The sequence below is a fragment of the Podarcis muralis genome, chromosome 5 (genome assembly GCF_964188315.1).
Source record: "Podarcis muralis chromosome 5, rPodMur119.hap1.1, whole genome shotgun sequence".
NCBI classification, from domain to species: Eukaryota; Metazoa; Chordata; class Lepidosauria; order Squamata; family Lacertidae; genus Podarcis; species Podarcis muralis.
This window is the reverse complement of record NC_135659.1, coordinates 87,348,515-87,492,693: the sequence shown is the minus strand read 5'-3', so window position 1 is coordinate 87,492,693 and position 144,179 is coordinate 87,348,515. Positions and strand designations below refer to the sequence as shown.

The window sequence follows — 144,179 nt, the reverse complement described above, 5'->3', positions numbered from 1 at the left end:
TTAGCTCTGCTGTTTTCTCGGTTTCTCTCCCACCTTTTGCCTCCTCGATGATTCGGCACCGTTGGCAGTTTCTGCTCAGGCAAGAGGGCCACGTCTATGCTAGTCAGCAGACTGTCTGAATCACAATTTCAGCCCTCAAAAGGATGGTCTTTCTAGGTCACAGCTAAATATACCAACCTTAAGGATGAGGATGGGAAACGGTGTGGTTTTTTCCCCCCTTCGAAAATTGCCCACAGGATGCTTGGCTTGAATTTTTAGAGAGAACAATGGTTCTCCCTCCCTTTTTTAAAAAGATGTATTACTCCAGGTGCCCTGCTCTGCCAGCATGGAATATTGAAGAAGAGATGGGGAGAGTTTCAAAAGTATATACTCATTATTTAACCAGAAGAAGGATGATCAAACCTCTGCCCAAGGTCTTGTGTCTGAAAATGGTCCCATATTCTTTAACTCAGCACTGCCTTTCATGGTTATGGCTGGATTAAAATATATATCAAAAGTGAGCCCCCATACTGAGCGAGATCTCAGATCCCATGAGCAAAATAATTGATCACATGCCACGGGGCATGCACACACCAGTTGAATGGCAATGCCCATCAAATATTTTATTGGGGGGCAAAAATCCCACAGCTACTAGGAGTTGGCTCCTATGGGTGAGATGGAGTGTGTTGGGTCAAGCCAGAAGATCGGAAGCTGAGACAAGAGTGGGACTGCTAAACTGAAGCATAGGTCAGGGTCCATCCAAGTGCTAAGCAAACCAGGTGTAAAATTTGGACAACAATTTGCAGCATGGGCAGAGAGAAATTGCATTGAACAAACAGTGGGTAGTATTCAAGTTTTACTCCAAGTAAACACATTGAAATCAATAAACATGACTAAGTTAGGTCCGCTGATTTCAATAGCTCTACTCTGACTAAAACTTGGTTGACTGCAACCCAATATCCCTAGGAGTCTGGTCAACGGGATCAGACGCTGAAGGTGGGATTTGCTTGGGACCAGAAAGGATGTGAATCTGCAGAGCATCATCTTCCAGATCTCTACCACAGGGAAAACACTGAAACCCAGAGGCCAGCAATTCAAGGTCTGCCACGGCCTCAACCCTACATAAATGTCTATCTCATCGAGAATCCAGGAATGGTTAAAAAAAAACCCAACCTTCTACCAGTTTTTCTTTAGTCCTTTGCAAATACAGTGGTACCTTGGGTTACATATGCTTCAGGTTACATACGCTTCAGGTTACAGATTCTGCTAACCCAGAAATAGTACCTTGGGTTAAGAACTTTGCTTCAAGATGAGAACAGAAATCGTGCTCTGGCGGCGCGGCAGCAGCAGGAGGCCCCATTAGCTAAAGTGGTGCTTCAGATTAAGAACAGTTTCAGGTTAAGAACGGACCTCTGGAACGAATTAAGTACTTTACCCGAGGTACCACTGTACCCCAATGCATTCTATGCTAGCTGACCATAACTCCTGACAACTACGGGCCATTCTCCACCCTGCAGTAGCAGTGTACAATATGTGTGTCAGGCTTCCCAGTATGTGTGCACCCTTTCAGGTTCCTTCTGAATGTGTGCCTACCAGGTGTGCAACCAGCAGACATGGTGCAAGGTATGATCCTGCACCTTCTCACCCATTGTCAGGACTAATCTGAGGTGAGTTGGGAGCCAGGAGGCAGGGACCATGGGAAGAGGCCAGTGGTCAGGACTGAAGAGAAGGTCAGAACCAAATGCCAAACCAGGAGGTGGGATCGAGAAGCATACCAAAGGTCAGGTGACCAAAGGACAACCAAGAATACAGCAGTCCAGAATTCAGGAAGGCCTTAGTGGTCCAAGATTTAAGGACCACTAAGGCCTTCCTTAGATTTAAGTGGAACAGGAAGCCCTCTTATTGTCCTTCCTGTTCAGAAGGAGCCAACAAACATCCTAGGTGGGCCTGGCCATTCCAGAGATTGAGTACACAAACTTGTTCCAAAATGTAGTTCAGCGGCGCCCCACAAGGGGCAGGCACACCCAGCCCCCAAAGTGCCCACTTTCAGCCTCAGCACCTCTGCCCTGACCTGCATTCACTAAACCTGTGGAGAAGGTTGCCTGCGTACAAGTTCAGTCTAGGAATTCTGACAACCTCACTGATCAAATACAGTCCTCCACCAACTTCAGCTCCTGCATAATGGAAGCGAATGATGAGGGGTTGGCCAGGGGAATTACTCAGCACTGGGTGGCCCCTGCCCTTACAGAAGATGTGTGGCCAAGTTAAGCGGGACAGAAACAGGGAGCAACTGGGAACGTGACATGGCTCCCTCCTGCCCTGCTACTAGCCACAATAGCCTCTGCTAGGGGAGGAAGAATGCTTCTGGAACCTACAGCAGGGACTGGGAACGTGTGCCCCTGCATGTGGTGTTGGACACCAGGTCCCATCAGCCCCATCCAGCATGGCCAATGGTCAGGGATGATGGGTGTTGTAGTCCAACCATATCTGGGAAGCACCAGGTTCTCCGCCTCCGGTGTAGACGCTACTGAGTGTGATCTGACTCAGTGTAAAGCACTTTCCACTTCTGATGTTTGCTGAGCTACTTTCTAGCATGGCTTCGCTTTTTAAAAAATAAATAAATCACGAGGCTCTAGGTTCTGTTTAGAACATTCCCAAAGAAACAAAAGGCTGAGCCAAGCTAGAAGACAGGAGTTGCTTCTAATGGAGTCAGTCAACACAAGCAACGGGAGCAGAACAGCCTTGCTTCCCTGACATTTCCCAGGGAAACAAACCTGTCGAGGAGAGAACAATTTTTAATTAAAGTCCTTATATCTCATGTGTCAAGGAACGTGAGCAAACTTCTTGGTGGCTCCACGTCAGACTCCAAAGTACACACCGGTTTCGCTCTCCACAAATAGACTGGAACCAGGAGGTGAGCAGCACAGACGGGTGGGTTGCTAAAAATGTGCCTGAAGTGGGGAAAAAAGTGGTTTTGCCAGTCCTCTATTGATATATGTCTCTTTCAGTGCCAAGCACAACAAACGCAGCAGAAGCAGCCGAACAGTGTGGCAAAAAACTCTTGGCATTGGCAAGAGCATGTATGGAGCTTTTGAGAGTTGGGGTGGCCAGTGGCTAAGAGCACAAGGCATTCTGGGAAGTCGTAGCATGGGGGGGGCCTGTTTCAACCTGGGGCAACCTACCCAGGGGGCACACAGCATTGGTGGGCACAGCCAGAGACAAAACTGGGCAGAGCAGTGAATGCAAATTCTACCTTTTTACAGCAGGCTAGTTTCTGTATTAGGGACGCGGGTGGCGCTGTGGGTAAAAGCCTCAGCGCCTAGGGCTTGCCGATCGAAAGGTCGGCGGTTTGAATCCCTGCGGCGGGGTGCGCTCCCGTTGCTCGGTCCCAGCGCCTGCCAACCTAGCAGTTCGAAAGCACCCCCGGGTGCAAGTAGATAAATAGGGACCGCTTACCAGCGGGAAGGTAAACGGCATTTCCGTGTGCTGCGCTGGCTCGCCAGAGCAGCTTCGTCACACTGGCCACGTGACCCGGAAGTGTCTCCGGACAGCGCTGGCCCCAGCCTCTTGAGTGAGATGGGCGCACAACCCTAGAGTCTGTCAAGACTGGCCCGTACGGGCAGGGGTACCTTTACCTTTCTTTAGTTTCTGTATGCATGCATGCAGCCAACTCTGTCTTCCATCCAAACAAGAGGCATTATCACGTTTTCTAGGAGATATTATTCCAGCCCGGTAAAAGCACCTGGGGAGGCTGCAAAGCTGAAGCAGTGAGGGGTGTGGCCTAGGGGGAGGGTAGTGGCTTGGGCAGCTGCGGAGCTAGCCGCTCACACAGCTGGAGCGGCACACATGCTGTGCACCCGGGGGTGGGCCAATTCACCCATGGGGGTGGGGTGACCTGCCCAGGGGGGATTTTGTCACCCCTCTCTGAGATGACACCCAGGGCTGACCGCCCGCACCACGCCCCCGCTTCCTCTGCCACTGGGCTTGGGGAGAGTGTCAAGGGCCACAGAGAGAGTGTCAAGGGCCACAGAGAAAGAGGCCTGGGTTTGAGGTTCCCCACCCTGCTGTAGTGGTAGCGCTCATCCAATTTGCAGGTGACAAACTGGGAGGGGTAGCTAGCAGAATAGGGATTCAAGATGACCTTAACAGATTGGAGAACTGGGTCAAAACAAAATGAATTTCAAAAGGGACAAATTTAAGAGTCTACACTTAGGCAGGAAGAACCTACTGCAGAAATATAAGATGGGGAACACCTGCCTTGTCCATAGCATGTGTGAACAGGTCTTGGTGGGCCATAAGCTTAACATGAATCAACTGTGTGGTACAGATGGGCAAGCTTGTTTTCTCCTGCTCTGGAGGGTAGGGCCCAAACCAATGGCTTCAAGTTACAAGCAATGAGATTCTGGCTACATATCCGGGAGAACAGTGGAATGGAATTCCCATGGGAGATGGTGGATTCTCCTTCCCTGGGTGTTTTTAAGCAGAGGTTGTAAAAGGTAAAGGTAAAGGACCCTTCAACAGTTAAGTCCAATCAAAGGTGACTATGGGGTGCAGTGCTCATCTGGCTTTCAGGCCAAGGGAGCCGGCGTTTGTCCACAGACAGCTTTCTGGGTCAGGTAGCCAGCATGACTAAACCTCTACTGGCACAATGGGACACTGTGACAGAAGCCAGAGTGCATGGAAACGCCTTTTACCTTCCCACTGCAGTGGTACCTATTTATCTCCTTGCACTGGTGTGCTTTCAAACTGCTATGTTGGCAGGAGCTGGGACAGAGCAATGGGAGCTCACCCCATTGTGCGGATTTGAACCGCCAACCTTCTGATCAGTAAGCAGCGGCGGAGAGTGATTCCAACACACCTGGGCGGGCACCCACCCTTGGAAGGGGGCAGGGCAAGCGGCAGAGAACAAAGGCATCACGCAGCCACCCCCACCATTGCTGGAGCAACCCCAGCCCCTAGCGGAGGCTGCTGCGCCCTTCTGGCAACCCCTCCCCATATCTGAGCCTTTCAAGGCTGCTCGGTGTGGGGACATGGCATAAAGAAAAGTCACCTGGCTTTACTTGTGTTTTGAAAGACACTCACCTGTTTGTGCATGTTGTGTTTTCCTGTGGAAGGTTCCGCTTCCAAGTTCGCCCCCGCCCCATATCTCCAGTGGGATGGAGTCAGGCTTTGCCCCCCCTTCCCCCGGCTCCCCAAGCCGGTGCCAGCCACCTCCCAGTTCAGGATGGTAGTGCAAGGAGGCGGGCACACAGCACACTCGGAGCCGAGTGCTAGCACCGGTGAAGCAGCCCGCTCGGCTCCCAGCTGGTTGGCCATTTGTCACCCCCCTCACTGATGACACCCGGGGCGGTCTGCACCCCCAGCACCCCGCTTCCTACACCACTGTCAGCAAGCCCAAGAGGCTCAGTGGTTTGGATGCTTTACTGGAGATTCCTGCATTGCAGAGGATTGGACCAGATGATTCTCTGTGTCCCTTCTAACTCTACAGTTCTCTGATTCTATGAATCTTCATTGGGGCCACACCAGGGGAGAAAAATGTTAAACCTCCCCTTCCTGCACACTGCAGATATGACAAAAACCCTTGTCCATTATCCTCCCCACCACACTTTTAAGAGGTGAGTTTTGTGTCACTCCTGTCAGAGGGTGAATGTATAAAGCAGATGGCCTTCTGTGCTTGTGGAGGCTCCTGGCATCTTTTTTGAACCCTGCAAAAGTACAGGAAGTCCTCCAGCTCATATCTGCAGCTCACGGAGAGCAATGCCAAAGGCGACAAGGGGAGAGGAGTCAGTATGCTCACCCACCAGCCCTTGCCTATTAAGTGAACTTGCACTGAGAAAACCTAAAGGGTATTTAAGTCACGAGCGGAGAGCCTTTTACTTGGGTCTCTTCCACTTATGGCATTTCTATACCCATTTACAACACAGGCCTTCACCCAAAGAATCGTGGGAGCTGTAGTTTGTTATGCCGGTGCAGCGGAACAGTTAGAGTGTTGGACCATGACCTGGGAGTCCAGGGTTCGAATCCTCACTCAAGCCATGGAGCTCAACCTTGGGCCAGTTGCCGTCTCCTTGCCTAACCTACCTCACAGGGTTGTTGTGACGATGAAATAGGGAGGAAGAGGAGAGCTGTGTGCAACACCACCTTGAGCTCCTTAGAAGGAAAAGGTTGCATATAAATATAATAAATAAATAGTAAATAAATAAGAGTGCTGGGAATTGTAACTCTGCCAGGGGTAAACAGAAGTCCCCAGGGTTCTCTGGGAGGAAGACGTGAGCTTCTAAAGTGCTTTAAATGTCTTGTGCAGATGGGAGACCTGCAACATTTGAAGGGCCACTGGATTGTAGCCTTTGCCTTTTGAGCTGAGCTTTCGTTTCCCTCTTGAATCAAACAGCGCCATGTTTCAAGATCACATTCGTTCCTCCTTGCCCTTCCTCCTATTTAATTTTTTTTTTTTAATTCCCAGTTGCTTGGCTGTTTGGTTAGAGATTTCCTCTCTCTCTCCGCCCCCCCCCCCTTTTCATTTCTTTATGGCAGATGAAAGTTAAAGAGTCCCAATTACTAACATTTTATGATAGCCTAGATTATTATGAAAGCTCTTAAGAGGTTATTAACACCTTCTCTGAACCTCATTATTTAAAAGCCTGACATGCTTAATCATTTTAACACCATTAAATTGGCATTAACAACAACCCCACGACTTGCCTCCCCCCCCCCACAAAAACCCCTGCCCAAAATGCCACACATTCGACAACAAGGTGGTGGTAATAAAATATCTCAGAGAAAACCTGCAGGCACCAGGTGAATTGTAAAGCTTCCCCTTGCTCTCAGAATGGCAATTTCTGACTGCCTTCCAATAGAGAACTTTATAAACAGGGTTAAAGAAAAACTCGTATGCCCTTTTAAAAATAATTCCCCCGTCACAGTTCTTTTTCAAGAGCTACGGGGCCTGAGTAAGCAGGCAGGTATCTGACTTCAAGGATGGAGACACAGCTTAGTGGTGGAACATATGCTTGGACTGCAGAAGGCCCCTGGTTCTTCCCCAAACATATCCCACTGCAATCAGTGAGTGGGGTGATTCTAAGTGGGACCACAGCATCCTTAAAGAGTAAAAGCCCACCCCCCTCTCCCCACAAATCATGGTTCTGATCTGAACCCCACCACCACCATCCCATTCTTGATGGCTCTTTGTTGAGGTTGGGTCCACGGCTTCCTTGACCAGCTACATTCTTTCTGCGGCACCCCTGTGGGGCTCAGGAGCCCAGTTATGTCACCCCTTTGCCTGCCGAGCTGGCAGCCTCTCCCCCTTTTCTGAACACCCTCCCTTGTGAGGAGTTCCCGCAGTCTGTCACGGTCCAGTCTATGGGCGATCAAAGTCCCAGCTGATGATGTTGGGACCGGGGGCAAGATGGCGGGGTGGGAGCAGGAGCGAGAGTCCAGAAGCCAGGGGTCCAAGGGTCAGGAAGCAGGGAGTCATGAAGTCAAGGGTCCAAGGGAGGAGAAGCAAGGAGTCAAGGTCCGAGGATCAGGAAGCAAGGAGCCAAATGCAGCAAGGCAGGAAACGTGTTGCTGTAGCAAAGAACCGAAGGGAAATGCTGACCTTATATCCCTTCCCGGCTCTTGCCACCTGGTGCTGTGAGTTACCAATCGACCTCACCGCCTTGCCTCTCCAGAACAAACTTAGGAAGGCCCCAGTCCTGCGAAGCCCTACTGGTCACAGGGCCTGGCTCCTGCATGCACTCCTGACACAGTCTCCTCTGCTCTGCTCTCTCCTTGGGAGTCCTCTAGGCACCCGCCACAGCCACCCCTGGTCTCCGAGTCACCTCAGCTCCTGGCAACCAGCACCCTCTGGCCAGCCCCAGAGGCACCATTCACCAGAGATGCAAGAGGGCATCAGAGAGGGAGGAAAGGAAGGAAGGACAGAGGCCAGTGTTGCCCATGGCACCCCTGACTATCATTCAAGGCACCCCAGGGTGCTACGGCACACTGGTTGAAAACCACTGTCCTATACTTTTCCTGATAAAAATCCCCACCCCCTTTGGGAGGAAAGCTGCCTTTAGTTGTATTTTTACAGACATGCCGTGGACCACTTGAACGAAATGCGTAGGCCACCACTGGTGTGTGGAACCACAGAGTGCTTGAAATGTATGCTATGGGTGTGGCCCATGCCACCGTGCAGAATTGTTCCAGTGTGCAATTTTTGTTTTGCTAAAATAAAGACAGCCAGGAGCAGCAGCTAAGGATCGCCTATGAACATTACTCCACCCCCCCCCCCCTACAAAAAGGACTCCCACCTTTTTGTAAAAAATCACACACAAACTGGGCCAAACTTTCAGCATAATCTGGGATATGCAGCTATTATCAAGCCTTCTTCCAGTAACTTTCATTCTTTTCTTGCTTGCAATGGCTCTCAATGTGCATGGCTTCCTTTTGGCTTGCAGGAGTGCTCGGTTGGCAGGGGACGCTGTGAATCACTCGTGATCCTCCTTCAGGGTAGAACAAGACATTCCTCAAAACACAGACTTTGCTACTGAAAAATAGCAACTGCATGTACCTTTTTTTTCCTGGGACACTTGCTTTTCCAAGTAGAATGTGGCAAGGCGGTACCTTGTCCAGACCAGACATCAGCAAGTGGCCTCCTTGGGCAGTTGCAAAGGGTCCCAGGACCCTGGCAGGGCCAGCTAGGATCAGCAGTGTGTGAGTGACGAGCTGAGAGAACCTCGCTTAAAAGTCTGACATACGATTTCGCCAGGGAGATGACACAGTAATGGAAGCAGCTCCAGGACCCCCAGCTGCTAGCCACAAATAAATTGGCTGTTATATGTAAAGACAGAAGAGCTTGATTCCAAAAAAACAGGTAATCAAACATGCCTGATTGGCCCTTCATCCCCACTTAATTCTGCATCATGTCACTTTTCGAAAGAGAAAGGCTTGGTAAAAAGCTCAGAGAGTTCACAAAGGAGGCGGCCAGATTGTTATGAAATATTCACAAGACATTTAGTTTAACTCAGTGCTAATTGAAGAACGCTGAGAGCATAAGTTACTCCCACCTGCAGCAATTGTCTATCATGTCTGGGCGAGTGCCAGTCCTCACCCTCCCACCCCAGCCGTAAGTTTCCATACTTTCAAAGGAGTAGCTTGAAAACTAAATACTGCTAAGGATCTGGAAATGCCTGGGCAGAGAGTATGGAGAAATGGACACGGTTTTAGTAATAATAGGTATTGTTACAAGCACTGCTCTTCGGGCCTCACTAGAATCTAGACCTATTCACACATTACTCATGTGTAGTGGATTCCTACGGTGCAGCAGGAGTGGAGCCATGTTAGTGGATGAGGCCCAATGCCACATGCCAAGGCAAACACTACCTTCCATTGAGTGTAATGGTATAGGTAAAGGGACCCCTGACTATTAGGTCCAGTCGCAGATGACTCTGGGGTTGCAGTGCTCATCTCGCTTTATTGGCCGAGGGAGCCGACGTACAGCTTCCGGATCATGTGGCCAGCATGACTAAGCCGCTTCTGGCGAACCAGAGCAAGGCATAGAAACGCCATTTACCTTCCCGCCAGAGCAGTACCTATTTATCTACTTGCACTTTGATGTGCTTTCGAACTGCTAGGTTGGCAGGAGCAGGGACTGAGCAATGGGCGCTCACCCCGCCGTGGGGATTTGAACCGCCAACCTTCTGATCGGCAAGCCCTAGGCTGTGTGGTTTAGACTACAGTGCCACCCATGTTCCTACACATTGAGTGTAGTCATCTGCAAAGAAACAAGAGCCGTTGCTTATATACCTGGGTTTCTTAGATGACTATGCCAACATGCTCACCGCCAGAGATGGGATGCTGAAGATCAAAAGCAGGCAGGAGGTTCCCAGCTTCAATTTCTAGGTAGGACTTGCAGAGGCACTCTGTCTGGAATCCAGAAGAGCTTCTGCCACTCACTGTAGACAGTCCTGAGTGAGGGGGGCTCCGTACAAGGCAAGTCCCTGTGTTCCAATGAGTGCAGCTGCTATCTCCCAGTTTCTATGCAGTTCTGTAGCTGAAGGTGCGTGCAAAACGACATTAGAAAGCTAGGCAAGGTCAAACAGCATCCTTCTGTGTGAGCACCGTCTTTCCATGTCCCCCTGCCCTCTGCAATAAGATGGATGGTGGCCAGAGCAGGAGCCTTTTCAGTTGTGGCCCCTCCATCTCTCTCCAGCGATGTTCACCAGTTTTGATGTAATTTCACTGCCCAGCTGAAGAAAAAAAAATTATATATATGCCCAGCCATTTTTTTTATATGCCCAGACATTTCAATGGTTTTTATCCATTCTGTGGAATTGTCTGAGTGCCTTTAAGCTGCCACTTCTGCTGTTTTATTATTATAGTGTCTTATACATTTGCTGATTTTTATTGCTTTATTGTATGCCACTTAGAGCACTCAAAGGGTTGGGTGGGTCCGGGCTTAGTCATGCTCAAAGAAGAAATCAGTGGCATTTAAGTTAGTCATGTCCAATTTAAGTCCCCATTGACATCAATGGTTCTTCTTTAAGCATGGCTAAGCCTGAGGACCAAGTTTTTGTAAACCGCTTTGAGGTGGCTGTTGTTCTTACAATCAAGCAGCATATACATTTTATGAAATACAAATAATAAATAAATTAGCAGCTATGAGGACTCCTGTTGAAAAGCAGGATATAAATGTTATAAATTTAAAAAACTGCTCCTTTTCCCTTATGGGGTACCCAAGAGCCCATATAGAGTCCTTTTGTAGGTTCTCTGTCAGTAGGAGAAAATAACAGAGACCAACCAGAGAATATTGTGAAGCAAAGCAGCTAGTAAGCCTGATCTATATTAAAGCTGTTGCAATAGGGTGCTTCCCCCCGCACAGGAGGGGGTGGGACCCAGAACAAAGGTGTGCCCGCCCTTATACAGACATTTTAAATTGCCCACCCTGGAGTCCAAGACCACCCCCAGAAACATCATACATACATCACAGAAGGGGTATAGCCCAAGACCATCCCCCAGATACATCATACCTACATCACAGAAAAGGCGGTCTACAACAGAAATCTGAATGCATTGTTTATCTCCTGTCTAGCAAGTTACCTGATTGCATTATCTGGGTTTTGGCCACTCTTTTGTTAGTATAACTACTTAATTCCTGAATCTAGGTCACAGGTCACAGGCTCACACCCTGTTCATATCTTGAATGTGCCCTTAAGCCAGGATTTGTGAGGGCAGGGTTTGTGAGGAAAGAGACAATGGGGAGGTTTCCCACTTTGACCTTGCAGGGAAATATTTGAGGTCAATTTGTTCAGGACCTAATCTGTGGGGTTTCAGACATGTGGTTTATATATACAGTTGTGAACATTATATATATAGCACACGACTCTTAATCTCATGGTTGTGGGTTCAAGCCCCACGCCGGGCAAAAGTTTCCTGCATTGAAGGGGGTTGGACTAGATAGCTCTCATGGTCCCTTCCGACTTTGTGGTTCTATTATTCTACTCACGGGCCCAGCAATACTCTCCACATCATCACAAACCATAGGAAAGAGACACTGGAATAAGGAGGGTGGAAGAAAAGAGATCTCTGGAATTGTGGGAATCTCCTCCTTCTCAAGAAGGCGGCCTCCCTGAGGCTGTGGCGCTTGCAAGCATCCACCATTGCGCATGGGATTCATGCCACAGAAGCCACAATGGCCACGACTGTGCAGCAGAGCTAAGTATGCTGGACAAAAGCCAATGCCTTGAAGAGATTTATAAATATGCTTCTTAAACTGGGGCTTCAAGAACCAGCTTTATAAATTGCCCTCTTAACAAAATTCCAGTTCAGCCGTATTCATCTGTGGAAATTTCCTGGCTTCTTTCCCGCCTGTGATTACAGGATAGCGAGGAACAGAAATTTAACCTTGGACACGCCGCCCTGGATGCTCTTTAATGAGCCTCAGGAATTGTTCAGGTTCCTCTCTCTTTATTGGGCCTGGAGGCAAACAAAAAAAAGGGAATTAGAAAGGATTCCACTGGCAAAATGGTCCCCCAGCGCCCCGCAAAAGGAGAACGTATCAGAAGATAACACACTAGGAAATTGTGGCATATTTCAAAATCTTTGTAGCTAAACATTCTGCTTTGGGTATCTTGCCAGGTATCTTGTGGTGCCAATGCAAATGTGATGCAGATGTTTGGTTGATGGGATGGCAGGCACGCTGTAATTCACGTCTGCAGCAAATTATAGGACACCTCGACTTGTGTGCATGCCCTCTCTCTCTCTCTCTCTCTCTCTCTCTCTCTCATTCTCACTCACCCCGCCTCTAACATTTATCAGTAATAACAGCATTGAGCCTCACACTCTGCTTGAACAAGGTCAGAAATATGGGGCGGCAAGGGGAAAACAGCCCAATCGTAGTTTAAAGTACAGGCAGGAATTGAAACAGCGCTGGCTACCTGATATAAGAGGCTAAGGTATAATAATAGAAACATAGAAGAATTGTAGAATTGGAAGGGATCTCAAGGGTCCTCAAGTCCAACCTTCTGCAATGCAGGAATCTCAGCCACAGCATCCAGGACAGATGACCATCCAACCTCTGCTTAAACTTCCAAGAGAGACTGTTCCATTAGAACAAATGTTTAATTGTTTTTTAATTGTTTTTACCCTATGTCTTTAGCTGTTCTTATTTTTATCTGTAAGCTGTCTTGAGTCCCTGTGGGGGGGGGGAGTTGATAACAACAACAACAACAACAACAACAACAACAACAACCTTTGAGAAGAAGCCATAGTGGATGGTTCCCTAAACCAAATGGATGGGAGGCAGCCTGCTTTTGATGTGGTTATTCTCCCTCTGAAGGAGTGGATACGCAGATTGGGAAGACTTCTGGACCCTTTGCTGCAGCTTGAAGCTCAGGTGGCCTCTGTGCCATGGTGTGTCTTCCATCAGTTTCAGCTGGTGGCCCAGCTGCACCGCTATCTGGAGAGGAATAGCCTAACGTCTGCTGTCTATGCTCTGGTAACCTCTAGGTTAGATTACTCTCTGAAGACGGTTCAGAAACCAGGTTGCTCACTGGGGAAATATGGTTTGAGCACATTACACTGATCCTGACCTGACTCCACTGGCTGTCAATTAGTTTCCAGATCCAATAGTGGAGGTAAAACACAGGTATCATAGCTAGTAGCCATTATCCATATCCTTTCATGGAGTGCAGTGTCCAGAACTGGACATAGTACTCCAGATGGAGTTTGATTGGGGCAGGAGAAGGTGGAACTGTCACTCCTGGGAGACCAGGATTCAAGACTCACTCAGTCATGAAGATCACTGGGTGAATTTAGGCTAATCACTGACTCTCAGACGTGCCCCAAAATCCAACTATTTTGGACAACAGCCACATGAGAAATATGTAAAATAACTAAGCAAGTATTAGACATCACCCCAGAATTGGCCCTACTAAACATCTTCCAAGACAACAATGCCCATTTACACCACAAAGAACTCATAACCCACCTACTTTCAGCAGCCAGAAACACCATAACCAGACACTGGAGAGACCTGTCAGGAGTAAGCATGGACCAATGGTACCAAATACTATTGGAAACAGCCCTACTAGAAAAATTAACCAATAAACTGAAACTGACACGGGGACAAACAGAAGAAGATGCCTTTACGTATGGCTCCCCTTTATCACATACACAGCTTGACAAGACAATGACAAAAATCCACCAACGGCATACAAATCAATATGGCTAACCTGACCCAAAACACACACACACCCCACTCACACACGAAAACAAAGATCACCACAGCCAATCACAAACAAACAACCACACCCTAGGCCAACCCCAACCTCTCTCACCACCAAAGGAACACAAGTGAACAGCACAAGCAACGCTGACACCAAACCCTACATACATTAAGCATAATAGGAACATTGCCCCCGACCCCACCCCCATCCATCTTCCCTCCCTCCACCCCTTTTTTTTCCCTCCCCCTAATGTCTCAACAAATGAAATGGATTTGTAAAAATGTTACATGGAAAAAATACGAGAGACATTACACTTACTTCTGCAAAACAAGAAAATCTTTAATAATAATAAAAAGAAAGATCACTGACTTTCAGACTAACCTACCTCATAGGGTTGTTGTTGTTGGGGGAGAAGAACTGGGGAGAAGAATTCAGTTGAACTTCATTTCATCATGCCTAGAAGCATTCTCTCTTCCCAGGGAAAACCATCAAAATTCTTTTAGTTTGGAGAATCTAGTAGGCACCTTTTCAAGCATGGTCATTCGCCCCTTTGACATGCAAAGCTGCCTTAAACTGCTTTGCAAAATAGCCAGACTCATCTGAATCCAGAAGCAGAGCAGATCAGGATGTAACCATTAACAAGGTTTCTCCTGCACTCACTTTTGTATGTGCAGTTGTAACTATTGTGTCATTCATTTGCAAATTGATAGCAACAGGATACACCAACCAGACAAAAGAATATATTCTATATGATTAATAACCTTCAGAATGGCAAAGAGTGATTGTACAGATTATATTCCTGTAACCATGAAGACTAATACAACCTGTTTAGGATTACATAATATAATCCATCAAATGCCACAATATACTCCACAGGTCTTCCTTCTTGCAAGCACTGCCAAGTTTGATGATCTGCTGGAACCTCTATACTTGGCCCAAGTTGCATTGCTCAATAGGATGCTCCGATGCTGGTCCATTCACCCATTTGTACAGTGAAATCACCTCTCTTTCCATCACAATGCATAATTGTAAATTTGCCAGCTTGCTGAAGACATGAGCAAGACTTCACAGACACGGCACATCAACGATATATAGTGTGATAGAGCTTTAATGCGTTGTATCCTCAAGGCTACAGGAAGCATGACTGCTTTAGTTGTTGTTAATAATACAAACAGCACTCATTTGCGATCGGTGATATAGGTGCAAAAAAGAATCTCTGTGAACTCTAAAGAACATCAAGAAAATAGATAATACTTGTAAAATCTCCTGTTGGGAGAAGCAACCTGCTCCACTGAGTGTGGTTCATTGCCATCAAACAGGGAAAGGGAATCTCCAGTAATCCCTGGCCATTGGCCAAGGTATGGGACTGATAAGAGCTGGAGCCCAGCAACATCTGAAGGGCCACAAATTCCCCATTCCTGCCAGAGTCTAGCAATGTCCAATGCCTTTTCAGACATGATTTAGACCTATAACAAGTCCAGGACCTGGAGGCAGGGATCCTACAGAGCTCTGGAACTGCATGCCACACTCCCTCCTGAGCACCAAACCAGGTTCAGGATTAGAATAACACGTACATGTTCATATAACATGTGTCTGATACTTGTGTAAATATAGGTAAAAAGAAGATTGATGGAAGGGCTAACACAAAATCACTGCGAGAAGAAGTCAGAAGCCACAAAATAAGCAGAAGTGATGTTTGGCACATATTTAGAAGCAAACATACTTAGGTCAGACCATTAAATAAAGAAGTGATGGAGACAGGAGGTTGGGTTTTGTTTTTGTTTTTTCAAACATCACAGTCTGACAAATGTCTAAGTTAAAGTGCTGGGAATATGATGTCCTGTGTTCTTGCTGGGGAAATAAAGCAACAACAAGGCAAGAGGTATCACCAGGAGAAGGCAAGATTTATAGAGTCAATCAGAAAAGACACTCCAATGGATAAAAGGTTGTGATCCAAATTGGGTAGGGTGGTATTTTTCAGCCTGAGCAACCGGGGGGGGGGGACATGCAAATGAGGGGGGGGAGCCAAAGGCAAACAATGCTCAGAGCAGCAGGTGTAATTCCAGTAAGCATGCAAAAGTCAGAGCTTTCAGCACAGTCACACCTTACCTACCCCTGTGAAAATGCCTCTTGGGTACCTGGATGAAGGATGGACTGTCCGTAGAAACTTGTGACTTTTGCATGGCTGAAACATTTGATGTTTTACTGTGGTTTTATAATTTGTTGGAAGCCGCCCAGAGTGGCTAGGGCAACCCAGTCAGATGGGCTGCATGTTGTTGTTGTTGTTGTTGTTGTGCCACTCTACCTGCCCACTAGTGACAACCCGGAAGGCTGCTCCTAAAGGAATGCAGCTCTCAGAGTGAAAAAGTTCCCCCACATCCTGACAGAGCGCAGCTTTGAATTTCCCACCTCCCAATTGCAATCAGTCATTTGCAGAGCACAAAGTGGCTAGAGGGAGCTGCTCTGTCTCCATATCTCTATGATGCTGTGCCCCATTTGCTTGGCATTAGTTAGGCTATGCACGGCGGCACTCCATTTGCCGACATCCTCCAGCGCCGGAGCATCATTCGTACTTGACTCTTCGGCTGTTTCCCTGACTCAGATGGAAAAAGATGTCGCAGGAACTGTCCTCCAATAAAATTGCAATTTTAAGTAGCAAATTGAGGAAGTTTGTGGCCCCATAAGAAGAGTGCGTGATTCAGAAGAGCCATTTGTATATAGTGAGGGTGGGAAGCAGAACTCTGCATTCACCCCTCAATTTCTCATGGGAAAAATGAGACCAGTAGTGAACCAATATTATGACGCTATTGCAAGAAAATAAAATGCTGTACATTAAAAGCGCCACACAGGAGGACTATCCAATATTGCAGAGATACAGATGAACACATGCTCAAATAAATCATAAACAGTTAATTAGGGTTAAAGTTAATTCATTTGGGAAACTCAAGTAACTAGGAATGTTGTATCTTTGCGGTTTAGGGCTGCACTGCATGCTTATGTTAAGTACAGTAGTACCTCGGGTTAAGAACTTAATTCGTTCTGGAGGTCCGTTCTTAACCTGAAAGTGTTCTTAACCTGAAGCACCACTTTAGCTAATGGGGCCTCCTGCTGCCGCCGCGCCGCCGGAGCACGATTTCTGTTCTTATCCTGAAGCAAAGTTCTTAACCTGAGGTACTATTTCTGGGTTAGCGGAGTGTGTAACCTGAAGTGTATGTAACCTGAAGCGTATGTAACCTGAGGTACCACTGTATGTTGTTTCAGTTTTACATGATTGATGTGATGAATTTAAATAGCAGCCATGAAGTTGCAGGGGGTAAGGATCAGGACCATAGCATGCAGGGAGGGGGTTTATAATCTCCCCCCCCCCCCCCGCACTGTGGTCCTAACAAAATTGTCCGACTCCCCTTGATGCTGCTGCTTGACAAAGGAAGAAAGCTGTCATTTGCACCAATAGTTGCTGGAGAGAGAGGCTTGAGTAAAACTGCCTAATCTCATGTGATTACAGCATTCCTTACAGCTGTCTGTCCATCCTCTCTTTCAAAGCTCCTAACCATCCCAGGCAGTCAGCTCCACTACCCAACAGCTCTGTCATGAAAATGTTCTTCCAAATTCGTCAACAAAATTGCATTTTCTGGCAATTCCTCCCTGTGGGTCCTATCCCCAGAGCATTTTCTCCATCATCTGTGTCTGGGGTGGGGAACCTTTGACCCTCCAGATGTCGCTGAACTACAACTCCCATAATCCCTAGCCACTGGCCTGGGGCTGATAGGAGACACTGTTCAGCAACATCTGGGCATCCAAAGGTCCTCCACCCCTGGCCTATGTGATAAACCTTCTTTAGATCCTAGGAGGGCTTTTATGCCATCTCTTAACTCTTCCTAACAGGCCATTCACCATCTTTGTCACCCTTGTCTAGACACATTTCCTACAAAGGCTGCCCTGGACTTTCGACCGCTTAGAAGAGGGAACGTGAAGCACTCATCTAAGCTGCAAATATGGCCACTCCACATTCAGAACTGGATCATCAGTGTGGGATGTAAATGCAACATTCCTTATTTCCCTGATGTAACTTCCTGTTCCACTGGTCTGGAGCTTCCTCCCCCTGCATGTGACCTGGGAGATGGGTGTGGCTCTGGCTGACTCCTTAAAAGAGCCGAGTCATTTAGTCATTTTCTCAGTTTGACTGTTTTGCCCTTCTATCGTCTTGTTCTATATTTTCCTGCCATGCTGCTCTCCTGCAGCCATTTTGTTCTATTAATGTAATTTTTCTGTCTGCTGGCTCTCAGCTAGCAGCACATGAGTTCAGTCTCCCTATGAGATAAACTCACTCTTTCTTTGTGTAACTACAGTGGTACCTCAGGTTACATACGCTTCAAGTTACAGACTCCGCTAACCCAGAAATAGTGCTTCAGGTTAAGAACTTTGATTCAGGATGAGAACAAAATGAGAACAGGGTGAGAACAGAAATCGTGCTCCGGCGGCCTGGCGGCAGCAGGAGGCCCCATTAGCTAAAGTATTGCTTCAGGTTAAGAACAGTTTCAGGTTAAGAACGGACCTCCAGAACGAATTAAGTACTTAACCCGAGGTACCACTGTATTAAGTAAAGCCTGCCTTTCAGGGATAATATCATGAACTGAAATGTGAGTAAACTTTTCTTTGCTTTACTCAGAAAGACTCTCATGTCTTTATTCTTTTGTTGTTGTTGTTTAGTCGTGTCCGACTCTTCGTGACCCCATGGACCAGAACACGCCAGGCACTCCTATCTTCCACTGCCTCCCGCAGTTTGGTCAGACTCATGTTTGTGGCTTCGAGAACACTGTCCAACTTTATTCTTTTAAGAGGGATTAAAGGGGACACCAGGAAAAAACCTTAACTAAGAGATTCAAACGAATCTGCAAACTAGCTTCCAGCTATATTAAGGGGAATCCGCTCTGCTACATCACTTACTAGTGTGAGTGAAGGAAGGATAATATTTATTCAATATATCCTTTCGTACTATCCTTAACATTCCCACAATCAGGACCGGCCCACCCACTAGGCAAGGTGAAACCTTGGCCTCAGGCAGTGGCGTAGCGTGGGGGGTGCAGGGGGGGCCGGCCGCACCGGGCGCAACATCTAGGGTTAGGGCAAATCCACAGGTTAGGGGGCGCAAATCCACGGGTTAGGGGGCGCAAATTACTTGCCTTGCCCCGGGTGCTGACAACCCACGCTACGCCACTGGCCTCAGGTGGTAAATAAGAAGGAGTGGCACCTCCAGGCTTGTCCACTGCTGCCTCTCACCTGCAGAGCTGCCCGTTGCCATTTTTCTGGATGTATGAGTGGCTGCCACTGGCCAACTAGCCAGCCTAGCAGCAGCTAGCTCCCCAGGTCTCCGGGAGCATCATGGCTCCTTTGCTAGAGCCGCAAAGTGGCAGCTGTGCTCCTAAAGAGCTGTCTTCAGCACTTAACTCTAGTCTCAAGAAGAGGGGACTTGCTTAAAACTTTGCAGCGAAACTTTAAACGGCATTTGCCGCTGCAAAAGGGTGAGTGTGAGGTCTTGCCGGTGTTCTGCAAGGCCGCCTTGCCTTGCAGCGAAGAAGGGTCTCTTGTTGCTCAGAGCAAAATGGCCCCAAAGGCAGCAGGTGGCAGAAGAGGCCAGGAGGAAGAAGAGGAGGAAGGAAGAGGAAGATGCTGCACAGATGGCGAGGTGTCTTCTGCCAGCCCTGCGGGTCACACATGCATGGGCAGAACTTCATGTGTCCCTGTTTAATGTACCCTTGATGACTGGCAGCTGAATACATGAGCTGAATCTGCTGGCGGTATGGGGGGGGGGGGGGAGATACCGCGAGTCGAACGCTTTGTGAGTGCTAAGCCTGCAATGGTCCACTCCCACGTGCAAGTCATCACTTGAGATGGCAAGTGAAGAGGCTGAAAGGTCTTGTCACACTTCAGACTTATTTTAGGGGAAAGACTGACAGTTTTCGGAGGGGGAGAGAGGTTGAGTTCTTCCTTGTCAATGAAGAAGGATTTGGGTTTTTTTTTTAAGTATTCAAGGTTTGCGGCTGCTGATCAGCACAGAATAAATGCATAAAATCCTGACAACGTGATAGAATACCACGGTGTTCTTTGAGGAACAGATTTAGCTAATACTGACAGGCTGCGACTGCCCCACATATGTTACATTTTCCATATTCTCCTCCTTTTACCCCCCCTCCACCTCCTCTCCTCCCCCTTCCCGCTGTCCTACACACACACACACACACACACACACGCACACACACACACACACCAGTCATGCTCACTGCTGGGATGAAGCTGCTTGTTTTTATGAAAACAGTCTCCATTGCAGATGTGTTCTTGCAGTAGTCTTGGATGATCAAGTAGTCTTGTGACAGCATAATAGCACTGGTGAAATGTCAGGCATGCTTGCGATGGGCCAATATGAAAGTCACGTTACATACACAAATATAAATGGAAACTGGATACGATTCTTACATTCAGCGTTCATAGAACTGTAGAGTTGGAAGGGACCCCTAGGGTCATCTACTCCAGCCCCCTGCAGTGCATGACTTAATTGTCACAGGAACACAGGAATTGGACGGCTTGTTAATCTCAACTCTTGTTACATTTGTTTGTTTGCATTTATATCCCACCTGTTTCTCCAAGGACCTCAGGGCAGTGGGCATGGTTCTCCCCCTCCTCATTTAACCCCAGCAAAAACAACCCTGTGAGGTAGGTTAGGCTGAGAGGCAGTGCCCTGCCCAAGGTCACCAAATTGTGCTTCATGACCCAGTGGGGATTTGAACTCTGGTCTCCCAGGTCCTTGTCCGTCTCTTTAACCACTACACCATGCTGGCTCTCTGACTGGCAGAGGTTTTCTAGAGTCTCAAGCAGAGGACTTTCCCCTCACCTGATCATTTTAACTGTAGATTCCAGGGATTGAAACTATGAGCTTTGATGTGAGCTGTGGTCTCTCACAGCACCACTCAGAACTCTACTGATTTGGACATCTCTGAAGATATTGTGACCCGATTTGGTGTGATGGTCCTTGAGATCAAGAAGCAGGCTTTGGTCTATATTTGGATACCATTGCGTGCCATTTTGAATCAAGATGTCAGGCTTCAGGGAATCGGCTTTCTTCTCTCTCCCCCCCCCCCCGGCAGTAGATAAGCAGAACAAAGGGAAAGGAGTCTTCTTACCCGTTAGAAACTTTAATGATCACAGCGAGGGAACAAAGAATCCCTTCCTAGGAATGGCGGTGCTCCCAATTAAAGGCTCCACCCACTTCCTTCTTAGTCACCCATGTCACTACTGCATTTTGTAACCTGAGCTCGTATTCTGTGTGCTTTCTGTTCCGCCACCTTGTCAGCTCTTCTTGCCCTTGGGCTGGGCGGAGGAATGCTTTCCATAGATAGTGAATTTTTTTAACTCTCCCCCCCCCCCCCCGTGCTTCTTCTCCTAGCTGTTTCCCCATCCCGTATTTCCCAGCTTCTGCCTTCAGAACTATGCCCCTCTGCAAACCACTATTCCAAATCTATACTGTCCTCCTGCTCCTGGGAAGATTCAGGATCCTGATTAGGAGCAGGGGGAGAGGGTGGCTCCCACCATTCCTCCTCAGTGCAGCCCTCCTCAGCACGGTCCCTGACCCAAGATTGTGGACTGAACCTTTCAGATCAGAGCTGGCTGATCCTGGACTTATCTGAAGTAGAGTCCCTGTGGCTGTTGGAAGGCACCTTGTATGCCTCCTTCCAACAACTCCTGGCTCCAAATGCATAGCTTTGCTTTGCTTTGGACCACATCAGTAAGTCTTGTCCAGGACCTCCATACACACTGCATACACACTGTCCAGGACACTCCATACACACATCAGCAAGTCTGGCCCAGGACCTCCATACACACTGCCCAGGCTTGCTCCTCGGTGAGGTCACCTCAGTGCTGCAAAGACAGCAAAAACAAAGGCAAGAGGCAGCAGTTATTATCTCCTCTACCTGCTCCCTTAGAAGGCTTGACTGCAACCACCTGCCCGTGTGTTATAGTAAAGCCCTGTGTTTGCCCACTGTTGTCTGTTCTGACTTGTAGCAGCTTTTTATTTAAGTTGGCTCCCCTCACCTCCCTGACTCCCACCTGGGATTTATTGTTCATGGAGATGCCATGGAATCGACCCTAGGATTTTGTGCCCGGGCTCTTCCCAATACATTTCCCTCCACAGACCCCACCCCAACACCAAAGCTCATACGATTCTGCTCTTTGTTGGAATTCCAAATAAGACTACCTTGGTTAATTCCGCATGTGCTCTCTCTGAAGTCGGGCCTGTGATGGAAAACACCTCGTTCTTTTTGCCTACATCCATCATCCCACTGCTCCAGGCAATACAGTAGTCGGACAGCATTTGTTGTTCATTAGAAAGATTTTCTCCTTCTTGTCTGATGGAAGGCCCAGTACTGCACGTTCATTAGGGGACTGGAATGTATTCCAAATATTTCGCCGCACTGGTGAGGCAGATGGTTGAAAAGAATTTTGCAAACTGCATTCCCAAAAGGAGAAGGGGGGGGGAACCCCCAGGTACCTTCAGTATGATGTATTTCATTCCTTTAATATCCCTTTTGGAGTTTTAACTTCACAGCTGGAGCAGATGTAACAATGATGTCCCCTGGGGGGGAGGGGAGAAGCCAGCTGTTAGACATCATCCCATCACAGCCTGGCTTGCACTACCAAAAAGAGAAACAAGGTCCTCAAGACGACGTTCTCTCCTGTAGTAGCTCTCCCAGGTAAAGCAAAATCAGGGCTTCCAGACTACCTGTTTGTTGAGCATTAATCCTGAAATGTTTGCAACAAAGTTCACTGGGAGGTTATATAGCACCAGCTGTTTACTGAAAAAGCCATTCTGATCTGTTTGCATGGAGGTTATATGATGTCACATCAAAGAATGGTTATCCCACACTTTCAGGTACATTTCCCCCATCACTTTCCTTCCCACAAATAGTCTAAAGCAGGCATGGCCAAACTTGGCCCTCTGGCTGTTTTGGGACTACAATTCCCACCATCCCTGACCACTGGTCCTGTTAGCTAGGGATGATGGGAGTTGTAGTCCCAAAACAGCCAGAGGGCCAAGTTTGGCCATGCCTGGTCTAAAGGGAGGTAGGAGCAGGTTTGCTCTGCAAGAGCCCAAATCCACTTTAATTGTGCCACCTGAATTTGGCAATGTGTATTGAATTGCACCCAGTCTGGAAGCACCTTGCATTACTACAGATTTGTCCTGTACTAACTTCCCCTGCATCTCACTGGAACATGGTCAAACATTTTCAACAAGAGACCTCAGGAAAGTTGTAGCTTCAGCACAGTGGCTTTTCAGAATGGAGACACTCCTGCACAGTGTGTATCCAGCAGTCCCTGTGGGCCAGTGATTTCACTGTATACTGTTGGCTTGCATGCAACCACCTGCCTACATCATAAACAGGTACAGGTGCAACTGGTGCAGTTGGAGCCCCTTCCGATACATACAAGAAAACAGGTTGAATTAAGATTGCTGCTTTTCGCCACATCTTGCCCTTCTATTTTTGTGCTATTTAGGTGAAACCGCACCACAGGCTTGCACACCCACACACCCCAAAAGCCAGAGGTGAGAGACTTCAGGCCAAATGCTGCTGTTATGTACTGAAGTTCTCACCCTGGGCCAGCAGGGGGATACTGTAGGTAGGTATGCAAATGAAGGATCGAAAGTGACATTCAGTGATTGGATAGTTTGTATGCAAATGAAGGATCGAAAGTGACATTCAGTGATTGGATAGTTTTAGAAAGTTGCTACAGTCACGTTGTTCTGGAGCTCTAAATAAGCAGGCTGACTGAGCTCTTCAGTTCAGTTCTGTTCTGGCCTCTGAATAAACAAGAGCTGTTTGAAGAATCGCTGTGTCCTCTGATATGTTCACCCACAACTTAACAGCTGCCTTCCTGGCTTCTCCCTCTGGACCTCAGAAGTCTTCCCAGTCCACATCCCTCGCTGGGCTGAGTCTTCTTGCCTGACAGGGGTGTGTCCTTTGAACTGTGATGAGCACCTTTGCTTGCCCGGATAGTAAATAGAGAGGGGTGAGAGACTGTGTGTAGAAATTAGCCTCATGCAGAAAGGGGAGGAGGGATCATTTTTTATTCTACTCACTTTTGCCCCTGCGCACCAATGGCATGTGGCCCTTAGAAGGCTGCCCAAAATTAAATGTGGCCCTCTAGATGAAAATAGTTCTCCATCCCTGCCAGAAGCACTTCCCTGCCCATTTGTAAAGGCCTGCGAGCTCCTACATCACTTCGCCATTTTTGCATTCTCCCGCAAGCACCAAAAACAGGTATATTCAGTCCCAAATGGGCTACAGTACATGGGTGCTAGGCTGGGCTTAGTAAGGATGTTTGTAAGTTGAGTCAGACCAATCTATGTGTGCACCAAACTTCTCAGTAATATTTCTGCTGTGAATAATTTTAAACCCATTTTTGTCATGAATCCCTTTGAGAATCTTTAAAGATAGACAGACAGACAGGGTGCTTTTTTCTGGGGGGGATACAGGGGTACGCATACCCTTAAACATTTTGTGAATCTTTGCACTTTTGTCCATTTATTTTTCCTGGTTTGAACTATAAAATGGTGATTTTCTTAAGTCAAAATAAGAGTACCCCTAAACATTTTTTTTAGAAAAAAAGCACTGGATAGATACTTATTCATAGCTATACAAAAATACAAACCCATTACAAAGTATCTTTTTAATAATAAACTAAGATAAAACAGCTCTTAAAAAAAAAAGAAGAACAAAGTCAGAGAGAAGAAAAGACCAGAAAAAGAGAGAGGGAGAAAAGAGGGAAAGAAAAGAAGAACTAAAGAAAAATTGAAAGGAGTAAAAGGACTTCCAGTTCTCTGTTCTGCAGCTACATGTAATATTCATTCCTTAAAATCCAACCATTCTATCATCTATAAACCAGTATCATTTCAATCTTCAAATCCTGATATTACCAGTTCATTTTCTTTCATGCAAAAAGTCCATATAAAAAATTCCAATCCTTAACAAATGTCAGTAATGATTCTTCTCCAATTAAACATGTGAGGAAAATCCTTTGAGAATCTGATGAAAGCTATGGACCCCCCTTACCAGATTTTTTTGTGTCACAATTTTCAAAGTAACAGGAAGATGTGAGTGTGTGTTTGCGTCCACAGTTCACAGACCCCCTGAAGCCTGTCCATGGTTAAGAACCACCTGTTTAAGACATATTTTACCCACATCAGTAGAGCAGGAGACTCTTCATCTCAGGGTTGCGAGTTTGAGCCCCATGTTGGCAAAAAGATTCTTGCATTGCAGAGGGTTGGACTAGATGACCCTCAGGGTCCCTTCCAACTCTACAGTTCTACCATTCTGTGATTCAGTCATCTGTTTAAATCTCAGTATGAGCAAATGGCTGAGTAATATGAGCAAATGAATAATAGATATAACAGATTTATCGCAATTATTTCATATCAAGACTACCCCACCCCACCCAATTGCTTGGAAAATAGATTTACCTACATTGTAACTAGCAAGTGCTGGCCTCAGGTTTATTGTTTATAAACAAACAATAGATAAATTGTCAGAATTGTTATGTTAATTACGTGTATGGTGAAACCCCCCCCCCCAAAAAAAAACAGAACTTGGGATTAAGTTCTGAATTATTTTAACATTGGCTCTGAGAGAGTGTAGGAGCATATTCGTTTCCTTGGAAACATTGGCAATGTATTAGCTGTATCAAATATACAAAAAGAGATTTCCAGAAGTAAAGCCTTCTGGCCTCAGACAATGCTATAATTTTTTTATTTTTTTATTTTTTAAAAAACCAGATGAATGTTTGCCTTCTGAAACTATCCCCCACCGCTCTGCGAGCTCTCCTCATCCTTGAAAAACAATCACTTGTTATTTGACGATGATTTAAACTAAACAAAAGCCAGGAAGGGGGGGGGGAAACGTTCTAAGAAATGGTGGGGTGCAGCCTTCAACCCAAGTCCTTGATTCAAAAACCCTACATATATTAAGTAAAATAGAAACATCGTCACCAGACCCCAACCCCCCATCTCCCCCCCCCTCTTTCCCCCTTTTCTTCCTAATGTCTCAACAAAGGAAACTGATTTGTAAAAATGTTGCATGGGGGGGGGGGGAAATACGAGAGAGAGAGAGAGAGACATTGCACACACTTTTGTAAATCAAGAAAATCTTGAATAAAAATACATTTTTTAAAAAAAAAGTTTATTGCAATGTGACTTTGAAAAGATTTGAGAATGCTCAAGATATTTTGCTGCCCGGCAGAAGACAGCGCTCCCCACCTGCACCCCAATTCCACATACAGATGTTCACCAGACTGACAGTAAAGTCTTACTTCCAACATTGGTGATGGGACAGTGTTTTCCCCCCACCATCCCAGAGAGCAGCAGATTAAATTAGGGTGTGCAGGGCACCCACAAATGGCACCCACAGCTCTTTGCTGCAACTCCTTGCCCTCCAGCATCCGCCATGCAAGGTGATCACCTCTACTCTATGACAGGGCCGTCTCTAAAAAAGATGACTTTTGTACCATTGCTGTAGAATTCCCACAATCCAGCCTGAGGTTGCCGTTAAAATTACCTGTGATTTTATTCAAGTCCGTAAGACATTGCCTCTTTTATTATATCCTAAAAGCACCTATTTTGGAATGCATTATTTACAATAAGGATTTGCTGATATCCTGAAACCACTTTGATTCATCAGAGCTATCTGTATTTTTAAGTACATATGCTTTTATACAATGCAATGCTTGTTCCCCACTCCCCAAGCTTGACATTTCGGTCAATTCATCCTACACAACCAGTAAAATTAAAGACAAAGTTATTTATCTCTCGATGTTTCTGAGAAAATGGCAAAGCACATTAACCAAATGTTCCCAATGAAATATTAGGCCTTTTTCCCCCCCCGTCTCCCAAACCGGCATGATGAGAGATTTATGGCAGCAGCTTAGCCTGACGTTTAGTGGGGGAATCATATGCTGCTAATTTTACTGCTCTTCGTAGAAAAATATTTAAATATTGGATTTAAATATTGGAAAGCGCATACCAAAGAACAGCAGACAAGGTTGCCAGGGCAAAACTTCCTATCCAATACACACGGCATACGCTGGCAGGATATGTGCAGGTGGAAGCAAGGGCGAAGGAAGGAAGGCTAGATGATTTAAAGGACAAGGGGGAAGCAACAGAAAACATGGGAGGGTGGCCACTGGGCAAGGGATTTGGGGCATAGTGGCGCTGTGGGTTAAACCACAGAGCCTAGGACTTGCCGATCAGAAGGTCGGCGGTTCGAATCCCCACGACAGGGTGAGCTCCCGTTGCTCGGTCCCAGCTCTTGCCAACATAGCAGTTCGAAAGCACATCAAAGTGCAAGTAGATAAATAGGTACTGCTCCAGCGGGAAGGTAAACGGCCTTTCCGTGCGCTGCTCTGGTTCGCCAGAAGCAGCTTAGTCATGCTGGCCACACAACCCGGAAGCTGTACGCCAGCTCCCTCGGCCAATAAAGCAAGATGAGCAGCGCAACCCCAGAGTCGGCCACGACTGGACCTAATGGTCAGGGGTCCCTTTACCTTTACCTTTACCTTTATTCAGCTTTCAGACTGGGAAAGGTATAAAATGTATAAAACAAGTACAAATACCTACTGGAAATGTAAAGAAAAAGAAGGTACCTTTTATCATATGTGGTGGCTGTGTAAGGTAATAAAAGCCTTCTGGGAAATGATATATAATGCATTGAAAAAGATGTTTAAAATAACTTTTGTAAAAAAAAAACCAGAAGCCTTTTTATTAGGAATTTTTGGTACTGACATCCCAAAGGAGCAGAAAAGACTTTTTATATATGCAACAACAGCTGCATAGATGCTATTAGGCCAGAGATGGAAAGAAGGAAGAGTCCCTACCAGAGAGGAATAGCAAACCAAGCTGTTGGACTATGCCGGAAAGCTCAGGAACCAAGAAGACAAAAACTGTAAGAAAGAATGGGGGGGGGATTATTATTTATTTAGGAGACCACTGTAAGGAGATGAAAACATTGTTGTTGTTTAGTCGTTTAGTCGTGTCCGACTCTTCATGACTCCATCTTTCCCAACATCAGGGTCTTTTCCAGGGAGTCTTCTCTTCTCATGAGGTGGCCAAAGTACTGGAGCCTCAGCTTCACAATCTGTCCTTCCTGTGAGCACTCAGCACTGATTTCCTTCAGAATGGATAGGTTTGATCTTCTTGCAGTCCATGGGACTCTCAAGAGTCTCCTCCAGCACCATAATTCAAAAGCATCAATTCTTCGGCAATCAGTCGTCTTCATGGTCCAGCTCTCACTTCCATACATCACTACTGGGAAAACATCAGCAGGATTCTAATAACACTTGTAATGTAACAAACACTGTGGACAATATGGACACATACAAAATATAGATTATGAAATAATATGCAGTTGAAAATGTTGACAATAGGACCCAGGAAGGGGATGGTAGGAAGTCCTGAGATTCATAGAAATCTCTTTAAACGGATACGTATCTGGTATTGTTATAACTCAGGCTTCCTCAAACTCGGCCCTCCAGATGTTTTTGGCCTACAACTCCCATGATCCCTAGCTAGCAGGACCAGTGGTGAGAGATGATGGGAATTGTAGTCTCAAAACATCTGGAGGGCTGAATACTTTACACTTGTAAAATAAAATAAAAACGATTTCAAAAAAAGAAAGATGGGAAGGTGGCTATCACAGAATGGCTGCGTTCACATGTCACACCAAGCCAAATCAAGGCTTAGAACAACACACTGGCTTCCAAGGAGATTTCAGTTGCTTTGCTCCTTCCGCAGGCTTCTTAGGCCAGTGTGGCAGCCAGGGCCGGCCCACCCATGTGGCCATGTGAGGCAGCAGCCTCAGGGCAGCAGGCTCCGAACATCTGGGAGGGGCAGCGGATCCAGCCTCCGAGGAGTGCACTGCTTGCCACTTCCTATGCTTGTCGGATGCCTCCTCCTTGTCTGCTGCACATTTGCCCACCACTGCGTACCCACCCCCCCACTGGGTGGCAAATGCACATGCATGGGCACGCAATGGAGGAGGTGGCGGTATTTTCTGTTTTGCCTCCAGCAGCAAAACATCCTGGGCTGGCCCCTGGTGGCAACTAAGCCACAGCTCAGTGCAGCCTTTCATCCATAACCCAGGGACACGGGTGTGGTGTAGTGGTTAAGAGCGGTGGACTCGTAATCTGGTGAACCGGGTTCGCTTCCCTGGTCCTCCACATGCAGCTGCTGGGTGACCTTGGTCTAGTCACGCTTCTCTGAAGTCTCTCAGCCCCACTCACCTCACAGAGTGTTTGTTGCAGGGGAGGAAGGGAAAAGGAGATTGTTAGCTGCTTTGAGACTCCTTCGGGTAGTGATAAAGCGGGATACCAAATCCAAACTCCTCTTCTTCTTCTTCTTCTTCTTCTTCTTCTTCTTCTTCTGGTCTTAACCATGCTCTGCAGCTAAGACTTGTCCTGTGGTTATAGGTCATGGTTAAGCAGCAGAGGATCCTGGGTTCAGATGACGCTCCAAGGCAGATTTTGGCTTAGCTGTCTTCTCTCGTCAACTCCATCCAGCTTCCACTTGGTGGATTTCAATACCCGTCTGTTGATGTGAGGCTTAAGTGAGGATGGAGAGGGGTGGTGGTGGTGGAACAGCGACTATCACTGTGAGCCTGGCGTGGTGGATCCAAGGGAAGAATGTTGCGCAATGGCAGAGAAGCTGCTTCACCCGTGCAGGGTCCCCGGTTCCATCCCTGGCACCTCCATTCACAAGGAAGAATGCCAATGAAATAAAGATATACCCCACGTGGGGCTTCAGAGGGAGAAAGCAGTGGTTTCTTCTTTACCAACTGCAATATCTAAAACATTCAAGCCCAAGTGTGTGCATGTGTTAATATCTATTAACTATTGCCAGAAACATAGATCTCAAATACGAGCCGTTGAATTTACTAATTTGCAAGGAGCGGCTTTTTTTAAACAAATTAAGCTACCCGCCTCCTGGTTGCCCTGCTTGAGAAGCTGCTTAGACCAGAGTCAGGCTAGTTACAGATAGGTAGCCGTGTTGGTCTGCCATAGTCAAAACAAAACAAAATCCTTCCAGTAGCACCTTAAAGACCAACTAAGTTAGTTCTTGGTATGAGCTTTCGTGTGTGTGCACACTTCTTCAGATACACAGATACACTATCTGAAGAAGTGTGCATGCACACGAAAGCTCATACCAAGAACTAACTTAGTTGGTCTTTAAGGTGCTACTGGAAGGAATTTTTTTTGTTCAGAGTCAGGCTAGTTATGGAATCCTAGAATTGTAGAGTTGGAAGGGACCCCGAGGGTCATCTAGTCCAACCCCCTGGAATGCAGGAATCTCAGCTAAAGCATCCATGACAGATGGCCATTCAGTTTCTGCTTAAAAACCTCCAAGGAGAGTCCATATGACCCAATTGTCCATCTAACTTTGTTCCTGACTAGAAGCAGCTCTCCAGGGTCTTCAGGAGGAGACCCCACCCCACCCCTGCCATCTCCAGCTATTCTTCTCACTGGAGATGCCCGAAATTGAATCTACGCCCTTCTGCCTGCGGAGCAAATGCCTCAGCAGTAACAGTCCCTTCCCTTTCATACCACATCACCTCCTCACACAATGTTTTTCAACAAAGGGGGGGGGGGTTCCACACACACTATGCACTGAAAGAACTTGAGGATATCCAACGGAAGCTGAATTTTGGAGAGGATTCAAGACAGACCAGAGAGAGAGAGATGGAGAATTTAGTTAAACTAGACTCCCACAGGAGGCAGCGAAGGCCATCAATTTGGGATGAGGCAGATTTATGGGGGAATAGGCTATGCTCTGCCTCCAACGTCAGAGCGCAGAAGGCCAAAGTGATCTTGAGCTTTCACAGGGGAGGAATCTCCTGGTTGGCTACTGTGAGAACAGGATGCTGGGCTAGAAGGGGCCATTGGCCTGATCCTGCTGCAGGCTCTTCTGAGAGAGAGGGCGGGCAAGGTGGCCAAATGCAAAAAGAGAGCAATGCTTCTGAACCTTGAGCAGTTAGTTCTGCAGAAGAAGGGATTCCACCAGGTCTACCTTGCCATGCAAACGACACCTGCTGCAAAGCCCCCCCCCCCCCTGCTACGCAGACCATTAAAGGCGAAGCAGCCCCGACTTCTTTTGTGGCTGGTGCTGCACCTGAAGAGAGAAAAGAGATCGACGTATTAAAAGGCGGCCAGCGGTGTTCCCTTTCGAATTAAATAAAGGCAAGGCGAGAAGATCCACCCGTGCGTTGAACTTCACGCGCCAGCTGGGAAACCGTCGTAGCTTTGGGGGGGGGGGGGAATCATTGCCTTCCCCCTTCTCACTCTCTTGCTGAGCAAACAAAAGCGAGAATGCAGCTTCTGCATGCACGTAAAAGCAAATCGCTGCGGCCTGGCCCTTTAACGTGCCTGGCTGTCGTGGGGCAGGGAAAGAGAGAGAGAGAAAGAAAGAAAGGGAAGCTGTTTGTTCCTTTGTGATAGCATCGGGTCAACCTGAGGTTAGCAGACCCCCCCCCCCCTTTTTACAACCGTTCTGATTGCCTGGGTAATGAATTGTGTCTGCCTCTATAGACGCCCCCCCCCCCTGTCTCCCTCCTCGACCACGTGGCTTGCAAAATCCCCGCATCCAGACAGCTGAGTCCTTCCATTCTCCGGCGGTGCTGATTAGTTCCCTTTGCTGCTAGTGCGGGGGGGGGCGGGGGGAGAGAACCTTCCACCTGAAAGATCTGAACTTTCGATTGGCGGAGGGGTGGGGCCCCCCCGGGGGGCGGGCAGAGAAGGTGTTATTTGCATGTCCAGACGGAAAAGCCCCGTCTGCGATATCTAAACCACGTCTGGAATCCACCGCTGCGCCGTCTCTGGAGACGCCTTAAAGTGACAGACGACATTGTGGTCCGCTTCCTCCTCCTCCTCCTTCTCCCGCCGCCAGCCCCCCCCCCCCTGGATACGGAGAGAGCCCTAATTATATGGTGCAAAGTGGAGCCATCTCACTGTTTACCTTGGGCTATTTCCTCTCCAGGTATATAGGAGGAGACAGCAGGAAACTGCGCGCTAAGCACCCACAGATAAGGCTTGTTTTGTTTGGAGTTTGCTTGCTTTTGTTTGGGGCGGGATGTGTGTCTTTGCTAACCCCCCCCCCCCCCCCCCGGAGAGCAGCGTGAACTCCGAATAGCCCCTCGGGCTGCAAATCGAGGGCCGGTGCAAAAGCAACGAGGAGTTGCAGGAGGCCGTTTGCAGCCGTGCAAGCTGAACTTAACGCTCGCACCTTTCTGGCGCTTAAATTAATAACTCCCGGAGGAGGAGGAGCGCGGTGCTCCGAGAGCAGCCCTCTGAAAAGCTGCCCCAGACAATTGCAAAGAGAAGAGAGCCCCGCAGTCCCCCCCCCCCCTTTCTCTTTGGCGCTTGGCTTGCAAAGCCGAGGCTGTTAATTAAAGCAGGAGGGAAAGGTGTGCGCGACAAGTACCTGTTGCCAATTTGGGACCTTGTTTTCCTCTCTCCTCTTTTACAAAGAGAATTTCACAGCTGAATGGGGGAAGAGCAGCCTACCTACAGCGATAATGGATCCCTGTTGAAAATAGCTGTAGCGGCGTGTATTTTAATATGCTAGCAAATGGGAGTGACTCAGAAGTGCCACCGTTTTTCATTTTCTGAGTGTGCTGCAAGGTTGGGACAAGAAGGCTTTCCATAGATGCACGTTCGCCCTCCCTGCAGCTGCACCTCTTTAATATGATGCAGTCGGGTTATTTGCCCACTTACCGCAGAACTGTCTGCACAGGCAGCAGCTTTCCAGGGTCTCCCATCTCTCCCACCTCCTTAAGAAGCTACCATATATCAACGCGGAGACCAATGCTTCATCTAGCTTAGTATTGTCAACACTGACTGGCAGCCACTCTCCAGGGTTTCAGGCAGGGGGTCTCTCCCAGTCCTATCAGGAGATGTCAGGATTTGAACCTGGGACCTTCTGTGGGCAAAGCGGATGCCCTACCATTGAGCTGAGCCGTACATCTGCCCTGTACATTTGAAGCACTATCATGCCATTTTAAGCAGCCATGGTCTGTCCCTCCGCCACTGCTGCCACCCCAAAGAACCCTGGGAACTGTAGTTTAAGGGTGCCGAGAATCATTAGGAGACAAAAACCTTGGATCTGCCAAGGACGGTCTCCATTGTGGTAGCAGGGCGGTCTTCTCCATCCCCTCCTATCTGATCAGCCTCCAATGCAAGTTAAATCCCATCCCCACACTTCCAGCCAGATAAAGGCAAGCTGCAGTTAATGAGGAAAAGCGGTTCAGACTGCCAGACCAAACTAGGAAGAACAGGGTTTATAGCAGGGATGTGGGGAAACTTACGGCTCTCCAGCTGGTGTTGGACTACAACTCCCAACAGCCAAGCATGGACAGTACGGTAATCTGACTGACAGCACTTAGGCCAGCGCTGCAGCCTTGAGGACACCCTTGCCCTCTAGGGCCTTATCTGACTGGCTGGTGGAAGATCCAGAGTTCTGGATTGAGCCACACTCCCCTCAGCACCATAGTCAGACAATTTATCTCTCCCAGTTTGCCTTTCTTTCTGGCCTCCACCTAAATCCTCTTAGATTAGTCCCTCTTCCGTTTTTCCTTTTCTAGGGTCCCACTGCTCAGGCTTCTTCTACTCCCTCTTCTGTTTCCTCTGCCCAACTCAGGGAACCAGGCAGAGGGCCTTCTTGGTAGTGGCGCCCGCCCTGTGGAACGCCCTCCCATCAAATGTCAAAGAGATAAACAACTACCTGACATTTAGAAGACATCTGAAGGCAGCCCTGTTCAGGGAAGTTTTTAATGTGTGACATTTTAATGTATTTTTAAACTTTGTTGAAAGCCACCCAGAGTGGCTGGGGAAACCCAGCCAGATGGGCAGGGTTCAAATAATAAATTACTATTACTATCCGTGTGTTGCACTACAGATACCGGTGGGCAATTAGATAGGGCTACTGTATGTCCGGGTTTTCCTCAGACATATCTGTCAGAAATAGCAACCCTGTGGAATTTCTGAAAATCGCAAAAATGTCCAGAAAAACATAGGTGTATGGCAACCCATGTCTGAAGTGTTGATTTTTTTGGCGAATTTCCTTAAAAATAACTCAAAATCTTCTGTTTTTGTTGTGGAAAGGTTAGCACTATTTTTTTGAAATGCTTGTTCCTGTGTTTAAAATAACCAGACCGAGGGCACCAGATGAGAACAGAAGCCAGAGTGATGCACTGTGGACTCAGTATCTAATAGCACCTTTTTTGGTGAGGGGGGGGGATCTCTCCCTCCACACACTGCAGCATAAGCTGCTCTTGAACCTTGGGGAAGTGTCAAAAGCAGTGAGGAGGAATTAAAGAACCTTTTAATGAGGGTGAAAGAGGAGAGCGCAAAATATGGTCTGAAGCTCAACATCAAAAAAACGAAGATCATGGCCGCTGGGACCATCACCTCCTGGCAAATAGAAGGGGAAGAAATGGAGGCAGTGAGAGATTTTACTTTCTTGGGCTCCATGATCACTGCAGATGGTGACAGCAGCCACAAAATTAAAACATGCCTGCTTCTTGGGAGAAAAGCAATGACAAACCTAGACAGCATCTTAAAAAGCAGAGACATCACCTTGCTGACAAAGGTCCGTATAGTTAAAGCTATGGTTTTCCCAGTAGTGATGTATGGAAGTGAAAGCTGGACCATAAAGAAGGCTGCTCGCCGAAGAATTGATGCTTTTGAATTATGGTGCTGGAGGAGACTCTTGAGAGTCCCATGAAGATCCAACCTATCCATTCTGAAGGAAATCAGCCCTGAGTGCTCACTGGAAGGACAGATCCTGAAGCTGAGGCTCCAATACTTTGGCCACCTCATGAGAAGAGAAGGCTCCCTGGAAAAGACCCTGATGTTGGGAAAGATGGAGGGCACAAGGAGAAGGGGACGATGGAGGACGAGATGGTTGGACAGTGTTCTCGAAGCTACCAGCATGAGTTTGACCAAACTGTGGGAGGCAGTGGAAGACAGGAGTGCCTGGCGTGCTCTGGTCCATGGGGTCATGAAGAGTCGGACATGACTAAACGACTAAACAACAACAAGCAGTACCAACAGTAACAGAAATAAAAAGTCAGAAACCCCACTGCTTACACAAACCTTTCTCCACACATAATTGGGGGGGGGGGGGGCTAAGTTCAATATGTATTAGAATAAGACACACAGATTTTTTCCTGTTGCGGTGCATCAGGGGAACTAAGGTTCTTTTAACAGTGCAATACAATTCAGACTTTTGACTTCAAGAAAAGTAGAAAAAAACTGTGTACTTAAGACGGGGTTACTGGCGTGACTGCAGTTGTGTATTTGGAGGGCAAGAGATTAGAAATATGACAAGGATAGTAATGAATCATTCACGATCCTCTGATGGCCTTTATGGTTTCACAGGAAGCATCTAGAGTGGCTTTTTAAATATTCATTCTTAATTTGTGGTGCAGATGTGTTGGTGGATCTAAAGCCTAGATCTGGCAGTTCCATTTTAAACGGAGATAGAATTAAAACCCTGAATTTTGTAGACACAGCGGCAGGGGAAGAAGGCATCCGCTTTCAGTTGACAACCGTATTTTGTGAGAGATGGTTACCCATGTGATGAAATAGTACAGGGGTCAGCACTCCTTACCACTCACTGGTCATTAGATGGGTGAAATTGGTTACTTTTTTCACTCTCTGGAGAACTAGATAGGACTGAAGGAGGAAGTTGAGAAAAAGTGACCCTCTTTCCCTATTCCCTCAACCTCTGGGCTTTTCAAGGCTCAGTTGAATTCTGCATCTGGCTTTTACCCAGAACCCTTGGAAAACCAAAGTCTGCAGACACACTTTCTCTCCTCCTGCCTCTTAGGAAGGGGAGGGGGTTAATTGGGGGGAGGGGAAATGGCCAGAAGGGGCAGTGTGCATGGCATCCCTCCCAAAATCCATATATGCCCATGGGCCTAAAAATGTTGGTGAACCTTGGAATATTGTAAAGTTCTCCATGTGGGGCTACACAGCCCTGAAGACTGTTCAGAAACTGCACTGGAATAGAATGCTGTTGCCTAGCTATTGGTGAATGCCAGAAAGTCCGTGGGCAGATAGGGGTCTCAGCCTGTGTTCCAGACAGAGCTGGTAGACAGCTGCCCTGGACAAATAATTGACCTGCGCCTCCATGGACAGCTGTGAGTCCAAAATGACTCCCAGGCTGCACACCTGGTCCTTCAGAGGCACAGTTATCCCATTCAGGACCAGAGAGTCCTCCACACTCGCCCACCCCCTGGCCCCTAGAAACAGTACTTCTGTCTTGTCAGGATTCAGCCTCCATCTGTTAGCCATCATCCATCCATTGTGTAGATGGATTAGAGATTTTTGGTGATTAAGTGGTATATAAATCCTGATAAATAAATATATACAGTGGCCCTGGTCTTAGCTCAGTGGAAGAGCACAAGATCACTCTGTCAGCCTGCTGAGATTCAACTAGGTCAGTGGTGTAGCAGCTGCTCTGCAAGCCAAAGATCCCAGGTTCAATCCACGGCATTCGGTCTAGTATATCTGAAGGAGCGTCTCCATCCCCATCGTTCTACCTGGACACTGAGGTCCAGCGCTGAAGGCCTTCTGGCGGTTCCCTCACTGCGAGAAGCCAGGTTACAGGGAACCAGGCAGAGGTCCTTCTTGGTAGTGGCACCCGCCCTGTGGAACACCCTCCCACCAGATGTCAAAGAGAACAACTACCAGACTTTTAGAAGACATCTGAAGGCAGCCCTGGTTAGTGAAGCTTTTAATGTTTGATGCATTACTGTATTTTAATAATTTGTTGGAAGCTGCCCAGAGTGGCTGGGGAAGCCCAGCAAGATGGGCGGGGTATAAATAATTTCTTCTTCTTCTTCTTCTTCTTCTTCTTCTTCTTCTTCTTCTTCTTCTTCTTCTTCATCCGCAAATGTCTTCTCCCTGAAATCCTAGATGTCAGAAAACAATGGTAGAAAATAATGAGCTTGATGGACCAATGGTCTTAGTATAAGGCAGCTTCCTATGTTCCTATGAAAGATACTGACATGTAGACATTGTAGACTTTATCAGTCGGTAACTAAGACATAAGATCAAACCTATCCATTCTGAAGGAAATCAGCCCTGAGTGCTCACTGGAAGGACAGATCCTGAAGCTGAGGCTCCAATACTTTGGCCACCTCATGAGAAGAGAAGACTCCCTGGAAAAGACCCTGATGTTGAGAAAGATGGAGGGCTCAAGGAGAAGGGGACAACAGAGGACGAGATGGTTGGACAGTGTTCTCGAAGCTACCAGCATGAGTCTGACCAAACTGCGGGAGGCAGTGGAAGACAGGAGTGCCTGGCGTGCTCTGGTCCATGGGGTCACGAAGAGTCGGACACGACTAAACGACTAAACAACAACAACAACAACTAAGACATATGACATCTGCCTCTTCCACTCCTGGCAAGAAAAGGGAGGGAAAGCACAGAGGAGTAGCAGATTCTGAAATTTCACACCACCAGTCTGTCCAACTATTCTGTGTTTGGACATGTGAACTGTCTGAGATTGCTGCCTGCCAGTATCTGCTACCCAATGATTGTCCCACCACACCTGACAGAAGCACAGGAAATGTGTGTTTATCTTTCTTTGATGTCATAAAACAGCCCCTTCTTGAAATATTTCATCATCTTCCCAAGTCCAAACGTAGCAAAATTAGTCAAGAAGCGTTTTTGAACAGACCGGCTGTCTGAAATCGCTTATTGTCTAGATTTGTTACCAACAGACCAGTCGAAAATTGCTGAGGGTCTTGCCTGACCACTTAATGGCTTTTTTGCTTGTTGCAGCTATTGTAATGCGCTGGTGTAGATGCGGTATGACTCACAATAATGATACAAACATTAAAACCAATATTTTAAAAATCAACACAAAATGAAAACCTAAAACCACATTCATAACGCACAAACAGATATAAAGGTAACACAACACAAACCACTAAAAGACAAGCAAGCAAGAGGTCTGAATTAAGGGCCAAAAATCTGGGTAAAAGAAACATAGATTTTTTTTGTCTTGTGCCTAAAAATAGATAGATAGTGACAGACATGCCTTCCCATTGACAGCATTCCAGAAGTGAGGAGCCACCACTAAAAAGACCCATTCGGATCTTGTCACCTTCTGCACCTCCCTTGGTAGAAGATCACAGAGAAGGGCCTCAGATGGTGAATGCTGCGTCCAGGTTGGTTCATGTGGAAGGAGTGTGGTCCTTAAAAGAAAAGGAAAAGGAGCTAAACCAACGCTTCCCTGCTGGCACCTGAAAATTGAGGGATCAGGGCAATGTGGGAAGGGGAGAAAGTGGGGCAGGCATGGGCAGTGCCAGATTTACGTATAAGCTAAAGAAGCTATAGCTTAGGGCCCCACTCTCTTGGGGCCCCCAAAAAATTTCAAGGAAGAAAAAACTTGGATGTACATTTCCAAAATATGAGATAAAAAACAAATAAAACAAAATCTACATACAGCAACAGCGGCAAATGGCTTTAGATACCTATTAGGTCCACAAATTACCATATAGCATATATTCAACACAAAAAACAGCAACAATTTGTTGTTGACAAAGGACAGCTGGACATATAAAGGGCCCCATTACCTTCGATAGCTTAGGGCCTCATCAAACCTAAATCCGGCCCTGGCCATGGGCAAAAGGAAGCGTAGTAACAGTGGTGGGGTGACCAGGGTGGGGGGCACAAGCTCCTCTCAAACATGGCAGTGCTCCTATTGATCTATATTTCCTCCGCAGAGGTTGATGAAGCAGGAGGAAGGCTATATCTCAGAGGTTGTGCATCTGGGCTCAATCCCCAGAATCTCCAAATAAGACTGGGAAAAGCTGCTGCCTGAACCTCTGGATTGCCACTGATTTAGGAGCAAGAGAGAGTCTGTAGCATGACCCGGACCTGTTTCATGCGTAATAGCAACAAGGCCCCACACAGAAGACGGAGAGGCCTTCTCGATGGTTAATGGCAAGGTTAGTGTAAGTAGGTCACCGTTTAATGGTTTCCGATGAAACGTGAGCAAATGTGTCTTGTTAACACAGTGACTTATTTATGACTCAGCCCCATACTGTAAGTGTGAAGACATGTGCTGGCGGTATATGAATTAATATGGTTTGGATTTCGTTCAGAACACGATTGCTCTAAGGTTCTAGCCTCGGGCTCTCTGGGCAGCCGATTGCTTTAAATTGCAAGCAGCGCCGAGAGGTGAGGTGTCGGGTCAAAGCCAAGGATGAAGGGCAGGGAGGGGGGAAGGACAGGGTGCAGAGGGGGAGAGAGAGTTTTGCATACAACGGAGCAGTGTGCTGTAGCTCAGAGGAACAGACCTGCTTTGAACACAGGAGGTCATGGGTTCAATTTGAGCTACTACCAGTCAGTGTCTAGACCAGGGACCCCCAAACTTGGCCATCCAGGTGTTTTGGGACTACACTTCCCATCATCCCTGACCACTGGTCCTGTTAGCTAGGGATGATGGGATGGGAGTTGTAGTCCCAAAAACATCTGGAGGGCCGAGTTTGGGGATGCCTGGTGTAGACAATACTGAGCGAGGTAGACCAATAGTGCAGTTCAGTATAATTGGTGGCAATGGTCACAGAGGACAAGCCTGTAGAAACCATTGTGGGGAGCTGGCCCCAAGCTGCAACAAATCCCTGTTCCCATTGTTCTTAGAAGATTTTCACCATGGCTTCCAAGAATTAGCAGTTCTAGGAAGTGGAGAACCAATGCAGAAAGGAAACACCAGCTTCCGTCTCTTGCAATGGGGATGTCCTTGGGGTGGGGGGTGGGGACCCAGTGCCATAGCTACAAGGGGACTAGCTGGATTTTTTGGCCCGGGTGACGCCACAGAAGGGTACCACTGAGGCTCCCAGCCTCTATGTGGGTGTACACAAATGTGGGGGGGGGGCAGGATTTATTTTAGGGGGGAGGCTTTATGCTAGGCGTGGGCAAAACCAAGCTATCTGCGACACAATTGGTCGGTTCAGTATTTTTATTTAGTTACTTGATTTGGGGAGGGCAGCTGCCCCCTCTGCCCATGGTGGCATGTGCCAAACTGGGTCTCTGACCCAGGTGAAATAAAGCCTAGGTTTTTTTCCGGGGGGGGGGCGGACCCTGCTACTTAAAGCACCTGAGGTTCTGGCATGCTGCAGGACTGACCCTACCATTAGGCAGGGTGCAGCAACCACCTCAGGCAGCAGATAATGAAGAGTGGTGAGAAGCTGTTGGGAGGACAGAGTTGTGTGCTCCTGTTTACAATCCTCTGTTCTCCGCCTGAAATGAGTATGTCCAGAGAAGCTCCAAGACCTTTCATTGCCTGAGCCAGAGGATCCAAATATACCCCAACCATTTTAATGACGAATCTTTCCACATTCGCTGGATGGCTCCAGGATTTAATTATTGTGTATTGTACGCACTTTCTCTGCATCATGTGCAATTTTAGTCACCTCTATCTGGGCTCCTCTTTCTCAGCCTTTTGTCTAAGTGAAAAAGCTCCAATATGTTGCAGGCTTTCAAGTCTCTCCAGCCCTGTGATCAGTTTGGTTGCCTTTTTTCTGAACTCTGTACACGGATTGGTTTTTTTTTCTAGAAACATGGATGGAATTTGCCTAATGAACCCCATCAAGTGGAAGCCCCATGCAAGGGCTTCTGCTTATGCAAAAGGGCTCCCCCCCCCTCTCCTCCCCCTGTGCTAACCACAGTTGGCTTGCCGGGGGGGGGGGTGTGTGTGTCAGGAAAACCCCTAAAACTGAGCAGGTGGAGGGGGGGCATCATTCATTCTGGAAAGCCGATATGCTTACAGAGAGTATTTGTAATAGTGTGTCACTTAAGTCCACCCATAAACGACAATTTTAAAAAATAATGAATTTCAAATTCAAACATTTCCCATTTTAAAAAATTTTCAAACCTAGATTCCAAATTGGCATACTTGTGATGACAAATTTGTTGTTGTTGTTGTTTAGTCGTTTAGTCGTGTCCGACTCTTCGTGACCCCATGGACCAGAGTACGCCAGGCACTCTTGTTTTCCACTGCCTCCCGCAGTTTGGTCAAACTCATGCTGGTAACCTCGAAAACACTATCCAACCATCTCGTCCTCTGTCGTCCCCTTCTCCTTGTGCCCTCCATCTTTCCCAATATCAGGGTCTTTGACAAATTTATGTCCCATTAATTCTCAGTGTCCATAAGCTGGGAATGAATTGGCATAGCGTTGGTGGATGTTTTTATTATTAGTATTTTTTATTAAAGATGCGTTGGTGGATGTGAGTGCCAACATTTTGCCTTAACTGCAAACAGTTGCTTTCAATTCCGTTGGTGTTCAGCTTTGCCGCAGAGGGATGGTGGAGGAACATCACCTGAGAGCCCGTTAAGAGTCACCTAGTAAGTTTCCCTCTTCGCTCTCTAGCCCTAAGATAATTCACAACCTTTCAGCTGCTAAGCTTCTTAAATCACATTTGTTCTCTGTGATACAAGACTTTTCGTCTCATCCCCACCGGATTATCAAGTATTGTTGAAGCTGGGCATAGACTGTCAGGTGGCAAAAGTGTGAAGATTAAACAATCTTCTGGGAGTCTGTTCATGTTCAAAAAAGCCTTTTCATCAGCGAGAGCCAGTTTCCAAACAAACTTGGGAGACTGTTAGAAACTTGTTTAATACTATTTTTAAATCCCATTTTCCACGGAAGGCAATGAAAGTTCACACTTAACATTAAGAAAGACCATGCTTGGTGCTTCATAATTTCCGTAGGCTTGCAAGTAATTTTGTTTTTCCCCCCATGCCATTTCATTATGAGCCCTTAAAAAAAAAATCACCTTGTACTTTTGCACATTTGGCATTGTTGGTTCTCTAGGGGGAGAAGGAGCAAGATAAAGACCCTTTAACTATTTGCAAGCAGCAAATCATAGCTATGAAGAATTATGGAGGAGCCATTCCCTTCTTTTTACAAGAGAACCCAAAGCTGTCTTTATCTCTGAGTAACAGGATTTGCCAAGTATTTTAGCAGCTTGTTCGCACTGCTATGGCTGAGCTTGCATCAGCAATTTTTATTATTAGTATACATGCCTTTCTTCAGACAGGTTTATTTCTCAGCTAAGGGTGGACAGAAATAATTTTGGACTAAATCTTAGCGCAAAGATAAGCATCATTTCTGGAGTTATTTTATCCCTAGTGCACTTGTCTGCTAAGAGCAAGGTAACTGTGGTCTGCTGCTGCTGCTGCTGTTGTTTTTTAAACTCACAAGAAGAGACTGGATCTCTCTACAGTCTTTCTCTCCCCATGTCTCCAGCCAGCATTCTGGCTGTCACCAGGCTATCACACAGTTCTACCACACCCCCACACCCCAGAAAAAGCATTTTGGGACCCCATGCCAGTACTGGTCCCAGTAGTTTTCTGCCCCTAGCTTCAGCCGCATTCCTCTCTAGTAGTGGAGGCCTGAACTTTATCCCCCAGGTATTGATATTGGGGTGGGGGTTGAGATCCAACCCTCTAACAACATAACAAACCTATCCTATTAAAGGTTTAAGCCAGGGGTAGGACAGCCTCCTCCTCCTCCTCCTCCTGGACTCTAACTCCCATCAGCCCCTGCCAGCATGACCACTGATCAGGAATGATGGGAGTTGTAGTCCAACAACATCCAGAGACCGCCTTGTCATGTGACTTCCCTGACCAACCTGCACATTACACAGAATGAGCTGGTAGCCTGAGGCAGTATAATTCTGGACTGCACCACCTAAAAAAACTGTAGGTGGGAGTTTGCATTTTTTTAAAAAATGCACACTTATTTACACTACCATGTTATATATGTTTGCACTGAAGTAAGCCTTATTGATATCAATGGGGCTCATTTTCAGGTGAGTATGGGACTGCACCCTTAAAAAAAACATCCTCACATATAGTAAATATCAGGAAAAATGTTATGAATACTAAATTAAAAATACTATGAATATTTATATATATATATTTGTACCTTACCCATCTGACTGGATTGCCCCAGCCACTCTGGGTGGCTTCCAAAAGGTGGTGGTGGTTGTTACTTATCCCACTTATCCAACCATTATCTACTATATATTTTGCAAGTTTGTTTGTCTATTCCCTATGCATTTAGGCAACTCTTAAGATAATTGTAACCAAATTTTGCATAATGGTTCCTGAGATCAAGAGCAGGTTTCTGTCTTACGTTTGGATACAAATGGACCCCATTTTGAATGAAGATGACAGGCTGAACCTTTCAAAAGAGTACTGACTTGGGGGGTGTTGGGGTTTTTTTTAGTTTTCCAAGCAATGTTGGACATGTGACTGCTAGTTATAAATAAAACGATATAATCAAACCATTATAAACTTTCAGACCACTCAAAACAATTCCGAACACACGCAGGGAGATTCAAAAATACGACATCTCATCTGTTCACCCCAGAATTCTACCACTCCAGTCTAACCCCTCATTCTACTTCAGGCATAGATTGGCTCTCACATATTACCCAAAGTGCTGTAGGGTGACCCAATGCTGTTGACAACAGCTGGACTTTAGCACATCACTTGTACCTTTTGTGCTAGATAGGAGTTTCTGGTGTGCTACAAAGTGTGCTAGCCGGCCACTGTGAATTAAATTAACATTCCTTCTGATATTTGCCAGCCAGCCATATGTACATAGTTGGCCCATTGCTAACTGTCTTAGAAAACGGATCTCTCAGTGAGTAGCAAGCTCTTGGAACTCTGAACATTCGACTTGCATGTTGGTTGTGAGTTATTGTATGACAACAACAACAACAAAAATGCACAAATTTATGGCATCCAAATATGAAAATGCGATTCCTAGGCTACAGAGAAATGCATACTTTATAATCTGAAGAGCTCAAAATTCTTTTTGAAAGATGTGCCATTTTGGGAGACCACTAGGGGCACATTGGAAGATGGCCGACAATGACATCTCTCCGACCCACATGAGGTAATTAAGAGGCTGTGATGGGAGTAAGCAGCCTCCCGACACCCCCCAAGTGAGTGGGGGGGACTGCCCTTGCCTGCTGTGCCCTATACTACCCCCAAATTTGAGGGGGTGGGGGCACTAGGCAGAAAGCCCTTGTGTGGACTTCGGATCTCCTGGACACTGTCTCTGATTTGCGCCTCTAGCTGCAGCAACTTCAAAAGAAACAATTAGGAGGAAGCTAATGCACATATTTCAAGGAAGAATGGGGAGTAAAGACTGCTAATTGAAGAGATCTCTGAGAAAGAAGACGGGTCGGATAAACAGGAATATATCATGAGAAGACACACCAAGGCTCGGTATGTCGGCAGCGGGACTGGATGGGGGGGGAACTTTCCTTTCGTTTCTCTATGTGATTAACCAAGAATCCCCCCCCCCCACACAAGTCAGAAATGCCGCTTAAATGACCTAAGCTGATGATTTAAGACTGTGTGGAGATAATTTTCTAACCAAAAGCATGTTTTAAGGAAATCGTGGAAAGTATAAGAGCTTTGGGATGACGCAGTAAAAAACAGCGTCGCCATTTTGGCAAGTTCTGTCGAAAGACTTATGTCTGGGAGGAGGAATAGATCTGTTTTCATATTGTGGGCGAGCCTCCTCAGAGGGACTAAAGAAGGCGGCAGATTTGTGAAGATTAATGATGGAAAAACTGCTTTTATTTATGGAAGTGATGATATATGGAAACCATCTCGATATGGTGATTGGACGAACGGAAAAATTCACACAGGATTATAACTGGTGTTTACTTGCTTAAGGAAATTATCAGAAGAGATCACAAAGAAAAAAGAAAAATATATGAATAAGATGAGATGTGGGAACAGCAAGATAGGACTGGATAGAATTATGAACATTATTTGGACAGATTTGTGGATATTAACGCAGCAGCAAGAAGATGATTGGAATCCCCTTCGGATCTTGAAATATGGGTCTCCCAACAAAAAATTTAAAATTCGACTTTGTAATTCGGAATTTATGTGATGTGATTTGATTTGATTGGTCGGTTAATAAAAATTATTTTTTTAAAAAAATGAAAGATGTGCCATTTTAAGAGGTCCTCTTGCCCTCATTAATTACCGTATTTTTCGCTCTATAGGACGCACTTTTCCCCCTCCCAAAATGAAGGGGAAATGTGTGTGCGTCCTATGGAGCAAATACAGGCTCCTTGGCTTCAGCGATAGCAACACGAAGCCTCCGAAGCGCAGAGGGAGAGCTCCCCCCGTGCTCTGGAGGCTTCGCGTTCCTTTCGCTGAAGCCGCCTGAAGCCCCCGGAGCGCAGGGAACTCCCGCTGCGCTCCGGGGGCTTCAGGCAGCTATCCGCAAGCCTTCAGAGTGCAGCAGTAGTTCCTGCTGCGCTCCGAAGGCTTGCGGATAGTCACCTGAAGCCTGGAGAGCGAGAGGGGTCAATGCACACCAATTCCTCTTGCTCTCCAGGCTTTGCTGGAGAGGCGCTGCACGGTTTTCCCTCTCAGCGCAGCGCCCCTTCAACAAAGTGGGAGGAGAAATGGAAGGGGCTCCGTTTCTCCTCCCGCTTCGCTGAAGGGCGCTGAGCAGAGAGGGGGAGAATTTTTTTCCCCCTGTTCTCCCCCTCCTATGGTCCAGTGCGTCCTATAGAGCGAAAAATACGGTATGCTCTGATGTCTTGTAAGGGGCATCATGCAAGTTGTTACAGCAAAGAGTCATGCGGCAGCATAAAACGAATGCACATCCCGTGACATGAGCTTTCATTCAGCTTTTCTCTCACTCAGTCTTGATGCAAAACATAGGAAGTTGCCTTACACCAAGTCAGATTAATGATCCCTCTGTCTTCACTGACGGGCAGTAGCTCTACAGAGTTCCAGGCAGAGGTCTCTCTCAGCCCTACCAGTGATGGAATACCAGGGATTGAACCTGAGACCTTCTGCATGCAAAGCCAGTACTTTGAATTGGGCCCAGAAACTAACTGGCAGGCAGTGCAGTCTGGCCAGGATTAGTGAAATGTGCTCTTCTAGACTGTCTTGCCCGAGTGAGCAACCTGGCTGCTGAATTCTGCACCAGCTGAAGTTTCCTAACCATCTTCAGAGGCAGCGTTGCATTAATTTAACACACATGGCTTCCCCCAAAGAACCCTGGGAATTGTAGTTTCCCCATCACAAGCACTACAGTCCCCAGCACCTTTAGCAAACTGAAGTTCCCAGGATCCTTTGAAGGAAGGCTTTTGCTTTAAAGGTGTGTTGAATATGTACTTTAAATGTATGGTGTGGGGCTTTTTTGTGGGGGAAGAAAGATACAGAACCTGCAGACAGTTAAAGGGTGCCTTTCCAAGGAGCAAAAGCAACAGCTAGAGTTGAGTGGGATCAAGGCTTTTATAAGGACAAGTGCAACTGGATCCGCAGGGGGACAGGTCGCTAGTGCAATATTTATCTACCCCCCCCCCCCCCCGTTTCTTCTGCACCCGTCCTTTTTTATTACTGAAAGGGCCATGATGCCTGTTGACTCGTCACAAATGAACCTCTTTCGGGACTGCTTTTCCCCTCCCCTCCCTTGCAAACGAAACCCAGCCGACGGAGGTTGCCCATCCGAAGAGCCTCACTTGCTACTGCTGCAATGGCCCTAGCCCCATACCCATTTCCCAGAAGGTAAGGACACTTTCAGAACTGGAATAAACCATGTAAATTAGTCACATTGGCATCTACCTACCACGCTGAGCTAGGGATGTGGGTGGCGCTGTGGGTTAAACCACAGAGCCTAGGACTTGCCGATCAGAAGGTCGGCGGTTCGAATCCCCGTGACGGGGTGAGCTCCCGTTGCTCGGTCCCAGCTCCTGCCAACCTAGCAGTTCGAAAGCACATCAAAGTGCAAGTAGATAAATAGGTACCACTCTGGCGGGAAGGTAAACGGCGTTTCCGTGTGCTGCTCTGGTTCGCCAGAAGCGGCTTAGTCATGCTGGTCACATGACCCGGAAGCTGTACGCCGGCTCCCTCGGCCAGTAAAGCGAGATGAGCGCCGCAACCCCAGAAACGGTAATGACTGGACCTAATGGTCAGGGGTTCCTAAGCTCAAGGGAACTGACTTCTGAGAAGACAAGGATAGGATGTATGCCATGTCGCTCTAAGTCACGCACAGGCTCGCTCACTCCAGCTCAGTCCCGGTGGAAACCAGCTTCATTAACATAAACTGAGAAGAGGTGCAAAAAAGTCAACCAAAAATCACTTTGCAGAGGATCCCCAATTTCCGGGCATGTTCAGCTCTTGCAAACCGCTCACATCCCTTAGTATCTATTAACTGTCCCTCCTTGATGCCGGGGGTGAGCGCTTGGAACACCAGGAGCGGCATAAGAAAGCCTCATCCGCCGCTCACAATTAAGGACCTTATAGCTGCTCTACCGGCGAGGAGCCCATCTCCCTCTGTCGGTTCCTCGGAGAAGCACCTTCCAAAGGGGGAAAGCTCGGGGCGCGTTTGCCTTTAAGAGGCGGGGCGCCGAGCCTGGGAGGAGGGCGGGGCTGAAAGGCAAACGCCGCCCGCGATTGGGTAGCAGGCCCTGTCGCTCCCGCGCCTCCTCCCTCCCTCTGCCAACCTCCCCCGCCCGCCCTCGCCTCTTCCCTTACGGCTCCCTCCGCCCCCTCCCCTCGCTCTGCGCCGCTCGCGCCCCGCCCGCTGGAAAGGGCAGCACCAGTCTAGCGCTGACGTCACCCCGTCTGTCTGCTCTCCCCCCTCCTCTTTCCCCTATGAAACTGGATCTCCTTGGACTTGAATGAGGAGCAAAGGGCGGGGGCGGGGGGGTTGGAGGAGGAGGAGGAGCAGCAGGAGGAGGAGTGCGGGGGGGGGGGAGAAGAGGAGGAGGAGGAGGGAGTTACTAAGATCTTGCCTGGGCAGGCGAGAGAAAGAGGGAGGCACACACCGAGAGAAACAAAGTAGCAAGTCCCTTTCCCACCCGGCTCTGTCCGCGAACTTCTGGGGCTGGGGGGCAATGGAGGGGAGGGGGCCAGCCGCAGAGCTGAGAGCTGAGATCTCCTCTCTCTAGTGCTCCCCATTTTTTCCCCTAAACTTGAATCCCTCCCCCCCCCCGCACCCTGTGAAATTTATTTTTGGAGGGTGCGTGTCCCCCACCCCACCCCCATTCCTTCCTTCCTCTCCAAAGGGTTTTTTTTAATCAATTATATTTGCCCCCCTCCCATTCCCCCCCCCCACTACTCTTCTTCTTCTTCCGCCGCCGAACCCCTCGAAGGAAGATCCCGTCTTTATGTTGTGCTGCCCGGAGAGACCCCTGAAGTCTTCCCGTCCTTTGTTTCTCCGCTTCTTTTTTAAATGTATAACTTGATGGGTCTCAACAGCACAACCGGAGCCAGCCAGCCCAATGTATCCTGTACATGCAACTGCAAACGGTCTTTGTTTCAGAGTATGGAGATCAGTAAGTACTTCTTTCCCATTCTGTTTCTCTGTATTTGCATGTGTGCAAAACTCTCCCTCTGTCGCCTTGTTTGGGGCCGGAGAGAGAAGCGGCGTCTCGGGCTCTCTCCTCGCTCGCCTTTGCTGGGTTCCCAAACGCGGCGCCTTCTCTGCGCTTTGGGCGATTATTTCATTTCGCGCTGCAAAAAAAAATCGAAGGGTTGGGTTGTTGTTGTGTTTTTTGAAAACAAGATATTTTAAGACTTGCGGGTATGTTCTGTTTCCCCACTTAGTGTGTGTTTGTGTGTGTTCGGGTGCCCCAAAGTTTTATTTTCCTTTATTCAATTGCAAAAAAAGGAAAAGAAATCCCCCCCGTAACGTGCCTCCCTGCACAATTTTCCAGCTTCCCAAAAATGCGATTTGGAGACCCTCTCCCGGGGACCTCAAAAGAGTTGCTTTCTCGAGTCCCGGAGTTCGCTGGCTTTTGGCTTCTTTTCTCCCGGATCTGAACTTCAACTCGACATCTTTTCCTCCCGTCTTAACGTTGCCCTTCTCCTTCGGCCGGCGGCGGGGCGGGACGGTGCGAGGCTCCCGGGGAGGGGAAGGGGACGCCGGCTGGATGGGGTGAGGGGGGTGGGCGGCGAGAGACCCGAAAGGAGACCCGGGGTGGGGAGTCGTTGCAATATTGATCCGCGCGTTCCGCGTGCGTAAAGCCCACCTCCGGAGTGGTGCGGGCGGCGGAGCAGCCTCTTCTCCGGCTTTGGCGGCGGCGCGGCCGGGTCTCCCCTTCGGAGAGAGGCGAAGGGGGCCGGGGAGGAGCGAAGCGGCCGCGCGATCCCAGCCAGTGAGCTCCATCGCCCCTAGGAGCTTTTGTCTGCTTCCTAAGCCAGACGGTGAAACAGCCTGTTCAGGCTATTTAAAGCACATGCTCGGCTGGAGAATCCAGCAAGCAACCCCGGGAGCCCTTTCCTCCCAGAACAACGCACCGACGCGCTCCGCTTTCTTATGACCGCCGTGGCTGCCCTGCGGTTTATTGCCCTGCTGCAATCCGCTGCAGATCGGGACCCCTTTTCTCTCTCCCCCACACGCTCCTCACATCCCCGTTTCTCTTCTCCAAACCCCCTAAGCTTTGAGCCCGTTTCCTTCCTCCGGTTGCATTTGTGCATTTGGCACCCGCCTTTTGCAACGATTCGGAAGGCTCTTTCGGGAGACCCTTTGAAAAGGAAGGAAGGAAAAACAAGATTAGACCGTATCATAATGGAGGGCCGGTCAAAGCGGCTGAGCATTGTAGCTAAATAGAGCTGCCGCGTCGAGTAGCAGTCTACCTCTGGCAACCAGGTGCTTGTGTTCTGCATGCGAGTTTGCGGGTAACTACGTGGTTTGGAAACAGAATACTGGGGAAGGGGGGTGTTGTTTAAGATGGACCTTTTTGGTCTGATCCAGCAGGACGCAGAACTCTCATATACCGGTTCCGGCTCCAAAATGTTTAATCTGCTGCTGTGATGCCTTTTGAACCACAGTAGAGGACGGTGGTGAATTAGCAACGTTAGTGGAACGGTGCAGCGGCACACCCCGCCATGAAATTACAGGATAATAGTTCAGCAATTAAGTTGTCTCATCACCTAGTCCTCTGTGTGTGTGTGTGTGTGTGTGCGTCTGTGTGGTAAGAATGCAAATGTTATGTCCAGCGAACTAGAATTTGTGCCTATAAATAGTAATCGCTAGGTCTGAGAAGTAGATTACAGCTCTGTCTAGCCTTTAGAAAGGGTAAGTCAGACAAAGTTGCCTCCCCCCCCCCACTCCCTGAGTGTCTCTGTCTATAAAGTGCCTATAAAGCTGGCGAACGAAATGTGTTGTCTAAGAGCTTGTGATACCAAATGAAATAGCATGATTTCTGCCCCTGTATTTATGGACTAGGTACCTTAAAGTATCTCAGAGAGAGATGGCAGTTTTCAAAAGAATCTTTTTATTATGTGCCTGGGTGGGAGAAACGAACTAAATCACTAAGCAGTAAAATAACAGTCTGGAATTGTCCTTACCACTCTGCAATGTTACACTCAAGAGCTAACCTCTCTAATGTTAGGAGACGCCCAGGTCCGGAATATTTTTGACAGTTCCACTTTTTGATGATTACCACCTCCCCCTCTGTTGTTGTTGTTTTTTTGGCAAGTTTTAAAAAAATAAAATAAATCGCAGAACTTGTTCAGAAGATCCAAACATCACATAATCCTGATATCCTCATTACTGGTGAATGTGCCTGTGCCCTTGGTGGTAAGCTAGCTAGACTCCCAGACAGCGCAGGTCGTTTTCCTAATAATGATTGTGGGAGGGGTCTTTCTCCTCTTATTGGAGGTGTCTGCTGAAACTGTTTCCGTAAATTAAAAAGATCAATGTCCATAGAAAATTTGATTATCTCTCTTAATACCGCAGCAATTAAGATGGATTCTCCACCGCCCACCTCCCAAATCTCATTCCTGATCTTTAAACTGGGGGTTTGGACTATTCACCCAGCTCATAAAAAAATATGTGTGGGACTTAAGTCTACTGTGTAGCAGGATGGCAGATTCCCATGTCCCTCAATGCATGGTCTCTTCTTCTTCTTTCTGTCTCAAATTCATCACTTTTATTTTCAGTCCCTTACTCTCTCAGCTAATCAGCCATAATGATGTTTTGGCTGACATGGAGGCAGTCTTGTTAATTTAGTTGTCTGCTGCTCCAAATAGAGTTCATTTCTCACCTCTGAAGTAGTGATACTCAGGGCAATTTGACCTGCAAGGGTTAGCATCAGTACTAACTGCATTCAAAATACAATATATATATACATTCTTTAGTTCTTTAGAGGCCACAGTGAAACGAGGAAGGGAATATCCCACCAAACTTATTTTGATATGCAGTTTCTTTAAAAACGTTTGTGTAAGAATTAAATCACCTGTGACATTTTCTCCTTTTTGTTGTTTGTTACTAACCCTAGTCTGGCTCAAGAGGAAAAGTCTTATTTTAAAAACTTATCATGTTCTATCTAGATATTCAGACTGTTCAGAAACCCGACAGTTCTATGTGTTATGGATTTATTTATTTTTAGGGCTAAAATCTGCTTTAATTTTAAACTCTATGGGACTTTGGGAGTTATTGGCAAAATATAAGTGGGCCGCAATTTGTACATACTGTATTCCATGCTTGCTTGGGAGTAAGCCCCATCAAAATCATTTGGACCTACTTCCAAGTATCTTGCATCAATCTTAAAATCTTGTAAAGCATGTTACAGTGGTCAGGCTATGGTCTTCCTAACAAAGCGAATTTCAATTTTTATAACAAAACATACAGCTGTATGGAAGGTAATGGGACCACTACCTATTAATGCCAATATATTAGAATACCTGGCTTTTTCTGCTATTTCTGGGCTCCTAACAGCAGCAGCATATACTACTTGAGAGTTTAACTGATTAGGTCTGAAAATTCTTCAGCTATATTTTGCTATTTTGAGAAACCTGGCATGCTTCTCTGCACTTGGAACTCAAACAGGACTTAAACATTGATTCCATATAAAACCAAACATTCATATATTTTAGTACAAAGATGATTTGCTTGGTTATCCTAACATTATTATTACTGAATCTAATCTATCTTGATTTGTGGAAACTCCATACTGCAGATAATATGGGTAGTTTTTTTGTGATTCTCTCATTTGACACAAAAAATGAATGGACTTCCAAACCCATCTTCCCCACCCTACATCTGAGAAAGTAAAACTTTTTATTTTACTTGATAGGCACTGGAAAAAGTATAGAAATAGGTATAACAAAAAAAAGGGGGGATAAGTATCTGCTCTCAACATTCTGCTGGAAGAGAAAGTCTCGTATGACACACAGGAAAAGTTTCCTGTTTGGAACAATTTGTTCTCTTTCAAATGATTCCTTGGCACTTTGAAAATAGAGGTCAGTTTACAATGTTATTCAATATATGAATTTTCAATATTCCTTTTGCTTTTTGTAGTGGTGAATTAGTCTGTGGGTAAAAAGCTATGAATAATGAGGTAGGGATCCGTTAAGGAGTGTCTGCTTTACTCAACAGTACTATGCACTTATTTGAGAGTAAGCCCTGTGAATAACCAGCTGGACCTCTGGGGAATAAAAGTTAATAGAGTTGAGCTGCACATTGGCTCTCTTAAGAAGAGTGCAACCACTTACTCAGAAGTGAGCCTCATTGACTTCAATGGGACTTACTCCCAGGTAAGTATGAACAAGAAGCACTGCCTGCTTCTACCACAGCTTGCTAAATCACAATGACGATATCATCTGATATTGTGGAACCCAAGCTATTAAAAACTTTTAACTCTTCTTTAACTAGTGATTAATGTGATGTGTCTCTTTAGGGACTGAAATACCTACCCCAGGAGAGGATTTTTGTACCTGTCGTCTTCCACCTGTTCGATGTTTGAATGCATGTAGTCACTGGTACCATTTTTTTTACCTCAGATCAATTAATCTAAAATACTCCTACACCCAGGTTTATTATCCCACCTCAAAGGAGAATTAAAACCCCTTCCCCACTCTTAGGCATGCATCGGAAAGAGCAGTGAAAAGGCTATTTGATTCCTTGTAAATTTAAGAGCCCAAGTGTGTTAAGAGGTAACTGAGCCACGCTGAATAATCCTGGGCATGAATTAGCTGCAAGCACATTTCGATGAGATGCTGACCTGTAATTCTGCAAACGGATGGAAGGTGGAGGATTCCACAATGGGGAATGAAATATTCTTTTTAAAATGCCCATCTTTACTGTATATGCATGTTAATCCACACTTAGGTTAATTTTGAAGATTTGGGGGGATCTTTGCCTACAAGATCTGATTTGAAATAGAGGAGGAACTTGGTTCCTGCACTTCAGCCCTGGATTAGGATTACAGAGTGTCTGTTTTCTGCCTTCCTCTCTCTTCTCCCCCCCCCCCCGCTCCCCCTCTTCCAAGTTCAAAGTCTTGACTACTCTGACCCACCGTAGCAACCATTCACCGTGACACTCTCTGAGACAGCCAGACATCCCCGGTGTGGTCCTAATCAGTCAGATGGAGTGAAATGAGGTCAAGGGAGATCGCACTGTTGGCTGCGTTTTGTAAATAACAAATCATTCGGATCGGCAGAGTAACGTCGCACTCTTCATTCATCTCCTGCGATCATTTCTATAAAACAGTTAATTCTGCTCGGTGTTGTCAATGGGTTTGTTTTCCCAGGGTTAAAGAAGCGTGTGTGTTGTTGAAAGGTAGTTTGTGAGGCCTGGGTAAAGTAGAGCTGCAAATCCGTCACAATTTAGCCTTCCTGCATTCTGCCTCGGTTTCTCTGGGTGGTATTGGAGACTTCTGACCTTTTTAAGTTCATCGGGTTTTGGTAACAGGTGGTCCTGTCTGTCTGGGTACCCCAATGTGAAGTTGCCTGAGGATACTGGGGGATGGGGAGGCATCCTAGACTCTTTATGAGCTGCTGTAATGTTTGCAGGCACAAATTCAGAAGAATTAAATGACAGTGCTCATGGTATAAAGCAGGGATGAAGGAACCTGTGGCTCTGCAGGTACTGGACTCCATCTCCCATCAGCCCCTGCCAGCTTGGCCAATTGCCAGGGGTGATGGGAGTTGTAGTTGAGCAACACCCAAACGGCCACAGCTTCCCCACCCCTGGCATAAATGAACTAACCGTATCCCAAACTCTTGTCTTCATTCATACTTTTCCCATTTCATTGTAGCTGCTTGCCTTAGTAACTTAGGGATATTACACTAGAAGCATACAGCCAAATGTCTGGATGACTGGTCCAAAACAGAAGTGAAATTCAGTTTCACCCTTGGCCTTCCCCATCCCAAAAGTACTGGCGCTCCCTTGTGTTTTGGCCTCATCAGGGTTGCCAGGACACCATGCCACAGTGAAAGGAGAAGCTCAAATGGTACAATTTGCTTCTCAGGTCTAGACAGGAGACTTGCTATGTTCCCCATAGTCCTCGGCCCCTTTTTGCCTGCTCACATCCTTCATATCAGTAATATAAAGGTAAAGGGACCCCTGACCATTAGGTCCAGTCGTGAGCGACTCTGGGGTTGCGGCGCTCATCTCGCTTTATTGGCTGAGGGAGCCGGTGTACAGCTTCCAGGTCATGTGGCCAGCATGACTAAGCCGCTTCTGGCGAACCAGAGCAGCGCACGGAAACGCTGTTTACCTTCCCGCCAGAGTGGTACCTATTTATCTACTTGCACTTTGACGTGCTTTCGAACTGCTAGGTTGGCAGGAGCAGGGACCGAGCAATGGGAGCTCACCCCGTCGCGGGGATTCGAACTGCCGACCTGATCGGCAAGTCCTAGGCTCTGTGGTTTAACCCACAGCGCCACCCGCGTCCCATCAGTAATATACACAGCTCCAATTCTATTTTCATCTGAGCTCTTCCTTTTTTAAGTTCCATGTTGCCACCACTCCTTGCTTTCTCTGGTTCCTGCTTTTCAAAGCATTCTTTGCATTGTCCAATTTCCTTTAGTTGCTCTGTCTCTTACCCAGCCTCCCTAACACTCCTCTTCCTCACAGTATAAGGCCCCTCCTGACCGTAAGCATTCTGACATCCCTTCAGAGCTCCCTCTCTGCCCCCCCTTAAAAGTCCCATTTCTCCTCTATTCTTTTCTGCAGCCTTCCTTTTTCACTAACCCTCCTTTCTCGTCTCTGACCTCTATCTCCCTTGGCTTCTCTGTGTCCTGGGACCTCTCCCTGGTCTTCTACCCCACGAGGTTTTAACCTAAAATGACAATGTTCCCTTCTCTCACAGAAGCTGGAGTACAACTGGTTCAGTTTCAAGAGCAAGTGAACACGCCACGCAGCTTCACCAGCTCAGCCTTTTGGTGCTGGAAGCTTCACCACCACAAACACAATAGAATATCAATTGGTTCTCTTAATAGAGTAGGGAGAATACAGTCTCTAACATTGTTGTCTTGTTTACTCTTTCCAAAATCTCAGGAAGCAAACCATATATATATATATAGCAGATAGCAACTCTGTTCTGACAACCATTCTGCATTTAGTGAATGCAGGTGGGTCAATCCAAATAGGACTCAAGCTTGATTTAATTAAAGAGGAGGATCCAGGCTCAGTTCCCTGACATGTGGACATGGGTGATGATGCATGTTTAGAAGCACATGTTGATTGTGTTCACACACTAGGGAGTTATTTTAAATGGAGCCTGAATAAGCAGTTCATGTAATTCATTGGCCTCATTTAGACATAACTCTGTGGCTTAGCAATACATGAATAAACCACCTTCTCCTGATATGGCCGTGAGGGAGATCAGAAACTTCCGTTTTAACTAACTGCAGTTTAGTGTTACGACTGAACCTTGGCAAACTGTGGTTAGTCTTGGCTTTGGTTTACTCAAACAACCAAACTTCAAACCGTGGTTTATGAAGCTGGCTTGTTTCAATAAACTGGGTGTGGTTAATCTGTACCTTTCCAAAAGCTATTGGACCTCAGCGCTCATCATCCCTGACCATTGGTCACGCCTAACTATAGTTTAGGCCATACTGGATCACAGCCTCAGATGCAATGCTAAAGTTCGGTCAATTGAAAGTGGAAGCGAAAGCTTCCTATCTCTGTCTCTGTAGCCACACAGACGGAAAGAAGCGGGGGGTGCCCTATGTTCATTCAGTAAGTCTAAACCATAGTTTAGCATTATGTCATAACAAGGCCAGTAACATTACTGGGTTACATGAACTGCTTCGGCATTTAGCGTTGTGTCCAAATTAGGCTATTGTGTTTCAGAGCAAAGCCTTACAGCTTCTCAAGGTCTTTTCTGAGCCCTGACTACATACATAGAGTTGTGCTTAGGGTATTCTGTGTTGCTTGTAATATCCTGAGATAGCTGTTCTGGAGCAGATGCACATCAGCAGTTTTTCTGTGGTCAAATATTAATTTCTTCCTCGAGACCTCAAGCAATGTCTTTATACCTTTGCACTCTCTCTCTTCAACTGTGCTTGCTGTTTTGATTAGCAGGAAGCAGGAAGCTGAAGGGTTGCTAACCTGAGGGACCTGTTTAGGTCAATAGGCCCAGGGTGCTTTTTAGAGAGAGCACCGTACATTAAATTCCCCTTGATACACATGTGCCTATAGTGGTAGATCTTCAGTGGGTTCCTGAACATATATGTAGCATATATTGAAGAGACTCTTGAATTGCTAGCTAGTTGATAGCAGTTCAGGCTCCACTGAAATCTGTGGGGATCTGCTATGGGGTCAGAAACAAATCCCATACCAGATATTAGCAGTGTGGAAGTAAAAAAACAAGTCAATATTGCTGAAAACAACTGTATCAAAGCACAGCCTGTGCCACAAATACTCATTCAGGCAAAAAGAAGAAGGAATCCTTATTACAGATTTTCAACTTCTAAGATGAGATTGATCTGCAGCAGACCGATAGTACAACTTTCAGTCTTCGATTTGTCTCCTAACTTACTTAAAGCGTTCCAAATTTAAATCCTGCTCATTGGACTTGGACTAAGTCATTTCTGGAAATGAGACACTGGGCCTGAGACACTGGGATTGATTCTGATGGGCTTTTGTGGGACAGCTCAGAACAACCAAAGGGGAATACAGACAGCCATTTATCAGGGTGGGGAATACCCAGATTTGCATATACATGGGGGGAACTGGTGCTGCCATGCTCTGTACGCATCAGAGATTAGGAATGGCACATAGCAGGGACGTGTCGAAATGCTTTCCACTGCAGTCGACAGCACATCTGACCAGCATCACGCATGGTCACGAGTACAGCCTGGTAGGTTATCAGTTGTCGGGCAAATGGTAAGCTACACTTCTTATCCAAGTTGTGGTTTTAGATAGGGATAGGGTTGTCTCAAAAGATTAACCCAACAGTGAAATAGTTGTGCTTTGGAATAACCCACTGATTTAGAGCTGGAAATGAAGCCGAGTTAGTTTATCAGACTGAGGCTGAGCTTAGTAACCGACCGCCACCATCAAAGTTCTTGGTTTTCTTTCTATCTCTTTGTTCAGTGTTCTGTCCCTATTTTGTTCTGGTTGTGCTTCTCTGACGCACATGTACCTCTGGCCTTCAGAATGGAACATAGCCTGACTTGGTATATATCTATCCATTTAGCCTATTATTGTCTATCTTGACCAGCAACAGCTCCAGCTCCTTCCTTTCGTGCTACGTGATCCTCTTATCTGGTGTACCTGTTACCGGGTTCCTTCCCGTTCCAAGAATCTTTTGAGTTCCTTCTGCCCTGCTTGACCATTGCGCAATTTTTGACCTACATCAGGAGCACAACTCCCTTTTGGCTCACCTGCATGAGAATTCAGGGTCAGTTCCCACTTCTGGCATAAAAAGGAATCCCATTCCCTTGCAGTATTGCCGGGACACCTTGTGCTTTGTATCTATGGCTTCTCAAGGGCAGTAGTTTGTATGTTGCTGTTACTGATGTTACATTGCGCAGCACTCACATATTTCGGCATGCAACCTCATCGCTTGATGATTGCAACAAGTAGGGGCGGCTTACATGTGTAGACATCTGTCAGTGACGAAACATGACAAGCTGAGCATCCGTACATCACCTCGGGCCAAATGCCTTTCCACTAGAGGCATCTCGCATAGTTAACTGCAGTGTATAGCGCTGAGTAATCAAAAGGCGTCAGGAAGCATGCACTTCTGTCAACCAATCAACTTTTATCACACAGTTAAGAGACCTTCTAGGTACATGCACGTGTGAGTCAAGCCTAAGGCTACTGTGGTTGAAAGTGGTTTGGATAGCTCTTTGATTAGTACTTTGGTTCTAAACACCTTTATATGCATTTCCCATGACACACTGTAAAGTTAAGGTGTTAGTATGAGTGTGCCTGTAGATTTGCAGAATGTATGATTGATAAAGAATGGTAATGGAGGTTTTCTAAATACCCCAGTCTTCCTTCTAGGTTGATACCCTTTTGAACATTGTGATGTTTACATAAGAACAGGACCTGGGCACAAGATCATTCTCCCCTCCTAGGGTTTCCAGTGACTGGTACAGGCAGCGACTGTTTTAGGAGTGTCCGATGTGTGTACGACTGCTCACACGCTCCATACGTCAAACTCAGAAGTGACCCAGAAAATCCCAAAAATGGGTGGAGCAGGGTGGGGTGTAATGGGGTGTTTGCAGGCTTTTTCAGTGGTGTTTCAAATATAAAAAGGTAAAGGTACCCCTGCCCGTACGGGCCAGTCTTGCCAGACTCTGGGGTTGTGCGCCCATCTCACTCAAGAGGCCGGGGGCCAGCGCTGTCCGGAGACACTTCCGGGTCACGTGGCCAGCGTGACATCGCTGCTCTGGCGAGCCAGAGCTGCACACGGAAACGCCGTTTACCTTCCCACTAGAAAGCGGTCCCTATTTATCTACTTGCACCCGAGGGTGCTTTCGAATTGCTAGGTTGGCAGGCGCTGGGACCGAGCAACGGGAGCGCACCCCGCCGCGGGGATTCGAACCGCCGACCTTTCGATTGGCAAGCCCTAGGCGCTGAGGCTTTTACCCACAGCGCCACCCGCGTCCCTGTTTCAAATATACACAAATATATATTTGTATAGTGGCATTATGGTATCCATAGTTTAATTTATTGGTAGCATTCTATGGAGGGGGCGGGGAGAGGGGGAGTGTATTCAGCCCTGTCCCCTTGTCACTATCACCCTCTATGAATGTCTGGACTGGGGTGGGGGGGGGGTGAAAGTCTGAAGCAGGGAACGTCTTGTACTCCTGGTGGCTCCCTGCACGTTTTGGATCTCTGGAAGATCCGTTTTCAAAATCACACGGGAGCCTCCACGTAAATGAGGCTCCCTGTTTCAGAAACTTCTTCAACTTGCGGAGGTTCACGGAAACACAAGTTTAGCAAAGTCATCCCCGCTTTCCTCTATATGACTCATGTGGAGAGTGGATGCCTGAAGAGGGCTACTGTCTGCTATGAACATTAAGTGTAATGGTTGCTTGTCATTGTAATTTAGTTTCTTGGACAATGTTATTGGTTGGAATAAGCCTTCTGGGTGTGAATACTGTTAACATTTAGAAGCTAAGACAGAAGTTTACAGGGCAAGTTTACAGGTTACAGGTTAAAATTTAGAAGCTAAGACAGCAGCTTACAGGGCAAGTTTTTTCCCCTTTTCTTTTTAAGGATTGGTTTCCCCCCAGTAATTGCACTTATTTGTGAAATATTCCTTAATAGCACAAGGGCAGAAGTTTTAGGATCCTGTTCCATGGAGTCATCTTGACATTATGCTTTGTGAGCTAAATTGCCTCTGGCCAGGTTGCAGAATTGGTTAACAAGGATTTCTTTTCAGTGGAAAAAGAACCATCGGACTATGTGTGTGCTCATATGAGTCGTGTGTATATTGGGTTTTTCTGTTCTGTTTAAAAACAACACTGTCATTTTAAATGGCTTACAGCACAATCTAAACCCAGGATCCACCAGGAAGACAGAGTTTGAATTTGGAAGTTCTTGGGTTATCATGGCTGAGCCAGGACTAGGTGGGTATAAGTCCCTCAGCTGGGGCTCAGCTGGTAGAACTTTGCTGGCATAAGTTCCCCAAAAGGGGGCATGGCAGGGGTTAGGGAAGGAGAGACCTGTGTCTATTGCAAACCCAGTTCAACTTGGCCTCAAAACTTGAACCTACAATCACTTGCCATTTTAGCCAGCCGTAGCCTCTCCCAGAGGTTCCTGAACAGAGTTTGGAACAGGGCAAGTTACACCAGTGTAAACCATGTTGACCTAAGTTACTTTGGCATCTTAATACTCAGGATCCCTGTGTTAGTTGCTTACATGGCCCTAAGTCACTTGCTTTCCACAGAGATAACCACAGCTGTGGGGCAAGAGAAAACTAGTTCACAGGTGTGAGACAAGGAAGGAGCACACTTAAGACATGTTTCCAGAAACAACAGCACTTGAATGTTCTATATGGTCTAGGAAGAAATATGTACCTGGCCAATATAAGAAGTGTGAAGCATTCCCAGAACCACAGCTAACAGTCACATTGGTGCGATCTTCTCTGGTCCAACTTATTAAAAATTTCCTCTGTGTCATTTTATTTGTGATGGCCAATTCACAGAGGAAAGTGGTCACTTCATGCTGCAGCCAGCAGGTGATGTGCAAGGTGCAACAGGAGTGTTACCTTGCTGAAAGGTATCCAGATCTCCTGCAACAACCAAGGGAGCATTTACTGCATGCTGAAAAGTCCCCATCAAGTTGTTCTAAGACTTTGGAACAAGACCCTGTGCAAGGCCTCATATGTATTTAGCATATGGGCAATTGAAAGCCCGCTATTAGGGGGCTTTCGATTGCAATACACACTCTTCTCCCTATTGTTCTCTGGACATGGAAGTTTTGTATTGTCCTCACGAGGAATAAGCATTTGTTTGCCTATCCCTTTCTAGAGCCATCCAGGCAAATGGCTGTACCATCACATCTTGTGGCAGTGACTCCTGCAAGTTAATCTCACATTGCACAAAAGCATTTTGTCTCTCTTGCCTTCGGTCATCCATTCCACTGCATGGCCCTTATGCTCTGGTATTGTGAAGAAAGAAAGAAAACCATAAACCCTCTTCCCACTTTCGCTAGAATCTACACCATGCCTGATTTTATAAACCTATATAATGCAACTCTGCGTGGGTGGCGCTGTGGTCTAAACCACAGAGCCTAGGGCTTGCCGATCAGAAGGTCGCCGGTTCGAATCCCTGCAACAGAGTGAGCTCCCGTTGCTCGGTCCCAGCTCCTGCCCACCTAGCAGTTCAAATCACGCCAGTGCAAGTAGATTAATAGGTACCGCTCTGGCGGGAAGGTAAACGGCGTTTCTGTGCACTGCTCTGGTTCGCCAGAAGCGGCTTAGTCATGCCTGCTACATGACCCGGAAAAACTGTCTGCAGACAAACACCGGCTCCCTTGGCCTATAGAGCAAGATGAGTGCACAACCCCAGAGTCGTCCGCGACTGGACCTAACGGTCAGGGATACCTTTACCTTTATAACGCGTCTCTAACCAAACACTCAAAATGCTTTAGCCTTTCTTTGCATAGGGAAGATGCTCCCGCCCCCTTAATCATCTTGATTGCCCTCCTCTGCACCCCAGCTGTTTGAGATGGGGCAACCAGAACTGCGTGCCCCTGAATCACTCCAGCCACCCTAGTCAACAGATTGGCTCTGCTATCTCCTGCCCCAACACACACATGATTTCTAGTAATAAATCTGCAGCTCATGAATCAACTCTGATTAGCATTGTGCAAAGAGCATGAGTAATTTCTTTGTTCTCTCCCCCCCCTCCCTTTTCTTTTATAAAACTTTGTGATTGCTGTCTGCAGAAGGCCAAAGGTATGGCCTTATGGAAAGCATGATTCATTTATTGGTTTGTCTGTCGACTAGTTATCTTTCAGTAATTCCAGAAAGCTGCTACTAGCCAAGAATGAATCATACATGGCTAAGTGCACTAACAAACGGGGTCATGATCATTTGCAGAAACTTTTGAAATCTATTTATGGTGCCGGGGAAAGAGGTGGGCGTATCAATGATGATGGAAGAGGTGCCAATTACCCTTACGAATAAACCAGTTAGGTAATGCCAACCGTTACATAAATCTCTTTTTATGCATGTTGGTAGTGATCTCTGGAAGGATAACTTTCAAATGTGATTGTATCTGCTTGATGTATCTTTCCAAAGTGCTTTTGATTAATTTCCTTTGTTGGAGAATAGCTAAATTTCTAGCTTCATTGTGCCCACAGGGCCTGAGTCTGCTAACTGAGACCTTCCGTTTATATTCCATACGAAAGACACACGTTGACTGTTGGGAACCGGTGCTAGAAACTCTGATATATAAGCTAGTCACCAAATGCCAACTTAAACCTAGCTTACGGTCGCCACAACAGAATGTCCAGGAGCCATTTTCCCCAGCGAATTTTATTTTTCTTCGTTTCATTTATATGCCAATTTATATCCAGAATAGAACAAATTCGAGCTTCGAGGAAAATATTTCAGATCCTTCTCTAAATGATACTTTGCTTTCCCCATATTTATTTACCTACTTAATTTATATAGCTGCCCCATAGCAGAAGTATGTTAGGAAGCCAGTGTGGTGTAGTGGTTAGAGTGTTGGACTAGGACCTGGGAGAGCAGGGTTCAAATGAAGGTCACTGGGTGATCTTGGGCCAGTCACAGCTTCTAACCTACCTCACAAAGTTATTTATAGGGATTACCTGAGGGGTGTGTGTGTGAGAGAACCATGTACCCCTTGGGGAAAAGGTGTGATATAAATACAATAAACAGGCCCTTCTACTTACCTGCTCAACGAAGCTGGAGGGGCTAGCAAGATGGAGACAAGTCTCCCAATTGGCATCCAGAGATCTCCATGTGGTCACAGTTGGACCCTTGTCAGTCACACCACTCGCCTGGCTAATTTGGAACCGTATCGGGGCAAAAAGAACTGTGAAAGTGTAATGTTCATACAACAATATGCATCTCTATCTTGAAGACCAAGGACTCATTTATGGAGGGCCCAGAGTGCACAAAAACTCTCCATGTGTTCCATGTTTCTCCATAATCAATAGGCCTGTTCCCATGGCTGGTATCCAACTAAGTTTTACTCAGAGTAGACACACTGAAATTAATGGACCTAAGTTAGTCATGTTTATTTATTTTAATGGGTTTGTTCTGTGCAGGAGTAGTACTTGGTACAACCATAAGGGTTCCAAGCTAGTATTTCTCCGATGGAAATGGGAACGCCCTATTCAATTATTATTATTATTATTATTATTATTATTATTATTATTATTATTCCCTGCCCATCTGACTGGGTTGCCCCAGCCACTCTGGGTGGCTTCCAACATAATTAAACATTAAAAAACGGTCCCTATACAGGACTGCCTTCAGGTGTCTTCTGAGGGTTGTATATTGTATAGTTACTTATCTCTTTGGCTTGGGACTTGCATATATACCAGTGGAGCACTGCGTAATTTTAATGTCCTATGTAGGATCCTGCACACAGCAGCACTTTTCATGCACCCAACACCTTGCAGTCTTGGAATACACATTGTTTGGAGTTGCTGCCAGAGTTGGATTTTTTATTTGGTTTCTCTCCAAAGGAATATGTATGCCCTGCTGGGTTTTAATGGGCTTTTAGGCTAGCCTACAATTCCAAAGAAGGCAGCCCTGCCTTAGAAATGTTATCATGCTAAGCAAACCCAAACAAGATTTTGCCTTGTCATGCCTGGTCCTACTTCCACAATGGCCTATGTGGCAACAGCTCTGTCTAGACGCTGTAATTACTTTCTGTTTCTCTTTGTTTTTCTCTTGCTTACTGGAAACAGCTAGCTCATGTACCCTTTGTAGATCACACCTGCGTCACCGGACTGATGTGACAAGGAAAACTCACCCTTTGCTACTGTTGCTGTGCCAAAACTATATACTGTAGTGCCCTCCCAGATGCTGTAAGCCCATAATTAAAACTAGTTGTGGTTCCAGCTTGTGCAAGCTCTACTGCCATTATTGGCCGGCTATCAGTATCAACCATGAGTAATTTTGGACTCACAGCTGTCCATGGAGGCACAGGTCAATTCTGTGTCCAGGGCAGCTGTCTACCAGCTTCATCTGGTACGCCAGCTGAGACCCTACCTTGCCCACACACTGTCTCTCAAGAGTGGTCCATGCACTGGTTATCTCCTGCTTGGACTATTGCAAAGTGCTCTATGTGGGGCTACCCTTGAAGGTGGCTTGGAAACCACAACTAATCCAGAATGCAGCAGGTGGACGGGTGACAGGGAGCGGCCGCCAGGACCATATAACACCGGTCCTGAAAGACCTACATTGGCTTCCAGTACATTTCTAAGCACAATTCAAAGAGTTGGTGTGGACCTTTAAAGCCCTAAACGGCCTTGGCCCTGTATACCCGAAGGAGCATCTCCACCCCCATCGTTCAGCCCAGATGCTGAGGTCCAGCTCCAAAGCCCTTCTGGCAGTTCCCTCATTACGAGACGTGAAGCTACAGGGAACCAGGCAGAGGGCCTTCTCGGTAGTGGCACCCACCCTGTGAAACGCCCTCCCATCAGATGTCAAGGAAACAGACAACGATCTGATTTTTAGAAGACATCTGAAGGTAGCCCTGTATAGGGAAGATTTTAATGTTTGATGTTTTATTGTATTTCTAGTATTCTGTAGGGCTAGGTAGAGCGACCCCTCCCCTCCGTCCAAATATCCTTCAGGATGGTGGAGCAGGGCTTTGCTGACCACTATGCCACACAGTGGACTTATTTGCTATTAGTTGGGGAATGCAACGTACGGCGCAGGGAGTGGAACTAACTAATACTCCAGAGCGCTTGTTCCTCTTCCATTCCTGCCACACCTGTTCCACATTCCACGCTCCGTTGCAGAGACTAGATGCCTGTGAATGTCCACTAACAGTTAGTCATGGGCCTTTGGGTTTTCTTCCAAACATTCCTTTGGTCTGGGCTGACAGAGGCGAGGCCCTAAGCTGTGGGTGGGTTTCGCTTGAATTTGCAGGGAAACCCTCAATGCAGTTGGTTGTGATGTCTTCAGTAGAGGCAGTTCTGCTGTGTTATTTCTCCCTGCTCAGAATATGATGTGGTCTTGGTTAGACTGAGCCTCCTGGAAATCAGTGGAATGAAGAGACACCCTTTTGAAATACCCACCAGCACCTTCTATGGTGCCCCAAAGTGGTCCCAGTAAATATCTCCCCCCCCCAAAAGACACAATACATGAGACCCCGTTGGCTCTTCCCTTGGGTATCGGGGTGGGGGGAGAGCTGCCGCTTCCCCTGGAAGAACCATCATCCCCACCTTTCTTTCTTTTTTAAAAATTGTATGTTTCTGGCATTTGAAAAAATTGAGGTAGGATACAAAACGCGCAGGCCCTTTTCTTCTATGTTTTGTGAGAGACTTGCTTTGTCCCAGTTGTTTGTGCAGAGTATTGAACACCCATCCTTCTGTTCTGAGGTACAAGGAGCTTCTCTCTCCCCCCCCCTTCCTCCCTCTGTGTGTGCAACCATAGCAGTGGCCGAGGTAGGTCCCTTCCCATCGATGGAGGGGCCCTGCTTGCAACCATTTTACGGCCCTTCCTCTCCCCACCCTGCTCTTCTTAGATGTGAAAGCCATTTTGTGTGGGGACAAGATGCCCTGGATTTGGGTGAGAAGATGCTGGAGGGTAGAGGGACGTGGGTGGCGCTGTGGGTTAAACCACAGAGCCTAGGACTTGCCGATCAGAAGGTCGGCGGTTTGAATCCCCACGACGGGGTGAGCGCCCGTTGCTCAGTCCCTTCTGCCAACCTAGCAGTTCAAAAGCACGTCAAAGTGCAAGTAGATAAATAGGTACCGCTCCGGTGGGAAGGTAAACGTCACTTCCGTGCGCTGCTCTGGTTTGCCAGAAGCGACTTAGTCATGCTGGCCACATGACCCAGAAGCTGTACGCCAGCTCCCTTGGCCAGTAAAGCGAGATGAGTGCTGCAACGCCAGAGTCGGTCACGACTTGACCTAATGGTCAGGGGTCCCTTTACCTTTATGCTGGAGGGTATGCAAAGATAAAACTCACATACATCGCTCCACCCACATTGCCTCTGGTCCCATCCGCCACCAGCATGTGGGCCCAGAAGGGAGTGTGGCCCTCAGACTGAAAAAGTCCCGTATGGCAGGCAGATGGCACATTGGCAGGAACAGATCTCCCCTCTCTTTGGTACTTGCGACTCCTTCCTTTCAAGCCGACTTCTACGTTCTGTAAAATTAAACATGCACCTTGAACCCTGGCTGATGCTGAATGCTTACGGTAGCAACCGTCGTGACTAGTGAAAGCCCATTCTTTGCTCCCGTGCTGTGAGACTTTACTGCTTTGCAAGGTGCATGTGCTTTATTCTGAAAAGCCTTTTGAAGGAAGTGTGTGTCATCTCCTATTTTGCTGTAGGCCGAGTCAGAATCTGAGTGTGCTTTTTGACTACCCGTCTAGGAATTTTTACTGAAGTCTCCTGCATAGTTTAACCTTGTGCAAACAGAATTCTCATTTGAAGTCTTTAAACACACACACACACACATATATAATCTCTCTCCGCCCCCTCACCCCCCACCGCCCTGATTTGTTCAATTCTGTCCCTACTTCCATCCCTTCGGTCTATGAATAAAACCCTTTTCTTTGGAAGAAGGCAAACACAGCAAGGCAGACCTTCTGTGTCCCATTGATACTATGAATAAGCACACAGTCATCAACCTCAAAACTTCTTACTGAACCATATGTGAAGAAGTTTGGACAACTTCTGAAATAGTTGAAGGTGAGGCCCACAAAGCTTGTTGCAGCTGGTGTGCCTCCGGGGATCCTTGTAAGATCTAGCAAAAGAAGCGTTGATTTGTATTCAAGTGGTTGGAGTAAGGCTGTGCACAAAGTCCGTGGCTTTATTGAAATTGCTTACGAAATAGCATTTTATTAGCCATTTCGTTCCCTCATCAAAGCATGCAAGATTTTCTGCATGCAAAGCAGATGGGTACTCTACCACTTCCTGTTGAACTTGATCTACCGTCCATACATTTTCTTTTTAAAAAATAAGTCAACTTCCTCTACACAACGTTTTGTTTCCTCACTGTGGTTTCTTTCAACAAGAATCTTGCTCCCAAGGATGAGCTTTGCCAGAACTGAGATGTCAAAAGCGCACTTCAAATTTAATTTAGATAAGCAGAATAAGTTTACTGGAAAGCATGTTGGTCAAAAGAAGAAGAGCTCTTCAAAAGGCCTGCAATCTCAGCAGGAAATGCTTTGGCAAAAACCCACATGCGTTTTCAGCTTCTGTGCAGGTCTTGTGTGATCTGGAAGATATGCTTTGCGAGAGGTTAACTACATATTAAGATTAGAACTGGCAAACTGGCAGAACACAAAGCTGAAGAACTGACTTGTCTTATAATATTACACTATGAAGAATTCTATTCCTGTTGCTTTTCACGGATATCTGTTTTTAGAAGAAAGAGTTATACAAGTAGATATATTAAAATGTGAGCAATTTGTTAAAAGAAGAGACTCTGCTTCTAAATGGGAACTTCAGATTTAGGGAAGAAGGTCTGAATCAGGGATGGAGAGCCTGTGGTCCTCCAGGTGTTGCTAAACGACAGCTCCCATTCACTGTTTGAAATTAGCCAGGCGCCAGGCGCATTTTGCACCTGGCTATCAGCCCCCTGCGACCAAGTGAAGATGCCTGGGCGCCAGGATGGCATCTGACATCTCCATCTGGAGGTGCATATCTGTGGTTCATTGGATCTTGACTGTTTCCACACACTGATACCGCATCCTGTTATCAGTTATGTTTTATTTTCACAATCAGTGTTATTTACTGAAGTTCTCACCCTGGGCCAGCAGGGGGATACTGTAGATAGTTTTCACTCAGGTCCACATATGCAAATAAGGGATTGAAAGTGACGTTCAGTGATTGGATAGTTACAGAAAATGGTTACTGTTGCGTTCTAGTGGAGCTCTATATAAGCAGGCTGGCTGAACCCTTCTGTTCAGTTCAGTTCTGGCCTGTGAATAAACAAGAGCTGTTTGAAGAATCACTGTGTCGTCTGATATGTTCACCCACAACTTAACAATCAGAATGAATTTTAGGAATCAAAATACCTTTTCTGTGCAGCCTGAGCAGGAGCAGTGAACAGCCTTGTAGTTACCCGTAATTGTTGTGGCTTGTCTTCATTTACCCCACCCCACTGCCCTGCTCACAGCTGTGAAGTATATTCTTATGTTACAAAGGGTCGGTGTGACTATTAAGGAAAAGAGGTAGGAATGGGCCAATATATATGTGGGCTGTCCCTGGATCAAGTGACTTTTCTTCTTTAAGTTCTCAAGATTGTCATCTGAAATAGCCAGATGTTGTCAGTCCATCATTTGAAATATGAGACTTTGAGCCATCTTGCCCCCAAATGGCGACTAGACATTCTGTTTTGGCGACTGTAACCTTGGTTTAAGGAGCCATTTGGTGCCTAGCTTATATATCTGAGTTTCTCAGCACTGCTCCTGGCTTAACAGACTGGGCTAATAGGGATTGGCATTCAGCAACATTTGGAAGGCCAGAAGTTCCCAATTCTTAGTCTCAGTTATGGTTTCTGCAAGTGGTGGAAGCATAGCTGTCAAGCGTCCCTTATTTGGCGGGACAGTCCCTTATCCCAGCGCCATGTCCCGCCGCTGTCCCTTATTGATGAGGCTTCGTTTGGCTGCTGGCTGGGCTTTCTGCCTTTGGCTTGGAGGGGCTCAGAAGTTGAACATAGCTGTGCCCGGAAAATCCCTTATTTTGGCTGCTGATCCCTTATTTTCAAATTGTAAGTTGACAGCTATGGGTGGAAGGGCCTTGCCTCAACATAGTCCAATCTATGCTCTTTTTCTCCCTCTTTCACCAAGAACAGGCATTTTGCTCTCATTTTCTTTATCCTTTAATGGTCAGCTGCTTTGATCAAATCATAATTTCCCCACCATTTTGAAGCTGGAACTTTGGAACCATTAAAAACCCCACAACGAATTCAATAAGATCTGTGCTATGACTCTTTCTAAACCGAATAGATGTGCTAAGAATTGCTTTGATATCCTGTTCTGGGTTTGGAGTTATTTTCAATGCAGGAAAGTGGAGAAACTGCTTGCAGATCCCGATGAACATATTTTGACCATTTTGTCATGCATTTTATTGCTCCAGTGGAATATCTTGCAAGGGTGGCCCCACCTTTTTTGTCATCTTTTCCCCTACAGATTCATGTGGAAAACATAAATTCCCAGCCATTTTTTTGCGGGGTGGGGCTCTGCACAACTTAGAAACTAGGATACTTCTCCAGTGTCATAATGAAGCACTTGTTGATCCAGATTCCATGCATCACCACGGGAAAGTAGACTCCCTGCATTACAGTAACACTCGCTGAATCTTGGTCTGCTCTCCAGGTACTGCTTTGAACTGGGTTTCCTGGTTTGCCTGTGGGAAATTAATAGGTGAACTTGAACTTGAAGGTTGGGGTCTCTCCTTGGCCATGAAGCTTATTGGATGGCTTTGGGCAAGTCCCTTTTTCTCAGTATTGCAGGGTTGTTCTGCCCTGAACTCCTTGAAGGAAGAGCTAGATATTTTGGGTGGCATTGGTTTCCTCACAATTGTAGAAGTATAACACACAGTCCATCCAAATGCTACTGCCTGTTTGATGTTTATAAGTGTAAGCCGGCAGGCACTAGGGATATGGCTTTCTCAGTGGTGGCCCCACACCTTTGGAACTCTCAGGGAGATGTTTATGGAAGTCGGATCAGTTAATGTTTTCAGGAAAGCTTTCCTGCCACTGCTGGTCTTCCTTGTGTGAAGGGCCGTAGCTCTGTGTCAGAGCATGTGTTTTGCATGCAAATGATTCCAGGTTCAACTCCTAGTGTCTCCAGGTAGGGCAGGTAAAGGTTTCCACCTGAAGATCCAGGAGATCTGCTGCTGCCACTGACTGGCCCAATACTGAACTGGATGGACCAACAGTCTGACATTAAAAGGCAGCTTGCCATGTTCCAATTCAGCAACATAACCAAGTACTGAGAGGGGTGGTTGGCTGTTGTTTGCTTGAAGTCTTCTCGAAGACATCTGTTGGGGATGCTTTCATTTTGGATCTCTGTCAACATGAAGTGAGTTGGACTGGATGTGTCCTTCAAGGCTCCCTTCAACTCTATAATTCTACAATCAATTCCACTGATTCTGTGCTCGTTTCCAGAGAAGTAAATATAAGATGTTGTAGCTTTGCATGACGTATTTTGCTTAGATTACGATGGTTGTGTGCTGTGAGCATGCTCTAGGTATTCTTTTGCATGAGTTCAGTTGTGTATGTGGTGACCCCCTTTGGGTTGTAATGTTTGGTAGCGGAAATGTGATGGAGAACAGAAACAGAAATAAAAATACTTGCTAGAAATAACAATACTGGGACGCTACCACTGATGCTTAAACTGAGAACAGGAAATGCTTCTGCATGTGCAACTGATGGCGACGACAAATTAGCTCTTGGAAATATTAGGCTGTTGTTGTTGTTGTTGTTTAGTCGTTTAGTCATGTCCGACTCTTCGTGACCCCATGGACCAGAGCACGCCAGGCACTCCTGTCTTCCACTGCCTCCCACAGTTTGGTCAAACTCCTGCTGGTAGCTTTGAGAACACTGTCCAACCATCTGGTCCTCTGTCGTCCCCTTCTCCTTGTGCCCTCCATCTTTCCCAACATCAGGGTCTTTTCCAGGGAGTCTTCTCTTCTAGGCTGTAGCTGCAGCTAGGTTAATTTTCCATTAACCTGGAAAATCATAGGAGTCTTGTTCATATGGTTTTCATGGATCATACCACTGCCGCTCACGTGATGAAATTTGGTGCAGTATCCTGGCACACAGGTTTGCCCCACTCTTTCCATAGGTGAATTGTGGGGGGACAGAAGTGCCTATGCATGTAAAAGGTGTCCGATGACCTCTGCTATTGTGTCGCACCACAATCAATGGTGTGAATGAAATTTAGCATGACCTGGTGGAATATTGATTTAAAAAATGCACTGTTCCATAGTGCAAGAGGAAATGCAGTGTGAAAGGAACATTAGAAAACAGGACAGAAGCACTAGCATGATAACCAGGAAGTTTTACACAATGATCTCCTTGCCTCAGTGCACCCTAGTTCTCTGCCCCAGCCTCTCTCTCCGCATCCCAGTTCAGGCCCAATGCGTAGAACAGCCAAGGAACTCTGTGCATTTTTCTTATTGTAAGGAAAGGATTTTGGAATTGGCTGAATCAAAGTTTCTGGTATTAATCCATTCCTCAGACTTCAGCTGCAAAGACCGCTTAACTATACTATCAGGATCACACCTACTTTGCATTGAGTTTTACTGAAGTAAAATGCCATTCTCTGAGTTACCAAGTTTAGAATTAGGCTCTGGTCATACTTTGCAAAGCGCTTGATGAAAGGCACAAGAAGCACCCCATTCTAATAGCGCTGGATATTTTCCTTCCCCCCCAGGAACATTTATCTATTTAATATTTACTTAATTACCCAATTCTCTAAGCAGCACGCATAAAAATTACAGAAAGCACATAGTGGATAAAATTAAGATTAATCACAAAAATATAAAACTTCCTTAAAATGCCTGCTGAAATAGAGAAGTCTTTGTCAAACTCCTGAAGTTCAACAGAGCCGAGGTTTGTCTGGTCTCTGCTTCCCTCCTGCAGTGCCACAAAAGTCCCACACAAGTTATCTCACCATCTTCTAAGAAATGGGGTCATGATGTCCATGAATTTAGAACTTGCTGATTTCAAAAGTCACTGTGCATCTGATGAAATAGGCTGTGGCCCACACAGACGCACACCCTTTATAAAATGAAGAGCGTAGATGCGTTTTGCTGCTTGCCCTTCGCGGCTCAGGTTGCAGCGGAATATCTATGGGTAGATTTCTGTTGCCGTTGTTGGCATTGGAAAGTTTAAACAAATTGACTGTCTCCCCCCACCCCCTGATTAGTAGGTTACCAAGGGCAAGGGACGGTAATAAACTTGTTGGCATTGATCTTAGTGGTATTTTTCACTTCTGTCGTGGCATTCCTGATAAATGGTCCAAGGTCCTGCATTTAAATAAAGATTTATCGGAGGCACGCAGTCTAGTGTTAACACACTATTCAGTGGAAGTTCACGTGCTTTGTTTTTGTGCATCCCAGAAGATAATGTTCTAATGCGTGCTCTGCATGTTCGCTTTATTTGCAACCTGTCTCAAAAGCGTTCCTGTACATCAGTGTTACTTTTTTTAAAAAAAACTGGCAGCTCATCTGAAACAAGACTTTGAGGGTGCCAGGCTGATAATTCACAGGAAGACTGTGGAGCATTGTCATTTTTTCCTGAAAAAGAGAAAAGGTTGTGTTTTTGGGTGTCCGAGCCTTGTTCATCGATTTAAATCCTTCTGGTTAAATTGTATTTATTTATTTTATTAAGACTTCATCCATACCATATTTTTGTTTACTTCTGAGATTTCTTACCAGCTTTCCACCATAAGACCCCAGGGCAGGTTACGAGCAATACAATATAGAATTATAAAAACAACTGAAAACAGTGAACAGTGTTCCAAATGGAACATAACAGTATAAATTCAGCAAAAGGGGTGGGTTCCGCCTAATAAAATGCCTTAACTATTTATTGCCAGAATAAAGAGGCACATTTTCAGCATATATGCAAGGTTTACCTCCATGGGGAGGGAGTCACACATTTGGGGGACTGATTTTTGAGTATGCAAAGCACTTGAGAACCCCTCACTTAGGGGAAGAAGGTTCAGCCTCTTTCCGTTTGCCTAACAGCCAAATTGGGCTCTCTGTCCCTTCCTTGCAACTCCCAGTCCTTCCTCCACTGGGCTAGAAGCCTGTCACTCTCTGACTGCCACCTGCCAGGTTCTTCACTGATCTCAGCCCAGCCAAACTGGAGGCCATGATTATTCCAGCATAGGGACATGTGGTATGGACAACACAGGGTTTTACCCACTCCAACATACAATGGTCAATTGCAGTTAACGGTGGCAAAGAGAGCTTGCCAGAGAAAAACACCTGCAACTGGCCTGGAGACATACTTAACCAGAAGACCAGAAAAGTTGTGAGCTGGTCTTCTGAATTCTTGCCTCCAAACTCCACTGCTTTTTAATGCACCTACCTTCACCAGGAGATGGTTTTGAGGGGCAAGGCTGCAAGCTGACTGTGAAACATTTATTTACTCACGGGAAATCCCAGTGTCATCTGCCAGAACTTCCCAGGAGGAACTTGCTTGACAATTGCCTCTCTTCTTCCTTAAACCCTAGGTTTCTAAGATCGTTATCATGGGTGTTGTGAATTTAAGCTTGGAAATATCTGTCAAATAGTGAGATTTAAGGATAAACCTCTGGGAGTTAGCAAACCTGAAGAGTTTGCTTTCTATCCCACACTTGGCAGGCTGGTGCCCACTGCTTGCCATAATTCACATTTTGTGAGTTGCAGTATCTTTACAGGGCTGTTAATTTACTAAACTGGGTTCCTTAGGTCTTATGCTGGCTTGTAAATAACCTCTTCTCTAGAGACAGCGGATGAGGCAGTTTTTGTAAAGTAGAAGAGAGTTGGTTCTTCCGGTGTGCCACAAATGATATTCAATAGGTCAAGAAATGTTGAGGACCAGGAACGTCTGTGCACTTGTCTGCAAGGCCAATATTGTTCACATGCTGATAACAACAAGAAAATAATTAACCTCTGTCTTTATTATGACTCGTTAGCTTAGAGTTCTGTCTACTCTGGCTTCTGCAAAATGAAAGAGGAATTGCCCTCTAAGTTAGCTTAGTTTTGTGACCCTTTTATCTTGAGCAAAAGAATTCTTTCTCAGCTAATACCACTCTGTGCATACAGAAAACCAGTAGTATCCTCACAGGAAGGAGCACACGAGCCGTTGTAAAGCAAAAGTTAGTTTCAGAAGTTGTGCTGGTGGGGTGTTTGGGAGCTCATGCTTCTGCCCCACAGAGAGGGCTTGTAGATGCAATTTCAATTTTTGGATTTTTAAAGAATATTCATTGAAAAAAGGCAGTGACTGCAGAAGAAGATGCCAGTTTCAACTCTTTGCATTCTTAAGCACGGCTGTATCTGAAGTGTTAGCAAATGAGAAGTTTGATAAGATCCTGTTCACCTAACTGTTCAGGAAGGTATAGGTAGCAAGCGATAAGTTCCTTGCCTGTGTGAATATGCAACCTTTCCCTAATATTAACAAATGAGATATCTCTTCCATGGGCTTCTCTCTCTATCTTACCCACCCACTCCCAGTCCAGAACAGAACAGGATGTCCTACAACACACGAGGTATTTATTTGGCAACCACATTATAAAGAATAAAGAAGTTGTTGCATGTGCTGCTGAGACAGAAATAATGGGTGTGCTGACAGACGAGCTTGTTTTGTGGTGGTTTTGTTTTTCGTTCAAATGTCTTCAGGCGCTGAATGTCTGGCCACACAACTTTCCCACCAGGTAAACTGGTTCGGCTAAGTATTTCGGGAGCTGCCAGAACCTAATTGTGTTTCATGCTGTCCTGTATGAAGAGCTGCTATCGTCGGGCCTCATAAAATGGTTTGAAATTACCTTGGATGTGCTGCTCACAGTTGCATGCCTGCCGCTTTTCAAGAAGACTGCTAGATGCTTGAGGCAGATTCTGGGCAATAAGTGCAATTAAGGCTTTATATGCAGCATTTTCGAGATTTCGCTAGTTGTGCGTCGCCCCTTCAGTAGGGTGGCCTTCTTCAGTTTGGAACCGTGCAGATATTTTGGTCCACAGACCCCACCATCCCTAGCCCACAGGGGCATGCTAGCAGGGACTGATGGGAGTTCTGGTTCAAAATATCAGGCGGGCACCAGGTTGGTACGGAGAACATGGGCTTCCTTATGAATGTCCGCCGAGAGGATGTTGGGTTCTTTGACCAGTTTCTCGTTTCTGGACAACAAAGAACCCCATGCATTCTGATCTTCAATATTAGGTGTTAAAAACATGGCAGTAGACGATGGTTCTGCAAGGAAATGTGAGATTCCAAGGAGCGCTTTGCAACAAAAGGCCCTCACAGTGACATCTTCCCGAGCCAAATTATTCTTGAGACTTCCTATAGCATAAATCTGGCCTTCCTGTCTTTTCCTTATTCTGTCAGAGGGGTTTGGGGGTGTTTTTTTGCTTTGCTTCCCCACCTCCCAGTTTCCCCCCCATTAAATGTAAGACAAAAAGAGGAGCAAGTGCACAGCATAGCAAAATATCCTCATAGCTTCTGAGGATTTTTTTTAAACAAAAAGCTGGTTTAAGGCAGACCTCCCTGTATCAGATAGTTATTCTTGGAGCCTTTGTTGTCTGGGTCTTGTCTGCAGCTTCAGCCTGTACATTGGTAGGAGAAAAAGGCCGCTCTCTCAAATCCAAAAGTGCTTTCTTTCTTTTTTTATTCACAAGCTTTGTTAGTATTATTGTGAGGTTTCAAGCTTCCTCCCGGGAGACTGCTCTACACATTTCCAAAAGATAACAGCATACCCTTGCAGCATTATTAGGCATTTCTTGCTTTATTTCCTAGGAGCAAGGGAAGAATTACAGCCCTTACAGAGATTACAGCTGTTAAGATGCCATGGCAAGGCGGGCACCAGGGGTCAGCATCATCGGGCACCTGCCTGAGGCTTAAGACACCAGTGCCCTGGTCTTCCTCCAGTTCCCTGTTCACCTGTGTACAGTAGTTCCACTGCAGTAACTGACCTTTAGGAGACATGACCACCCTTCTACATGCCAGGAGGTCTTGGACCTTAGAGGAAAAGTTTGGGAAAAGGTTCAGTGGAATGACACAATGTGATGCATGCAGAACGTTACGTGTTCAGTGTCTGAGACCTCCAGTATCCCTGCTTGTTAAGATACAGTGGTACCTCGGTTTAAGAACAGCCCTGTTTACAAACTATTCGGTTTACGGACTCCGCAAAACCGGAAGTAGTTTCCTGGTTTGCCAACTTTACTTTGGTCTAAGAACGGAAGCCGAATGGTGGAAGGGCACCGGCGGCGGGAGGCCTCATTAGGGAAAGCGCGCCTCGGTTTAAGAACGTGGTCTTAAGTTCGTAAACCGAGGTACCACTGTATATGCTTGAGATCCTGACCGGCTCCCATCACCCAGTTGAGCTAAATGGACCAATGGTCTTGGCTAGATATAAGGCAGCTTCACAGTTGTGTATATCTTCACTAGAACCTTGTGTTCTGGGTTATGCAGAAGGGTGTACTGAGAACTCCCTCACATAAGGAGATGGAAGAGTCTATCCGATGGTTTCCATTTTAGCAGGTGGATAGTGCATATGCTCCAAAAATCCTTATTGACTAGGGATAGGCCTAATAATCCTAATACTTACTCCTTGTAAATTCCTACCTCAGTTTAGATGACTTTAAAAGGGATTTTAGGGATGCCTTGCTAAAATGCTGTAAGTGTGAGTTTGCTCAATTCACAGATGGGTAGCCATGTTAGTTTTTTGCAGCAAAAACAACAAAAAGCCTGGTGGCAATTAAAAAAAAAATTATGCTATTCAGCTTTCATGGGCACAGACCCACTTCATCAGATGCAAGACTCTTTGCTTTTTGTTAGTTGCTCCTTAGGGTACAGCTACTCCCCCCCCCCCCCCAGCCTCACAAAGTTAATGCCACAATCCTTAACAACATCCCTGGCCAAAAGTCTTAGTGAGATCAATGACACGTCCTTCTGACTAGATATGTATGAAATTGTGCTGCAAATCCCTAACTAGGAGAGGAAAGAAGCATCTTGTGTCAACTGTGCATGCACATTAATGCACACACACACACATGACCGCTAAGGCACTATGGTGTGCATAACCTGCCATTACTCACACACTGCTGAGACTTATGTGGAAGTGTAAATAACGTAGACCAATGAGTGTTTCTTTCCCCCTGGTGTATTTTTAACCCAAAGAAATAATATTCCCATTGCTTTTAAACTAGAGGCAGCTGCAAAGTAAACGCAACACACAACAGGCAGAGCGCAGCTTCCGGCTTCCACCTCTTCTTAGGAGAGGAGGCTCCTCAGGTTGCCATGCAATCCAAAATAGGTTTTCTTGGAAGTAAATCCTGTTGAACTCAATGGGGCTTACTCACTGATGTGTGGCCATTGTCTTCGGTACAAGCACAATAAACATTAGTAGCAGCACCTACTAAATCCCATGAAAGGAGCAGCTCTCATTCTCCAAAGGAGATGGGCAACATGCGGCCTTTTCTCCTCCTCCTCTTCCTCATCTTTGGCAGCCGTGGCACATCTTAACATCACTCCAGTTCAGGAATTTGCTGCCTAAGTATAACAACAACAATTCCCAAGGAAACCTCCACATGGAGGAAGAGCATCTGAGAAAGCCCAGTCTCCATTTCCAGCTGCTGCTTCCTAGTGGTGGTTCTGCCTCTGTGACTGCAGAAAAAAATGACTCTCCGCACTCACGCAAATTGCCACTGGAAAGCAGCAGAGCACCTTGTAACTGGGTTCATATCGGGTCAGGGATTTCTTCCTCCATTCGGCTACATCCCTAACAGTAGCAGGATTGCTTCACGCGGCGGAAGATGCTGCAGACACCTTGACATTAGACCTCCATCGTGGGTCTTCCATTGCAGTCAATTATATGTTCATTTCTTCCACTGTGGCTGCTCTGGTCTTCTCCATGGGAGCTTGTTGGGCCTGTAAAGGTAAAGGTACCCCTGCCCGTACGGGCCAGTCTTGACAGACTCTAGGGTTGTGCGCCCATCTCACTTAAGAGGCCGGGGGCCAGCGCTGTCCGGAGACACTTCCGGGTCATGTGGCCAGCGTGACCAAGCTGCATCTGGCGAGCCAGAGCTGCACACGGAAACGCCGTTTACCTTCCTGCTAGTAAGCGGTCCCTATTTATCTACTTGCACCCGGGGGTGCTTTCGAACTGCTAGGTTGGCAGGCGCTGGGACCGAGCAACGGGAGCGCACCCCGCCGCGGGGATTCGAACTGCCGACCTTTCGATCGGCAAGCCCTAGGCGCTGAGGCTTTTACCCACAGAGCCACCCGCGTCCCTTGTTGGGCCTGAGGTGCATCAAATTCCTGTGAGTTCATTGGAGGTCTGTGGACAGAAGCTGTAGCTTGGTGGTAGACCACACCCGCTTTGCACACAATCCCTAGCATCTCCAATTAATAAAATGCTGGCAATGCTGATGTAGCTGGACAAATGGTCTGACCTGGTATAATGAAGTTTCCTATACAAAACTCTGCCCTCCAAATTGGGTGACGGGTGGCCAGTCTGCCACAAGTGGCACAGGCAGCCAGAGTTTGTGGCACTCCCAGATGGGCAGAGGGGTTTGAGCCACATGCACACAACTCTTTTGTGCCCTGCACAGCCAAGGCACTTGGTCCTCCCTGAGCTTTGCAAGGACAAAGCTTCATCACATTTTGACAGAGCCCAAGCATCTGTCTCCTGCCTGCAACTTCCAGTGTGTGTTCCTTGGAGGTTTTTTAGCAGAGGCTGGATGGTCATCTGTCATGGATGCTTTAGCTGAGATTCCTTGCAATGATGAACCTTGGGTTCCCTTCCAACTCTATGATTCCAGGACTAGGCTGTATGTACATTTAACAATTTTTAATGCGTGAGATTGCAAAATAGGATCTGATATTTTTAATAGTGAGCAACCTTTCGCTGCACCTTGTCTTAGTTTTGCAGCATTTGCTAAATGAAAGTAAACTCCAGTTATCTCAGTAGGGTATACTGATTGGCTGCAGTCCTCCTAGGCTCACGATTCCAGGGGAGGATGTGAAATACACCTCTTGTCTTGTAACAACCTGCTCTGAAAGAAACCCAAATTGCTCATTAGGAAAGTTCTCAAAAGTATTACAATTCAGCGCCCAGGGTGCATTATGGAAGGAGGCAGGTTCAAATTCCTTTCAGCTGGGTGAATTGTGGCACAAAGCATGTTCAGATGATGCTTATGCAGCCTGATTCTATCTTTGTTTACTGGAGAGGAGGGTCCACTAAAATCAGTGGGACGCCTTCCCTCTGCAAAAAGAGAGAGGAAGGGAACATGCCTAGATTTTTGCCTTCAAACGGTTGGATTGAAGTATATGGCAAAAATGGCGAGAATAATCCGAAAATCATACAGCCCTCCTTTCAGAACAACAACAAAAAGAGAGCAGCAATTCTTGAAGATGTTTTGTCTGGTGTGCTGCAGTCTCCATAGTGAAGGCCAGTATTGTCTCTGCACACTCCGGGCTCTCAGAATGGTTTTAAGTGCAAAAGTCAGCACAGTTTGGTTCTCTCGTTACACTGTGTCCTGCAAAATTGCATTCTAAAACGATGAAACTGGATCGGGCATAGTCTTTTAACTTTCCCCAATCTCCATGCAGACTTATTTTCCAAGTTTCCCTCCTGCTTCCCTCCTGTTCCACCCCCACCCCACCCCAGAAAAGTATATGCCAGCCTCTGTTCTCTGAAGCAAGCCATGTATCTCGATAATACAATACTTGCCTTCTCCTGCATTCAGACTGGAGGTCTAGACACTTTTTCTACCTTTTGTTCGGAGGGGTCACGGGGTTAGGATAGTGTTCCCAGCCAATTTTCTCTCTCCCGAACAGTGGATGTTTTCCCACAATAGGGGGTTGTGCTTGGGAAATAAAGCCAGGGCTCGTCCGCAGAGAGCAGGCCCCTCTTTTTAAGCACGCTCAATTTTTATAATTACCAAGGCAGCTCCCGAAGAGAAACGTGCTTTTGAAACGCAGTCAAGATTACTCCCACTCCAGTTCTTACATGCACAGATTCTCAGCTGACACAGTCTAAATAAAAACCTTTTACCCTATGCCAATAAGTCTCGAGCAAGCTGCCAAATAGCGTTGAGGACCAAGATACCAAAAAAAAAAACCACCCTCCACTGCTAAAACACTGCAGTCAGGTCTAAGCAGCGTATGCCTCATGGAAAGGGTACAATTGACGTCCCTCTTTCCACTGCGTTCCACACACAAGATGTTCGGTCTTTTGGGAAGGGGGTGTTGTTGCAACACATTAACAGAATTTTAAATATCTTTGTTGGATTCTAGGCAAATACAACTCCCTTAGCAACAAAGCAGAGCCAATACTTTTGCTGGTACATATTCTCTCTCCCCCCAACCCTCTTTTATTTATTTTTTAATAGTAAGGCATTTATCTTATTTTTAAAAGTCACACACACACACACACACACACACACACACACACACACCCCATGCAAAACAGTGTCCCAGTTATTCAAACAATGCTCCAACTTTGCAATTGTTGTGATGAGGCCATCTGTTCCTCTTGTTATCGAGGTCCATGCTGACTCCATTGCTTCATCCACCAGGCTGTCACAAGGAGTAAGTCTGCAAGCCTAAGCATGCTCGCTTGGAAGGATCGATTTTAGAGTTTGCACCTTTCAAGCTGGCCCTGTAAATAAATGCTCGGGCCCCAAATGGCTATAGCGATGGCTCTTTGGATGTGAACTCCATTTCAGATGTTGCTAGACTACATCTCTGCTCATTCCTGCCCGTTGGCCGTGCTGGCTGGGACTGATGGGAGCTGGAGCCTACCAATGACATCTGCAGATTCCCCGCCTCTTTTATTACCAGATTTTTTGGGGACAAGCAACACTGGCTGACACCCTCCATCTTGTTTTGCCCATCCTGGAGCCAGTGGTTGGCCACTGTTGGGGACAGAATGACAGATTCCATGGACCTTTGATCTGATCCAGTGCAGATGGTTCTTATGTTCTTACAGTGGTTCCATAAAGCCCTTCTGCCTCTTTTTATGAGGAAAGGTTCACTGGGATTTAAACTGGCTACATACGTTAAGGAAAATCCCATGTGTAGACTTCAGGACTTGCTGTTTGTAGAACGTAAAAGTGTTTCTTTGGAAGTCGGGCAGTGCGATAATGCAAACCCTTCCAAAGGGCAGGGAAAGAAAAGAATCTGGTTCTATCCTTCATGGCTCCTTTTAGTAATTTCTTTCAGATAACCTACGCCTCTGTGTCAGTGCAATTAAAAGAGAAATTCTGTCTAATGAACAGTTGTAGCCCTTGGGCTATTGTGGAATGAGCAGTGAAGTTGGGAGCAGTCTTATTAAAATAATAATTAAGGAACAAGGGAGGTGGGGAAGAAAAGGAGAGGAATTATTGATGCTCATACAGCCCAATAAATGTTGATAAACAGTAGCAAGCCCAAATTGGAATTTCAGAGACAAACTTTCAGGCCTCCCACATCACTCGTAACAACAGTTGCATGATGCAGTTTAAGGCTAGAGGGTTGGAAGTTACTGATCCCACTTTTCCGTCTCAGAAATAAGAGGAGTAGTGCAATGTTATGCATGTCTACTTGGAAGTAATTCCAATGGTGTTCAATTCCAATGGTGTTCAAGTGTGCAGAGCTACACTTACCAATGAGACTTAAACCTGAGAAAACATGCACAGGATTGAGTGGTCTAGCATGTACAACTGGGACTAGATGTGGATGATTGTGCCATGGACTCATTGGGTGGTCTTGGTGGTTTGCTCTTGGCTTGTTCGGTAAGAAATAAACCACAAGCTGTTTCACAGGTAATGCTAAGCCAACACTCTGGTTCGTTTCCTCTTGGCATGTCCCTGGGAATAGGCCATAGGTTTAGCACGACATGTGAAACAGGCCGCAGTCTCAGCCTAACGCCCTACGCATTTATGTCACACAGCTATTTCTAAAGTGTACTTTGCACATTGATATGTGTTTTGTGAATATTTTCTTGTTGTGGTATAGCAGCCCCTTAAGAGGCTTGATAGACTGCTGTGTCTGCTGCCTGCCTGAGATTGCAGAAGGAAGGAAGGAAGGAAAAGAAACTTTTAAGTATCTTGACAGCCCACAATACAAGGAAGGGGGACAGTTGGGTTTGGTGAGATACAAGATGTCTAAGTCATACTCATTCTGAATAGTTGTTTTGCGTTTCCTGAAGACAACTCTTGTTCACAGCGAGAGCTAATGGTCAAAGGTGGCCGTGAGTCCTTTGGAAGACACGATTTTGGCAACCACACCAGCATTTTGTGGCCTGCTGTCTTGGCCCCAATATTCTAGCTACACTTCTTTTTCACCAGTTCTCTTTCTCTTCCCTGCCCCCAAGTCCCTTGTTCTTCATAGCCTTGAAAAAAAAGGGGGGGGAACCCAACCCAACAGACTAAGAGACTAAACCTACCCAAAAAAATGAAGAAAAGACCCTGTGTTGTACCCAATCCAGAGAGAATAGCAGAAATGGTGGTGAAGAGAGAAAATAGCAGTAGCACTTAGACTTGTAAGTCAACTGCCACTTGTGGAAATCCACATGTATAAAATACAGAGAGAGTTTGGAGCATGCTCTTCCATTCTGAACTATCAGGTATATCATCAGACTGAGTGATGGCTGGAGCTCTTCAGCATAAGAGACATAGGGAAGCTGGCTTATTATACGGTCCTTCTAGGTCAGCATTTGTTGGTAATGACTGGCCGCAGCCATCCTGCGTTTCAGGCAGGGGTCCTTCCCAGCTGGGGATTGAACCTAAGACCTTCTGCATACAGATTAAGATGCTCTGCCGCTGAACCACAGCCCTTCATCAGGTTTGGTCACCTCTGCTACTGTAGCTCCATTGCTCTGACACAACAGAGCAAGGGCTGTATTGCAGAATATCAATACACAGCCGAATGTAAATTTCCCACAGTGCCCCAAGAAGGGTAGTCACATGGTGCTGGACTACAGCTCCCATCAACCTCAGGCATCTTTGCCAGGGAGGATGAGCACTGTAGACTCAAGAAATCTGAGGACCACCACGTTAGCTACATTTGCCCCCAGAGCATTAAAGGTAAAAGGACCCCTGACCATTAGGTCCAGTCGTGACCGACTCTGGGGTTGCAGCGCTCATCTCACTTTATTGGCCGAGGGAGCCGGCGTTCAGCTTCCGGGTCATGTGGCCAGCATGACTGAGCCACTTCTGGCAAACCAGAGCAGCGCACGGAAACACCGTTTACCTTCCCGCCGGAGCGGTACCTATTTATCTACTTGCACTTTGATGTGCTTTTGAACTGCTAGGTTGGCAGGAGCAGGGACCGAGCAACGGGAGCTCACCCCGTCGCAGGGATTCGAACCGCCGACCTTCTGATTGGCAAGCCCTAGGCTCAGTGGTTTAACCCACAGCGCCACCCGCGTCCCAGAGCATTGCGGGGACTTAAACAGCAGCTCCTAAACCAATTGCCTAGGGATGCCGAGAGCAGATCCCGGGTGAACATGCCATGAAATTGATCACGGAGACTTTACCCCTCAAAAACTCATTCCTGCTCCCCAAAACCAAGGACCCTTTGCTGTCTCTTTTAAGCACGATAAGCCTAAATCTTGTTAAGCCAGATTTTGTGTGTGGTTCAAGATATTTTAAGTCTTCCGCAGCTCATTAACCCTAGGAGGAGGAAGGATGTTTCCTGTACTGGCCCAGCTTTTCAAGAGGTTTTTTTTCCCCATCACCCACAATTTGCCCTTTTGTTTATAAAGCTGGTGTAGTTGCTAAGATCAGTTTGCTGCCTACCATTTAGAAAGTTGGCTGCTTTTTAAGTAGGCAGCTTGGAAGGCAACATGGTGTTTCTAAGAGAGCTGAGGCACCGCTTAACTCTTTGTGTGTGTGTTTTAATTGCTGAGCAAATAGAAGGCGAAAGGTTCGAAGCTGCGCGTGAGTCGCTAGTGCTGAGCAATGTCATCTGTTGCTCCTCCACCCTGATACTTTTTTATGTTGAGTCATCTCAGTATGAGTCTTGGGCACACTTGGCATGACATCATTGAAGTGCTCTGACAACACTGCGCCATGCAAAATGGGCAGGGATTCATGCTGGAAGACACACAGTGCAAACAGCACAGAAAACACACAACACAAACAGCACAGGAAGCAGCCTGGTTTGCCACAACACAATTGGTTGGGGTTTTTTTGTGTTTCCCCCCATTACTATTAAGAATCTGAATGTTGCACAGTAGCCTGCAATATGTAATTCAAGAAGGTAAGCTAGGCACATTAATCATTCCCAATCTAGGATCATATATCAAATAATAGAATTGGATTAAAGTATTTTTCTCTTCCTTAATCAGCTAGCAAACGGGGTAAGGTTAGGGTGTCAAGAGAGAGCTATTTCTGACCCAGTTAAAATACACTGTGCTTGGTCCTGTAAACTCAGAATGAGCATGTCGTGCGCACATGCTCTCACATCCTTTCTCCTCCCACAAATCCTGGTTTGCAGTCAAGAGATCAAACCACTGTTGTTGTTGTTTTAATTCGGACATAATGGGAAACTGTGGTTTGGCAAACCCTGGACATTTTGCACTATGGTGCACGATAAGAGGGAGCATGCAGGCAGAGAGCACTTGCTCTTAGTTCTGTAAAACATGGTTTATATGGCTGAGATATTATGTCTGAACTGGGTCTTTCTCTAAAGCATGTGGATGGGCTCACTTGCACTATCTTTCGGGAGACGCATTTATACGATGCCGATCACTTCTCTCGCTGCAGGACGCCAGTGTTTTAATTTATTGGGTTTATCCATGAATCGCTGCCATGTGGTCCATCTGTTATATGAACAGAATCCTTTGCTTTTGCAGAATTTTGCACAGTACTTGATTCGCAACAGTTCTGGGCAATTGCCATACCCTCCTGGAAGTGCAGATAAGTGAAAATGTAGCTGTGCTGCAGCGCTCATCATGCGCAACATTCATGCTGCTATTTTTTTTATTAAAAAAACCACATTAATAAGCGTTAATGTAAGGCTATCAGTAGAAATGAAACTTTATATTGTCCACAATTCTTTATTTACTTGTCCATGAGTGTCACGAAACTAACGACGGGGTAGACATACACAGGACCGCACAGTTGCAGAATGACTTTGGCCGCAGAGATGTCTCCCTTGACCGCTGTGTAACTGTACATTATTTCTGGTGGGGATGTGAGAACTAAAGAGTTAAGTTGAAGGACTTGGGGGGGGGGGGGGGGGGAGAGATGGCATCATGTAGGTGTCCTGAGCAGTTTAATTCATTTACGAAACCATTTAAGTTAGGAGACCTTGAGGGTAGCTGATAGGACTGCCAACTTGTTTAACAGGCCCTGCTGCTGTGCTTTGTAACTGCTGCTGTAGACATTGGCAGTTGATGATGATACGCACTCTCTCTACCGGAGCAGGAGGGGCCTGCAGAGGCTCCAGATTTCTGCATATCAAGCTGCTGTTAAAGTTACAAGAGCAGGTCAGAGGCCCCCACCCCACCCCAAACCCATCATTTCGCAATCCCAGCTACCCAGGATTCTGGAGGGAGCAAAGGTCATGGGAAGGGACATAGGAGCAATTCAGTGCTAAAAGCTAAGGAGGGGCAACCCTACAGAGTACAGTACATAACCACAAACGATATAATATTATCAAATCATAAATTAAGGAGCACATTTGCGAGTTTTACTTTTTTTTACAGCATCTTTTTTATTTTCTGTAATGAATTGCAAGCAGTCCTGTCTTCATTGTGGGAGCAGAATAATAATAATAATAATAATAATAATAAACAAATTATTATTTTTAAAATATACAAGTTAGAATATTTGCTGTTTTTGAAAGCACAGGGCTGTTTCAGGTATCTTTTTTTGCACCGTGAACCATGGAGTTTAGAAAGGAAGGTGGCCTCAGGACCTCAGAATGGCTTATTTTCTTGTGAAGGCCACCTGACAAATGGTAGTCATCAGAGAAAGGCAATGCTGCCTCTTTAAATGGCCACTCTCTCTGTCAGCGCATCTTGTGGGGCTGAAATGCCCTTTGTTATCACAGTCTAGACAGGACGCAGGCGGAATATTTGATTGTGTGTGTGTGTGTTAAGGTGCAGGCAGAGGGAGGGTGGAGTAGACAACTAGACAAGGGTTAGGTGAATTTGACTGGCTTCATCTACGAACGGATTGCAATGATTTTTCTCTCCTCCCCACTTCTTATCTGGCAAACTCTGCCTGCCCTCTCTTGCTTATTTTAAAGGTGGAAGGGATGAAAAGCCAATCCTGTGTGTTTATAAAATTGTTCCATTTCTCAGAAGGAGACATTAGCGCACTGCAGCCTGCCTCCCTTTAATTGCCCTTTTTATGACTGTCTAGACATCATCCAGATACGTGTTTGCAGTGAAAAGACGTATCCCCTCCTTCTGGTTATATGATATAGTCCGAACCCTTTTCACCCATTCTCTTTTAACCCCCACTCCTTGGTTGTTCTTTCAAGAATGGATTCTATCCCTGTATTCCCTCCCGAGCAATCGTATTATTAGTACTGTGCACCAATTGACTGTTTCAGTTGTATTTTGGGTGCCCCCCCTCGCTGTGTTTTCCTGGTGTCATGAGAGGGTCTTTTTTCTCCCCTACCCCCAAGCTTTTTGGAGGGGATATAGAGCTTGGAAAAAGGGCTCTCACTTAGAGTTACTTAAGCAGATCACATTTCTAAAGCTGTGTTTATATTCAAACATAGCCACTTCTTTGTAAACCCCCCTCTCTCTCCTCCTTTGCTTTCATTTTTCTGCGGCTGGTAAGAAGAATACAACTCCTCCGACCAGGTTTTAAGAATGGAGACAACAAGGAACTGTGAATGGGCTTGGGAGGGTTTTAGTTATGCAAATGAGCTGCATTAATTAGCTCTGTTGCCATAGCTGCTACTTTATTGTTTAAGAAGGGGGGGGGGAGAGGAGGGACAGGCTGTGCTATGCCCAATTCTCCACCTCCAAAAAAAGGGGGGGTATCACCCTTATGCCATCCCTGTTCAGGACAAAATTTGCTCAGGTCACGAATGTTGTGGTTTTCCTCTGCCACGACTGAATGCATGAAATTAAGAGGTTTGGAAGGGAAAGGAGAAGGGGGAGTTAATTCATACCATAGTCATCTTAAAAGAGAGAGAATATTAAGATATCCTAGAAGCTTGTTAGCAGCAAAGCTAAGGTTACATTTGTGAAGGCTGAAGGGGTGAAGAGAGGGGATGGGTCTAGCTTTCTTAGTCTGTCATAAAAGAGGGGCTTTCTTTTCTTCCCCTCCTTGTGGGCGACTGGGGAGGGAGAGCTATTGTTGGTGTTGACCTTGCTGAAAAGCCATAAATATTTGCCTCCGCCCCCTCACCCCAACCCATCCATCCGCCTTCTGGTTTATGGTGAAAGAGGACTCCGAGGCCATGGAAATAGGAGCAACAAGAAAGCCAAATTCATGGGCGGGCGTGTAAAAGAAGTGCCCCGTTTCTGCCTTAACAGGCGTTCGATGCAACACAAGTATTGACAACTGAATTTTGGTATAATATTTCTGCTTCGAAGAGAAATATTTGGGGTTGAGTGTGGGACGACGCTTTACCTTACAGGACTCTTTTTTTAAAAAGCAACAACATTTGTGTTCTTGCCTTTCTGTTGCAGCCAGAAAGCACCCATGGTGGTTTAATTTCACCTTAACTTCTTCAGAGAGACTTGGGAGGCAGTGAAGGCGTTAAGCATCCTCTCCCAGTTCTGATTATTTGATCCCTGGCACCTCCAGTATAAAAAGAAAAAAAGGAAATCAGGTAGCAAGTGAAATGAAGTACTTCTGCCCGAAACCCTGCAGATTCGCTGCCAGTCAGAGTAGACAGTATTGGCCCAGATGGACAAATATCGTGGCCTGGAATAAGGCAGATGCCTTATCATGTTCGCAATTTGGCTGTGGAATATTACGTTTCTTTCATTTTGATGCTGGATAAGGTCCCTGCTACCCTTCCACACACACACACACTCCACATCAAAATGACTGCTGTTTGGGAAAAGGCTGTGGCTCATCTGCCTTGCATGCAGCCGGTCCCTGGTTCAAATCCTGGTGTGTCCAGGTAGGCCTGGGAATATTCCCTGTCCAAAATCCTGGAAAGTTGTTTCTGGTCAGTGTAGTAGATCAATACCGAGCAAGATTGCTTACCGTACTGTGATTCTAACTCTGTGATCTGTAGATCTGTGTGAGGAATAAGGGTGTCCTAACTGGGTTAAACCACAGAGCCTAGGACTTGCCGATCGGAAGGTTGGCGGTTCGAATCCCCGCAACAGGGTGAGTTCCCGTTGCTTGGTCCCTGCTCCTGCCAAACTAGCAGTTTGAAAGCACGTCAAAGTGCAAGTAGATAAATAGGTACCGCTCCGGTGGGAAGGTAAACTGTGTTTTCGTGCGCTGCTCTGGTTCGCCAGAAGCGGCTTAGTCATTATCCCATCTCTTGCGGGGGTGCAATTAGTGCCAGCACCGTCCGTTAAGAGTTTGGGTGTAATCTTCGATACCTCCCTCTCTATGGAGGCGCAGATTACAGCTATAACAAAGGCGGCATTTCTTCATCTCCGCCAAGCTAAGCAGTTGGCCCCTTATCTCTCTCGCCCTGATCTAGCCACTGTGATCCATGCAACGGTCACCTCCAGACTGGATTATTGTAACTCGCTCTACGTGGGGCTGCCCTTGAAACTGACCCAGAAACTCCAGCGGGTGCAGAATGCCGCGGCGAGACTCCTTATGGGGTCTTCGCTGCGAGATCACATTCATCCGGTACTATACCAGCTGCACTGGCTCCCGGTGGAGTACAGGATCAGGTTTAAGGTGCTGGTTTTAACCTTTAAAGCCCTATACGGCCTAGGACCCTCGTACCTACGGGACCGCCTCTCCTGGTATGCCCCACAGAGAAACCTACGGTCTGCAAATAACAACACCCTCAAGGTCCCAGGCCTCAGAGAGGTTAGGCTGGCCTCAACTAGAGCCAGGGCCTTCTCGGCTGCGGCTCCAATCTGGTGGAATGCTCTGTCACAAGAGACTAGGGCCCTGCGGGACCTGACATCTTTCCGCAGGGCCTGCAAGACAGAGTTGTTCCACCAGGCCTTTGGTCAGGGCGCAGCCTGACTCCCTCCTCTGGCAACCTGCACAGAATTTTGCCTAATCGGTTGCCAACAATTTGATTTTAATTAATTTTATAATGAAATGTTTTTAGAATGTTTTTAGAATTTGACTGTTTGACTATTTGACTGTTGTTAGCCGCCCTGAGCCCGGCTTCGGCTGGGGAGGGCGGGATATAAATAAAATTTATTATTATTATTATTATTATTATTATTATTATTATTATAGCCACATGACCCGGAAGATGTATGCCGGCTCCCTCGGCCAATAAAGCGAGATGAGCACCGCAACCCCAGAGTCTGCCACAACTGGACCTAATGGTCAGGGGTCCCTTTACCTTTAACAGCTCTCAGAACCCTTTAACAAACTACATTTCCCAGGATTCTTTGCAGTGCGGGAGCCATTACTGTTTCAAAGAGGTATGATACTGCTTTAAATGCATAGTGCAGATGTTGCCTAAGCAGAACACTTGCTCTTGATACCTAGATTTCTTTATGGAAGGAGGTTTTCGTATGGAGGAACATTGAATTCTATTAGCACCATGTTCCCCACTTCAGTGGGAACTTGGTCTTTGATCTGCAGCCATGATGTGATCTGTGTGCCACGCCAGAAAGACCAAGAAAATGCAGGCCTGAAGGTTCCCAGAGCTAACCTTGAATTATTCCCCCCCCCCCCAACTTCATAGGATATGCTCAGAGGGACATTCATGGGTCTTCTCCCTCACCTTTTATCCACCTTGTAAGGTGGTTCTTGGTGGGGTGTGATGGCAAGCTAGTACCAGATTGCAGGAGGGAAGTTTCCCCCCATGGGCTCTCCTGGGTCAGTGCATCCTTATTGGATATACAACAGCAGAGATCATTCAGGGTTAATTCTGTTTTTTGGTCTGCATGTCAACGAGGAAGACAGTTGAGACTTGACGGTTGATGGAGCAAGAGAGAAAAGTTGTTCTGAAGGTGGTTAAACTTGGGATGTGTAGTCAAATATGTCTCCCTGTTCTCAACTGGGCCTTAGACTCATAGAATCATATAACTGTTGGGAAAGGGTCACCTAGTCCAACCCCCTTCAGTGCAGGTATCTTAAATATGATTCTTCCCAAGTTATACCTTGCCCTTGTTCAATTTGTCATCGGTAAAGTATTGTCAGTTTCTTTCTCCCCATAACTACTTTATTCTCTGCTCATATTCCTCACCACAACTGTGCTGTTCCTTGCCTTTCTCTCTGGCCCCGATCCGCAACACTTCCAGAGGGCGAGGCCAAGCGAGGAGCAAGTTGCTGATGCTTTTCCTTGGTCCTCTTGCCGCTTCTTCGAAGGCGAAGAGGCAGAAACAGTGAGGCCAAGAAACACGAGCCGGCCCAGAAGGCTCCAGGGATTGGCAGTGGGGCCCTTTCTGAGGCATGGGCCTTGACAGGTGCCCATGGAAGCAAACCCCTAATGCCCACCTTGTAAAAGCCACCCTGCTGGAGGCAAGGGGGCTGATCAGTGCAAAAATGTGGCTTTGGTTTCTGCAGGGTTTTTTGGCAATGAAATATGAAGTTACTGCGTCAGCCATCAAAGAGAAGTGCTTTCAGAAGTGCATTTTGAAAATGTATATAAAAGCGTATAAACTTGGGACAAGGTGTTTAGAAAGAAAGAAAGAAAAGAAGTGGGAATTCTACTCAACGGATAGCTCTGATGTTCTGCAGCAGTAGCAAGCTCTCCATGGAATGGGGTTTTCCTTCCTTTCTCTCTCTCTCTCTTTATTATTTGGGGAGCCCAAAGCAGACAGTTTGCCGGCGAGACAGATGTGGTTGGGCAACAACAAACATCTATTTCTATAACTAGAAACAAATTTAGTAATTGCCTCTTTCAGTAGGACTTGATCAAGCAGGAAATGAAATTCCTAAATGGCAGTTAGCAGAAGTATCCTATAGCTAAACTAAAAAGAGAGAAGAGAGTGAAGCACGCTTTGTGGTCTCACGAGTTTCGGGCGGCTTGGGGGCTGGGGAAGAAGACTGCATTCTGCAAACCATGCAAGCATAGCACCAGCCTCTTATGGCATTTTATTTTATGACTATTTAATTGAAAGCAAAAAAACAAAAAAACGTCCTTGACTTTGGAGAATGGATTCCGATGCCTCGCTTACGGATTCCATGCACTGTTGAAGAGCTTCTGCCGGGGCTGTTATTCCTTATTTATTTTAAGAAATTACTCTACTGCAACATGTCGGCAAATTACATCTGTGTTTCCTCTACTTAGCTGACCTCACCCTAATATTCTGATCCTGCTTGGGGTATTCCCTGTGTGCGTGAAGAGCTACCTAGAACAGTTCTTGATGGCACAAACATACTGGGTCTCGAACTGGTGACTTGAGCGACGTTCAAAAGGGGATTTGCCGTGTGCTCCACCAACCCAGGGCTTGTATTTTCAAAATGGGCAACCAGATACAAAAAGAACTCTTGGGGCAGTTAAAAAATACATGTCATGCGAAACTTGTACAGTCGTACCTCGACTCCCGAACGCCTTGGGAGTCAAACATTCTGGTTCCTGAACAATCGAAAACCGGAAGTGAATGTTCCAGTTTTTGAATGTTCTTTTGGAAGCCAAACATCCGATGGGGCTTCCACGGCTTCCGATTGGCCGCAAGAACTTCCTGCAGCCAATCCGAAGCCGCGCTTTGGGAGTAGAACGTTTCAGAAGTCTAACGGACTTCCGGAACCGATTCTGTTTGACTTCCGAGGTACGACACTACTATCCTGGGTAATGTGAAAAGTAAGTTAAGTGCTCCAGGCTCCGTTAGAACCCACATGCCCCCTGGCCAAGAACAGACCTCCATTGCTTCACTCTGCAAAGTATTCACCAGTATTTCTCAAGGAAATGTAACACTCTCTTCGAGACATCAAGGATGTCAAATGCCCAGTTCGGAATTTTTTCTCCCACTCTTATAGGCTTCTGAATGCCTTGGGATAAGAAAGCGCACATGAAGAAAATGTACAGATGTCCTGTAGCAGCCTGTTCGAAAGTTTCCATTTTTTATTTTTAAAACCCTGCCAACACCTGGCTTTGGACATAGGAGCGAACTTCAGGGAGGCAGCCAAGCAAGTCTCCTTGCACCTATAAGCTGAAGACTGTCACTTGATGCTTCCTCCCTGACCCCTACAATGCCTTCCAGGTAGGGCATATTTGCAGGAAATGTAACTAGGAGACTTGCTTTTGTTGAATGCAGACTTTTTGTGTCTTGTTCTGCCTTTAGTTGAAAAGGAGCCACGTCTGAGAGCAGGACCCGTACTAAACTGACCGCAAGCCTCCAGCCCAAGGATTGGCAGTCCAGCTTGGTTGAAAGATTCCTGCATTGCAGGGGGTTGGGCTAGATCAGGGGTCGCCAGCCTAAGGCCCGTGGGCCACAAGAGGCCCATGGGGGTGGTTTAACCGGCCCATGGACCCCTGCCGCTCACCTGGGGACCCCTGCTGCCCACTCGGTCGGCTCCTGTGCACTGTGCTAAACTGGCACGGAGCAGAGCGTGGACCGCCTTCCGCGACACTGGCCGGCTTCCCATTGGCTGCAGGAATCTCCTGCAGCCAATGGGAAGCTGTGCACGCCTCCTCCGCACCGGAAGGAGCGCTGGAATTAGCGCATGCTTGCCTGTTCACACACACACACACACACACTCCGGCCCACTGTGGCGTCTGCAGGACCGTGAACCGGCCCATGCCACAAAAACTTTGCCGACCCCTGGGCTAGATGATCCTCATTGCCCCTTCCAGTTCTACAATTCTATGTTCTAGCTCTTTCTGATGTCCCAGGCAGGCAGGAAGAAGTGGCTGAGCCTGTGGTGGGCTACCGTGCATGGCTGGTGGGTGGAATTGTGCATGGTTTTGTGCGTGTGGTAAAGGTAAAGGACCACTGGACAGTTAAGTCCAGTCAAAGGTGACAATGGGGTTGTGGCGCTCATCTTGCTTTCAGGCCAAGGGAGCCGGCATTTGTCCACGGCTTTCAAGGTCATGTGGCCAGCATGACTAAACCGCTTCTGGTGCAACGGGACGCCATGACGGAAACCAGAGCGCATGGAAATGCCGTTTACCTTCCCGCCGCAGTGGTACCTATTTATCTACTTGCACTGGTGTGCTTTCGAACTGCTAAATTGGCAAGAGCTGGGACAGATCAACGGGAGCTCAGACCACCGTTGCGGAGATTCAGACCGCCAACCTTCTGATCAGCAAGCCCAAGCAGCTCAGGGGTTTAGACCACAGTACCACCTGCGTCTCCATGTTATGGAGGGCTGGGCTACGTATAAGGAACTTTTGAAGGTGCTCCTTGACCCAGCTCTGAATTTTAGGTCAGTCTTAATACTTCATGTCTTGGCATCTTTGCCTTGGGCTTCTGCCTTCAGAAATCTCTCTTTGGTTTCGGCTTTGCATTTCCTTTCTCTTCGATGAAAATTTTGCATGAAGGGAGGGCTGGGGGAAAAAACCCAACCATTGTCATTTACAAATGACTGAACATTCTTCCCCACCCAGCCCCTAACCGAAGCACTCCTGTTTTTATAATGGAAGTATTTGCAAAACCGAATACCATAGCCTGACCTTTTGTCATAGTAAAATTTATCACTGTTGTGGAGAGTCCAACCAGATGTATGTACGTGTGTGTCAGTGTGTAAACATTATGGAAATGCGAAAGGTGGTGAGCCACAGACCTTGCAAACAGAACACTGAAGCTTTTTGCAGTCATTTGATCCAAATAAAATTGATTGTTATGTTATGCACTGCTGCTCCTTGGTGGATGAATGAGTTGTGCTTATGATGGATCAACAGAGTTGTCTGCATTTTTTGGACTTTCCTCAAGGGTATCTATCTTTATTTTGTTAAATTTGTAAGATGACCTCCTGACCTGCACCACTGCTGCTGACCTTGATGGCTGGGTGCATGAAAAGCAGCGCTAGAAATTAGCCCGGCGCCAGGCACTTTGCACAACCATTTTGCAGGAAAGCAAAATGTCACCTGGGAAAGGATTTGAAATATTTTCCTTGAAGCTTCAATTTGTTTTATTCTGGATTGTTTTATTTGATGTTTTAATGTGTTGGAAATCATTTTGAGATTTGTTCTTTAAAATATAAAGTGGTATATTATTATTATTAATAATAATAATAATAATAATAATTTAATTAATTCCACTTGCGGGGAGGATAGCACCTAGACATTCCATTGTGGTTGCTGCGTTTAAGGTGCCATTTGATGATTTGATTATATACCTGAGTTTCTAACAGTGCTTGAAAAGGTCTGGCTGTGTGTGTGTGTGTGTGTGTGTGTGTGTGTGATTCCCCAAAGCAGGTTACTTCTCTAGACACCTTAAAATATTTTGGGTTGGACTGAAAGAACTGTGAGCGGAAGGAAAATCACTGCACATGGAAGGTGTCTATAATAGTTCTCATTGTCTGGTTGCACCACAAGCTGTGTGAGCACTCGTGCAAGTTCTCGACAGAGCAGAGTAACGTCAGTGGATTTAATTTTACTTTTCTTGGGCAACGTCGTAGTGAGAGATGTGAAAACAGCTCTTTCGCCAGTACAGGACTTCCCGCCTGCTTGCAAAAGGGCGCCCTTGGATCTGACCCATTTTGATACTGCTTTGTGCTACTTAGCATTGAAGCTGAGGATAAAGGTGAAATATGTGGCAGGCTAAAGTTGACATATAGTAGATGTTGACTGCAACATCCAGAGGTTAGGAGACAGGATCCCTGCCTGTCGTTCATTCCTACAAAAAGCCACATAGATTTGATTTCCGATGTTGCGACAGTTGGCTCTGCCACAGATATTCTTCCATGGAAGAAAACCATTACAGAAGAGACTGGCCTCCATAGACTTTGTTTCATTCAATCTTCGAATGCTCTTAGGAGTTACTTACCTGCAGTGTGTGTGTCTTTCTCTTTCCTACTGCTGTTTAACATTTCAGAAGTGCAGAACTGTCTGTGAACATCGTAATCCTCAGAGCACCCTATACTTTGAAGTCACCCTGTTGATGTAGCTGTGCTACCATTAAATAAGGACTTCCAAGAGTTGTGACCTAAGGGACTTGACCTCAAGTCAACTGTGGGGCAGGTAGCGAAAATGAAGCAAGGGCTTGGAAAAGGAAGAGAAGGTTCATAGGACAGAACAGGAGAAGAGGCCAAGCAATTATGGGTTCCTAATTGCACAGAGCTAACTTTTAAATATATTTTGAGGCACGTTGCTTCTCTTAATTCCCAGTACAGTGGTATCTTGGGTTACAGGCGCTTCAGGTTACGTGATTTTGGGTTGCACACTGTGTCGAACCCGGAAGTACCGAAACAGGTTACTTCCGGGTTTCGGCGCATGCGCAGAAGCACAGAATCGCGATCCGGGCATGCGCAGACGTGGTGCTGCGGGTTGTGAACGTGCCTCCACTGTACTGGTCCTTTAAGGGCCTTTACATTTCTGCTGCCTCTTTCGGTTTATGCAATAAAGAAAGCTGCTCATTACATTTTTAAACTTCATCTTTTGCCTTTTGCCTTTTTGCACATGTGATGGGATCGCATGATCTGCGCTGCTAGCAGAAGCTCTTAAGAGCTTGTTTGATGTTCCACCACCACCAAAGAAAAAAGAGAAAGGGGGGGGGGGAGAAACACCTGGGGTTGCAGCAGAGAAGGGAGCGAGATCCGGTGCCACACAAGTGGAAAACTGAGATTGAAATAGAATTTGGGACAGTTCTCGCCAGTGTTCACGTCCTCTTTTGTGAGTCACGCTACAAGTGCAGCTCTAAGGATATCAGAGGTGTTGATTTTGGGGGGGTGCGGGTGGTGCTAAGCAACATTCTAAAAAAGAAAATACAGTGGTACCTCAGGTTAAGTACTTAATCCGTTCCAGAGGTCCGTTCTTAACCTGAAACTGTTCTTAACCTGAAGCCTCACTTTAGCTAATGGGGCCTCCCGCTGCTGCCGCGCCACCGGAGCCCGATTTCTGTTCTCATCCTGAAGCAAAGTTCTTAACCTGAAGCACTATTTCTGGGTTAGCGGAGTCTGTAACCTGAAGCGTATGTAACCTGAAGCATATGTAACCTGAGGTACCACTGTAAGGCAATTTGAACTATGAGGGCACTCACTGTGGATTTCTGAATTCTTTAATTCCAAGCCCTGGAAAAAACAGATTGTAGCTCGGGATGTGTTTGTGTGTGTCTCACTGAAAACAGAAAGATAGCAAAGTTAGGGGGAAAGGTTCTAGTTCACTTCCTAGTTTTCTATTTGCAGGAAGCATTGGGGGGGGGGGGAGAGAGAGCATTGAAAACATGAAAAATGACAACAACCAGATTAAACAACAACCCAAACAAACCTTGCCTGCCCCCCTGCACCAGCGTTCTTGGTGGTAATGGTCCCTTGTATGCGGGTGGCGCTGTGGGTTAAACCACAGAGCCTAGGACTTGCCGATCAGAAGGTCGGCGGTTCGAATCCCCACAACAGGGTGAGCTCCTGTTGCTCGGTCCCTGCTCCTGCCAAGCTAGCAGTTCGAAAGCACGTCAAAGTGCAAGTAGATAAATAGGTATCACTCGGGCGGGAAGGTAAACAGCGTTTCCGTGCACTGCTCTGGTTCGCCAGAAGCAGGTTAGTCATGCTGGCCACATGACCTGGAAGCTGTACGTCGGCTCCCTCAGCCAATAAAGCGAGATGAGCGCCGCAACCCCAGAATCGTCCGCGACTGGACCTAATGGTCAGGGGTCCCTTTATCTTTACCTTTACCATCTCAGAACTTCACACACACTCCCCCCCCCCCCGACACAGTCAAGGACACTTTCTTCCCTATCATCACTAGGATTAAGACCATGCATCTAAAATAAGGCCACAGCAAGTCCTGGCTTTTAGTTTTAGGCTTTGCTGCCCATGACTAATGCAACAGCAAATGGTTGACCAATAATGTTTTTCGTCCGGCTTGCTTGAGAGGTAGTTACAACACAGAAACTTCTTCAGCCTAAGCCCTCTCTTATGGTGGGTGGAGGCTGTGAGATCTTTGGAAACAGCCCAAGGTTTCATTGCTCTGATAAAAAAATTTTGAACCGTGTTTTAGGACACCCTGAAATTCTGCAGAAGCCCATCAGGGATTTCTTGATGGCAAAACTGGCAGTAGTGGACCAATGTTCCTGAAAGACAGCTAGCATGCAATCACGTATATAACCGCTGAAATGTGAAGTTGCAAGTGACTGTTAGCTGTGTTCTGAGCAATGTTCTCTGTATAAGTGGAATAACAGAGGCCCTAGCCTGCCCCCCAGAAAAACCCTGCACCTTAGAACATACATACATACATAATTTTATTTGTATGCCACCTTTCCACAGTTCAGACCATGCTCAAGGCAGCTTGCAACATGGAAAAAGACCACATAGCTACAACATAACGAAAGTAGCAATAAACAACTAATAAAACATTTTTAAAAGGCACAAACAGACCAAACAATTTCCACGTAAGTCAAAACAAGGTCTAAAATTAAGATACAAAACAAAAACAAAAGCCAACAGCAACAACCCCACCCAACAAAACCCACTGAACGCCTCAGCCCAGGAGCCTCTGCAGTTTGCAGTGCTAGAGTTCTGTGGTGAGCATTGAGCGGAGTCAGTGGTGGATATAGAAGAGTTAGAATTGGTGTAGTGAAGGTTCCCTGGGCGTGAAAAGTTTGAAAACCAATGTCTCCCGAGAGTTCAAGGTTTTGTTGCTATCAGAGCAGCGCCACCAGTTCTGCTGCCGCACTGGGTGCTGAGCCTAGGGGACATCACAGGGCAATGTGACTATGACCTAGTGAATTGAGTATAGCATCTAAATCAAGGGAAGTAATAGTGCCACTGTATTCTGCTCTGGTCAGACCTCACCTGGAGTACTGTGTCCAGTTCTGGGCACCACAGTTCAAGAAGGACACTGACAAACTGGAACGTGTCCAGAGAAGGGCAACCAAAATGGTCAAAGGCCTGGAAACGATGCCTTATGAGGAACGGCTAAGGGAGCTGGGCATCTTTAGCCTGGAGAAGAGGAGGTTAAGGGGTGATATGATAGCCATGTTCAAATATATAAAAGGGTGTCGTATAGAGGAGGGAGAAAGGTTGTTTTCTGCTGCTCCAGAGAAGCGGACACGGAGCAATGGATCCAAACTACAAGAAAGAAGATTCCACCCAAACATTAGGAAGAACTTCCTGACAGTAAGAGCTGTTCGACAGTGGAATTTGCTGCCAAGGAGTGTGGTGGAGTCTCCTTCTTTGGAGGTCTTTAAGCAGAGGCTTGACAACCATATGTCAGGAGTGCTCTGATGGTGTTTCCTGCTTGGCAGGGGGTTGGACTCGATGGCCCTTGTGGTCTATTCCAACTCTATGATTCTAGAAGGCGGGGGGGGGGCTGAATTTTGGCCTCACACAGGAGGGCACTGCTGAAATCTGAGACCAAGCTCGTCCCTGTTGTTATCTATCTATCTATCTATCTATCTATCTATCTATCTATCATCTATATCATCTATCATCTGTTGCAAAATTCTATGCTGATTAGCCATTCACTGAGCAACTTCCTAATGTTGTCTCCACATAGTTCCAATGCTCAGCGTGGAAGGTAGATGCCAATGTGACTAATTTACATGGTTTATTCCAGTTGTGAAATTGGCACCCGCTCTCGCCCTTCACCAACCTAGTGCTCTCGGTTAGGGCTGGTGGAAGCTGCAGTTTATTGATGGACAACTGAAGGGCGCTTTCCCAAGAGAGCCAGTGTGGTGTAGTGGGTCAGAGTTCCCGGGCTAGGAAATGGGAGACCAGGGTTCAAATTCCCACTTGGCCATGAAAATCACTGGGTGACGATGGGCCAATCACTCACTCTCAGCCTAACCTAGCTTTGTTGTGAGGATGACATGGGGATGAGAACTATGCAATTCACCTTGAGATCCTGGGAGGAAAGGTGGGATTTAAATGCAACAAATAAATAAGTTTGCCTAGAGAAGTTTTCTCCAAATTTGGTGCCCTCTAGATCAGTGGTCTCCAAAATATCTGGAAAGCACCAAGTTGGACTCAGCTTGACTCACCAATGTTCCTGACCGAGCTTTTTGCTGCCATGTAGTTTGTATCTCTCCCACCCTGCAACTCATGTATATTTTGTGAATCTTCCTTTAATCCTTTTATCCCTCTGCTTTTCTCTCCTCTCTGCTAACTATCCAGCATAATCTTTGGAATTCAACACAGGTGTTTGTGCTTAGCTGAGAAGCTCTAGCATTCAAGCTTACCCCCACCCCGGATAGCTTCCAGCAATGCAGTCAGCAAAGGGGGGCGGGAATCATAGGGATGCTGATTTAGGATTACATTCTGCAGATACCTTTTGGAAAGAAACATCCTCTGAGGGTGCACCATTGGGAGGGGGAAACAGGACACTGCAGGTTTCTTCCTGGTTTTCTGTTTTGTCTCATGGGATGCTCTACAAGTCTGTGCAAAGTGCCGTTTGCATCTGTGTTCCCAGAGAGACCAGGGTTTTTTCCCCTGCTCTTCACAAACACACACATGTATGCATGGATCTCAGCCAGTGTTGCCAGTTAGGGAAACTGCATACCTCATGCAGAACAGTATCATGGCATTGTTAGATGGTGAAATGCCTTTTGAATGGTTGTGTGGAAATACCTGGCAGTGTGTGAAAGCCGAAAGCCCAGTTGAAAACATATCCCATTGGTCTGGAGTTATGCTAAATAATATTTGGAGCCCTGTGAAAAGTACATAGACCTGAAGGAGGAAGTTGGAAGAGTGATGTTCTTTCTCACTTCCTCTTTCACCTCTGTTGTGTTTTTCAAGGCTCATATTAATTATTATGTCCACACCCCTTAGAAAAGTGTGAAGAACGAACTTTGCATGCAATTTCTCTCTCCCTCTGCCTCTGCCTTATTCACACAAGGGAGAAAAGACGACAGGGTTGGAGCTCATGCCACTCACTCAAAAATCCAAATGTGCCTACAGGCCTAAAAATGTTGGAGGCTCCCTGAAAACCCAACTCTGTCCTTATCATCTCTATATGGCCTAGTCCTCTGTTTTTGCTGCTCCTTCCTACTAACTTCATTGGCGTCCTGGACCCTGATTGCTTTTTCTCGCTGCTCTTTCCCAAGCCAGTTAGATCTGGTCTGCTGATGATATAATAATTGGAGAAATAGTTGCAGTTCCATAACACCGCTACCCAGTTTCCATTTCCTATGCCCAGTTTTGCTAAAATTTGGCCTTAGGAACACTGGGAAGTTGCTACAAATTTCCATATTTATTAGGCAAACCTCGTTCCTTGTAAAAAGTGACTCATTTCCTGGTTTTTCAAACCCTTTCCCCAGATGAAAATAGGCCATGCTCGGTTTGTGTTAGGCAGGAAGACTCCTGGAGAGAGGCGAGCAATGAGCCACACGGTGCTTCAGGGGCCTGTGCGGTTGGCTGCAAAAACCAACTGAAAATACAAGGAAGGTGCAGACATGTCTTCAGAGGATGCCAGCATGGTTAATGGGCAGAGTCAGTGAAGCTACAGAAGGCAAGAAGCCTTGCTTCAAAAGGTGGGCATCTTGCATAAATGAGAACAGAAAGCAACTCTGGCGAAACAACTGTGAATTGACAATAAGGCAAGCAATTTTTGGAAGAGGATTTACCACATTTTTCGCCCTATAGGGCGCACCTAGTTGTTTTTTTTTGGGGGGGGGAAATAAAGAAAAAAAATTATTTCCCCCCCAGGCGCGGGGCTGGGGCGGGGGGAGCTGGAGCTTCCCCCGCCCCCAGAACAGGCTGCTATCCGCAAGCCTTGGGAGCCCGCGGGAACTCGCACCGACCCCTCTCACTCCAGGCTTCATTGAAAGCCTGCACTCGCCCCATAGGACACACACAACATTTCCCCTTCATTTTTGGAGGGGGAAAAGTGCGTCCTATAGGGCAAAAAATACAGTAATCAATCAATAAAAGCAATCAATTAAAATGCCTTTACATATGTCAAACTGGGGACAGAGGCCATCGGGCCATGAGACAAGAAAGATGTTTGAAGGAATAGAGGGTGGCAGTGAAGAAGCCTAATGAATTTGTTGCATCACTTTTCGCTGTGGGAGATGTTGAACAGATGCTCACTCCTGAACAACTTATTTTGGAGAAGGCACCTGAAGAACTAAGTCCAATTGCAGTCACATGGAGTGAAGTATTAGGACTGACAAACTAATTCACAAGTTTCTGATATGGGTGATGCATACCCAAGAGTTCTCAAAAGAACGCTAACATGAGATTATCAATTTGTTTGCCTGTTTCCTTTAAAAACGCAGTTTGTCACTGACTTTACCACAAGGACTGGGAGGTAAAACAGTACAGTGGTACCTCTGGTTAAGAACTTAATTCCGGAGGTCCGTTCTTAACCTGAAACTGTTCTTAACCTGAGGTACCACTTTAGCTAATGAGGCCTCCCGCTCTGCCGCACGATTTCTGTTCTCATCCTGAAGCAAAGTTCTTAACCCGAGGTACTATTTCTGGGTTAGCGGAGTCTGTAACCTGAAGCGTCTGTAACCTGAAGCATCTGTAACCCAAGGTACCACTGTACATGCAAGCTCGATCCCATTATTGCGTACTCTTGCAGGTGCGATAAAATAGCAAAAAACTTATATGTGCATGCTCCCTTCTCAGTTGATGTGCTATGACTGAGAGCCTGCGTGGTGTGGAGACCTTTTCAGTTTGTTCATTTGCAGGGAATGAAAGGAGTGGCAGGATCTGCTCCTGAGCTAGCTGTGTCCATTAGGATGGCTGTAGGCTGCCCTGTATATCTGAAATATTATAATGGATGTGTATTAGTTGGTGGTGAGACTGCTGCTGAAATCCTCCCCTAACCACAGACACACATATTTACTAATTCTTCCTGAACAGCCTGAAAATGGCCGAAGTTCTTGGATCAGGGAGACCTGGGCTGGGTTCTGATCCATATTCCCATGGTGCTGTGGAGAGAACTGTGGCTCAGATTTAAAGCAGCTGCTGTAGACTGTCCCAGATTCAATTCCTGGCATCTCTTGAGCAGGGCTGCGGAACTCCCCTTCCCAAGTTCCTTAGACGAAGGGCGAGAAGTAATATTTGAGAGAGAGAGGAACATATTTTGTCCATTCTTTATGTCTACGAACGCTCGATGGCTACAGCATTTGAAAGCGCCCGGCTCCCCCTTGCAAAGTTATTCCTTTAAATGTCTGCTTCAATTTGGCTTGCGATTCTAAAGAAGCAGGTCTTCATTCAAACCAGGAGGAAACCTTGGCTAGGCTTGCGCTTGGAGCAGAGATAAATGAAATTGCATGCCCGGTGCAAGTCAGCCGCATGGGGGTTGCTGGCGAGAATGACAATGAGTTTCGCTCTGCCTTGTCACACAGATTGCATTGACTAACAAGATTAGATTTTCATAAATTTGAGACACTCCCCCCTCCCTCATATCTTTGTGGGCAGCCAGGAGTCCAGACATGGATGTGTATTGCACATATTTGGTTGCTAGCCAGTAAGGGTGTGTGTCTGAGAGAAGAGGGAGGAGAGAGATTTAGTAGGGCAGCGCTCTTTTTTTGCTTGCTTTTGGGTTTTTTTAAAAAAAGATGGTTCATGGAAGAGTGCACAGGCTTCTAGGAAATTTGGGTTTCTCTGGATTTCCAGAAATCCCCTGGTTATTTATTTATTTTCGAAGTAATTAAGGGAGCTAGCATTGAAACAAACCATTCCCTTCCAGTATGTAGCTCGAATATTGAAACATGGTAATGATCTCCAGAATTTGAAATGTAGCTACTCTTGCTTCTCTTCCAAAGGACCATGAAATGGTCCACAAAACTTCTTATGTGCAAGAATACCAAAGTTTCCAAAAATTCTAGAATAAAAAAACCCGAGACTATATTCTAAGACATTTTTTAAATAATAAAAATCAAATTCTCAAAATGTGAAATATAGGTTTCGTTTCCTAATCTTTGCCAAAATTCACCAAAATAGAATTGATAACATTTTCCATGCTATTGTGCCGATTCAGTGAACGTTCCCTGGTTTGTCAAACTGAGTTAGAGTAACTATGTGCTTTTTGCAAGTCCTCTTACGAGATACCGTACAGTTAAACAGCGGTTGTGACTTTACAAATATACGACGAAAAATTCTGTCTGCTGCAGCATATCCACTGTTTGATACTGTCAATACTGTTGAGATGTTAAATACTGTCAAATGTTGGCTCCTTCTGTATGTCAGCTCTCAGAATCTTACCAGATGTAGACTGCCCTCAAAACAAAAGTTTGTTTCAATTCTGGGATATTTTGTGTGCCAAGTGCTAATGTTAAGTGGCAGTACCTAACTGATACCCATAAACCAAGGGCCACATTGCCCTTATGGCCTGCCTTTCAGGGGGCCACATAGTGGGCAGGCCAGAGGCAACAACAAGCAGAGCAACACCTTTATAGGGTGAGCTAGTCCCCTTTGCACATGTCTATCCAGGCAAGCAAAGAAGTATCTCTGGAGTTCAAGGACAGGTGCTCAAAGAGGGTGCCAAGCAAAATAATAATAATAATAATAATAATAATAATAATAATAATAATAATTTATTTATACCCCACCCATCTGGGCGGCTTCCAACCGAATATTAAAAACAATACAGCATCATACATTAAAAACTTCCCTAAACAGGGCCAATAATAATAATTTATTCTTTAGGGGCAGCCTAGGAAGAGTCTTAAAGATCAGACAGAGAGGTGTATTAATCGGCAGGGCCTGAGGTTTCCCATCCCTGCCATAAGCCAGGAGTATATCCAGGTAACATTTGCTGCCAGAATCCACAAAGGGGATTTTTGGAGGGCAAATCCATTTCAGTCCCATTCAGTTTGCACTGCATCCCCTACACACAAATGCAGAGACACACAGAGAGACAGAGCTGCCAGGCCCTGCCCTCTTTCCACACATCCCCATCGCCATTCCAACTGACCTTCTGTAGTGCAAAGCCTGTTTCTACTCGAGGAGACTTCCCGCATTATTTTAAAGCCTGGAGGTTCGGGGTTCTTTAATCGTGCAGAGATCCTACTTGAGTTCAGCAGGCTTCCTTCCACAGCCACCAGTAAATGGAGGGCTGTGGGACTGCAGAAGGGGCTCCTAGGATGGAGACGGTCCAATGAGTTGGTCTCCATTTCCCCCCTTCATTCAACCATTTCTGCATGGGTTTGAGAGTGCAGAACAACTGAATAGGGCTAGTGCTAGTTATTATTATTTTTTCCATTAATAATTTTTGTAAACTTGAGTCATGCACACCTGCGGTGTTTCGTTTGTGCACTGGCTCTTTCATCATTCTACCCAACACACCACTGGAGTTGTGCTCAGTATGCTCTGCTGTTAGGCAAGAACCACATTTTCCGCAAAAGGCCCCATCAAATCCCACTAGAATATGGTTTGGAGCCATAATTGAGAAAACTGGCTATTGCAAAAAAACAAAACTCCTGAGACAATTTGTAGGCTTGCTGACAACCCTCAGTGACCTGTCACTAAGTTTTCACTCAGTCCTTGAAACTGATAGCGCTTATGGGAATGTGTGTGTGTGTGTGTTTAGTGGGGATATTTATCTGTAAAAGCAATCTATGCATTGCTCCCTGTTCACGCTGCCCGGATTCCCAAAGCGTCTGTGTTTGTCTAGACATAAAACACAAAGAAGCAGGTTGTGTCACTCCAACACAGTGTCTGAACCTGCCTCTGAAATGTATGCAGGAGTAAAAAAAAATTATGCTAAATTAAATTAGTGTGACCTTACTTTGCATTTCGAAGCCACATTTGTCCGTCACGTAAAGCTTGGTGCATCCATCACTCTTCCCTGGGGAGAATTACAAAGGGGGGAAAATGGAATGAGGTCTCCTCTAATTGAAAAGTGACAATGATTAGGAAGCCAAATACAAAATGCATATATACGAAAAATACATAAATAGGCATGAGCAGAATGGTAAATCTGTGTAGTTTGTTTCTGTTCCTCAAATGATTTTTTGGGGGACTCACTGTTATTGGGTTACTAGCACTACTATAGTAGTAATATATTGATCAGAGATTAGATTTTGAGGGGTTCCTCTCCCCAAACAGGTCTGACTAGCGGACTGAATTGACCCAGTGAATTCAACTCCTCTTTACGCCTTCTCAAAAACAATACTTTGTGAACGTGAATTGCAAGAAAATATATCCATGAGCTCCTTAAGCTTTCATGTACCACTCTATCCAAGTGAGAAGGGCCTCTTGTATAGCAAAGGCATCAATATTCCTGCTCTGTCTTTGCACTGATTCTAAATTATAGAGGTGGAGCTAGAGGATCACTTTGGGGGGGGGGGGCGGGAAGGTGCCTGGCCTCCTCCTGCGAGTTCTCAGCTTCTGATGAAGCTCACCTGTGTGTGTGAGTTAAAAGCTATTGATGCATAAGATGTTGATTGGTTATAGAAAATGAACCCCTTCTCCCTGGTTGCATGATAATTGCATAACCCCAGTCAAATGGAAGGAAGAAGAAGTGAAGGGGACAGATACCCAATGATAACTCAGGGATAGAAACTTGATCACCCAAGGTTATGGGTGTGATGCTTATCAGTGCTCCCAAGCCACTTGGATCTTCAAGGTGCCTCCTTGTATGATAGGGCTGGGCGAGCAACATCTTTCTGTACCATTAAGATGATTTAATGACCTTTTAATAAACTGATTGATTAGCTGGTAGTATGTTTATTTTGCCGTCTGATTTAATGTCTTTTGCATTACGTGCTCCTGTATAAAATCACAGCAATTATCTGACTATGTGATTTTATTAATTCATTTGCCAACATTTCTACTCTGATCTTTTAACTCTAAAGAGAGTTTCTAGGGCAGCTAAATATTTAAACCAACAATTCCAAAACAATAACCACCCCGGTAAAACAAAAGAACAGCAGGGCATTTTAACAATGTTAAAAACACTCTTTGAAACACACACACACAAAACATACTAGTCAGATTGGACAATATCAAAATACCCAAAATTTCTTGACGAAAAAAACCCAAAACAAAACCCCCAAACCATCTTCACCTAGTGCCCAAACAATAAGTTGGTGCTAGGTGAACCTTCCTGAGGATGAGGCACCATCACTGAAAAGTCCCTGTCTGGGAATCAGATGGAAATGGGACCTTAAGAAGGGATTCAGAAGAGTTTTTGGGGGTCTTGGCAGAAAAAGATAGAGAGAGAGAGAAACAAACCAATATTTGTGTATTCCCACCTCATTTCCAGATTCTAGGGAAATGTGCATTCAAGCTGTGGGACTTCCCAGCATCTGGGTCCCAATAATCAACTTATATTGACATTGCTTATTCTCTTTCATAAGGCACATATTGCTCTTACTAACGCTGACAAATGTTTTGTGGGGGGAATACCTGGGAATATGCATCTGAAATTAGCTTCGTTCTCCTCTCCCCTCTTTTGTTTCCCTTGACTTTCTTTTTGACATTAAAAAAAGAGACACTCAAGGTAATGTACAAATCACATGTGCGGCGTTGCAAATGTCATCAAACGAATGAACAAAACAGGCGCTTTTGTGGGAGCAGGGCAGAAAGAATGCCTGGCCCTGCTTTTGGAGGGGCATTATCTGCCCCGCGGTAAATCTTTAAACGCAGACTCCCCCCTCACTCTCTCTCTCACACACTCTGGCTGCCTCCAGCCCCACGTCCACACATGCGCTGCGCAAAATTGCATCGGTGGGAACCGTTTCCTGCTCTGGAAGAGGAGCGCACCTAAAACAGGGCTGGTGCAGGGAGGAAGATTGCGGGGCAGGGGTTGTGCAGGACGGGGCTTGGGGTGGGCGGGGGGGAGGCCAGCAATTCCATGGGCTCCTCTGTGAACTTCTCCCGGGCCCCCTGCGACTCTCCCACCGCAGAGTGGGGCTCGTGATGTGACTGTCAAAAGCTGCCTGCTTGAACTCCACCCTTGAGGCTCCCTTGTCTGTCTGCCAGAGTGCTTAAAGCTGTCTAGGATTCAGCCAACCGTACCCAGGGTGAAAGCAGTTAACACAAGGACAAGAGGATTGCGCCCCCCCCCCCCCACCAAAGCCGGGCTGCTCTTACCTTTAACCCCTTATGGCTGCAGCCAAACAAAAAAGGCCCAGCGCCTCCTGCTTCCCCAACCCCCACCTCCTGGTTGTGCGGGGAAGGCTTTCTTTACAAAGGGAGCCCTTGAATGCCCCCTTTCTCGCCCCCCCCAAAGATTCAAATGAGGTGGAGGGCCCTGCGTCTGACAGGCCTTTGTGGCTACCCTTCTCCCCTCGCCCCCGCTGCCCCAACTTCCTCAGAGCCACATTTTTTCTGGACATGTATCTCATTACAATACAAAGAAAAGCCCCCCTGCTCCTCTCTTCCACCCCTCTTTTTTGGGGGGGGGATTTAAAGGCCTCTGTTTATTTACAGGCTCTCTAGACAATTCCCTGTGGTGAGGATTGAGATGGTTGGGACAATATGCACACCATATATATGTGTGTGTGTGTGTGTATTTATATATACATACATATATATATGCACGCTCTGCGCTCGCTGAATGGAGATTGGCGCTTTTTTCTCTCCCTTTCTGCTTCAAGCACCAAACGCCAGCAAGAGTGGGTAGCAGCAGGGAGCCAGAGAGGAGAGTTTGGATACTGTTGCTGGGTAAATTTCTATCCTCCAGCCCCCACTAAAAATTTTTGGTTCCAATGAAACTCTCGCTGGCAGCGATTGCTCTCATAGATGTTGAAGGCATTGTGGAAAACGGTAAATAAGGCTGAGTTGATGTGTGTGGTGCGTTAAGGTTGTGCTTATTTATCTTTTTTTGTTTGTTTGTTTAGTGTGGGGGGGGGGTAATGCGGGAAAGGGCAAGCCACCCCGCAAAATTTGGAAAGGATGGGTGCAGAGGAACGACGGGGAACATGGCACGGTACCCAGTTGCTGGCCATTTTTCTTACTGATTTTCTTCTTTAAGTAAAGTGCCTCTCGGGTTTGTTGTAGGTTTTCTGAGTTCAAGGGTTTTGGCGAAGGACGAGTTTTGTCGGTTGCGTTTGACGTATTGACTAGCAACCTTCCCTTGCAGAGAACAAGGACACTGTCATCAAGAACCTTGGTTGAGTAATCCGCAGGGTTGATTGCTGTAGTGCTTTCTACGTGGGGCTGCCCTTGAAGACTGGCTTCAAATTTTGGGGGCTGGCTGCTGGCAGAAGTATCACACACCCCCTTTTCTTTTTATTCAGCGGCTGTGCTAGCTTCCTAATGATTCCCAAATGCAGTTCAAGGTGCGTCTGAGACCTGCTCAGGCCCCCATAACCAGGCCAAAATCTGAGGATGCCCAGCCCCATTTAATACTTGTTGTGGCCCCAGCCACTGGGCAAGTAGGAAGGTATCACTACCAACCACAATGAGATGGGTAGGAATTCTGCTCCACCACCATCCCCATTGGCTTCCTTTCACAGTGGGAATACATCAGAGGTCCGTAAAAATAGTGCAACTATTTTGCTTTAGACGTGGGAAGAGGGAGCAGAGCCCTTGAACTTGCCACAGATCACCTGGTAGTACCTGGGCAACAGATGGAGCTACCTGAACTGCTCACAGTCTTTCCTCACTGTGGCGAGATGGATTGTGCTGCATATACGTACAAATCGACAAATGCACATTTTGCTCAAATCTGCCCCCTTTTTTGTTTTGTTTTGTAAGTCTCATATAAGCCACCCCCCCCACCCCCCGTCCCTTGTTTCTGGTAGCCAGGCTTGCTTAAGCTAGGAGCTTAAGGCAGTGTGCATGATTCCCCCTCCAAACATGGCTTTATCCTCACAACAACCCTGAGAGGTAGGAATCTAGCTCCAAGCACCTTCCAGAGGTTCCCCTCATTGCGAGAAGTGAGGCAGAGGGCCTTCTCAGTAGTGGCGCCTGCCCTGTGGAACGCCCTCCCAGCAGATGTCAAGGAGATAAAAAACTATATAGCCATTAGAAGACACCTGTAGAGAGAAGTTTACAATGTTTTACTGTTTTATTATGTTTTTCTGTATGCTGCAAGTCGCCCAGAGTGGCTGGGGCAACCCAGACGGGGTACTATTAGTAGTAGTAGTAGTATTAGTAAGACAGCAACTGGCCCCAGATCACCCAATGGGCTTTAAGGCTGGTTTGAAACTGGGTCTCCACAGTCCTACTTAGCTTGACACTTTAACCAAGGACCACATTCTTCTGTGGGGTAATCTGTGGAGGGCCATATGTTAATATTTGTAGGGCCAAAACCAGTGGTAGATTTGTCCACCAGTCCCCAGAGGCTGCTGGAGGTTCAATAAATTAGGTTGAGGGGTGCAGGTTGCCCACCAGTGCTCTTACCACTACACCACATAGCTGGGTGGCCTAAACCCCACAAACTGAGCACATCGCTGCAGCTCGAGGCTTTATTCTTTCATTTCTTTTTATTTGGCCAATCACATTGTGTGTTTTTTAAAAAGTTGTTTTATTGCTGAAACTGGTTATGGGAGATCATGGTTTTTATACAGTTGCTGTTTTATTGTTCTAATTTGTAAGCTGATTTGAGGTGTATGCTATGATACCGAAAGCAGGTTGTAAATAAATAATTTCATATCATAAAATAATATCATATCCTCCCCCTCCCCTCCCTCCCTCCTCTCTCTCCATACACACACCGCATTCAGCTGACAAGGCCAGATCAGGGAATATTGTTGAACCCGAACTAATTAATTCAAAGTTAAGCAAGCAAATAAAAGTTTTTACAAGGGTCTGGTTCGTGGTTATAGAAGTTCTTTGGGGCACCCTTGGGAAGAAATGCAGGAAATGTAATACTTCAGGGAATATCTAGTGGCTGGCGGATCAGCTGCGATTCAGCAGACTCTGCTCCAAGGTAACTGGCAGGACTGGGTGGTTTGCCTCATATTTTGTTTGCTTATGCTGGCACTGAACCACGTGTGGAAGCCAGAAGAAACTCTCACCAATCATCTTATCCCTTCCCTCCCACCCAGCCCACTAAATTCAGCACTTAGCAACCAATTGCATAAAAGAAATTATAGAATCATAGAACTATAGATTTGCAAGGGACCCTTAGAGTCATCTAGTCTCCCTCCCAACTACCCGATCCAAGGGCTTGCTCTTCCACCATTGGAACTCAGAGCAGATTTTGGAGAGAAGAACCCCCGTCTTCTCTCCCCCCCCCCCTTCTTTTTAAAGAATTGTTTCCATGGCTGCTTGTCTGTGAACATAGTTTTGGATAAAAACAGTCTGCAGTGGTGTTCAATGCCTTCTCGAAAAGTGCTCCTCGCCACCCCATCCCAATTTCTCCTTACCTGTTTAAGACACACCCAGCCTCCAGGTTTCAAATCTTCTAAACACCTGGCTCTCTAAATCCCCACTGCATGGCAACTGGCTGCAGTGACTCAGCGACTTGAAGAGGAAGTGTGCTCTCTGGGCGTGCTTATGTAGGGTTGCCATATTTCAAGAAGTAAAAATCCAGAAACAAAAGATATTTGGCTTTTCTTGGGGGGGGGGGGAATCGGCATCATAGTTTTGAGCTTTTGGGGGGAATTACCCCCCGCCCCAAAGGAGAGGAAAGAGTGATATTCTAACACACACTTCCTTGTTCAGTGGGCAAAACCCCCGGACATTTTGCCGATTTCCCAAAAAAAATCCCCCGGAAGCTAATTCCACCATTGAAATCCCAGGAAATTCCTGACGTATGGCAACTCTAGCTTATGTGTGCCAGAACATGCGTGACACAATCTCATCTAATAATGAGATGGAGTGGAGGCAGAGCATAGCCATCATGCTTAGTAGCCATGGATATAGCCTTGTTGTTTAGTCGTTTAGTCGTGTCCAACTCTTCATGACCCCATGGACCAGAGCACGCCAGGCACCTCTGTCCTCCACTACCTCCCGCAGTTTGGTCAAACTCATGCTGGTAACCTCGAAAACACTATCCAACCATCTCGTCCTCTGTCGCCCCCTTCTCCTTGTGCCCTCCATCTTTCCCAGCATCAGTGTCTTCTCCAGGGAGTCTTCTCTTCTCATGAGGTGGCCAAAGTATTGGAGCCTCAGCTTCACGATCTGTCCTTCCAGTGAGCACTCAGGGCTGATTTCCTTAAGAATGGATGCGTTTGATCTTCTTGCAGTCCATGGGACTCTCAAGAGTCTCCTCCAGCACCATAATTCAAAAGCATCAATTCTTCAGCGATCAGCCTTCTTTATGGTCCAGCTCTCACTTCCATACACCACTACTGGGAAAACAATGGCTTTAACTATACGGACCTTTGTTGGCAAGGTGACGTCTCTACTTCTCAAGATGCTGTCTAGGCCTGTCATTGCCCATATATGCCCCGTAAATATGGATATAGCCTTATGCCCCGTAAATTTGTCTGATCCTCTTTTAAAAGCCATCCAGGGAGCCCACGAATTCATTCCACAAACCCCTTTCATCATTTTTTAGCCAGATCCCAGAAAAAGGACCAGGCCATTTCTTCCTCCTCCATCCCTTGATTTAAGCACAGCATCTCACAAGCCACCCCACCCTCCTAGTTTCCCAAGCAAGAAAATGGTAAAGTTCAGCGCTATTATTCTCTTACACCTTAGCTCGCCTAAGTGTAGGTTGAAGGCCCTTTATGTTCCCCTGGATAAAAATACACCAAGTGGGACGAAATTTATCCATTACTCTGTTCCTGTGACTGCAGTTTGTTTTAACTGTTTTTAATATTGATTTTTGGATTGCTTTAACCCACCCTGGGACTTGATGAAGGGTGGGCTATTATACATCAGACAGACAGACAGACAGACAGACAGACGGATGAATGCATTCTCTTATATGCCCTAGGCTCATCTGGCCATCACCTTCAAGCTGCCCTGAGTCTCTGGGATAAGCTGTGATGTTCACAGGGATGGCCAAGGCAGAGGGGTGAAGTATCAGTCAGTAGCCCTTTATAACAGAGGGGGAAAGCTCACCCAAAGTCCAGGGACAGGAGAAGCTGTCCATTCTGTTTATTGGTGGGAGAGAAAAAGTGAGACGGGGAGATCTGAATTTCACACACAGAATTATTATTATTATTATTATTATTATTATTATTATTATTATTATTATTATTCGTCCCCCACCTGCAACTTCTGTCCAAATAGAAGTTTGGGCTGGGAGGGGTGATTTGCAGTGGGCATGCAAGGGAAATTTACCTGTTTAATGTAATAAGGGGTCTCCCTAAGTATCTGTATTCTGAGCCCTGGCCCTGATGAATTTGTGGCTCCATTTCTTTCCAAGAAAGTTCCTAAGCCTGGCAAATGTAGCCCATGAGGGAAAGGCTGGCTCCTCCTTTCTGCCCAAAGCACAGGTGAGCATTTTCCTCTTGCGGCTCCCCCCCCCCCTTAATCTCTTGGATGGCAGACAGAAAAGCGAGCTATGCAGGAGTGGCACTGCGCTGTCTGCCTGGGAGCGTACATCTCTCCATGGGCTAAGCTGTTTGGGAATAATAGTCTCTATCAAATGACTGTGTTGTGTCTCTGGGATCAAATTCTATCCCTTCCAAAACCACGCCACCCTCCAAGCAAAGTGTGGGGAACTGTATCCTCAAGCTCGTGGAGCTATTCCTGACGAAAGCTGCCTTCTCCCTCTTTCTCAAATGAAGTTTTAACTAGTAGCCTGTTGTTGCTTGCTCTTGTTTATTTGGTGGCTTGGATTGCATTTCTTCCTCTTCTCAACCCCCACCCCCCACCCCTTTTTGTGTGCAATACACTTTTGTGCCAACTCAAGCCATTCAAGCTGCCACTGCCAGCTGGCTGAACTGAGCACTGAATTAAATTACGTCTGGAAGTCTGGTATGCGGATGCCACTGGGAATGGTTTGGAATCAGCGTAGGTTAAGAAAAGCCTGCGCGCTTTGTGTGTCTCTGTGTGTGTTTCTATCGGCTGTGTGTCAGTCAATGGGTTTGCTCGGCGTCAATGGGAAGTTTGTGTCTGAGAAATGCCATGCGAGGTGGGGGGAGTTGGGGGGGGATCAGAAGGGGGTGCAAGGTATGTTTCTCGGAACTTTATTGCGGTTGCCCAATGTTTCCCTTGGAGGTATTTTAAAAACCTTTCTGCGGACTGGCTTTTTGGTAAGGCAGCAAGGTTGAAGCAGTTCCAAGCACACCTGTTTTCCTTTTCTTTTTTTAAGGACTATTTTTGTTCTGGTGTGTTACAGTAATAGCGGATAGCAGAGCAAAGATTAAAGGTGGGCTTTTCCTTCTGGCAGCAAATATGGTGCCCTTTGCTGATTGCATTCCAGCTTGTCTTGCAAAAGCACCTATAATCAAGTTTCTGGCAATATGCAATTTCCTTTAACTTGCCAACGATCGTTGCCAACTCCCAGGTTTTGGAGAGCTCTCATATTAGATGTCCTCAGTGGACTCTCCTTCCTGAGTAGGTCTGTCTCCTCAGGGTTGTCTCCAAAAATCCCCAAGGTGGGGCACTTTTTGACAACAGTCTTGCAGATGACCAATTACTTTTTAAAACTCTTTACCTGATGTCCTGGCGGTGCTTGGAAATGAACTAGTAAGTGCTCTCAACTGCTTCAGGTGAGGCGAAGGATGGTTGCCAGAGGACACCTGACCTGCTTCCTCACCTGCCTTGTTTCCTAGTTGTTTCAGAAGACAGAGTTACACCTGCCTGTCATTGCAATCCAGGCAGCAGCTCGGTGGTGCTTTCTCTTGCACTGGAGTACCCATGAGGCGGTGTGAGACCTCCACATACCTTCCATACAAATAACACTCTTCAGCAGAGCTCTTTAGAGTCCTCGCTTATGATGCGAATCCATGCATTTCCTTTGACAGAAATTAATTACACGTTGGCAGGCAGGAGCCTATGCAAGACCAGTTTGGCTGAATGGTTGCTAACAAGCCATGTACTATGCCGACACTGCTTTCGGCAGCCTAGATTGTTGCAGCTTATGAAGAATAGTTAGGGGCCACAGAACACAGTGTGCACCTTACTAGATGCCCATTGCTTAGTCACAGTGGTTTTTGTGTGTTGTAAAGAAACTGGCTTATAAATCTGCTGACTTTAGAGATGGCATGGAGTGTGCAGCTGATGTGTTTTGGGCAATTTTTGTTTGTGGCATATTTAGTTTTAAGTGTTCAGTTTTCTTTTGCCTGGCTACGGAATAACTGTACCAAAACTGAACTGACTGGATCTTCTTGGAGCCAGGTTGTAACGTGGTTAGTATTAACCACCACCACCCATCCCAGTCTTGATTTGCAACCTGCTCTTATTTTTAGGCTCCTCTTCAGTTGTAGCCCATGTTTTAAATGAATGAGCAAATGGGCAACGATTTGCACACCCGTTTTTGGGTTGGGAGAGATGGATGCTCTTACTTTTGGACTGTTCTGCTCACTCATGGGACTTCTTGGCTGGTGTTTGTATCCCTTTTGCATTGCATCTCTTTTCCTTTAAGCAAATGCCTAGGTCTTGACAAATGCCAAATCCACCACCATTAGAGCCATAGGATGCTTCCTTGTGCCAAGTCTAGACACTGGTCCACGTAGCTCATTTCCATCTTGCAGTAACTAGCAGTGGCTCATTGGAGTTTTGCACAGGGGTGTTCCCCAGCCGTGCCTAGAGAAGGCAGAGATCGAACCTGAGATCTTGTGTGTGCGAAAGCATTTGCTCTACCACAGAGCTATGGCCCTGCCGCAAATGTTGGCGCCACCTGCACTTCTCCTCTTGTTTTGTGACACAGCATCACTTAGTAGCTTTTTCTTTTGTGCCTTTTCCTCCCAGGATCTCAAAATAAGCATTTTCTCTCTCCTTTTTCCTGTAGCGGAGTTGGAGTTTGTACAGATAATCATAATCGTGGTGGTGATGATGGTCATGGTGGTCGTCATCACGTGTCTGCTGAATCACTACAAACTCTCTGCACGGTCCTTCATCAATCGGCACAGTCAAGGACGGAGGAGAGAGGAGAACCTATCATCAGTAAGTAGCCCGTGTCTGCCTCCCCAAACTCTTTCCTGCTTCTCTGCCTGGTTCATGTTGTTTGCTGTGCTCACCAGTTGACCCTGGGTGCTTTCGGAACAGCCATGGTGGGAGGACTTCGACCTGGTTTTTATATCCCTCCCAATCTCACTTGGAGCGGTCCATATATAAATATACGTGGGCTGATGGTCTTGCAAACTTTTCTAATGTCCACCAGTGTGGCCAATCTATCTGGCAATGGTGCCACGTGCAGCAGGGACCTGTGATACTCCTAGAAAGTTTTAGGAACCATGGGCTTGTCTGTGGCCTAAGATCAGGCCTGTGGCCCTCCCCAGTTCTCCCATGATGCTTTGCTGTCTGTTCCCCAGCTTAGTAGAGGCGAAACTGTACTATACTGTACACTAGGGAAGTTGCGGCACTCCTGTTTAATAATAATAGTAAATAATAATAAATGTATTTCTTATCCCACTGTTCTAGAGGAAAGCCCCCCCATGTTAGATAGGTAACAAAACCCAAAGCAACAATGCATTAAGATAACAGCTGAAAATCATACTCTGCTGTATAATTCTTTTTAAAATGATAAATATACAGGTAGCAGCAGCAGCAGCACATAAGGTCAGCAGTTCCCAAATGTTTTCTGCCACAGACAGGTTGAAAATTGCTGATGGTTTTGGCCGTCTGCTTAATGATTTTTTGACCTGTGGTAGCAATTGCAAGTCTACGGAATTCAAACTGCACTAGGAGACTATATGGCGGACATAAGAAACAAAAGAAGCCATAAAAATACAATTAAAAACCAATATGAATATTCAAAGCAATGGATGTGTCATCTCAAGAGGTTCCCCACCCCTGCTCTGGGCAAACCTGGTGCTGAAATGTGCCTGCAATATTTTGTTACTTTACAGCAGGCTAGACTAGGTGAAACCACCTAGTCTACCCTGTGCAGTGGGTTGCAGGTGGCGCTGTGGTCTAAACCACTGAGCCTCTTGGGCTTGCCAATCAGAAGGTCATCGGTTTGAATCCCCGTGACGGGCTGAGCTCCCGTTGCTCTGTCCCAGCTTCTGCCAACCTAGCAGTTCGAAAGCACACCAGTGCAAATAGATAAATAAGTACCACTGTGGCGGGAAGGTAAACGACGTTTCCATGCGCTCTGGTTTCTCTCATGGTGTCCCGGAAAGCTGTCTCTGGACAAATGCCGACTCCCTCTGCCTGAAAGCGAGATGAGTGCCGCAAGCCCGTAGTCACCTTTGACTGGACTTAACCGTCCAGGGGTCCTTTACATTTTACCTGACCTTGCTGCAAATGGAGGCGGTAGACTGGGGCGATACTGTGGCCTGCTGCATTCCAAACAGCAAGTGGGGATTACAATTTTTGAAAGCTCACCGATAATTACTCTGCAAGATCAAACCAAACACATCAGGGAACAAAAATACTAGTCCACCCTGCACCTTGCTGTGTGGGAAAGCTTCCCCCTGACACACACACACACAGTTTTTCAGCATATGCAATCTAGCCACAGAATATGAAACTGAAGGAGCTTATTTGTCATGTGTCACTCCAAAGTGCAAAATCTGAAAGTAATGACCAGTTGCCAACCCTGGTGCAAGCCCAAAGTCGAGGGCTTGTGGCCACTTCTTAGGGCAAGCTAATCCTTGAGCATTAAAAGATGCAACCATAAAACCACAGTTGTTAGCATCGGTTTATCTCGAGAGACAATGAAGTGCACCTCCCGGGGGACAAGTCAAATTGCTGGAGAATCCCAGCGCCTGCCGTGGCTGCAAAGACCAGTAACTTGCTCCTCCCTCATTGCTTTTGCTGTGTTAGCAGCACCAAAGTGACCTCTCTGGGGGCACAAGCCTGGACAGTGTGTATGGAGGTCCTGGGCTGCCCAGACAAGGCTCCTCTCGTGGCCTTGTTGATGTGCTCCAACGGATAGCAGAGCAAGACGTTTGGCACCAGCTTGGCTGCAGGAGTTGTTGGAAAGAGGCGTACAAGGCACCATCCAACCGTCTTAGGGGCTGCACTCCAGATCAGTGTAGGGTCTGCTACTTAACCTTTTCTTCTCCCGAAGATGTCCTGCAGTTACTACTACTATATAAGAGTGGGGAACCTCTGGCCTCCCAAAATGTTGCTGGCCTCAACTCCCATCTAACCCAAAGACCCTAGCCATGGACTGTAGTCAACAGGTCCCCCATCTCCGACCTAACCATTCTATGCAAATTGCATGGAGTGTGGCTAATTACTCAGAAACAAGCCCCCACTGGCTTAAACCACAGAGCCTAGGACTTGCCGATCAGGAGGTCGGCGGTTCAAATCCCCGCGACGGGGTGAGCTCCCGTCGCTCGGTCCCTGCTCCTGCCAACCTAGCAGTTGGAAAGCACGTCAAAGTCCAAGTAGATAAATAGGTACCGCTCCGGCGGGAAGGTAAACGGCGTTTCCGTGCGCTGCTCTGGTTCGCCATGGTTGTTTGTTCTTTAAATGAAACCTTACCAAGGAAGCGAGCGAGAGAGAAAGAACACAACAGAATAACATTTCCCTTGAAGCTTAACAATGCCCTTTTGAATTTATCTCTGTTGCTACCATCTGGAGATGCATTTATATGTGTGCCTCTAATTTTTCTTTCGTGTGGTTTTTGTGCTTTCTGACTTAAAAGTAGACCGTAAGATGCAGGGGTACTCAACAAGTTCCCTAGCTCCACACAGCAGCCTCCTGAAATATGGCTGGTTTATTAGTTACATCACCCAAATGGTGCAAGTCAATTGAAACCGGCATTGGTTATCTTTCACTCCAGAGTAGCCTCATATCTTATGTGTGACATTTTTGAGACAAGATTTCCTATGAAAACAGAAGGAAGGGGGAAGCATCTGGAGCAACATTTCATTTCCCTATAAATCACTTCTGGCCTCCTCTTCTGGTTGCAGCATGCCTTGTCTGCAGAGCTGAACGATGGGGGTGGAGACACTCCTTCAGATCATACAAGTGCAGCTCTTCGAAACTGTTAGGCTCTTTGGAAGTTGCCGTTGTTACTAGCAATCGCTAATAAGTTTGAGCAGGGTGGGGGAGCAGCATTGCTCAGTAGGAATTATCCAACCTTTTCCTGTTCTTTCCCATTTTAGGAAGGAAGCTTGTGGCCTTCAGAAAGCACAGTGTCGGGAAATGGAGTAACAGAGGTAAGTAGCCTGGTGTCAGGGCTGGAGTCAGAGGCAAGTCATCACAGTCGCCAGTGAAGTTTGCTCTTTATGCAAGGAAATTGCGTACAGTGGTACCTCGGGTTAAGAACTTAATCCGTTCTGGAGCTCCGTTTTTAACCGGAAACTGTTCTTAACCTGAAGCACCACTTTAGCTAATGGGGCCTCCTGCTGCCGCCGCGCCGCCAGCCCACGATTTCTGTTCTCATCCTGAAGCAAAGTTCTTAACCCGAGGTACTATATCTGGGTTATATATATCTGAGTCTGTAACCTGAAGCATCTGTAACCCGAGGTACCACTGTACAGCTAGCTCAGCAACCCTTCACAATTCCCAACACCACTTTCTTGCAGTTGCCAAGACTGAAGGTTCCCCCCTTCTACCCTTTCTAAGGCTCCACATTTCCCAGATGTTTCCCCAGGCAGCCTTAAACTGTGTCTGTGCACCTCTGGTCTCTGTTCTGCCCTTCTTGTTACCCATGATGTTCTTTGAGACCAGTAGTAGAGGGAGTCCTTGGGTTCTGCAGCAGCCTCTTTATCTGTGTCCTCTGCTTCAGCCTCAGAGTCTGAACTGCTGCCTGTCACTGGCTCTGCCTGCTCACTAAACCCTGTTGCCCCTCCTCCCAATCTTCTCCCTCTGCTCTCTCCTCATTGTCCTACCACCAACCCCTTGGCCCTGAGCCTTCCCCTCTGGGGGTTCCCGTGGGGCTTCCCACCACCTGTGCCCGACACACAGTTGAAACTTAGCAGAGGCCAGATTTTGTGGGCTCACACATGGAACGCGACGCTTACGCCCGTCTCCCTTCTTGTCTCCAGCAGCAAGTCTACACGCCGAGGCCTACGGACCGGCTTGCTGTCCCGTCCTTCTTGCAAAGGGACCGCTTCAACAGATTCCAGCCGACGTACCCTTACATGCAGCACGAGATCGACCTGCCGCCCACCATCTCTCTGTCGGACGGGGAGGAGCCCCCGCCTTACCAGGGGCCGTGCACACTGCAGCTCCGAGACCCGGAGCAGCAAATGGAACTCAACAGGGAGTCTGTCCGGGCGCCTCCCAACCGAACCATCTTTGACAGCGACCTGATAGACAGCTCGGTTTACGGGGGGCCCCGCCCCCCCAGCAGCAACTCTGGCATCAGCGCCACCTGCTACGGGAGCAGCGGCCGGATGGAAGGGCCGCCCCCCACGTACAGCGAGGTGATCGGTCACTTCCCCGGCTCGACCTTTTACCAGCACCAACAGAACAGCGGCGGGGTGACCGCCATACTGGAGGGGGGCAGGCTCCACCCTTCGTCGCAGTTCGGCAGCCTTGAGAGCACAACAGTGTGGAACAAAGAGAAAGAGAAGCAAAAAGGGCACCCCTTTTAAAAAAGAGCGAGAGAAAGAGAATGATATTAAACACTCTGCACTTGTTAACCGGGGTGGGGTGGGGGGTCGGGGGGGGAGATATCGAGAGGCGGAGACGCTGTGTATGAAACGCAACGCCCGTCTCCATATAAATATTTACATGTTTATGTTTGGTCTCAAATGCACAAGCCAACCAAGCTTGCAAAACATTTCTTTGTTGAGTTCTGTCTAGAAAGGTTTTTTTTTTGGGGGGGGGTTATGTGTTCTGTTTTGTTTTTTTTAAGAGAAAAATACCCAATCCTTTTTCTCTGCCCCCCCGCACCCCACCTGCCACCTTTTGCGCCTCCCCCGGCCCCAGTTTTTGTTTCTAGTTGAGCTGCGTGTGTCGGCGCTACAATATTTTTGTTGTTGTTGTTTATTTCACTTAACTTTAAAAGACAAAAATATTTGCACAAAAACATTTGTTTAAAGATCTGCAATATATATATATATATATAAATATAAATATAAATATAAATATATATTAAAAAAAAAAGAGAAACTGTATGTGTGTTGGGGAAGCAGGTATTTTTATATTAGAAGAGACTATTGATGAGGGGGGAAAGAAGAAGAAAAGTTTTTGTTGTGTTTTTTTCTGAACTAGAATTAAAAAAAATGGCAATTTTTGTGAGGCGACTCAAAAGAGCATGTATTACATTGTAAAAAAAAGCGAAACAAAAAAACAAACAAAAAAAAGCAGGGGTTTAGAGTTATTTATATAAATGTTGAAATTTTGCACTATTTTTTAATATAAATGTGTCAGTGCTTGTGTTGGTCAAAAGCCTCTTATCACATCTACCACAAAACTGTTAAGGGAAACATGTTTATAACAGGGCAATTCTGTATGCTTCTACTCAGAAGTAAGCTCCACTGAGTTGAGTGTGACTTACTCCCAGGTAAATGTGTATAGGGTTGCAGCGGAAGTAAGGACTAAAGAAGAGAAATTGAGGGAGGGAATGCCTGTAAAACTAAAGCCACAGACCAGTAAGGAACATCATGTGAAGACTGCATCTTGTACATTTTCCTACTTTCCTATTTTTGCTCTCCATAGTCACTCAACCACGTCTCAAACCTGATCATCACATCTATGATGCCTGGCTACAGGTGTCCTCAAAATACCTGACTGCAGAATGTACACGGAACTGTATCCGTTCTGAAGGGTGTTTAATGCATGTGTATAAACTACCCTCTTTCTTTTCTGGTATGGTATGATTTCGACTTAAAGAGGAAAGAGGTCATTTATACATTTGTGCATACACCTTTCGAAATTGGACAGTTTTCCTTCTTTTTGCACTCAGGTGTCTGTTCCCAGGGATGTTAAGTCAGCACAAGATTCCACTCTTGTACATTCCCTTGGAAATAAAGACTTTTTTTAAATTAAAAAATCAACAAATAAAATATTGACTGTGCATTTGTTTGGCCATTTATGGTTATTGGAAGCATGACAAAAATTATATATTTTTAAAAAGCAAAGTTTGGAGCTTGCCCCGACAAAGAGTTAGCCCTGCATGAGTTCACAGTTGCCCTGGTACAAGATTTGTCTGGCTCTCATTGATATGGAGATAGCTACGCATATTGTACAGGCCCTGCCGGCAAATGCAGAACTATGGCCGAAATTTAAATGGGTGGGGAACCCCTGTTTTGAGCAAAGCTAAGAAGAACACAGACATCGTGTTCTTTAAACAGAGTTTTGCAAAGCCAAGACCTTGAGAGAGCAATTTAAACGGCCCCTTCTGCTGCTACGTCTCACGAACATCAGCATGACTATAATAGCATAAGTGGTCGTTAAAATGCCTTCTTTTTAGTGATCAGGTGATGACTTCTAATTGTTGGGGTTATTTCCCCTGCCCCCCCCCCCCAAACCAATCTGGCTCTCTTTTGTCAGTTAAGGCAATAAAAGCAGAGAGATCCCACAAACCTGCCTTATGGATGTTTCTGTAGAAACCTGGTTTGGGACAGCTCCATTTTCCATAAAGTTTTTGAATAAACTCTTAAAAGAAGGTTGACCAGATGGGGAAGGATAAGGTCCCTGTGCACTTAATACTTGTGTAAATGAAGAGAAGGGCCAAACAGGTGCAGTTTGCTCTGTCGGGGCAAGAATATGGGTCCATTGATACCCCTTCTGTTTACACAAGTATTAACGTTGCAAGAGTCTTGTCTTCCTTTGCTCCCAGTTTTTTGGGCCTGCAGAACAACCCACTCGCCCAGCTATGTGGTGAGCCAAGTGCATAAAAACTCTCAGCTGGCTTCCTCAACCATGGGTAGGCAAACGAAGGCCCGGGGGCCGGATCCGGCCCAATCGCCTTCTAAATCCAGGCCGTGGACGGTCCAGGAATCAGCGTGTTTTCACATGAGGAGAATGTGTGCTTTTATTTAAAAGGCATCTCTGAGTTATTTGTGGGTCATTGGAATTCGTTCATTCCACACACACACACACAAAAAATATAGTCCGGCCCCCCACAAGGTCTGAAGGACAGTGGACTGGCCCCCTGCTGGAAAAGTTTGCTGACCCCTGGTCTTGGGATTCAATCCATCCATGTGCCCCCCCTGCAGACTGAAAGATGAGAGCAGCCATTTTGGCAGGCCTTGCTCAGCTTCCTCTGGTCATTAACTGTGCTTTATTTATTCTAGATAAATTGGTTCTGATTTAGAGCGGGGCTGGGAGTGGGTCGTGGACAAATGTAGATGGAAACATGTTGACTCCTGTGATGTATTAAAGGCTAAAGAGTTGTGCTTGATGCTTGAGAAGCAAAACCTTTACCTCTTCCGAAAGTTGGCCTTTGCTCAAAACCTAACCATTGCAACATCCTTCTGTGTCGAGGTTCCGCTCGCTAACCCTCCTTCGAAACAGCTCATGTCATCATTATCTTTTCTTTTCGAGTGTTGTCTCGTTCTCTTGTTTCATAAAGCATTTTGTCTTACAACGCTATTGTTTACATTTTTTTTATATTGTATAAAAAAAAGACCTGATCAGTTGCTTTAACCTTCATGGTGAATTTGTACGTTGACTGTGCGAGAGAGTGAGAGTGAGAGACGTAAATTATGGAGAGAAAGAGGAAGAAATAGATGCATGTATAAGGGAACGGAACGCTTTTTTCCTATCTTGTACGTAGATTTTAATCTGTTGCTGCAAAGGTTGCCAACTCTACGGAAACAAACCAGCCTGGCCTGTTCTTCTGTCTTTAACAGTAGCACGATGGTGAGAAATTAGCAAGTGGAGCTTTCCTCCCCGCCCTCAAACTCTACGGAGACACAAACATGATCGCCTGCTGGTGTGTGCATGTCATGTCTGCACAGACCATGGAGGACAGGTTTAGCAGTGGCTATTAGGCACGACACGCAGTACGCTACTAAATACCAGTTGATAGGAATCCCCTGCTTGTGGGATTCTTGGAGGCATCTAATTTGGTCACTTTGGGAAGCTGGACGAGGCGGAACAGGTTCTGCTCTTTTGGTCTCGTGTTCTTAGCTGCTGATAAAGGCACAGCTGCAATGGCCAGTTGAAAAGTTGGCAACCTTCACGCCTACACAGTTCCACCACGCTGGGGGGATGCAAGAGCTCCATGTTGGAGTAATAGGGAATGGTTAGAAGAGGGAACTGTACCAAGTGACCATTTTTTATTTTATTTTTTACAAGGAGGTGTAATTTTGCTTTCTGCCAGATGCTAACTAGTAAGGTAACATAAATGAAAGATATAAAGGCAATAACTCTTGTTTTTATGCGACTTTTCTATTACTTGAAGAAGAAGAAAAAAGAAGGGGGGGAGGAAACCGCAATCCTGCAGCCAACCAGAGAACAGTTTTTAAAGTTCTGACCATTTGCAACACTATTTATATATATTTTAAAAAGGACAATAGAGACAACTAAGAGATGAACTTGAAGTTTTCACCATTTTTAAGGAATTTTTGTGCTTTTTTTAGTTTTTGCCTAGCGATAGGTTCCTGGACCTTTATTATTATTATTATTATTATTATTATTATTATTATTATTATTTACAGCATCGTAACCTGCCTTTCCCACCCATAGCTCCTTGACGATAGCTTTACGACACCTGCGATTTACCTTTTTTTTTTATAAAGTGAACTAAAAGGAATAAATATCGCTTCCTACGAAAGGTACAAAGTATATGAATTTATAGAAGTTCTTTTTTAAAAAAGAAAAAAAAGTATCTTTCCTTTATGTAACATGTCTATTTAGTGCCTTATTAAAAAGAAACAGTAAACCTCCCTTTCTGAAGAAATAAATTAGAAAAGGGGGGGGGGGGGAGGAATCCAATCATTGCTAGTGATAAGAAACTTCCAGGGTTTGGTCACTTTTCCCTTTTTTAGATCCCTGGTTTCCCTAGTTACTTGTTTTTTCTGAAAGGGGGGGGGGGTACCACTTCTTTGAACTTGTACCCGTGACCCCCCCCCCTCTAGACCCAGTCTGATGTGCCTAGCTGCTTAAGGTGCTCCCTTCTGTCTTCTGCCGCCTCTTTCCTTGGGACTGTTTGTGAGGTAACTTGAAATACATTGTATGCACATATCCTACTCCAGTAGGTATTAAAACTGTGGTGGATATTGCAAACCGAGAATACCAACCAAAAGACGAAACCGAAATATATATATATATCTGCCGCCCTCTTGAGCCAAAACGAGTGACTAGTAACGTTCTGTGTCTTTTAATTGTTTGTTGGTCGTTGTCATTATTTTTTCTTCTCCGTTCTATGGTCTTAACTAGTGTGTTTGCTACAGAAAGAAAGGAAAAAAAGAGAGAGATAACGAAAGAAAACAAAAATGCTTACCTCAATAGCTTTTGGGTAAATGTGCATCACATATCTGAAAATTCTTTGCTGTATCACCGGGGTTGGTGGTTGTTAAATGTCCTCTGAGTGCCTTGTATAAAATGGGAGGAGTCTGCTATCCTAGGGGGTGCGATGGGGGGCAGGAGGCCCACTGCTGACCTCCACCTTCAGCTGCTTGGCTCTTGCTGCTGTTACTCCTTGCCGTGTAACTGTCCTGACCATTTCCATGTAGGAGCAGTAGGGATGAGTTGGAGCTGCCCCACTAGCCTTGCCCCTCTCTCTCCGAGCGGCCGGGTGGTCCGGTCCCAAAGGAAGAAGACAAACAGGGTCAGCAGTGACACTGGTGAGGAGGAGACCCTTGTTGGGGGAGGCCCACTGCCCAAAATCCTCTGTTCCGCCCCACCAAAACAAACAAAAACCCTAGAGCTGGCACTGGGCTGCCAACTTTGTTCCTGGCTTTGCTCCTCTGCTTTTTTAACAAAAGGCTGGCGTGCATCCACAAAGGGAGAGGCTTTCCCACAATGCTCCACCCTCTTCCCTGCCTTTGTTAACTCACAACACAACACTTCTGTTGTCCGCTCCCATCCCTCTTTCCACCGGAGTCTCTGCCTGACCAAAATAGCCGTGTGTGTGTGTGTGTGTGTGTGTGTGTGTGTGTGTGTGTTTAATGCCATCATCCCTCTTAAGCTAATCAACTTGTTGAATGGCCAGTTGTAGTTATCAAAGATAGTATTGGTCTAAGCAGGAGCCACTGGGAGAACTCGCTTGAACACCATGGCTCTGATGGAGAGTGGTTTGATTCCTCCCCATTCCTGCTCCTTAATACCAGCAAAGGAAATGATATCCCATTTGCCCTTTGTTGCCATTAAGATGCAGACAGATGTGTGCTTATCCCAAGCCTCCAGGCATTCAGATACATAGCGGACATCAATGATGTTGACAACTCATCAACTTTGATCTAATGCTGCCACCTTTTACCTACCAGGGCTCCTGTGCATTTTCAGCCTGGGTGGAAGGCAGAAAGACCCGCAAGCAAACGTTTTTTCCCCCTGATAGCACTTCCATCCCAGGAAAAAGGTGTGCTTGTTGAGCTTCTGCCAGACGTGAAGTTGTTAAAGACCCAGGAGCCCTGCCAGGAGGAAAAAGTGGCAACCTTAAGTGAATTGTGCCAATAGGAACTCAGATACTAACCTGGACTGATCAAGGAGTCATTCCGCCTTGGGGTTTCTCAGGTAGCTTGTTCACACTTGCTTAAGTGTTTGCAGTGAGAAATATGTCGTCCCCCTTATAATTCCCCCCAGTAATAGTTTTGCAATCAGATCTGCAACATGTGTACACTGTCATGGTGGCTGCTTAAACGAGCCAAGTTCTTAGATGGTTTCTGAATGGCAAAGCTGGCTTCCCCGTTTGCCAGTTTTACAGAAATTCTGCTAGGAATCTTGCTAGCATTGATGACACACTTGTGCACAGCGGATTGTATGTAGTCAGTATTAATCATAATTCCATTCTTGCCCCCATAACTCAAAGGGAGATCTGTGGGCCAATGACAGACCTTCACTGATTAAAAAAAAGAGATAGAAGGACAGACCTTCATTGATGAAAGCTATGTTTTTGCGCCTGACTAAATGAGTGAAGATATGAGCCCCAGAAAAGACCTTAAAAAACAAAAATTAAGGGGAGAAAACAAAGCAACACTTATAGTTGGCAAACTCCTTTCTAACTGCTAGAAGTGTGAAGAGCCAGTAGATCTGGAGGGGTTTTTTTGTGCTCTACTTTTACAGTAGAGCAAAGAGAATTCTTAAAAACCAGTTCCACCAAAATATTATGTACTGAGGTATGAATGCGTATTTGAAAATAATAATGGCAGGCTACAAGTGTGGTTCTTTCTTTTTCATGATTCTTGCTTTCAACTCTTGTAAGCGTTGGGTTTAGAAATCTGATCCACAATTCACTTAAGAATAAGGATGGTCATAGGTAAGAATAAAAAATAAATCAATCAATATTGTTCTGAGAACATTGTTCTTTCTTTTTAGTACATCTGAATCTCTCTTCAAAATTGCACTAAATGCTATGTTTAGCGGAAAGAAAAAGCTCACCCTTTTTCCTCTCTTGAGTTGAATTAAAGAAGCCAGAATTGTAGCTTAAACATACTAGCCAAGAACAGACTTAATTTGTATTCTCTTGTATGATCTGTGTGGCACTCAGATATATATATAGACCTATACTTCTCCCGTGTACTACACAAAACAAAAGGGGTTGAAGAGGAAAAAACAAAATTTCCATAAACTGCTTTTCTCAATTTTTTGCTGTAATATAGAAGCTCATGAAGGACTACATTAAAAGTCCTAATTTGCCTGCCTTATAGTCACATTTCATTGTATTTTAATATTTTCTTCAATTTCCAGTTGGATTGCTTTTGGCTTTGGAGTTTGTTATAGGCAGTCCTGTATCCTGAATTTTTTTTTTCTTCAGATAAAAAAAACCTTATGTAAACTATAGACAGCACATGCAATGCAGTACTTATCTATATTTTGCTGTTTTAGTATGAATATGTACTCTGATGCCAATTTCCACAACTCCGTTGTAAAACGCTTCTTGTGTAACAGTAACCGATGGTGGCAATGATATGTCATTCTATTCTTTAAAAGCTGCAATACTTAAAACAATAAATTTTACAATACTTTGGATTGCTTGTTTTCACCTCTTTGCTTTGTTTAACACAAATATATTATGTCTTGGAAACGCAACACTCAGATTTTGAAAAAGGAAGGGGAAAACCCTCTGTTTTGGGTCTTTGCATTCATTTTTTTTTTAAAGCGAAGCCTTCTCAAAAATTAACAATTTACGACAAAGTGTGTGGGTTTTTCTTCTTCAAGTAAATTAATCTCATTCCTGGAATATTTGTGTGTGTGTGTGTGAGAGAGAGAGAGAGAGAGAGAGAGCGCTTTTGGACACGCATGCAGATGAAGTATTTGTTTTGAACAAAAGAAATAATCCTGATTTGTGTTATTGCACCAAATGTATACATGTCACAACCCTGCCTCAAATAACGGTTTCAGATTGACTGACGTCCTAAGCACAGATCACCTGAGACTTTCTTTTCCTCTCTGAAGCTGTGGTCGAATTGCAGTGATCACATTAAAATTATGATTGAAAAACTCAACTGTTTGCAGGGTTTTCTTGAATGTCCTTTTGGATTTTCTCAGACCACCTGGACATGCCTCCCACTCTATATGCATACTGTTCACAGTGAGTAGTTCTAGGGTCAGTGCTGAAATACCTAAGACTGGCCTCAGAGACCTGCCTTGTGCATTTGCAGTAGGTATGACTGGGCCGGCGGGAACATGAGACAGGGCCTTTTTAGTGGTGGCTCCCTTCTTCATAAGCTTCATTCGGTTCCCTTTCTCTTAGGTTTCTTTCTGCAATCTTTCTGGTATGGTCTTAAACCTCTTTCACTGTAGCAGATGATGCATAGCTTGAATGTAATTAAGATACAGGCTGTTTTTGTACTGCTTTCAAACATGTATAATGTGCTCATGGTTTTAATGACTGGATTGGTAATGTTTAATTTTATTACTGATGGTTGTCACCAGTGTTAGTTCTACTCAGGAGTAGAACCATTTAAAATTAATGGGCATGACTTGCTTGGGTCTATTAATTTGAGTGGATCTACTCTCAGTTGAACTTGCTTGGATACAGCCCTTAGGAAGTATTTTGGTCCCAAAAAGCAGCATGAAAAATTACTGTACTTACATTGGGTGAGAGGGCATTGGAGACTTGTGGGAGTACATCCGTTCTTAGAGTAGATCTGTGGCTTGCCATAGGTCTCCTCTAAATGTAGATCCAATCCATGGTGTCTCTGATTTGTTTACAAGTATATAAGCAGAGCACAGATTCAAGAGCTTCAGATTCAAATGCCTATGTTTTGGCTATTAGCTTTTTAGCTACATCAGTTCAAACTGCAAAACTTTTTCCAAGCTGAGGCTGCATTTAAATAATAATAATAATAATTTAGTTTTATCAGTAGAAATTTACAATCGAACAATTTGTGTAATCATTTTGTGAGATTCTCTGAATCTCTTGAGTTCCGCCCTATCCCCTACATGGGTCCTTATTACCATAATTAAGACTACGTATCAATATGTTCTCAACTATTTCCATTTTTCCAAATTATCCATAATCTCCGTTACTTTACAAGTGGTTCTTATAGTCTAGCTAAAGTTTTGATTTGCTTACAATGGTCTCCTAAGTAAATTATATTTTTTTCCCATTCCAAGTCCCTGTATTCTTGGTTCCTGAGTCTCCCCATTAGTTTTGCCATTTCGGCATAGTCCATTTTGGATTGCCATTCTTTCCTTGTCAGAGTTATTGCTCCTTTCCAATTTGGGGCTAGTAGCATCCATGCAGCTGTTGTCGCATACATGAAAAGTCTTTTCTGGTCTTTTGGAATCTCAGTACCTGTAATTCCCAATTTAAAAAGCTTCTGGGGTTTTTTTAAACAAAAGTTATTTTAAGCATTTTTCAAAAGTTTATTATATACCATTTCCCCAAATGGTTTTGTTATCTTACATGTCCACCACATGTGAAAAAAGTACCTTCCTTTTCTTTACACTTCCAACAAATATTTGAACTTGCTCTATACATTTTAGATAATTTAGTAGGAGTTAAGTACCACCGATATATCGTTTTCATATAATTTTCTTTCAGCGTACAACATGCTGTAAGTTTTAAATCTGTTTTCCAGAGCCTCTCCCAATCTCCCATTTGCCTGCATTATGCCATAGGCCTCAGATTCCTCCTTCTGTCTTGGTGTGAACATGGGGCTCAAACTGGCCCCCTCCTTTGGACTAAAACTCCCACAATCCACAGGAAGTATGTTGTGTCAAAGCAAGTGTTCTTACCCCACAATTTCCCAATGCATTTCCCCATGAAAAAGTATGAATGTTTGGGGCAGCGGGTTTGTTGCACAAGACCACCAAAGCAACCCTAAAGCAGGCAACCTCAAATTGCCAGGATGTGATTGGATCCCACCCCAAAGTAGTGGCAGTCTGGAAGAGACTCCTTGTCTGGAAACCAGGAAAGCCACTGCCAGCCCGTGTAGACAGTATTGAGATTGATGGACCCAATCGCCTGAAGCAACTTAGCAATAGAAATGCCAGCAGTTAAAACGAAACACTTCCAAACAGTTTCATATATGAAAGCAATTAAAAGAATGTCATACATGATTTCAAAAGGGTGTATGGGTGAAAGAAATAAACGCAAACAAACATTATGGTTGGTTTTCTTCTGCTTCTCGGTTTTTGGTTACCAGCACCATCGCAGCATTATTTTATACGCCGTTTCCCTACCGCTTAGGGGGCCCTCAAAGCAGGTTACAATAAGCCATAAATGCAAGATACATACAGTGGTACCTCGGGTTAAGAACTTAATTCGTCCTGGAGGTCCGTTCTTAACCTGAAACTGTTCTTAACCTGAGGTACCACTTTAGCTAATTGGGCCTCCCACTGCGCCATGCCGCTGCTGTGCGATTTCTGTTCTCATCCTGAAGCAAAGTTCTTAACCCGAGGTACTATTTCTGGGTTAGCAATTTAGTAGAAGCACAATGAAACGGAAAACCAGAGGTTCTACAAATCAAAGAGGGGATCGTTATTAACCTGTATCTGATAAATAATCAAATTCTGGTTCTGGGGTCCCCAACATGGCACCATTGGCACCCCATTGCCCTCAGTGCTGCCCCTACCCATTTTTAGCAACCACTGAGAGACCTAAGCTTTCAAACAGCCAGCCACAAAACTCCTGCCTCTGGTTGTTTAAAATAGTAATCAACCGCTGATTATACACACACACACAGTAGACCCTCAAGTAACGTAGACTTCGGGTTGCGAAAGCAGCAAACGCAGAAGTATTTTTCTGGGTTTCACCCCGCCGCATGTGACTGAGATCCATTTTTTATTCTGGATACTGATTTTTCAAGGTGTGCACGGACCCCCAGAATGAATTAAATTCATATCCAGAGGGTCCACTGTAAACACACACACACACAATTATTATATACTTGGTTTATGCTGCCCCAAATCCCTTAAATAATAACTTCTCAACCCTTGACTCCGATTCCACAGTCTGAACCCCATCAAGAGCTATTTTGAGGAACACAAACCATCTCTGGGTGCCTAAAAGACTCTCGTATTTTGAGCCCGAGTGTTTCTCTGGGTCACAGTGACTTAACAGCTGAGTATGTGGGTCAGGCTAACACTGACATTATTTACGGGGCACCCAGCGTTTGCTGAGTGCGCCACATGCAACAAGAACAGAGAGGAGGTGCAACTGTTCCTGCACTCTCCCAGTGCTCTCGGCATTGGGAGAGGCAAGCGGAGCAACAAAGTGCTGCAGCGCAAAGTGCTCCAGGCACCAGCCTATGACACCATCCTCTCTCACCACCATAGTTTTAAAAAATATTTTCCCTCAACAGTGGCAGCGTCATTCCCTGTTTCCTGATATCTATCCCTTGCAATCACCTTACCAACAAAGGTCCGTATAGTTAAAGCCATGGTTTTCCCAGTAGTGATGTATGGAAGTGAGAGCTGGACCATAAAGAAGGCTGATCGCCGAAGAATTGATGCTTTTGAATTATGGTGCTGGAGGAGACTCTTGAGAGTCCCATGGACTGCAAGAAGATCAAATGCATCCATTCTTAAGGAAATCAGACCTGAGTGTTCACTGGAAGGACAGATCATGAAGTTGAGGCTCCAATACTTTGGCCACCTCATGAGAAGAGAAGACTCCCTGGAAAAGACCCTGATGTTGGGAAAGATGGAGGGCACAAGGAGAAGGGGACGACAGAGGATGAGATGGTTGGATAGTGTTCTCGAAGCTACAAACATGAGCCTGACCAAACTGTGGGAGGCGGTGGAAGACAGGAGTGCCTGGCGTGCTCTGGTCCATGGGGTCACAAAGAGTCGGACACGACTAAACAACAACAACATCCCTTGCAATATCTTTTAAGGAGATAACTAGGAATTCAGATTGGGGTAGTATCTGCGGGAGACTCTTTCCTGCGGAACACAAGGATCAGTCGGGCCTTTAGGGGATGAGATGATCGTTGATAACACAATAATGGGTGCTACTCCTGAGGAATCCCCACATGCCTGGGATTGGCTTGCAGGCCAAAAAGGCAAAAGGTTGCGAAACGAAGCGACTGAGTGAGATCCATTTTTTATTCTATAATATAAAACTATAAAAGTTTATAGAGGGAAGTAGGGATGGTATGTCCTGCTATAGTCTTGTGTCCTTTAGATTTACAGCACTAATAAGGAAGCAAAAGAACTTCCCTTGGGCTGCATTAAATCAGGAAAGATGGGAGGTGCTAAAATTGTCATATTTGGGTATACTGTATGCTTTTCTGTTTCACATTCAGAGCACATCCAATTAGCCCACGAGAACAAGTTGTTGTTGTTTTTAGGGAAGAAGGGAATGTAGGAATTGCAGGGTCCCCTAGTTATACTTTTTAGGTTTCCCATCATAATTATTTTTTTACGCGTCTTAATTATCCCTATGGTATTTATTTACCTAACCCTGTGGGTTTTCAGAAACACTTTATAGACATGTACCGTATTGGCCCGAATATAAGCCGCGCTCCCTCCCAAAAAATTCTGATTGCGAAAAGTTAAAGTGTGGCTTATATTTGCGACCTTACGGTATCACTGCTGAAACAGCTGCCCACGAGAGCTGTACGGGGTGCAGGACAACAGCGGCTGTCCCAACCATGTCTCCCAAGGCTCCCCTATGCTGCTGTAAGGAAGGGAGAGGAGGCCACTAGCAAAGCGGCAGGGCTCCCCCCCCCCCCAGGAAGCAGCCCAGGAGCGCAGGGCAACAGCGCACAGCCCGCCAGCCGCTCCCAAGCCTCCCCCAGTGCCGGCTTGGGGAGCTAGTGCTGGGATGCTGTAGTGTTGGGAAGCAGGTACGTAGGGCGCTTGAAACTGAGTGCCAGTGCCGGCTTGGGGAGCAGGACCCCAGCGCCGCCTCCCCCCGCCCATTTAGGGTGGTAGAGCCGGGAGAAGGGCCGCACCCGCAAATAAGCCTTGAATTTTGAAGGTACGGCTTATTTGCAGGTGCGTCTCATATTCGGACCGATAGTTTCATTTTGCACATATACATGCACAGAGAGAAAGGGAGAGACAAAATGAAGCATTGTGGCAAAGTTTGTTTTGATATTGTTGAAGGTGGAAAGGAGGTGAAAGGCTAGATTTTGTGATGAGGAATAAGTCAAGATGCAGCTGCCATTCACAATGACCCAGTTCAAAATACAAACTCATAATGCTCGGATGAATTATGAACTGAGCACCCTTTCCCCCAGAAATTCTTCTCCGGCTCAGACGGTAAAAAGAGTTCCTGCTTCTGTATTGCCTCTTTGTTCCGGCTGATCGTTTATCCTGCTTTTTTAGGTGCATTGCACGTACAATGGTACCTCCGGTTAAGTACTTAATTCATTCCGGAGGTCCGTTCTTAACCTGAAACTGTTCTTAACTTGAAGCACCACTTTAGCTAATAGGGCCTCCCGCTGCTGCCGCCGCGCAATTTCTGTTTTCATCCTGAAGCAAAGTTCTTAACCCGAGGTACTATTTCTGGGTTAACAGAGTCTGTAACCTGAAGCGTCTGTAACCTGAAGCGTATGTAACCCGAGGTACCACTGTACTTCAGTTCTTCCATGTTAGCCCCTTATTCCCAACAAAGCTCTTGTTGATGGCAGTGAACTGTGTGATCAAATCGCCCAGCCAGGTAGTACTTTGTTTGGAGAGTTCCTTCTTTATTCTGGTCAATTCTTGCATTTTCTGCCTTCAAAAATTCCTGTTTCTCCCTTCACACATTCCAGTTGCTCCCTTCCTGTGCTGTTCTGCAATGCTAGAAATATAACTTCAGAACACTATCATGACACAGAGAGTGCAGTTCCTCAAAGTGATGTAGCTGTAAGTATTTGTGAAAAGCCCAATTCAAATCTCATATCATCTCTATAAAGTCTCTAGCCTTCACTCTCAGTCAACCCCTGCATCTCAAATATGGGAATAATCATTCTGTCTTACAGAGCTGCGAGGATAATTGAGATGATTATCTTTACTACTGCAACTCACTCTGTGCAGAGCTGCCCTTGATGAGGGTCCAGACTCTGCAACTAGTGTAGAATGCAACTTCTAGAATGCTGACTGTCAGTTGTGGAGCCAGTATTACAACAGTCCTGTAGGATCTGAACTCGCTACTTATATATTACTGGGCCCAATTTAAGGTGTTAATGACTTGGAACCTATGTGTCTGATATAACGCCTCTACCCATTGTGATAGGAATTTTATGGTCTTAGATATATGGTAATGTTCATAAGTGTACCAACCAAGCACGTAGATAGATCAGCACAGGAAGGCCAACCTGGAACCATTTTGATTCCTAAACTGAGTAAATGTTTTCTTTACAAGGTCAAAGTGGGAAACCTCCCCATTGTCTCTTTCCTCACAAATCCTGTCTTAAGGACACATTTAAGATATGAATAGGGTGTGAGCTTGTGACCTGGCCCAGGAACTAAGTATTTATCGCTACAAAAGAATGGCCAGGCTCCCCAGGCAATCCAATCAAGTAACCTGCCAGACAGGAGATAAACAACAACAGGAGAAAAACAATATTCGAATTTCTGTTTTAGACCGCCTTTTTTGTGATGTAAGTGTGATGTATCTGAGGGGTGGTCTTGGGTTACACCCCTTCTGTGATGTATGTATGTATGATGTTTCTGGGGGTGGTGTTGATCTACACTCAGTGTGGCAATTTCAAAAGTCTTTATAAAGCCTTGCACGCCAGTTTTCGGGGTTCCTCCTCTCTCCTGAGGATGAGGGGAGCACCCTGTTGTAACAGATCAATAAGGATCAAGCTTATTAGCTGCTTTGCTTCTCAATATTCTCTGGTTGGCCTCTGTTATTCTCTCCTACCAATAGGGAACCTTTTGGTAGGAGAAAGGGGCAATTTTTGTTTACAACACCATACCAGCAGAGAGGGCTTATCATACTGAGAGTGGTGTTGGCCATGTAGAGACCTTATTGGTGGTTGCGCATGCACCAAACACAAAGCTATGGGACATTTCTCCCCCAGAGGTGTGAATGGCTGGCTCTCTCTTTGATGAGTTACTGTGAGCAACTCAAGACAAATGTCACCCAGACTTCTGGTGGATTTTCTTAGTCTGCCCTGGATCAGAGGGTTGCATTCTTGCTGCAGTGTGGTTCCTATTTATTGAACTGGAGGGGAGGGCTGTGGCTCAGTGCTAGGATATCTGCTTTGCAAACACAAGGTCCCTGACTCACTCCCCATCATCTCCAGATAGGCTGGGAGAAAACCCTGCCCAATACTCTGGAGACCCCCTGCCAGTGAATGTTGACAAAACTTGGCAAGATGGACCAAAGGTCTCAGTATGAGGCAGATTCCTATGTTTTCATCTTATGTTTTTACCAGTGCTGTTGTTGTTGCTGAATGCGTTTTGATTGCTAGATTATTTTGTTGATAGTTGTGTGAACCACTTTGTGACCACATATGGGAAAGCTGGTCCATCCGTACTGGAAATCAGTAGATGTGACATGCTTTATTTGAATGATGGAATGAGGATTTGCTGAATGACACGAAGTCAACTGTTCCCAGTTTGCAGCTCTTGTGTAACAGCTGCTTGATATGCAAGAATTTAGAGGTGGAGCTTTTTAAAACATGAAAATAAACAATGTGTAGACAATGTAACATTTGTTTTTTTTTAAAGGGGGAAGGAGATCCAAGACGGGAGGAGGCCTAGGAAATTAATAGCCCATTGAGTTCAACACCTCTTTCCAGATACTTCGATGGAAAGCATTGTTATAGGATTATCAGTCATATGGAAGAACAAGCCTTGCTGAAGAAGAATCACATTCGGGGTTGGCAAAAGGAAGCACCGCTTTGCACAGCACAGCACTTACGGCATTTGTTGCCAGAAGAGATGGTGATGTCTGCTAGCTTAGATGGCTTTAAAGGGGGATTAAACAAATTCAGGAAGGATGAAATCATCAGTGCCTTCTAGTCATGACAAACAGTGCCTGTTCCAGTATGGAGTGCTCCTGCTTTGGAGACTTCATTCTATTACTCTCTCCTGTTTTCTATTTCCCATCAGCCAACAGTTAGTCAGAATTATGTGGCCAATGAGTACAGTGGTACCTCAGGTTACATACGCTTCAGGTTAAAGACTCCGCTAACCCAGAAATAGTGCTTCAGGTTAAGAACTTTGCTTCAGGATAAGAACAGAAGTCGGGCTCCGGCGGTGCGGCAGCAGCAGGAGGCCCCATTAGCTAAAGTGGTGCTTCAGGTTAAGAACAGTTTCAGGTTAAGTACAGACCTCCAGAACGAAGTAAGTACTTAACCTGAGGCACCACTGTATACTCAAGCCACTGGGCCATTATGGGGGTCCTCCTCCATTTAAGTACTTTTTCTAAAGATTATTTTTCTGCAGACCCTGAGGGCACGTGACCACCCTAACTCCATGGAGCCACTGCTACAGAGGCTGGCTGAAAAGTTGGCCATCACCCAGGACTCCACTGGTAGCAGACGAGGAGCCAGTTGAAGAGAACAATTGCATCTGCTGCTGCTTGTGTTGGCTGCTTTCTTTCCTTAAAAAACAAAAGTGAGAGACGCATATGAAATATAAACACCAAGGTTTAGTATGACTGACAACTGCCTGGTGTGGATAATTACCATTTAATGAAGGAGGAGGAGGAGAATTCTGAAAGGCTTGACAGTTGCAGGAAATAATGAAGTTGGTGCTTTCCAACAAAAGCTCAGGCCAAGATAAAGTTGTGCAAGTCTTTAAGGTGCCACAGGATTCTTTATAGTTTAATGAGTTTCTCCTCTCTTCCCCTCCAGTTGGCACTTGCTGGAAGGTGCATACTTTGACTTGAAAGCAGCTACACTTCAGTCTCTTGACTCTTACTTAGAATTTCCTTTTGGTCTTTTCAAAGTGTGTGTTTTCCTTTCTCTCCTTCTCACAAACCCAAACTTTTTTCCGCCGCCGCTGCTGTTGTTGGGCAGAGTTTCCAATTCTGTAGCTTTCTCCTCAGGCCTGGGCTTAATCCTCGTTCCCACAGCTTCTTGACAGATCTCTTTATGATTCACTTTCTCTCTGCACAGCTGTCTTCGCCTGCATTTAATCACCTCTGATTCCTGGAGGCTTCCTGGCTTCAGGCAAGGGGGAAAGAAGTTTCTGCTATCCGGATTTAAGAAGCTCTCTGCTGACTCCTCTGGTCGCATGGCCTACTTCATGAGGTTTTCAGCTCAAAGTTGATCTAACTCCCCCCTCCCTCTCCAGGAATCACTTTTTCCCCTCGCCCCCTTTAATTTTACTGAAACCAGACAAAATGTTTAAAGAGGTGCATAGCTTTCAATCCCCCATTGCATAGGAAGGTAGAAAGCTACCTGATACTGTGTCCAACCATTGGCTAGCCAAAGACATTTTGCCACCTGTGGCAAAGGACAAGGTGTTCTCCCTCCTCCATCCCACATATAGAAGCCACCCTGAGACTGTGAACCGCCCTGAGACCTCTGTGTATAGGGAGGTATATCAATTCCAGGTGAAGCCATAGAGCGAAATGGCTGAGGGGGCTCAGGAAGAACAACTGGGGTGCTGTTGCTATTCTCAATTATCTGCACCTGAGGTGGCTGCTCCACTCTGCCTAATGATAGGGCCGTGCTGCTAATCACTATCTGTTGCCCCACCTTTCTTCACCTGCTTTGCAGGTTTGCTGATGAGCGATAACATAGATTGTGATAGGATGAGAAAGGAAAGGGCTGTGAGTAGTTGTGGCTGTCTTGTCTTCCTATGCATTCTTTTGGGATGTGACTAGATGCCAAGAGAGGCTATATTTCTAGATAAAACAAAAAAAATTCCTTCCAGTAGCACCTTAAAGACCAACTAAGTTAGTTCTTGGTATGAGCTTTCGTGTGCATGCACACTTCTTCAGAAGTACTAACTTAGTTGGTCTTTAAGGTGCTACTGGAAGGAATTTTTTTTGTTTTGACTATGGCAGACCAACACGGCTACCTATCTGTAACTATATTTATAGATATTATCCTTCCTTCCTCACGTTTGTGGGATCAGCAGTGTGCCACTCCTTTGTAGCTTAAAAGGGAACCTTAGATAGGCTAGTGTTAGCCTTTTAGTTTTAGTAATCTAGAATGCTTTAAGACAGACTGGATTTTCCTGGTATTACTCTATTTTATCCTCATTTAAATAACAGTCACACACAAATAGTCTTGAAAAGGCTAAAAATAACATTTACTCACTCAGTATACTTCTTGTATACTGCAAATACAGCAGTTTTGTCCGAGCAGGCTTAAAATAGTAATTTGGTTACTTAGTCTAGGGGTGTTCTCACATTGTATGCATGGTGGCGAAAAGAGAAGTGTGTCCAGGCAGGCATATATAGCTATGCCATCTTCCTGTCAGGGCACCAAGGGAAGTGATCTCACAGAGTTCTCTCTAGCAAGTTTACAGGAAAGCTCCGTGAGCCTCAGCACCTATCTGGCAAAACATGAATTGTTGGTTTGACTGCATTAAATATCCCACACATTTGAGCCAGAATGGTGTGGTGGTTGCAGTGTCAGACTAGAACTGGGAAGACCTAGGTTCATTTTCTCACTCAGCCAAGCTCACTGGGTGATCTTGAGCCCAGGGATGGATTTAAAAGGGGACTGGCAACTTCATGGACAATAAGGCCTTCAGGGAGCTATTAGCTAAATGGAACCTGCATGTTGAGAGGCAGTGTAGCTCTGAATGCCACTTGTAGGGGGTCAGGGGTCAGGATAGGAAGGCTTTACATCGTGCTCATATGGTTGGATGAATCAATTTCTGTTTCTCTCCATTACTCACTTTTGCAGTCTAAAATTCAGTTTGCCACATTTCTACATCAAGTTTGTGATTTTGTAAAAAAAAAAAAAGTCCTCGTGAAAATTCTTCAACATCTTCCTGTGAATTTCTCCTAATACAGACCTTATTGCATTCAATTTCCCCTAATATAATGCATTTTGGTATATTATTTTCATGAACACTTTATTATGTGCAATTTTGTACACATTTCTTCACTGGAGAACTGCATTGCAAAATTCAGAGAAGTGCACATTTCAAAGGATGGCTGTGTTTTGGTTTGTGTGTCCCCCCCCAACCCCCACCTCAGAAAGAGTCAATTATGTAGGCTCACCTTTAACACCAAATAAACCAAATTTCTCCCCCAGCCCTTCCTATTCCAATTTTTACAAGGTACACCTGGTTATAGGGACAAGGATGCTTGATTACGTGAACCTGCATATTCTAGCAGGGTTCTTCTGAAGTGACTTAATATATAGACATATCTCAAGCAAAACACTTACTAGTAGGCTTTGTATCATGGTCAGCCTCTAATTTTGGCATCCAGTATAATTCAGGTTGGGATGTGGGTGGCACTGTGAGTTAAACCACAGAACCTAGGACTTGCCGATCAGAAGGTCGGCGGTTCAAATCCCCGCAACGGGGTGAGCTCCTGTTGTTCGGTCCCTGCTCCTGCCAACCTAGCCATTTGAAAGCATGTCACAGTGCAAGTAGATAAATAGGTACCGCTCCAGCGGGAAGCTAAATGGCGTTTCCGTGCGCTGCTCTGGTTTGCCAGAAGCGGCTTAGTCATTCTGGCCACATGACCCGGAAACTGTACGCAGGCTCCCTTGGCCAGTAAAGTGAGATGAGCGCCGCAACCCTAGAGTCGGCCACAACTGGACCTGATGGTCAGGGGTCCCTTTACCTTATAATTCAGGTTGTGCAATTACTATTGATTTCGAGGTCTTGTGCAAACCTGCTTCCCTAAAACATAAGACTTTTTGCAATAAGGAGCGTGATCAGAAAATGCTCTGGAACGTTTGGGATATAACAGTTGCTTGATGCAACCTCGTTTGACCTCTCCACAAACAAATCAGAATGAGTGATCATTAACTAGCCAACAACATCTAACCTGCACACAAATCGGGAGGAATGCTCAATAAACAGGTCACCTGGAAGCACCCATCATGTCTATTCAGCTCTGTCTTTTCCACCAAAGCACCCAGGAGCCTTATCCGTTGCTCTTTTCCTCTAAAGGCAGTGTTTCTCCAGTCTGGTCATGATTAACAAGAGTTTCTCCTGGGGCACAAGGATTTTCCTCAGACACTCTGCACTTCTGCTGAGGTGAGCAAAGAATTAAACAGAGCCTCTGCCTCAGCGCTCCTCGCACAGCATCCCTGTGGATTTTCCTCAGAAGAAAATCCTTCGGATCCAGGTCACGTTGTCAGTCAAGTTGGATTGCAGAAGAGTTTCGGTCCCTTCGGGGGACAAAAAGATGTTTACACCGTCAGAAAAAGGATGATGCTCCTTGTACCAAGTGACAGAATCGATGTGTTTCTGCCAACAGAGAGTGTAAGTTCTCTGTCAGCCACTGAGGGAGAGCAAAATTAGAGTGACATTCAGGAGATGTGAGAAAAGGGACCCTCTCCGATGCAGAGAGAATCACTTTAGACCAATTGTGTAACAGAGGAAGCCTGGGCTCCTGCTCAGGGCAGTGGTAGGTTTATAGGTATGCACAGAATTAGGGCCCATTGCATCTGAGGGCCTCCTCAAATTATTGCTATCCATTTTTCACCGAGAGATTATCTTTGAAATGTGGCTACAAACAATGAATTGTTGAATTCTAGTATTTTAGTTCCTTGCACTGTTTCTAGACTGAGATTTCTCTCAATACCTGACCCAATTCTGGGGAGACTGCTCCATTAAGTTGGGGGGGGTCACCAACCAAGTGCCCATGGAGGGCTTCACTGGTTCCCTTGAACAGGGAAGCCAGATTCTAAGCTTTCAAATAAAATACAATAAAAATAAAGCAAGTCTCTAGCCCAGGGTTTCCCAATCTTGGGTATCTGGCTGTTGTTGGACTACAACTCCCATCATCCCTAGCTAGCAGGACCAGTGGTCAGGGATGATGGGAATTGTATTCCAAAAACAGCTGGAGACCCAAGTTTGGGAAAGCCTGCTCTAGCCCTTCTAGAAATAAAGTTTTCAAAGCCTGCTTCAATGTTGGCAAAGAGGGGGGAGCAGGTTTGCATTTCTGGCATAATCATACCATGGATTGGGCACCATGGTGGGAAATGCTTCTTTTCTTACCCTCACCCTCAGAAGATAGCTAGATCTAACAGGAGATAGATGAAGTTTGGCCCTGGAGTCTGAGTAAAGTTCTTAAGGTGCTTGTATAAAGGTACAGTGGTACCTTGGGTTATATAAGCTTCAGGTTACAGAAGCTTCAGGTTACAGACTCCGCTAACCCAGAAATAGTACCTCGAGTTAAGAACTTTGCTTCAGGATAAGAACAGAAATCGTGCGGGGGTGGCGCAACTGGAGGCCCCATTAGCTAAAGTGGTGCTTCAGGTTAAGAACAGTTTCAGGTTAAGAATGGACCTCAGGAACGAATAAAGTACATAACCAGAGGTACCACTGTAAAGGGACCCCTGACCATTAGGTCCAGTCGTGGCCGACTCTGGGGTTGCGGCGCTCATCTCACTTTACTGGCCGAGGGAGCCAGCGTACAGCTTCTGGGTCCTGTGGCCAGAATGACTAAGCCACTTCTGGCGAACCAGAGCAGCGCACGGAAACACCGTTTACCTTCCTGCTGGAGCGGTACCTATTTATCTACTTGCATTGTGACATGCTTTCAAACGGCTAGGTTGGCAGGAGCAGGGACTGAGCAATGGGAGCTCACCCCGTCGTGGGGATTCGAACCGCCAACCTTCTGATCGGCAAGTCCTAGGCTCTGTGGTTTAACCCACAGCGCCACCTGCCTCCCTCCGAGGTGCTTGTATAGGAAGGGACAATTCGTAAGAGAATGAGATCTGCTGGATCAGACCAGAGGCCTATTTTGTCCAGCATCCTGTTTTCCCACAGTAGCCAACCAGATGCCCATGTGAAGCCCAGGAGCTACAGCAAAATACACGCCAACTCAGGACATGGTATTGCAGGGTCCCCCTAGTTATACTTTTTAGTATAACTAAATCTGATCCTGGAGAACACATGTGAGCACACATCTCTTAGGAATGTTTCCCTGCCCCCCCAGCAGGTGTGGCCAAATTAGGGGGAGGAGGGGTGGGGGAGAGGGGTGTGTGAAATAAACCTATGGATTCAGTAGAACTCATTTTCCCTAATATTTATATTTTCCCGAATGTAATGCATTTTTGTATGTTATTTTGACTAATAGAGACATATTTCTGCACACTTAAGTACAGTGTTACCTCAGGTTAAGTAATTAATTCGTTCCGGAGGTCCTTTCTTAACCTGAAGCACCCCTTTAGCTAATGGGGTCTCCTGCTGCCGCTGGAGCCTGATTTCTGTTCTTATCCTAAAGCAAAGTTCTTAACCCGAGGTAATATTTCTGGGTTAACAGAGTCTGTAACCTGAAGTGTATGTAACCTGAAGCGTATGTAACCCGAGGTACCACTGTATATACTTTTTTTTCTTCTTTACACATTACATGGCTGGAGAACGGCACTGCAAAATTCAGAGAAATGTGAATTTCAAAGTGTGGCTGGGTTTGGGTTCGCGTAGTGTTTTGGTAGGTTTGCCTTTAAATGTGAACAGGATCAAATTTCTCCCTCATCTCTCCAGCCAGGAGGTCTTATGCAAGTTACCACCACCACCTTTGCCCACTCTCCACCTGCAAAAGGGATTTAATTCCACTCCTGGAAAGAAGAAAACCATAAACTAGTCACCTGGGAGACATTTCCTTCTGTAGCCTGATTTGAATTTCTAGCATCATTTCTCTTATGCTCTGGATTGGACGGGATGTGGTATGTATTCATTCCAAACTCGATTAGAAATGAAATTATGTGTTAATTGTAAACATTTGTCCAAAATTAATGTTTCTGAACTAATGTTGCTCTTCTCAACCAATGCTCTCAGAAACTAATGGCTCTTCCTAGCTGATTTTTGCAATAACAAGAGATGTACATGTTCAAAAGTCACACGCAAATGATTACAAATCCTCCTTTGGCATCAGGTAAGGGCATCAGCATTGAAATGGGCAGCTGGCCTGGCGCTTCCTAGTTTGGGATGATTCTAGAGTGTCCTGACGGATTTCTGATTTGCAACAAGGGAGCCTTTTACTTAAGCAGACTGTGGGCATTAATTAGGGAAGCAGCTCAGTGGAAGAGCATCTCCTTTGCCTGTTGAATATCCCAGGCAGGGACATCTCCAACCTCATGTGATTTTATTTGGGCTGGACATCAGACCATACAGAGGGCATGTCCGGTCTGAAATGAATTAATATCAGACTCTTCAGTAGTGGTTCTGCATGCAGGGCCTTGGTACAAGTCAACTGTATTTAATAATAAAAATATTCATATACCACTATATGACAGGAGAGAGCCAGCAGTAAATCACACTGAGCAAGTTGGAGTTAACTCTTTATTAGCAAAACAGACTCTGCACAGGAGTGTCGGGTCTAATGAGCACAGCAACTCAGCTCTGCCATGTCTTGCCCCCATGAAACAGTTGCTGAGACTGCCTAAGTCCCCTCCTCTCCAGGGTTTTCCCCCAAGCAATCTGAGACTGCGCCTATGTGAAGCTAACTTCTCTGCCCTCTTCATGCCTCTCCTGGTTCTAGGAGACCAGCAGGAAGGGGAGCGTGTCACAGTAGGAGGCAAAGACGCCTGTGCTTCTTCACCAGCCTGAGCCATCTCTGCCTCTTGGCCTCCCTCCTCTCCTACTTCAACTTCTGCCTCCGATTCTGGACTTCTCTCTGCCACAGACTCTCCCCACTCACTAAGCCCTGTTACCTCTTCAGATTCTGATACCCCCCTCTTCCCAGTCTTCTCCCTGTGACCATTCATTGTTGTCCCACCGCCACTACTGGGCTCTGAGCCTTCTTCCCTTGGCGGTTCCTCAGCTGGTTCCTCCCACTATTCTTCTGCCTCCAACCAGACTGCAACATCATCAAGAACATCAGAGCTGTTAGAATAATAAGTAAAGGAACAGATATCAAAGCGGTTTACAATATTCGGCATATTTCGTGCCACAAATGTGAACCTTCATGCTGCCCCCCCCCAAATACTTTATGTATTGTATCCTAGAAGCCTGAGGTTCTACTCATGGCACTGAAGGGCTGCATGGCACCTGAGGCCCTAAATGTTGCTACATAATGCAGCCAACCATCAGTCTGTGAATTCTGAACACTTTAAAGCACTTAACTTTGGCTGGACCATTCTCTGTCATAGTGACAGCCAAGAACTGATCCATGGAGCTACCATATGTAGATATGGATTAGATAAAGATATATAGATATCTATCACTGACTCAATGTCTTCTAAACCATGGTGAGATTTCTATTAAAAAAATATAGCACTTTTTCTAAATTTGCTTATGCACATTTATGCAACGCTCCATTTTCTTTCGTCTCCTTTTTTGGTGATGTCTTTCCTCTTTCTAGGTGACGAGTGAGCAGCCACTCTACAGCAAGGTGAGATTCCAAACCAGTTTTGCATGGGGAAGTGTGTGCAATAAGCAGCAGTCTAGATTTGTCTGAGAGACCAGTTGATTTGGATTTGGGGGGTTTCAGGGGAAAGAATGCTGTTACCTTGGGATCTAACCAAGTGTTTATGTCTCTGTACCTGTCATGGAGACTCAACCTGTACATTTACAAATATTATGGGACATGGGGAACCTGTGGCCCTCTAGATACTGATAGACTCCAAATCTCACCAGACCCAGCCATTGTGGCCAGTGGAGCTGTAGTTCAGAAACAACTGGGGGGCCATGGGTTTCCTATCCCTGATTTAAATGAAAACCAAGCAATTCCAAAAACAGATTCCAAAACATCCAGTCTACCCTGATATTTCTTTCTACTCTGGTGAAGACATAATGTGCAATGTTAAATTGTTCATAAGAGTCTTCTTTGGGTGACTTTTAAAAATGTCTGCATGGGAAATTGGTTTTTCTCTTCTCTCCCAGTGATATTGACTGTCAAGTGCTTGCAGTAATTAATGCTATTGCTAAAGAGATGATTGAAATTCCTCTTGGATAGTATCGCTGGGCTGCACATCATGCTTATAGAGCTAAATGACAGCAAAAATTCTTCTGCCTGATACATTTCGATTTCTTGATTGCATTAACCTGCACCAAAGGGACTTTCTGCTCCTAATAGTGTTTCACAACTTCAGCATTTTGAAGGAAGCCAAGAAACTTTGTGTCCAGATATCTGGCGTGGCAGATTCTTAGTTCGGTATTCAGTTTTGTGTTGGGTTCTACACAAAGAGATGGGTAAAGGCCAAACAACATGTTACAAGCAGTTCCAGGTAACTTTTTTTTCCCTCCCAAAGGGGAAGAAATGCATCTTCTTGAAATTGTAATTAGTTACAGATAGGGCAACCATGTTGATG

The 144,179-nt window shown here is 46.0% G+C and overlaps 1 protein-coding gene across 4 annotated transcripts; it reads left to right on the top strand.

Annotated features, from left to right (window-relative positions):
- The first annotated feature begins 37,821 nt into the window (after nt 1-37,821).
- On the top strand, nt 37,822-121,916 carry PMEPA1 (prostate transmembrane protein, androgen induced 1). 4 transcript variants are annotated; one of them, XM_028735293.2, is made up of 5 exons: nt 37,822-37,954; nt 38,513-38,737; nt 114,215-114,369; nt 117,486-117,539; nt 118,371-121,916. In XM_028735293.2, the coding sequence occupies exons 3-5, from the start codon at nt 114,256-114,258 to the stop codon at nt 118,920-118,922; spliced, it is 720 nt and encodes a 239-aa protein (XP_028591126.1). In that variant the 5' UTR covers nt 37,822-37,954; nt 38,513-38,737; nt 114,215-114,255; the 3' UTR covers nt 118,923-121,916. The 4 variants fall into 4 exon arrangements, with proteins under 4 accessions (XP_028591126.1, XP_028591124.1, XP_028591123.1 ...); XM_028735291.2 differs by lacking the exons at nt 37,822-37,954; nt 38,513-38,737 and adding an exon at nt 47,537-48,122 and having other exon boundaries at nt 118,374-121,916; XM_028735290.2 differs by lacking the exons at nt 37,822-37,954; nt 38,513-38,737 and adding an exon at nt 47,539-48,122.
- Nucleotides 121,917-144,179: the final 22,263 nt, after the last annotated feature.

What these genes read in the sequence shown, in the direction of transcription:
- PMEPA1 (XM_028735290.2), top strand. Translation starts at nt 48,020, where the DNA reads ATGTATAACTTGATGGGTCTCAACAGCACAACCGGAGCCAGCCAGCCC. An exon ending in GTTTCAGAGTATGGAGATCA is followed by an intron (nt 48,123 to 114,214) that starts GTAAGTACTTCT and finishes TTTTTCCTGTAG; the next exon opens with CGGAGTTGGAGTTTGTACAG. An exon ending in GAGAGGAGAACCTATCATCA is followed by an intron (nt 114,370 to 117,485) that starts GTAAGTAGCCCG and finishes TTCCCATTTTAG; the next exon opens with GAAGGAAGCTTGTGGCCTTC.